This window comes from Symphalangus syndactylus, chromosome 2, assembly GCF_028878055.3.
Source record: "Symphalangus syndactylus isolate Jambi chromosome 2, NHGRI_mSymSyn1-v2.1_pri, whole genome shotgun sequence".
NCBI lineage: Eukaryota > Metazoa > Chordata > Mammalia > Primates > Hylobatidae > Symphalangus > Symphalangus syndactylus.
The window spans coordinates 148,596,530-148,740,708 of record NC_072424.2 but is presented as its reverse complement, the minus strand read 5'-3'; positions in this window follow the sequence as shown (position 1 = coordinate 148,740,708).

The following is a 144,179-nucleotide window of genomic DNA, read 5'->3' as shown; positions in this document are numbered from 1 at the left end:
GTCTTTAATTTTAATGATGCTCAATTTCTCAATTTTTTCTTTGTCTAACCCAATAAATCAGAAAGCTTTTTATCATTTCACATGACTTAATATTCAGGCAAGGTCTATATAGGCCCCTTTCAAACAGTCATAAAGTTTAGAAGCTCTGACCTCACAAACAATAACAACGACAACATAGAAACAAAAATGACAGCTTTTGATGTTGTCTCAGTAATTTCTCAATTCAAGAACAGATTACTGAGCTTTATAAGCAATACGTATAGATATCAATTTCACAATAAAATACCTTATGATATTTATCAAATCACCTTAGTTTTGGTCACTTATTACTATTAGACTAAAATGTAATTTGTCAGACATGAGAAATCCTTTGGAGTATTTTTTAGAGAACCAAGTATTTGTTTTAGCCTTTTCAGTTCTTCTCTTGCTGTTTCTCCAGTATAGTCATTCCAATTGTCTCTATAGATGTATTAATACCAGGTACATAGTAAACACAATTATCTCCCACGTGTACCCCAACCCCCTTCCCTGTTCATGCAGTGAACATAAAGGAAGCAGGTCAAAAGGAAGCAGGTCATGTACCCTGTGATGTGCTGGGTTGTAAGGAAAGGTACACAATTAATGTACCATGTCTGAGTTTTCTTCTTCTCTGTATTTGTTCCATTTAATGCATGTATGTTTTTTATTCCTTAGGCCTCTCCAGTCCTAACACACTCAGGGATACTTGATACAGCTATAAGGCTGTGTCTTTATCAGGTACCTTTGGGTTACCCCCGGCCAGGGGTGGGAAATAGAGGAAGTGAATGTCTGTATCCTCATTAAGTATCACACAGAGCAGAAACATAAAGAAGCCTGTGCCATGAATGGGTCTCTTCTTTCTCCAAAAACCACCTACCCCTTCAACTCCCACTGCTTAAAGGAAAATCTTGTATTAGTCTCCCCATTTGCTCCTCAAACTTGCTTTAGCAAAGCAGTTCCTAAACCTCTGTTAATGTATGTCCCCACCCCTAACTCAACACACAGTCTCATGTCACATCACAGAAAAGAAGTTCAAAACAAAACAAAACAAAGCCACAGTCTTATAAGAAAAATAGGTAAGTTTTACAAAAGTTGTGTACTGTATCTCTGCTTTGAATTTTGTCATTGGCCAAGGATAGTAAAACTCTTGGAAAACTATAAAACAGGAACTTACGTAATATGTTTTACCCAAGATTTTTCAAACATTTTTGGAAGGATACTTATTAACATCTTGCAGAGGTAATGTTACATGAAAAACTTAGCATAAGACCAATCAGGTATTCTATGCAACAATGCAGATATATGAAAAAATAATATAATGAAATAAATGACTTTTCAAAAGGTATTGATCCTAGATCCACATTCTTTTTTGGTTCAGGTGAGGCAATTAGAATGTGAAAAAAAGAAGCATAGAACAACTGTCTAATGAGAGGGACGAATGCTCCTGGGTGGAAAGTTATTAGAAGATAAATTAGTAGATTGACCCTTTTGTGTAGTTTATATTTGGAGACATTCCTTTTTCCACTATTACCCTCTTAGCGCTCCGAATCTCCACTTGCATTTTCTACAGAAAGTGTGTTTCAGAACGGCTCAATCAAAACTAAGGTTCAACACTTTTAGTTGAACAAACAGAACAGAAAGAAGTTTCACACAATTCTTCTGTGTAGTTTTTATTTGTAGACATTCTTTTTCCCAATATAGGCCTCTTAGCGCTCAGAATGTCCAATTGCAGTTTCTACAGAAAGAGTGTTTCAGAACGGCTCAATCAAAAGTAAGGTTCAACTCTGTTAGTTGAATGCACAGAACAGAAAGAAGTTTCATACAATGCTTCTGTGTAGTTTATATTTGAACATATTCTTTTTTCCACTATTACCCACTTAGCGCTACGAATGTCCAGTTGCATTTTCTACAGACAGAGTGTTTCAAAACTGCTCAATCAAAAGTATGGTTTAACTCTGTTAGCTGAATGCTCAGATCAGAAAGAAGTTTCACAGAATGCTTCTGTGTAGTTTATATTTGAATATATTCGTTTTTCCACTACTACGCTCTTAGCGCTCCAAATGTCCAGTTGCATTTTCTACAGAAAGAGCGTTCAGATCTGCTCAATCAAAAGTATGGTTTAACTCTGTTAGCTGAATGCACAGATCAGAAAGAAGTTTCACCGAATGATTCTGTGTAGTTTATATTTGAAGACATTCCTTTTTCCACTATTACCCTCTTAGCGCTCCGAATCTCCAATTGCATTTTCTACAAAAAGAGTGTTTCATAACTGCTCAATCAAAAATATGTTTTATCTCTGTTAACTGAATTTACAGATCAGAAATAAGTTTCACAGAATGCATCTGTGTAGTTTTTATTTGAAGATATTCTTTTTCCCAATGTAGGCCTCTTAGCGCTTAGCATGTCCAATTGCAGTTTCTACAGAAAGAGTGTTTCAGAACGGCTCAATCAAAAGTAAGGTTCAACTCTGTTAGTTGAATGCACAGAACAGAAAGAATTTTCACAGTATGCTACTGTGTAGTTTATATTTGAATATATCCTTTTTTCCACTATTACCCACTTAGCACTACGAATGTCCAGTTGCATTTTCTACAGACAGAGTGTTTCAAAACTGCTCAATGAAAAGTATGGTTTAACTCTGTTAGCTGAATGCTCAGATCAGAAAGAAGTTTCACAGAATGCTTCTGTGTAGTTTATATTTGAATATATTCCTTTTTCCACTACTACTCTCTTAGCGCTCCAAATGTCCAGTTGCATTTTCTACAGAAAGAGTGTTCAGATCTACTCAATCAAAAGTATGGTTTAACTCTGTTAGCTGAATGCACAGATCAGAAAGAAGTTTCACAGAATGATTCTGTGTAGTTTATATTTGGAGACATTCCTTTTTCCACTATTACCCTCTTAGCGCTCCGAATCTCCACTTGCATTTTCTACAGAAAGAGTGTTTCAGAACGGCTCAATCAAAACTAAGGTTCAACTCTTTTAGTTGAACAAACAGAACCGAAAGAAGTTTCACACAATTCTTCTGTGTAGTTTTTATTTGTAGACATTCTTTTTCCCAATATAGGCCTCTTAGCGCTCAGAATGTCCAATTGCAGTTTCTACAGAAAGAGTGTTTCAGAACGGCTCAATCAAAAGTAAGGTTCAACTCTGTTAGTTGAATGCACAGAACAGAAAGAAGTTTCATACAATGCTTCTCTGTAGTTTATATTTGAACATATTCTTTTTTCCACTATTACCCACTTAGCGCTACGAATGTCCAGTTGCATTTTCTACAGACAGAGTGTTTCAAAACTGCTCAATCAAAAGAATGGTTTAACTCTGTTAGCTGAATGCTCAGATCAGAAAGAAGTTTCACAGAATGCTTCTGTGTAGTTTATATTTGAATATATTCCTTTTTCCACTACTACGCTCTAAGCGCTCCAAATGTCCAGTTGCATTTTCTACAGAAAGAGTGTTCAGATCTGCTCAATCAAAAGTATGGTTTAACTCTGTTAGCTGAATGCACAGATCAGAAAGAAGTTTCACCGAATGATTCTGTGTAGTTTATATTTGAAGACATTCCTTTTTCCACTATTACCCTCTTAGCGCTCCGAATCTCCACTTGCATTTTCTACAAAAAGAGTGTTTCATAACTGCTCAATCAAAAATATGTTTTATCTCTGTTAACTGAATTTACAGATCAGAAATAAGTTTCACAGAATGCATCTGTGTAGTTTTTATTTGAAGATATTCTTTTTCCCAATGTAGGCCTCTTAGCGCTCAGCATGTCCAATTGCAGTTTCTACAGAAAGAGTGTTTCAGAACGGCTCAATCAAAAGTAAGGTTCAACTCTGTTAGTTGAATGCACAGAACAGAAAGAATTTTCACAGAATGCTACTATGTAGTTTATATTTGAATATATTCCTCTTTCCACTATTACCCTCTTAGCGCTCCGAATGTCCACTTGCATTTTCTACAGATAGAGTGTTCAGAACTGCGCAATCAAAAGTATGGTTTAACTCTGTTAGCTTAATGAACATATCAGAAATAAGTTTCACACAATGCTTCTGTGTAGTTTTTATGTGAAGATATTCTTTTTCCCAATATAGGCCTCTTAGCGCTCAGAATGTCCAATTGCAGTTTCTACAGAAAGAGTGTTTCAGAACGGCTCAATCAAAAGTAAGGTTCAACTCTGTTAGTTGAATGCACAGAACAGAAAGAAGTTTCATACAATGCTTCTGTGTAGTTTATATTTGAATATATTCTTTTTTCCACTATTACCCACTTAGCGCTACGAATGTCCAGTTGCATTTTCTACAGACAGAGTGTTTCAAAACTGCTCAATCAAAAGTATGGTTTAACTCTGTTAGCTGAATGCTCAGATCAGAAAGAAGTTTCACAGATTGCTTCTGTGTAGTTTATATTTGAATATATTCGTTTTTCCACTACTACGCTCTTAGCGCTCCAAATGTCCAGTTGCATTTTCTACAGAAAGAGTGTTCAGATCCGCTCAATCAAAAGTATGGTTTAACTCTGTTAGCTGAATGCACAGATCAGAAAGAAGTTTCACCGAATGATTCTGTGTAGTTTATATTTGAAGACATTCCTTTTTCCACTATTACCCTCTTAGCGCTCCGAATCTCCACTTGCATTTTCTACAAAAAGAGTGTTTCATAACTGCTCAATCAAAAATATGTTTTATCTCTGTTAACTGAATTTACAGATCAGAAATAAGTTTCACAGAATGCATCTGTGTAGTTTTTATTTGAAGATATTCTTTTTCCCAATGTAGGCCTCTTAGCGCTTAGCATGTCCAATTGCAGTTTCTACAGAAAGAGTGTTTCAGAACGGCTCAATCAAAAGTAAGGTTCAACTCTGTTAGTTGAATGCACAGAACAGAAAGAATTTTCACAGAATGCTACTGTGTAGTTTATATTTGAATATATTCCTTTTTCCACTATTACCCTCTCAGCGCTCCGAATGTCCACTTGCATTTTCTACAGAAAGAGTGTTCAGAACTGCGCAATCAAAAGTATGGTTTAACTCTGTTAGCTTAATGAACATATCAGAAATAAGTTTCACACAATGCTTCTGTGTAGTTTTTATTTGAAGATATTATTTTTCCCAATATAGGCCTCTTAGCGCTCAGAATGTCCAATTGCAGTTTCTACAGAAAGAGTGTTTCAGAAAGGCTCAATCAAAAGTGAGGTTCAACTCTGTTAGTTGAATGCACAGAACAGAAAGAAGTTTCATACAATGCTTCTGTGTAGTTTATATTTGAACATATTCTTTTTTCCACTATTACCCACTTAGCGCTACGAATGTCCAGTTGCATTTTCTACAGACAGAGTGTTTCAAAACTGCTCAATCAAAAGTATGGTTTAACTCTGTTAGCTGAATGCTCAGATCAGAAACAAGTTTCACAGAATGCTTCTGTGTAGTTTATATTTGAATATATTCCTTTTTCCACTACTACTCTCTTAGCGCTCAAAATGTCCAGTTGCATTTTCTACAGAAAGAGAGTTCAGATCTGCTCAATCAAAAGTATGGTTTAACTCTGTTACCTGAATGCACAGATCAGAAAGAAGTTTCACAGAATGATTCCGTGTAGTTTATATTTGGAGACATTCCTTTTTCCACTATTACCCTCTTAGCGCTCCGAATCTCCACTTGCATTTTCTACAGAAAGAGTGTTTCAGAACGGCTCAATCAAAACTAAGGTTCAACTCTTTTAGTTGAACAAACAGAACAGAAAGAAGTTTCACACAATTCTTCTGTGTAGTTTTTATTTGTATACATTCTTTTTCCCAATATAGGCCTCTTAGCGCTCAGAATGTCCAATTGCAGTTTCTACAGAAAGAGTGTTTCAGAACGGCTCAATCAAAACTAAAGTTCAACTCTTTTAGTTGAACAAACAGAACAGAAAGAAGTTTCACACAATTCTTCTGTGTAGTTTTAATTTGTAGACATTCTTTTTCCCAGTATAGGCCTCTTAGCGCTCAGAATGTCCAATTGCAGTTTCTACAGAAAGAGTGTTTCAGAACGGCTTAATCAAAAGTAAGGTTCAACTCTGTTAGTTGAATGCACAGAACAGAAAGAAGTTTCATACAATGCTTCTGTGTAGTTTATATTTGAACATATTCTTTTTTCCACTATTACCCACTTAGCGCTACGAATGTCCAGTTGCATTTTCTACAGACAGAGTGTTTCAAAACTGCTCAATCAAAAGTATGGTTTAACTCTGTTAGCTGAATGCTCAGATCAGAAAGAAGTTTCACAGAATGCTTCTGTGTAGTTTATATTTGAATATATTCCTTTTTCCACTACTACGCTCTTAGCGCTCCAAATGTCCAGTTGCATTTTCTACAGAAAGAGTGTTCAGATCTGCTCAATCAAAAGTATGGTTTAACTCTGTTAGCTGAATGCACAGATCAGAAAGAAGTTTCACCGAATGATTCTGTGTAGTTTATATTTGAAGACATTCCTTTTTCCACTATTACCCTCTTAGCGCTCCGAATCTCCACTTGCATTTTCTACAAAAAGAGTGTTTCCTAACTGCTCAATCAAAAATATGTTTTATCTCTGTTAACTGAATTTACAGATCAGAAATAAGTTTCACAGAATGCATCTGTGTAGTTTTTATTTGAAGATATTCTTTTTCAAAATGTAGGCCTCTTAGCGCTTAGCATGTCCAATTGCAGTTTCTACAGAAAGAGTGATTCAGAACGGCTCAATCAAAAGTAAGGTTCAACTCTGTTAGTTGAATGCACAGAACAGAAAGAATTTTCACAGAATGCTACTGTGTAGTTTATATTTGAATACATTCCTTTTTCCACTATTACCCTATTAGCGCTCCGAATGTCCACTTGCATTTTCTACAGAAAGAGTGTTCAGAACTGCGCAATCAAAAGTATGGTTTAACTCTGTTAGCTTAATGAACATATCAGAAATAAGTTTCACACAATGCTTCTGTGTAGTTTTTATTTGAAGATATTATTTTTCCCAATATAGGCCTCTTAGCGCTCAGAATGTCCAATTGCAGTTTCTACAGAAAGAGTGTTTCAGAAAGGCTCAATCAAAAGTAAGGTTCAACTCTGTTAGTTGAATGCACAGAACAGAAAGAAGTTTCATACAATGCTTCTGTGTAGTTTATATTTGAACATATTCTTTTTTCCACTATTACCCACTTAGCGCTACGAATGTCCAGTTGCATTTTCTACAGACAGAGTGTTTCAAAACTGCTCAATCAAAAGTATGGTTTAACTCTGTTAGCTGAATGCTCAGATCAGAAAGAAGTTTCACAGAATGCTTCTGTGTAGTTTATATTTGAATATATTCCTTTTTCCACTACTACTCTCTTAGCGCTCCAAATGTCCAGTTGCATTTTCTACAGAAAGAGAGTTCAGATCTGCTCAATCAAAAGTATGGTTTAACTCTGTTAGCTGAATGCACAGATCAGAAAGAAGTTTCACAGAATGATTCTGTGTAGTTTATATTTGGAGACATTCCTTTTTCCACTATTACCCTCTTAGCGCTCCGAATCTCCACTTGCATTTTCTACAGAAAGAGTGTTTCAGAACGGCTCAATCAAAACTAAGGTTCAACTCTTTTAGTTGAACAAACAGAACAGAAAGAAGTTTCACACAATTCTTCTGTGTAGTTTTTATTTGTAGACATTCTTTTTCCCAATATAGGCCTCCTAGCGCTCAGAATGTCCAATTGCAGTTTCTACATAAAGAGTGTTTCAGAACGGCTCAATCAAAAGTAAGGTTCAACTCTGTTAGTTGAATGCACAGAACAGAAAGAAGTTTCATACAATGCTTCTGTGTAGTTTATATTTGAACATATTCTTTTTTCCACTATTACCCACTTAGCGCTACGAATGTCCAGTTGCATTTTCTACAGACAGAGTGTTTCAAAACTGCTCAATCAAAAGTATGGTTTAACTCTGTTAGCTGAATGCTCAGATCAGAAAGAAGTTTCAGAGAATGCTTCTGTGTAGTTTATATTTGAATATATTCCTTTTTCCACTACTACGCTCTTAGCGCTCCAAATGTCCAGTTGCATTTTCTACAGAAAGAGTGTTCAGATCTGCTCAATCAAAAGTATGGTTTAACTCTGTTAGCTGAATGCACAGATCAGAAAGAAGTTTCACCGAATGATTCTGTGTAGTTTATATTTGAAGACATTCCTTTTTCCACTATTACCCTCTTAGCGCTCCGAATCTCCACTTGCATTTTCTACAAAAAGAGTGTTTCATAACTGCTCAATCAAAAATATGTTTTATCTCTGTTAACTGAATTTACAGATCAGAAATAAGTTTCACAGAATGCATCGGTGTAGTTTTTATTTGAAGATATTCTTTTTCAAAATATAGGCCTCTTAGCGCTTAGCATGTCCAATTGCAGTTTCTACAGAAAGAGTGTTTCAGAACGGCTCAATCAAAAGTAAGGTTCAACTCTGTTAGTTGAATGCACAGAACAGAAAGAATTTTCACAGAAAGCTACTGTGTAGTTTATGTTTGAATATATTCCTTTTTCCACTATTACCCTCTTAGCGCTCCGAATGTCCACTTGCATTTTCTACAGAAAGAGTGTTCAGAACTGCGCAATCAAAAGTATGGTTTAACTCTGTTAGCTTAATGAACATATCAGAAATAAGTTTCACACAATGCTTCTGTGTAGTTTTTATTTGAAGATATTATTTTTCCCAATATAGGCCTCTTAGCGCTCAGAATGTCCAATTGCAGTTTCTACAGAAAGAGTGTTTCAGAAAGGCTCAATCAAAAGTAAGGCTCAACTCTGTTAGTTGAATGCACAGAACAGAAAGAAGTTTCATACAATGCTTCTGTGTAGTTTATATTTGAACATATTCTTTTTTCCACTATTACCCACTTAGCGCTACGAATGTCCAGTTGCATTTTCTACAGACAGAGTGTTTCAAAACTGCTCAATCAAAAGTATGGTTTAACTCTGTTAGCTGAATGCTCAGATCAGAAAGAAGTTTCACAGAATGCTTCTGTGTAGTTTATATTTGAATATATTCCTTTTTCCACTAGTACTCTCTTAGCGCTCCAAATGTCCAGTTGCATTTTCTACAGAAAGAGAGTTCAGATCTGCTCAATCAAAAGTATGGTTTAACTCTGTTAGCTGAATGCACAGATCAGAAAGAATTTTCACAGAATGATTCTGTGTAGTTTATAATTGGAGACATTCCTTTTTCCACTATTACCCTCTTAGCGCTCCGAATCTCCACTTGCATTTTCTACAGAAAGCGTGTTTCAGAACGGCTCAATCAAAACTAAGGTTCAACTCTTTTAGTTGAACAAACAGAACAGAAAGAAGTTTCACACAATTCTTCTGTGTAGTTTTTATTTGTAGACATTCTTTTTCCCAATATAGGCCTCCTAGCGCTCAGAATGTCCAATTGCAGTTTCTACAGAAAGAGTGTTTCAGAACGGCTCAATCAAAAGGAAGGTTCAACTCTGTTAGTTGAATGCACAGAACAGAAAGAAGTTTCATACAATGCTTCTGTGTAGTTTATATTTGAACATATTCTTTTTTCCACTATTACCCACTTAGCGCTACGAATGTCCAGTTGCATTTTCTACAGACAGAGTGTTTCAAAACTGCTCAATCAAAAGTATGGTTTAACTCTGTTAGCTGAATGCTCAGATCAGAAAGAAGTTTCACAGAATGCTTCTGTGTAGTTTATATTTGAATATATTCCTTTTTCCACTACTACGCTCTTAGCGCTCCAAATGTCCAGTTGCATTTTCTACAGAAAGAGTGTTCAGATCTGCTCAATCAAAAGTATGGTTTAACTCTGTTAGCTGAATGCACAGATCAGAAAGCAGTTTCACCGAATGATTCTGTGTAGTTTATATTTGAAGACATTCCTTTTTCCACTATTACCCTCTTAGCGCTCCGAATCTCCACTTGCATTTTCTACAAAAAGAGTGTTTCATAACTGCTCAATCAAAAATATGTTTTATCTCTGTTAACTGAATTTACAGATCAGAAATAATTTTCACAGAATGCATCTGTGTAGTTTTTATTTGAAGATATTCTTTTTCCCAATGTAGGCCTCTTAGCGCTTAGCATGTCCAATTGCAGTTTCTACAGAAAGAGTGTTTCAGAACGGCTCAATCAAAAGTAAGGTTCAACTCTGTTAGCTGAATGCACAGAACAGAAAGAGTTTTCACAGAATGCTACTGTGTAGTTTATATTTGAATATATTCCTTTTTCCACTATTACCCTCTTAGCGCTCCGAATGTCCACTTGCATTTTCTACAGAAAGAGTGTTCAGAACTGCGCAATCAAAAGTATGGTTTAACTCTGTTAGCTTAATGAACATATCAGAAATAAGTTTCACACAATGCTTCTGTGTAGTTTTTATTTGAAGATATTATTTTTCCCAATATAGGCCTCTTAGCGCTCAGAATGTCCAATTGCAGTTTCTACAGAAAGAGTGTTTCAGAAAGGCTCAATCAAAAGTAAGGTTCAACTCTGTTAGTTGAATGCACAGAACAGAAAGAAGTTTCATACAATGCTTCTGTGTAGTTTATATTTGAACATATTCTTTTTTCCACTATTACCCACTTAGCGCTACGAATGTCCAGTTGCATTTTCTACAGACAGAGTGTTTCAAAACTGCTCAATCAAAAGTATGGTTTAACTCTGTTAGCTGAATGCTCAGATCAGAAAGAAGTTTCACAGAATGCTTCTGTGTAGTTTATATTTGAATATATTCCTTTTTCCACTAGTACTCTCTTAGCGCTCCAAATGTCCAGTTGCATTTTCTACAGAAAGAGAGTTCAGATCTGCTCAATCAAAAGTATGGTTTAACTCTGTTAGCTGAATGCACAGATCAGAAAGAAGTTTCACAGAATGATTCTGTGTAGTTTATATTTGGAGACATTCCTTTTTCCACTATTACCCTCTTAGCGCTCCGAATCTCCACTTGCATTTTCTACAGAAAGCGTGTTTCAGAACGGCTCAATCAAAACTAAGGTTCAACTCTTTTAGTTGAACAAACAGAACAGAAAGAAGTTTCACACAATTCTTCTGTGTAGTTTTTATTTGTAGACATTCTTTTTCCCAATATAGGCCTCCTAGCGCTCAGAATGTCCAATTGCAGTTTCTACAGAAAGAGTGTTTCAGAACGGCTCAATCAAAAGTAAGGTTCAACTCTGTTAGTTGAATGCACAGAACAGAAAGAAGTTTCATACAATGCTTCTGTGTAGTTTATATTTGAACATATTCTTTTTTCCACTATTACCCACTTAGCGCTACGAATGTCCAGTTGCATTTTCTACAGACAGAGTGTTTCAAAACTGCTCAATCAAAAGTATGGTTTAACTCTGTTAGCTGAATGCTCAGATCAGAAAGAAGTTTCACAGAATGCTTCTGTGTAGTTTATATTTGAATATATTCCTTATTCCACTACTACGCTCTTAGCGCTCCAAATGTCCAGTTGCATTTTCTACAGAAAGAGTGTTCAGATCTGCTCAATCAAAAGTATGGTTTAACTCTGTTAGCTGAATGCACAGATCAGAAAGAACTTTCACCGAATGATTCTGTGTAGTTTATATTTGAAGACATTCCTTTTTCCACTAGTACCCTCTTAGCGCTCCGAATCTCCACTTGCATTTTCTACAAAAAGAGTGTTTCATAACTGCTCAATCAAAAATATGTTTTTTCTCTGTTAACTGAATTTACAGATCAGAAATAAGTTTCACAGAATGCATCTGTGTAGTTTTTATTTGAAGATATTCTTTTTCAAAATGTAGGCCTCTTAGCGCTTAGCATGTCCAATTGCAGTTTCTACAGAAAGAGTGTTTCAGAACGGCTCAATCAAAAGTAAGGTTCAACTCTGTTAGTTGAATGCACAGAACAGAAAGAATTTTCACAGAATGCTACTGTGTAGTTTATATTTGAATATATTCCTTTTTCCACTATTACCCTCTTAGCGCTCCGAATGTCCACTTGCATTTTCTACAGAAAGAGTGTTCAGAACTGCGCAATCAAAAGTATGGTTTAACTCTGTTAGCTTAATGAACATATCAGAAATAAGTTTCACACAATGCTTCTGTGTAGTTTTTATTTGAAGATATTATTTTTCCCAATATAGGCCTCTTAGCGCTCAGAATGTCCAATTGCAGTTTCTACAGAAAGAGTGTTTCAGAAAGGCTCAATCAAAAGTAAGGTTCAACTCTGTTAGTTGAATGCACAGAACAGAAAGAAGTTTCATACAATGCTTCTGTGTAGTTTATATTTGAACATAATCTTTTTTCCACTATTACCCACTTAGCGCTACGAATGTCCAGTTGCATTTTCTACAGACAGAGGGTTTCAAAACTGCTCAATCAAAAGTATGGTTTAACTCTGTTAGCTGAATGCTCAGATCAGAAAGAAGTTTCACAGAATGCTTCTGTGTAGTTTATATTTGAATATATTCCTTTTTCCACTACTACTTTCTTAGCGCTCCAAATGTCCAGTTGCATTTTCTACAGAAAGAGAGTTCAGATCTGCTCAATCAAAAGTATGGTTTAACTCTGTTAGCTGAATGCACACATCAGAAAGAAGTTTCACAGAATGATTCTGTGTAGTTTATATTTGGAGACATTCCTTTTTCCACTATTACCCTCTTAGCGCTCCGAATCTACACTTGCATTTTCTACAGAAAGAGTGTTTCAGAACGGCTCAATCAAAACTAAGGTTCAAATCTTTTAGTTGAACAAACAGAACAGAAAGAAGTTTCACACAATTCTTCTGTGTAGTTTTTATTTGTAGACATTCTTTTTCCCAATATAGGCCTCCTAGCGCTCAGAATGTCCAATTGCAGTTTCTACAGAAAGAGTGTTTCAGAACGGCTCAATCAAAGGTAAGGTTCAACTCTGTTAGTTGAATGCACAGAACAGAAAGAAGTTTCATACAATGCTTCTGTGTAGTTTATATTTGAACATATTCTTTTTTCCACTATTACCCACTTAGCGCTACGAATGTCCAGTTGCATTTTCTACAGACAGAGTGTTTCAAAACTGCTCAATCAAAAGTATGGTTTAACTCTGTTAGCTGAATGCTCAGATCAGAAAGAAGTTTCACAGAATGCTTCTGTGTAGTTTATATTTGAATATATTCCTTTTTCCACTATTACCCTCTTAGCGCTCCGAATGTCCACTTGCATTTTCTACAGAAAGAGTGTTCAGAACTGCGCAATCAAAAGTATGGTTTAACTCTGTTAGCTTAATGAACATATCAGAAATAAGTTTCACACAATGCTTCTGTGTAGTTTTTATTTGAAGATATTATTTTTCCCAATAGAGGCCTCTTAGCGCTCAGAATGTCCAATTGCAGTTTCTACAGAAAGAGTGTTTCAGAGAGGCTCAATCAAAAGTAAGGTTCAACTCTGTTAGTTGAATGCACAGAACAGAAAGAAGTTTCATACAATGCTTCTGTGTAGTTTATATTTGAACATATTCTTTTTTCCACTATTACCCACTTAGCGCTACGAATGTCCAGTTGCATTTTCTACAGACAGAGTGTTTCAAAACTGCTCAATCAAAAGTAAGGTTGAACTCTGTTAGCTGAATGCTCAGATCAGAAAGAAGTTTCACAGAATGCTTCTGTGTAGTTTATATTTGAATATATTCCTTTTTCCACTACTACTCTCTTAGCGCTCCAAATGTCCAGTTGCATTTTCTACAGAAAGAGAGTTCAGATCTGCTCAATCAAAAGTATGGTTTAACTCTGTTAGCTGAATGCACAGATCAGAAAGAAGTTTCACAGAATGATTCTGTGTAGTTTATATTTGGAGACATTCCTTTTTCCACTATTACCCTCTTAGCGCTCCGAATGTCCACTTGCATTTTCTACAGAAAGAGTGTTTCAGAACGGCTCAATCAAAACTAAGGTTCAAATCTTTTAGTTGAACAAACAGAACAGAAAGAAGTTTCACACAATTCTTCTGTGTAGTTTTTATTTGTAGACATTCTTTTTCCCAATAAATGCCTCTTAGCGCTCAGAATGTCCAATTGCAGTTTCTACAGAAAGAGTGTTTCAGAACGGCTCAATCAAAACTAAGGTTCAACTCTTTTAGTTGAACAAACAGAACAGAAAGAAGTTTCACACAATTCTTCTGTGTAGTTTTTATTTGTAGACATTCTTTTTCCCAATATAGGCCTCTTAGCGCTCAGAATGTCCAATTGCAGTTTCTACAGAAAGAATGTTTCAGAACGGCTCAATCAAAAGTAAGTTTCAACACTGTTAGTTGAATGCACAGAACAGCAAGTAGTTTCACAGAATGCTTTTGTGTAGTTTATATTTGAACATATTCTTTTTTCCACTATTACCCACTTAGCGCTACGAATGTCCAGTTGCATTTTCTACAGACAGAGTGTTTCAAAACTGCTCAATCAAAAGTATGGTTTAACTCTGTTAGCTGAATGCTCAGATCAGAAAGAAGTTTCACAGAATGCTTCTGTGTAGTTTATATTTGAATATATTCCTTTTTCCACTACTACGCTCTTAGCGCTCCAAATGTCCAGTTGCATTTTCTACAGAAAGAGTGTTCAGATCTGCTCAATCAAAAGTATGGTTTAACTCTGTTAGCTGAATGCACAGATCAGAAAGAAGTTTCACCGAATGATTCTGTGTAGTTTATATTTGAAGACATTCCTTTTTCCACTATTACCCTCTTAGCGCTCCGAATCTCCACTTGCATTTTCTACAAAAAGAGTGTTTCATAACTGCTCAATCAAAAATATGTTTTATCTCTGTTAACTGAATTTACAGATCAGAAATAATTTTCACAGAATGCATCTGTGTAGTTTTTATTTGAAGATATTCTTTTTCCCAATGTAGGCCTCTTAGCGCTTAGCATGTCCAATTGCAGTTTCTACAGAAAGAGTGTTTCAGAACGGCTCAATCAAAAGTAAGGTTCAACTCTGTTAGCTGAATGCACAGAACAGAAAGAGTTTTCACAGAATGCTACTGTGTAGTTTATATTTGAATATATTCCTTTTTCCACTATTACCCTCTTAGCGCTCCGAATGTCCACTTGCATTTTCTACAGAAAGAGTGTTCAGAACTGCGCAATCAAAAGTATGGTTTAACTCTGTTGGCTTAATGAACATATCAGAAATAAGTTTCACACAATGCTTCTGTGTAGTTTTTATTTGAAGATATTATTTTTCCCAATATAGACCTCTTAGCGCTCAGAATGTCCAATTGCAGTTTCTACAGAAAGAGTGTTTCAGAAAGGCTCAATCAAAAGTAAGGTTCAACTCTGTTAGTTGAATGCACAGAACAGAAAGAAGTTTCATACAATGCTTCTGTGTAGTTTATATTTGAACATATTCTTTTTTCCACTATTACCCACTTAGCGCTACGAATGTCCAGTTGCATTTTCTACAGACAGAGTGTTTCAAAACTGCTCAATCAAAAGTATGGTTTAACTCTGTTAGCTGAATGCTCAGATCAGAAAGAAGTTTCACAGAATGCTTCTGTGTAGTTTATATTTGAATATATTCCTTTTTCCACTAGTACTCTCTTAGCGCTCCAAATGTCCAGTTGCATTTTCTACAGAAAGAGAGTTCAGATCTGCTCAATCAAAAGTATGGTTTAACTCTGTTAGCTGAATGCACAGATCAGAAAGAAGTTTCACAGAATGATTCTGTGTAGTTTATATTTGGAGACATTCCTTTTTCCACTATTACCCTCTTAGCGCTCCGAATCTCCACTTGCATTTTCTACAGAAAGCGTGTTTCAGAACGGCTCAATCAAAACTAAGGTTCAACTCTTTTAGTTGAACAAACAGAACAGAAAGAAGTTTCACACAATTCTTCTGTGTAGTTTTTATTTGTAGACATTCTTTTTCCCAATATAGGCCTCCTAGCGCTCAGAATGTCCAATTGCAGTTTCTACAGAAAGAGTGTTTCAGAACGGCTCAATCAAAAGTAAGGTTCAACTCTGTTAGTTGAATGCACAGAACAGAAAGAAGTTTCATACAATGCTTCTGTGTAGTTTATATTTGAACATATTCTTTTTTCCACTATTACCCACTTAGCGCTACGAATGTCCAGTTGCATTTTCTACAGACAGAGTGTTTCAAAACTGCTCAATCAAAAGTATGGTTTAACTCTGTTAGCTGAATGCTCAGATCAGAAAGAAGTTTCACAGAATGCTTCTGTGTAGTTTATATTTGAATATATTCCTTTTTCCACTACTACGCTCTTAGCGCTCCAAATGTCCAGTTGCATTTTCTACAGAAAGAGTGTTCAGATCTGCTCAATCAAAAGTATGGTTTAACTCTGTTAGCTGAATGCACAGATCAGAAAGAACTTTCACCGAATGATTCTGTGTAGTTTATATTTGAAGACATTCCTTTTTCCACTAGTACCCTCTTAGCGCTCCGAATCTCCACTTGCATTTTCTACAAAAAGAGTGTTTCATAACTGCTCAATCAAAAATATGTTTTTTCTCTGTTAACTGAATTTACAGATCAGAAATAAGTTTCACAGAATGCATCTGTGTAGTTTTTATTTGAAGATATTCTTTTTCAAAATGTAGGCCTCTTAGCGCTTAGCATGTCCAATTGCAGTTTCTACAGAAAGAGTGTTTCAGAACGGCTCAATCAAAAGTAAGGTTCAACTCTGTTAGTTGAATGCACAGAACAGAAAGAATTTTCACAGAATGCTACTGTGTAGTTTATATTTGAATATATTCCTTTTTCCACTATTACCCTCTTAGCGCTCCGAATGTCCACTTGCATTTTCTACAGAAAGAGTGTTCAGAACTGCGCAATCAAAAGTATGGTTTAACTCTGTTAGCTTAATGAACATATCAGAAATAAGTTTCACACAATGCTTCTGTGTAGTTTTTATTTGAAGATATTATTTTTCCCAATATAGGCCTCTTAGCGCTCAGAATGTCCAATTGCAGTTTCTACAGAAAGAGTGTTTCAGAAAGGCTCAATCAAAAGTAAGGTTCAACTCTGTTAGTTGAATGCACAGAACAGAAAGAAGTTTCATACAATGCTTCTGTGTAGTTTATATTTGAACATAATCTTTTTTCCACTATTACCCACTTAGCGCTACGAATGTCCAGTTGCATTTTCTACAGACAGAGGGTTTCAAAACTGCTCAATCAAAAGTATGGTTTAACTCTGTTAGCTGAATGCTCAGATCAGAAAGAAGTTTCACAGAATGCTTCTGTGTAGTTTATATTTGAATATATTCCTTTTTCCACTACTACTCTCTTAGCGCTCCAAATGTCCAGTTGCATTTTCTACAGAAAGAGAGTTCAGATCTGCTCAATCAAAAGTATGGTTTAACTCTGTTAGCTGAATGCACAGATCAGAAGGAAGTTTCACAGAATGATTCTGTGTAGTTTATATTTGGAGACATTCCTTTTTCCACTATTACCCTCTTAGCGCTCCGAATCTCCACTTGCATTTTCTACAGAAAGAGTGTTTCAGAACGGCTCAATCAAAACTAAGGTTCAAATCTTTTAGTTGAACAAACAGAACAGAAAGAAGTTTCACAAAATTCTTCTGTGTAGTTTTTATTTGTAGACATTCTTTTTCCCAATATAGGCCTCCTAGCGCTCAGAATGTCCAATTGCAGTTTCTACAGAAAGAGTGTTTCAGAACGGCTCAATCAAAAGTAAGGTTCAACTCTGTTAGTTGAATGCACAGAACAGAAAGAAGTTTCATACAATGCTTCTGTGTAGTTTATATTTGAACATATTCTTTTTTCCACTATTACCCACTTAGCGCTACGAATGTCCAGTTGCATTTTCTACAGACAGAGTGTTTCAAAACTGCTCAATTAAAAGTATGGTTTAACTCTGTTAGCTGAATGCTCAGATCAGAAAGAAGTTTCACAGAATGCTTCTGTGTAGTTTATATTTGAATATATTCCTTTTTCCACTACTACGCTCTTAGCGCTCCAAATGTCCAGTTGCATTTTCTACAGAAAGAGTGTTCAGATCTGCTCAATCAAAAGTATGGTTTAACTCTGTTAGCTGAATGCACAGATCAGAAAGAACTTTCACCGAATGATTCTGTGTAGTTTATATTTGAAGACATTCCTTTTTCCACTATTACCCTCTTAGCGCTCCGAATCTCCACTTGCATTTTCTACAAAAAGAGTGTTTCATAACTGCTCTAACAAAAATATGTTTTATCTCTGTTAACTGAATTTACAGATCAGAAATAAGTTTCACAGAATGCATCTGTGTAGTTTTTATTTGAAGATATTCTTTTTCAAAATGTAGGCCTCTTAGCGCTTAGCATGTCCAATTGCAGTTTCTACAGAAAGAGTGTTTCAGAGCGGCTCAATCAAAAGTAAGGTTCAACTCTGTTAGTTGAATGCACAGAACAGAAAGAATTTTCACAGAATGCTACTGTGTAGTTTATATTTGAATATATTCCTTTTTCCACTATTACCCTCTTAGCGCTCCGAATGTCCACTTGCATTTTCTACAGAAAGAGTGTTCAGAACTGCGCAATCAAAAGTATGGTTTAACTCTGTTAGCTTAATGAACATATCAGAAATAAGTTTCACACAATGCTTCTGTGTAGTTTTTATTTGAAGATATTATTTTTCCCAATAGAGGCCTCTTAGCGCTCAGAATGTCCAATTGCAGTTTCTACAGAAAGAGTGTTTCAGAAAGGCTCAATCAAAAGTAAGGTTCAACTCTGTTAGTTGAATGCACAGAACAGAAAGAAGTTTCATACAATGCTTCTGTGTAGTTTATATTTGAACATATTCTTTTTTCCACTATTACCCACTTAGCGCTACGAATGTGCAGTTGCATTTTCTACAGACAGAGTGTTTCAAAACTGCTCAATCAAAAGTAAGGTTTAACTCGGTTAGCTGAATGCTCAGATCAGAAAGAAGTTTCACAGAATGCTTCTGTGTAGTTTATATTTGAATATATTCCTTTTTCCACTACTACTCTCTTAGCGCTCCAAATGTCCAGTTGCATTTTCTACAGAAAGAGAGTTCAGATCTGCTCAATCAAAAGTATGGTTTAACTCTGTTAGCTGAATGCACAGATCAGAAAGAAGTTTCACAGAATGATTCTGTGTAGTTTATATTTGGAGACATTCCTTTTTCCACTATTACCCTCTTAGCGCTCCGAATGTCCACTTGCATTTTCTACAGAAAGAGTGTTTCAGAACGGCTCAATCAAAACTAAGGTTCAACTCTTTTAGTTGAACAAACAGAACAGAAAGAAGTTTCACACAATTCTTCTGTGTAGTTTTTATTTGTAGACATTCTTTTTCCCAATAAAGGCCTCTTAGCGCTCAGAATGTCCAATTGCAGTTTCTACAGAAAGAGTGTTTCAGAACGGCTCAATCAAAACTAAGGTTCAAATCTTTTAGTTGAACAAACAGAACAGAAAGAAGTTTCACACAATTCTTCTGTGTAGTTTTTATTTGTAGACATTCTTTTTCCCAATAAAGGCCTCTTAGCGCTCAGAATGTCCAATTGCAGTTTCTACAGAAAGAGTGTTTCAGAACGGCTCAATCAAAACTAAGGTTCAACTCTTTTAGTTGAACAAACAGAACAGAAAGAAGTTTCACACAATTCTTCTGTGTAGTTTTTATTTGTAGACATTCTTTTTCCCAATATAGGCCTCTTAGCGCTCAGAATGTCCAATTGCAGTTTCTACAGAAAGAATGTTTCAGAACGGCTCAATCAAAAGTAAGGTTCAACACTGTTAGTTGAATGCACAGAACAGCAAGTAGTTTCACAGAATGCTTTTGTGTAGTTTATATTTGAACATATTCTTTTTTCCACTATTACCCACTTAGCGCTACGAATGTCCAGTTGCATTTTCTACAGACAGAGTGTTTCAAAACTGCTCAATCAAAAGTATGGTTTAACTCTGTTAGCTGAATGCTCAGATCAGAAAGAAGTTTCACAGAATGCTTCTGTGTAGTTTATATTTGAATATATTCCTTTTTCCACTACTACGCTCTTAGCGCTCCAAATGTCCAGTTGCATTTTCTACAGAAAGAGTGTTCAGATCTGCTCAATCAAAAGTATGGTTTAACTCTGTTAGCTGAATGCACAGATCAGAAAGAACTTTCACCGAATGATTCTGTGTAGTTTATATTTGAAGACATTCCTTTTTCCACTAGTACCCTCTTAGCGCTCCGAATCTCCACTTGCATTTTCTACAAAAAGAGTGTTTCATAACTGCTCAATCAAAAATATGTTTTTTCTCTGTTAACTGAATTTACAGATCAGAAATAAGTTTCACAGAATGCATCTGTGTAGTTTTTATTTGAAGATATTCTTTTTCAAAATGTAGGCCTCTTAGCGCTTAGCATGTCCAATTGCAGTTTCTACAGAAAGAGTGTTTCAGAACGGCTCAATCAAAAGTAAGGTTCAACTCTGTTAGTTGAATGCACAGAACAGAAAGAATTTTCACAGAATGCTACTGTGTAGTTTATATTTGAATATATTCCTTTTTCCACTATTACCCTCTTAGCGCTCCGAATGTCCACTTGCATTTTCTACAGAAAGAGTGTTCAGAACTGCGCAATCAAAAGTATGGTTTAACTCTGTTAGCTTAATGAACATATCAGAAATAAGTTTCACACAATGCTTCTGTGTAGTTTTTATTTGAAGATATTATTTTTCCCAATATAGGCCTCTTAGCGCTCAGAATGTCCAATTGCAGTTTCTACAGAAAGAGTGTTTCAGAAAGGCTCAATCAAAAGTAAGGTTCAACTCTGTTAGTTGAATGCACAGAACAGAAAGAAGTTTCATACAATGCTTCTGTGTAGTTTATATTTGAACATAATCTTTTTTCCACTATTACCCACTTAGCGCTACGAATGTCCAGTTGCATTTTCTACAGACAGAGGGTTTCAAAACTGCTCAATCAAAAGTATGGTTTAACTCTGTTAGCTGAATGCTCAGATCAGAAAGAAGTTTCACAGAATGCTTCTGTGTAGTTTATATTTGAATATATTCCTTTTTCCACTACTACTCTCTTAGCGCTCCAAATGTCCAGTTGCATTTTCTACAGAAAGAGAGTTCAGATCTGCTCAATCAAAAGTATGGTTTAACTCTGTTAGCTGAATGCACAGATCAGAAGGAAGTTTCACAGAATGATTCTGTGTAGTTTATATTTGGAGACATTCCTTTTTCCACTATTACCCTCTTAGCGCTCCGAATCTCCACTTGCATTTTCTACAGAAAGAGTGTTTCAGAACGGCTCAATCAAAACTAAGGTTCAAATCTTTTAGTTGAACAAACAGAACAGAAAGAAGTTTCACAAAATTCTTCTGTGTAGTTTTTATTTGTAGACATTCTTTTTCCCAATATAGGCCTCCTAGCGCTCAGAATGTCCAATTGCAGTTTCTACAGGAAGAGTGTTTCAGAACGGCTCAATCAAAAGTAAGGTTCAACTCTGTTAGTTGAATGCACAGAACAGAAAGAAGTTTCATACAATGCTTCTGTGTAGTTTATATTTGAACATATTCTTTTTTCCACTATTACCCACTTAGCGCTACGAATGTCCAGTTGCATTTTCTACAGACAGAGTGTTTCAAAACTGCTCAATCAAAAGTATGGTTTAACTCTGTTAGCTGAATGCTCAGATCAGAAAGAAGTTTCACAGAATGCTTCTGTGTAGTTTATATTTGAATATATTCCTTTTTCCACTACTACGCTCTTAGCGCTCCAAATGTCCAGTTGCATTTTCTACAGAAAGAGTGTTCAGATCTGCTCAATCAAAAGTATGGTTTAACTCTGTTAGCTGAATGCACAGATCAGAAAGAACTTTCACCGAATGATTCTGTGTAGTTTATATTTGAAGACATTCCTTTTTCCACTATTACCCTCTTAGCGCTCCGAATCTCCACTTGCATTTTCTACAAAAAGAGTGTTTCATAACTGCTCTAACAAAAATATGTTTTATCTCTGTTAACTGAATTTACAGATCAGAAATAAGTTTCACAGAATGCATCTGTGTAGTTTTTATTTGAAGATATTCTTTTTCAAAATGTAGGCCTCTTAGCGCTTAGCATGTCCAATTGCAGTTTCTACAGAAAGAGTGTTTCAGAGCGGCTCAATCAAAAGTAAGGTTCAACTCTGTTAGTTGAATGCACAGAACAGAAAGAATTTTCACAGAATGCTACTGTGTAGTTTATATTTGAATATATTCCTTTTTCCACTATTACCCTCTTAGCGCTCCGAATGTCCACTTGCATTTTCTACAGAAAGAGTGTTCAGAACTGCGCAATCAAAAGTATGGTTTAACTCTGTTAGCTTAATGAACATATCAGAAATAAGTTTCACACAATGCTTCTGTGTAGTTTTTATTTGAAGATATTATTTTTCCCAATAGAGGCCTCTTAGCGCTCAGAATGTCCAATTGCAGTTTCTACAGAAAGAGTGTTTCAGAAAGGCTCAATCAAAAGTAAGGTTCAACTCTGTTAGTTGAATGCACAGAACAGAAAGAAGTTTCATACAATGCTTCTGTGTAGTTTATATTTGAACATATTCTTTTTTCCACTATTACCCACTTAGCGCTACGAATGTGCAGTTGCATTTTCTACAGACAGAGTGTTTCAAAACTGCTCAATCAAAAGTAAGGTTTAACTCGGTTAGCTGAATGCTCAGATCAGAAAGAAGTTTCACAGAATGCTTCTGTGTAGTTTATATTTGAATATATTCCTTTTTCCACTACTACTCTCTTAGCGCTCCAAATGTCCAGTTGCATTTTCTACAGAAAGAGAGTTCAGATCTGCTCAATCAAAAGTATGGTTTAACTCTGTTAGCTGAATGCACAGATCAGAAAGAAGTTTCACAGAATGATTCTGTGTAGTTTATATTTGGAGACATTCCTTTTTCCACTATTACCCTCTTAGCGCTCCGAATGTCCACTTGCATTTTCTACAGAAAGAGTGTTTCAGAACGGCTCAATCAAAACTAAGGTTCAACTCTTTTAGTTGAACAAACAGAACAGAAAGAAGTTTCACACAATTCTTCTGTGTAGTTTTTATTTGTAGACATTCTTTTTCCCAATAAAGGCCTCTTAGCGCTCAGAATGTCCAATTGCAGTTTCTACAGAAAGAGTGTTTCAGAACGGCTCAATCAAAACTAAGGTTCAACTCTTTTAGTTGAACAAACAGAACAGAAAGAAGTTTCACACAATTCTTCTGTGTAGTTTTTATTTGTAGACATTCTTTTTCCCAATATAGGCCTCTTAGCGCTCAGAATGTCCAATTGCAGTTTCTACAGAAAGAATGTTTCAGAACGGCTCAATCAAAAGTAAGGTTCAACACTGTTAGTTGAATGCACAGAACAGCAAGTAGTTTCACAGAATGCTTTTGTGTAGTTTATATTTGAACATATTCTTTTTTCCACTATTACCCACTTAGCGCTACGAATGTCCAGTTGCATTTTCTACAGACAGAGTGTTTCAAAACTGCTCAATCAAAAGTATGGTTTAACTCTGTTAGCTGAATGCTCAGATCAGAAAGAAGTTTCACAGAATGCTTCTGTGTAGTTTATATTTGAATATATTCCTTTTTCCACTACTACGCTCTTAGCGCTCCAAATGTCCAGTTGCATTTTCTACAGAAAGAGTGTTCAGATCTGCTCAATCAAAAGTATGGTTTAACTCTGTTAGCTGAATGCACAGATCAGAAAGAAGTTTCACCGAATGATTCTGTGTAGTTTATATTTGAAGACATTCCTTTTTCCACTATTACCCTCTTAGCGCTCCGAATCTCCACTTGCATTTTCTACAAAAAGAGTGTTTCATAACTGCTCAATCAAAAATATGTTTTATCTCTGTTAACTGAATTTACAGATCAGAAATAATTTTCACAGAATGCATCTGTGTAGTTTTTATTTGAAGATATTCTTTTTCCCAATGTAGGCCTCTTAGCGCTTAGCATGTCCAATTGCAGTTTCTACAGAAAGAGTGTTTCAGAACGGCTCAATCAAAAGTAAGGTTCAACTCTGTTAGCTGAATGCACAGAACAGAAAGAGTTTTCACAGAATGCTACTGTGTAGTTTATATTTGAATATATTCCTTTTTCCACTATTACCCTCTTAGCGCTCCGAATGTCCACTTGCATTTTCTACAGAAAGAGTGTTCAGAACTGCGCAATCAAAAGTATGGTTTAACTCTGTTAGCTTAATGAACATATCAGAAATAAGTTTCACACAATGCTTCTGTGTAGTTTTTATTTGAAGATATTATTTTTCCCAATATAGGCCTCTTAGCGCTCAGAATGTCCAATTGCAGTTTCTACAGAAAGAGTGTTTCAGAAAGGCTCAATCAAAAGTAAGGTTCAACTCTGTTAGTTCAATGCACAGAACAGAAAGAAGTTTCATACAATGCTTCTGTGTAGTTTATATTTGAACATATTCTTTTTTCCACTATTACCCACTTAGCGCTACGAATGTCCAGTTGCATTTTCTACAGACAGAGTGTTTCAAAACTGCTCAATCAAAAGTATGGTTTAACTCTGTTAGCTGAATGCTCAGATCAGAAAGAAGTTTCACAGAATGCTTCTGTGTAGTTTATATTTGAATATATTCCTTTTTCCACTAGTACTCTCTTAGCGCTCCAAATGTCCAGTTGCATTTTCTACAGAAAGAGAGTTCAGATCTGCTCAATCAAAAGTATGGTTTAACTCTGTTAGCTGAATGCACAGATCAGAAAGAAGTTTCACAGAATGATTCTGTGTAGTTTATATTTGGAGACATTCCTTTTTCCACTATTACCCTCTTAGTGCTCCGAATCTCCACTTGCATTTTCTACAGAAAGCGTGTTTCAGAACGGCTCAATCAAAACTAAGGTTCAACTCTTTTAGTTGAACAAACAGAACAGAAAGAAGTTTCACACAATTCTTCTGTGTAGTTTTTATTTGTAGACATTCTTTTTCCCAATATAGGCCTCCTAGCGCTCAGAATGTCCAATTGCAGTTTCTACAGAAAGAGTGTTTCAGAACGGCTCAATCAAAAGTAAGGTTCAACTCTGTTAGTTGAATGCACAGAACAGAAAGAAGTTTCATACAATGCTTCTGTGTAGTTTATATTTGAACATATTCTTTTTTCCACTATTACCCACTTAGCGCTACGAATGTCCAGTTGCATTTTCTACAGACAGAGTGTTTCAAAACTGCTCAATCAAAAGTATGGTTTAACTCTGTTAGCTGAATGCTCAGATCAGAAAGAAGTTTCACAGAATGCTTCTGTGTAGTTTATATTTGAATATATTCCTTTTTCCACTACTACGCTCTTAGCGCTCCAAATGTCCAGTTGCATTTTCTACAGAAAGAGTGTTCAGATCTGCTCAATCAAAAGTATGGTTTAACTCTGTTAGCTGAATGCACAGATCAGAAAGAACTTTCACCGAATGATTCTGTGTAGTTTATATTTGAAGACATTCCTTTTTCCACTAGTACCCTCTTAGCGCTCCGAATCTCCACTTGCATTTTCTACAAAAAGAGTGTTTCATAACTGCTCAATCAAAAATATGTTTTTTCTCTGTTAACTGAATTTACAGATCAGAAATAAGTTTCACAGAATGCATCTGTGTAGTTTTTATTTGAAGATATTCTTTTTCAAAATGTAGGCCTCTTAGCGCTTAGCATGTCCAATTGCAGTTTCTACAGAAAGAGTGTTTCAGAACGGCTCAATCAAAAGTAAGGTTCAACTCTGTTAGTTGAATGCACAGAACAGAAAGAATTTTCACAGAATGCTACTGTGTAGTTTATATTTGAATATATTCCTTTTTCCACTATTACCCTCTTAGCGCTCCGAATGTCCACTTGCATTTTCTACAGAAAGAGTGTTCAGAACTGCGCAATCAAAAGTATGGTTTAACTCTGTTAGCTTAATGAACATATCAGAAATAAGTTTCACACAATGCTTCTGTGTAGTTTTTATTTGAAGATATTATTTTTCCCAATATAGGCCTCTTAGCGCTCAGAATGTCCAATTGCAGTTTCTACAGAAAGAGTGTTTCAGAAAGGCTCAATCAAAAGTAAGGTTCAACTCTGTTAGTTCAATGCACAGAACAGAAAGAAGTTTCATACCATGCTTCTGTGTAGTTTATATTTGAACATATTCTTTTTTCCACTATTACCCACTTAGCGCTACGAATGTCCAGTTGCATTTTCTACAGACAGAGTGTTTCAAAACTGCTCAATCAAAAGTATGGTTTAACTCTGTTAGCTGAATGCTCAGATCAGAAAGAAGTTTCACAGAATGCTTCTGTGTAGTTTATATTTGAATATATTCCTTTTTCCACTAGTACTCTCTTAGCGCTCCAAATGTCCAGTTGCATTTTCTACAGAAAGAGAGTTCAGATCTGCTCAATCAAAAGTATGGTTTAACTCTGTTAGCTGAATGCACAGATCAGAAAGAAGTTTCACAGAATGATTCTGTGTAGTTTATATTTGGAGACATTCCTTTTTCCACTATTACCCTCTTAGTGCTCCGAATCTCCACTTGCATTTTCTACAGAAAGCGTGTTTCAGAACGGCTCAATCAAAACTAAGGTTCAACTCTTTTAGTTGAACAAACAGAACAGAAAGAAGTTTCACACAATTCTTCTGTGTAGTTTTTATTTGTAGACATTCTTTTTCCCAATATAGGCCTCCTAGCGCTCAGAATGTCCAATTGCAGTTTCTACAGAAAGAGTGTTTCAGAACGGCTCAATCAAAAGTAAGGTTCAACTCTGTTAGTTGAATGCACAGAACAGAAAGAAGTTTCATACAATGCTTCTGTGTAGTTTATATTTGAACATATTCTTTTTTCCACTATTACCCACTTAGCGCTACGAATGTCCAGTTGCATTTTCTACAGACAGAGTGTTTCAAAACTGCTCAATCAAAAGTATGGTTTAACTCTGTTAGCTGAATGCTCAGATCAGAAAGAAGTTTCACAGAATGCTTCTGTGTAGTTTATATTTGAATATATTCCTTTTTCCACTACTACGCTCTTAGCGCTCCAAATGTCCAGTTGCATTTTCTACAGAAAGAGTGTTCAGATCTGCTCAATCAAAAGTATGGTTTAACTCTGTTAGCTGAATGCACAGATCAGAAAGAACTTTCACCGAATGATTCTGTGTAGTTTATATTTGAAGACATTCCTTTTTCCACTAGTACCCTCTTAGCGCTCCGAATCTCCACTTGCATTTTCTACAAAAAGAGTGTTTCATAACTGCTCAATCAAAAATATGTTTTTTCTCTGTTAACTGAATTTACAGATCAGAAATAAGTTTCACAGAATGCATCTGTGTAGTTTTTATTTGAAGATATTCTTTTTCAAAATGTAGGCCTCTTAGCGCTTAGCATGTCCAATTGCAGTTTCTACAGAAAGAGTGTTTCAGAACGGCTCAATCAAAAGTAAGGTTCAACTCTGTTAGTTGAATGCACAGAACAGAAAGAATTTTCACAGAATGCTACTGTGTAGTTTATATTTGAATATATTCCTTTTTCCACTATTACCCTCTTAGCGCTCCGAATGTCCACTTGCATTTTCTACAGAAAGAGTGTTCAGAACTGCGCAATCAAAAGTATGGTTTAACTCTGTTAGCTTAATGAACATATCAGAAATAAGTTTCACACAATGCTTCTGTGTAGTTTTTATTTGAAGATATTATTTTTCCCAATATAGGCCTCTTAGCGCTCAGAATGTCCAATTGCAGTTTCTACAGAAAGAGTGTTTCAGAAAGGCTCAATCAAAAGTAAGGTTCAACTCTGTTAGTTGAATGCACAGAACAGAAAGAAGTTTCATACCATGCTTCTGTGTAGTTTATATTTGAACATAATCTTTTTTCCACTATTACCCACTTAGCGCTACGAATGTCCAGTTGCATTTTCTACAGACAGAGGGTTTCAAAACTGCTCAATCAAAAGTATGGTTTAACTCTGTTAGCTGAATGCTCAGATCAGAAAGAAGTTTCACAGAATGCTTCTGTGTAGTTTATATTTGAATATATTCCTTTTTCCACTACTACTCTCTTAGCGCTCCAAATGTCCAGTTGCATTTTCTACAGAAAGAGAGTTCAGATCTGCTCAATCAAAAGTATGGTTTAATTCTGTTAGCTGAATGCACAGATCAGAAAGAAGTTTCACAGAATGATTCTGTGTAGTTTATATTTGGAGACATTCCTTTTTCCACTATTACCCTCTTAGCGCTCCGAATCTCCACTTGCATTTTCTACAGAAAGAGTGTTTCAGAACGGCTCAATCAAAACTAAGGTTCAAATCTTTTAGTTGAACAAACAGAACAGAAAGAAGTTTCACAAAATTCTTCTGTGTAGTTTTTATTTGTAGACATTCTTTTTCCCAATATAGGCCTCCTAGCGCTCAGAATGTCCAATTGCAGTTTCTACAGAAAGAGTGTTTCAGAACGGCTCAATCAAAAGTAAGGTTCAACTCTGTTAGTTGAATGCACAGAACAGAAAGAAGTTTCATACAATGCTTCTGTGTAGTTTATATTTGAACATATTCTTTTTTCCACTATTACCCACTTAGCGCTACGAATGTCCAGTTGCATTTTCTACAGACAGAGTGTTTCAAAACTGCTCAATCAAAAGTATGGTTTAACTCTGTTAGCTGAATGCTCAGATCAGAAAGAAGTTTCACAGAATGCTTCTGTGTAGTTTATATTTGAATATATTCCTTTTTCCACTACTACGCTCTTAGCGCTCCAAATGTCCAGTTGCATTTTCTACAGAAAGAGTGTTCAGATCTGCTCAATCAAAAGTATGGTTTAACTCTGTTAGCTGAATGCACAGATCAGAAAGAAGTTTCACAGAATGATTCTGTGTAGTTTATATTTGAAGACATTCCTTTTTCCACTATTACCCTCTTAGCGCTCCGAATCTCCACTTGCATTTTCTACAAAAAGAGTGTTTCATAACTGCTCTATCAAAAATATGTTTTATCTCTGTTAACTGAATTTACAGATCAGAAATAAGTTTCACAGAATGCATCTGTGTAGTTTTTATTTGAAGATATTCTTTTTCAAAATGTAGGCCTCTTAGCGCTTAGCATGTCCAATTGCAGTTTCTACAGAAAGAGTGTTTCAGAGCGGCTCAATCAAAAGTAAGGTTCAACTCTGTTAGTTGAATGCACAGAACAGAAAGAATTTTCACAGAATGCTACTGTGTAGTTTATATTTGAATATATTCCTTTTTCCACTATTACCCTCTTAGCGCTCCGAATGTCCACTTGCATTTTCTACAGAAAGAGTGTTCAGAACTGCGCAATCAAAAGTATGGTTTAACTCTGTTAGCTTAATGAACATATCAGAAATAAGTTTCACACAATGCTTCTGTGTAGTTTTTATTTGAAGATATTATTTTTCCCAATAGAGGCCTCTTAGCGCTCAGAATGTCCAATTGCAGTTTCTACAGAAAGAGTGTTTCAGAAAGGCTCAATCAAAAGTAAGGTTCAACTCTGTTAGTTGAATGCACAGAACAGAAAGAAGTTTCATACAATGCTTCTGTGTAGTTTATATTTGAACATATTCTTTTTTCCACTATTACCCACTTAGCGCTACGAATGTGCAGTTGCATTTTCTACAGACAGAGTGTTTCAAAACTGCTCAATCAAAAGTAAGGTTGAACTCTGTTAGCTGAATGCTCAGATCAGAAAGAAGTTTCACAGAATGCTTCTGTGTAGTTTATATTTGAATATATTCCTTTTTCCACTACTACTCTCTTAGCGCTCCAAATGTCCAGTTGCATTTTCTACAGAAAGAGAGTTCAGATCTGCTCAATCAAAAGTATGGTTTAACTCTGTTAGCTGAATGCACAGATCAGAAAGAAGTTTCACAGAATGATTCTGTGTAGTTTATATTTGGAGACATTCCTTTTTCCACTATTACCCTCTTAGCGCTCCGAATGTCCACTTGCATTTTCTACAGAAAGAGTGTTTCAGAACGGCTCAATCAAAACTAAGGTTCAACTCTTTTAGTTGAACAAACAGAACAGAAAGTAGTTTCACACAATTCTTCTGTGTAGTTTTTATTTGTAGACATTCTTTTTCCCAATAAAGGCCTCTTAGCGCTCAGAATGTCCAATTGCAGTTTCTACAGAAAGAGTGTTTCAGAACGGCTCAATCAAAACTAAGGTTCAACTCTTTTAGTTGAACAAACAGAACAGAAAGAAGTTTCACACAATTCTTCTGTGTAGTTTTTATTTGTAGACATTCTTTTTCCCAATATAGGCCTCTTAGCGCTCAGAATGTCCAATTGTAGTTTCTACAGAAAGAATGTTTCAGAACGGCTCAATCAAAAGTAAGGTTCAACACTGTTAGTTGAATGCACAGAACAGCAAGTAGTTTCACAGAATGCTTTTGTGTAGTTTATATTTGAACATATTCTTTTTTCCACTATTACCCACTTAGCGCTACGAATGTCCAGTTGCATTTTCTACAGACAGAGTGTTTCAAAACTGCTCAATCAAAAGTATGGTTTAACTCTGTTAGCTGAATGCTCAGATCAGAAAGAAGTTTCACAGAATGCTTCTGTGTAGTTTATATTTGAATATATTCCTTTTTCCACTACTACGCTCTTAGCGCTCCAAATGTCCAGTTGCATTTTCTACAGAAAGAGTGTTCAGATCTGCTCAATCAAAAGTATGGTTTAACTCTGTTAGCTGAATGCACAGATCAGAAAGAAGTTTCACCGAATGATTCTGTGTAGTTTATATTTGAAGACATTCCTTTTTCCACTATTACCCCCTTAGCGCTCCGAATCTCCACTTGCATTTTCTACAAAAAGAGTGTTTCATAACTGCTCAATCAAAAATATGTTTTATCTCTGTTAACTTAATTTACAGATCAGAAATAATTTTCACAGAATGCATCTGTGTAGTTTTTATTTGAAGATATTCTTTTTCCCAATGTAGGCCTCTTAGCGCTTAGCATGTCCAATTGCAGTTTCTACAGAAAGAGTGTTTCAGAACGGCTCAATCAAAAGTAAGGTTCAACTCTGTTAGCTGAATGCACAGAACAGAAAGAGTTTTCACAGAATGCTACTGTGTAGTTTATATTTGAATATATTCCTTTTTCCACTATTACCCTCTTAGCGCTCCGAATGTCCACTTGCATTTTCTACAGAAAGAGTGTTCAGAACTGCGCAATCAAAAGTATGGTTTAACTCTGTTAGCTTAATGAACATATCAGAAATAAGTTTCACACAATGCTTCTGTGTAGTTTTTATTTGAAGATATTATTTTTCCCAATATAGGCCTCTTAGCGCTCAGAATGTCCAATTGCAGTTTCTACAGAAAGAGTGTTTCAGAAAGGCTCAATCAAAAGTAAGGTTCAACTCTGTTAGTTGAATGCACAGAACAGAAAGAAGTTTCATACAATGCTTCTGTGTAGTTTATATTTGAACATATTCTTTTTTCCACTATTACCCACTTAGCGCTACGAATGTCCAGTTGCATTTTCTACAGACAGAGTGTTTCAAAACTGCTCAATCAAAAGTATGTTTTAACTCTGTTAGCTGAATGCTCAGATCAGAAAGAAGTTTCACAGAATGCTTCTGTGTAGTTTATATTTGAATATATTCCTTTTTCCACTAGTACTCTCTTAGCGCTCCAAATGTCCAGTTGCATTTTCTACAGAAAGAGAGTTCAGATCTGCTCAATCAAAAGTATGGTTTAACTCTGTTAGCTGAATGCACAGATCAGAAAGAAGTTTCACAGAATGATTCTGTGTAGTTTATATTTGGAGACATTCCTTTTTCCACTATTACCCTCTTAGTGCTCCGAATCTCCACTTGCATTTTCTACAGAAAGCGTGTTTCAGAACGGCTCAATCAAAACTAAGGTTCAACTCTTTTAGTTGAACAAACAGAACAGAAAGAAGTTTCACACAATTCTTCTGTGTAGTTTTTATTTGTAGACATTCTTTTTCCCAATATAGGCCTCCTAGCGCTCAGAATGTCCAATTGCAGTTTCTACAGAAAGAGTGTTTCAGAACGGCTCAATCAAAAGTAAGGTTCAACTCTGTTAGTTGAATGCACAGAACAGAAAGAAGTTTCATACAATGCTTCTGTGTAGTTTATATTTGAATATATTCTTTTTTCCACTATTACCCACTTAGCGCTACGAATGTCCAGTTGCATTTTCTACAGACAGAGGGTTTCAAAACTGCTCAATCAAAAGTATGGTTTAACTCTGTTAGCTGAATGCTCAGATCAGAAAGAAGTTTCACAGAATGCTTCTGTGTAGTTTATATTTGAATATATTCCTTTTTCCACTACTACTCTCTTAGCGCTCCAAATGTCCAGTTGCATTTTCTACAGAAAGAGAGTTCAGATCTGCTCAATCAAAAGTATGGTTTAACTCTGTTAGCTGAATGCACAGATCAGAAAGAAGTTTCACAGAATGATTCTGTGTAGTTTATATTTGGAGACATTCCTTTTTCCACTATTACCCTCTTAGCGCTCCGAATGTCCACTTGCATTTTCTACAGAAAGAGTGTTTCAGAACGGCTCAATCAAAACTAAGGTTCAACTCTTTTAGTTGAACAAACAGAACAGAAAGAAGTTTCACACAATTCTTCTGTGTAGTTTTTATTTGTAGACATTCTTTTTCCCAATAAAGGCCTCTTAGCGCTCAGAATGCCCAATTGCAGTTTCTACAGAAAGAGTGTTTCAGAACGGCTCAATCAAAACTACGGTTCAACTCTTTTAGTTGAACAAACAGAACAGAAAGAAGTTTCACACAATTCTTCTGTGTAGTTTTTATTTGTAGACATTCTTTTTCCCAATATAGGCCTCTTAGCGCTCAGAATGTCCAATTGCAGTTTCTACAGAAAGAATGTTTCAGAACGGCTCAATCAAAAGTAAGGTTCAACACTGTTAGTTGAATGCACAGAACAGCAAGTAGTTTCACAGAATGCTTTTGTGTAGTTTATATTTGAACATATTCTTTTTTCCACTATTACCCACTTAGCGCTACGAATGTCCAGTTGCATTTTCTACAGACAGAGTGTTTCAAAACTGCTCAATCAAAAGTATGGTTTAACTCTGTTAGCTGAATGCTCAGATCAGAAAGAAGTTTCACAGAATGCTTCTGTGTAGTTTATATTTGAATATATTCCTTTTTCCACTACTACGCTCTTAGCGCTCCAAATGTCCAGTTGCATTTTCTACAGAAAGAGTGTTCAGATCTGCTCAATCAAAAGTATGGTTTAACTCTGTTAGCTGAATGCACAGATCAGAAAGAAGTTTCACCGAATGATTCTGTGTAGTTTATATTTGAAGACATTCCTTTTTCCACTATTACCCTCTTAGCGCTCCGAATCTCCACTTGCATTTTCTACAAAAAGAGTGTTTCATAACTGCTCAATCAAAAATATGTTTTATCTCTGTTAACTTAATTTACAGATCAGAAATAATTTTCACAGAATGCATCTGTGTAGTTTTTATTTGAAGATATTCTTTTTCCCAATGTAGGCCTCTTAGCGCTTAGCATGTCCAATTGCAGTTTCTACAGAAAGAGTGTTTCAGAACGGCTCAATCAAAAGTAAGGTTCAACTCTGTTAGCTGAATGCACAGAACAGAAAGAGTTTTCACAGAATGCTACTGTGTAGTTTATATTTGAATATATTCCTTTTTCCACTATTACCCTCTTAGCGCTCCGAATGTCCACTTGCATTTTCTACAGAAAGAGTGTTCAGAACTGCGCAATCAAAAGTATGGTTTAACTCTGTTAGCTTAATGAACATATCAGAAATAAGTTTCACACAATGCTTCTGTGTAGTTTTTATTTGAAGATATTATTTTTCCCAATGGAGGCCTCTTAGCGCTCAGAATGTCCAATTGCAGTTTCTACAGAAAGAGTGTTTCAGAAAGGCTCAATCAAAAGTAAGGTTCAACTCTGTTAGTTGAATGCACAGAACAGAAAGAAGTTTCATACAATGCTTCTGTGTAGTTTATATTTGAACATATTCTTTTCTCCACTATTACCCACTTAGCGCTACGAATGTCCAGTTGCATTTTCTACAGACAGAGTGTTTCAAAACTGCTCAATCAAAAGTATGGTTTAACTCTGTTAGCTGAATGCTCAGATCAGAAAGAAGTTTCACAGATTGCTTCTGTGTAGTTTATATTTGAATATATTCCTTTTTCCACTACTACTCTCTTAGCGCTCCAAATGTCCAGTTGCATTTTCTACAGAAAGAGTGTTCAGAACTGCTGAATCAAAACTATGGTTTAACTCTGTTAGCTGAATGCACAGATCAGAAAGAAGTTTCACAGAATGATTCTGTGTAGTTTATATTTGGAGACATTCCTTTTTCCACTATTACCCTCTTAGCGCTCCGAATCTCCACTTGCATTTTCTACAGAAAGAGTGTTTCAGAATGGCTCAATCAAAACTAAGGTTCAACTCTTTTAGTTGAACAAACAGAACAGAAAGAAGTTTCACACAATTCTTCTGTGTAGTTTTTATTTGCAGACATTCTTTTTCCCAATATAGGCCTCTTAGCGCTCAGAATGTCCAATTGCAGTTTCTACAGAAAGAGTGTTTCAGAACGGCTCAATCAAAAGTAAGGTTCAACTCTGTTAGTTGAATGCACAGAACAGAGAGTAGTTTCACAGAATGCTTCTGTGTAGTTTATATTTGAAGATATTCTTTTTTCCACTATAACCCACATAGCGCTACGAATGTCCAGTTGCATTTTCTACAGACAGAGTGTTTCAAAACTTCTCAATCAAAAGTATGGTTTAATTCTGTTAGCTGAATGCTCAGATCAGAAAGAAGTTTCACAGAATGCTTCTGTGTAGTTTATATTTGAATATATTCCTTTTTCCACTACTACGCTCTTAGCTCTCAAAATGTCCAGTTGCATTTTCTACAGAAAGAGTGTTCAGATCTGCTCAATCAAAAGTATGGTTTAACTCTGTTAGCTGAATGCACAGATCAGAAAGAAGTTTCACCGAATGATTCTGTGTAGTTTATATTTGAAGACATTCCTTTTTCCACTATTACCCTCTTAGCGCTCCGAATATCCACTTGCATTTTCTACAAAAAGAGTGTTTCATAACTGCTCAATCAAAAATATGTTTTATCTCTGTTAACTTAATTTACAGATCAGAAATAAGTTTCACAGAATGCATCTGTGTAGTTTTTATTTGAAGATATTCTTTTTCCCAATGTAGGCCTCTTAGCGCTCAGCATGTCCAATTGCAGTTTCTACAGAAAGAGTGTTTCAGAACGGCTCAATCAAAAGTAAGGTTCAACTCTGTTAGTTGAATGCACAGAACAGAAAGAATTTTCACAGAATGCTACTGTGTAGTTTATATTTGAATATATTCCTTTTTCCACTATTACCCTCTTAGCGCTCCGAATGTCCACTTGCATTTTCTACAGAAAGAGTGTTCAGAACTGCGCAATCAAAAGTATGGTTTAACTCTGTTAGCTTAATGAACATATCAGAAATAAGTTTCACACAATGCTTCTGTGTAGTTTTTATTTGAAGATATTATTTTTCCCAATATAGGCCTCTTAGCGCTCAGAATGTCCAATTGCAGTTTCTACAGAAAGAGTGTTTCAGAAAGGCTCAATCAAAAGTAAGGTTCAGCAGTGTTAGTTGAATGCACAGAACAGAAAGTAGTTTCACAGAATGATTCTGTGTAGTTTATATTTGGAGACATTCCTTTTTCCACTATTACCCTCTTAGCGCTCCGAATCTCCACTTGCATTTTCTACAGAAAGAGTGTTTCAGAACGGCTCAATCAAAACTAAGGTTCAACTCTTTTAGTTGAACAAACAGAACAGAAAGAAGTTTCACACAATTCTTCTGTGTAGTTTTTATTTGTAGACATTCTTTTTCCCAATATAGGCCTCTTAGCGCTCAGAATGTCCAATTGCAGTTTCTACAGAAAGAGTGTTTCAGAACGGCTCAATCAAAAGTAAGGTTGAACTCTGTTAGTTGAATGCACAGAACAGAAAGAAGTTTCATACAATGCTTCTGTGTAGTTTATATTTGAACATATTCTTTTTTCCACTATTACCCACTTAGCGCTACGAATGTCCAGTTGCATTTTCTACAGACAGAGTGTTTCAAAACTGCTCAATCAAAAGTATGGTTTAACTCTGTTAGCTGAATGCTCAGATCAGAAAGAAGTTTCACAGAATGCTTCTGTGTAGTTTATATTTGAATATATTCCTTTTTCCACTACTACTCTCTTAGCGCTCCAAATGTCCAGTTGCATTTTCTACAGAAAGAGAGTTCAGATCTGCTCAATCAAAAGTATGGTTTAACTCTGTTAGCTGAATGCACAGATCAGAAAGAAGTTTCACAGAATGATTCTGTGTAGTTTATATTTGGAGACATTCCTTTTTCCACTATTACCCTCTTAGCGCTCCGAATCTCCACTTGCATTTTCTACAGAAAGAGTGTTTCAGAACGGCTCAATCAAAACTAAGGTTCAACTCTTTTAGTTGAACAAACAGAACAGAAAGAAGTTTCACACAATTCTTCTGTGTAGTTTTTATTTGTAGACATTCTTTTTCCCAATATAGGCCTCCTAGCGCTCAGAATGTCCAATTGCAGTTTCTACAGAAAGAGTGTTTCAGAACGGCTCAATCAAAAGTAAGGTTCAACTCTGTTAGTTGAATGCACAGAACAGAAAGAAGTTTCATACAATGCTTCTGTGTAGTTTATATTTGAACATATTCTTTTTTCCACTATTACCCACTTAGCGCTACGAATGTCCAGTTGCATTTTCTACAGACAGAGTGTTTCAAAACTGCTCAATCAAAAGTATGGTTTAACTCTGTTAGCTGAATGCTCAGATCAGAAAGAAGTTTCACAGAATGCTTCTGTGTAGTTTATATTTGAATATATTCCTTTTTCCACTACTACGCTCTTAGCGCTCCAAATGTCCAGTTGCATTTTCTACAGAAAGAGTGTTCAGATCTGCTCAATCAAAAGTATGGTTTAACTCTGTTAGCTGAATGCACAGATCAGAAAGAAGTTTCACCGAATGATTCTGTGTAGTTTATATTTGAAGACATTCCTTTTTCCACTATTACCCTCTTAGCGCTCCGAATCTCCACTTGCATTTTCTACAAAAAGAGTGTTTCATAACTGCTCAATCAAAAATATGTTTTATCTCTGTTAACTGAATTTACAGATCAGAAATAAGTTTCACAGAATGCATCTGTGTAGTTTTTATTTGAAGATATTCTTTTTCAAAATGTAGGCCTCTTAGCGCTTAGCATGTCCAATTGCAGTTTCTACAGAAAGAGTGTTTCAGAACGGCTCTATCAAAAGTAAGGTTCAACTCTGTTAGTTGAATGCACAGAACAGAAAGAATTTTCACAGAATGCTACTGTGTAGTTTATATTTGAATATATTCCTTTTTCCACTATTACCCTCTTAGCGCTCCGAATGTCCACTTGCATTTTCTACAGAAAGAGTGTTCAGAACTGCGCAATCAAAAGTATGGTTTAACTCTGTTAGCTTAATGAACATATCAGAAATAAGTTTCACACAATGCTTCTGTGTAGTTTTTATTTGAAGATATTATTTTTCCCAATATAGGCCTCTTAGCGCTCAGAATGTCCAATTGCAGTTTCTACAGAAAGAGTGTTTCAGAAAGGCTCAATCAAAAGTAAGGTTCAACTCTGTTAGTTGAATGCACAGAACAGAAAGAAGTTTCATACAATGCTTCTGTGTAGTTTATATTTGAACATATTCTTTTTTCCACTATTACCCACTTAGCGCTACGAATGTCCAGTTGCATTTTCTACAGACAGAGTGTTTCAAAACTGCTCAATAAAAAGTATGGTTTAACTTTGTTAGCTGAATGCTCAGATCAGAAAGAAGTTTCACAGCATGCTTCTGTGTAGTTTATATTTGAATATATTCCTTTTTCCACTACTACTCTCTTAGCGCTCCAAATGTCCAGTTGCATTTTCTACAGAAAGAGAGCTCAGATCTGCTCAATCAAAAGTATGGTTTAACTCTGTTAGCTGAATGCACAGATCAGAAAGAAGTTTCACAGAATGATTCTGTGTAGTTTATATTTGGAGACATTCCTTTTTCCACTATTACCCTCTTAGCGCTCCGAATCTCCACTTGCATTTTCTACAGAAAGAGTGTTTCAGAACGGCTCAATCAAAACTAAGGTTCAACTCTTTTAGTTGAACAAACAGAACAGAAAGAAGTTTCACACAATTCTTCTGTGTAGTTTTTATTTGTAGACATTCTTTTTCCCAATATAGGCCTCCTAGCGCTCAGAATGTCCAATTGCAGTTTCTACAGAAAGAGTGTTTCAGAACGGCTCAATCAAAAGTAAGGTTCAACTCTGTTAGTTGAATGCACAGAACAGAAAGAAGTTTCATACAATGCTTCTGTGTAGTTTATATTTGAACATATTCTTTTTTCCACTATTACCCACTTAGCGCTACGAATGTCCAGTTGCATTTTCTACAGACAGAGTGTTTCAAAACTGCTCAATCAAAAGTATGGTTTAACTCTGTTAGCTGAATGCTCAGATCAGAAAGAAGTTTCACAGAATGCTTCTGTGTAGTTTATATTTGAATATATTCCTTTTTCCACTACTACGCTCTTAGCGCTCCAAATGTCCAGTTGCATTTTCTACAGAAAGAGTGTTCAGATCTGCTCAATCAAAAGTATGGTTTAACTCTGTTAGCTGAATGCACAGATCAGAAAGAAGTTTCACCGAATGATTCTGTGTAGTTTATATTTGAAGACATTCCTTTTTCCACTATTACCCTCTTAGCTCTCCGAATCTCCACTTGCATTTTCTACAAAAAGAGTGTTTCATAACTGCTCAATCAAAAATATGTTTTATCTCTGTTAACTGAATTTACAGATCAGAAATAAGTTTCACAGAATGCATCTGTGTAGTTTTTATTTGAAGATATTCTTTTTCAAAATGTAGGCCTCTTAGCGCTTAGCATGTCCAATTGCAGTTTCTACAGAAAGAGTGTTTCAGAACGGCTCAATCAAAAGTAAGGTTCAACTCTGTTAGTTGAATGCACAGAACAGAAAGAATTTTCACAGAATGCTACTGTGTAGTTTATATTTGAATATATTCCTTTTTCCAATATTACCCTCCTAGCGCTCCGAATGTCCACTTGCATTTTCTACAGAAAGAGTGTTCAGAACTGCGCAATCAAAAGTATGGTTTAACTCTGTTAGCTTAATGAACATATCAGAAATAAGTTTCACACAATGCTTCTGTGTAGTTTTTATTTGAAGATATTATTTTTCCCAATATAGGCCTCTTAGCGCTCAGAATGTCCAATTGCAGTTTCTACAGAAAGAGTGTTTCAGAAAGGCTCAATCAAAAGTAAGGTTCAACTCTGTTAGTTGAATGCACAGAACAGAAAGAAGTTTCATACAATGCTTCTGTGTAGTTTATATTTGAACATAAAATTTTTTCCACTATTACCCACTTAGCGCTACGAATGTCCAGTTGCATTTTCTACAGACAGAGTGTTTCAAAACTGCTCAATCAAAAGTATGGTTTAACTCTGTTAGCTGAATGCTAAGATCAGAAAGAAGTTTCACAGAATGCTTCTGTGTAGTTTATATTTGAATATATTCCTTTTTCCACTACTACTCTCTTAGCGCTCCAAATGTCCAGTTGCATTTTCTACAGAAAGAGAGTTCAGATCTGCTCAATCAAAAGTATGGTTTAACTCTGTTAGCTGAATGCACAGATCAGAAAGAAGTTTCACAGAATGATTCTGTGTAGTTTATATTTGGAGACATTCCTTTTTCCACTATTACCCTCTTAGCGCTCCGAATCTCCACTTGCATTTTCTACAGAATGAGTGTTTCAGAACGGCTCAATCAAAACCAAGGTTCAAATCTTTTAGTTGAACAAACAGAACAGAAAGAAGTTTCACACAATTCTTCTGTGTAGTTTTTATTTGTAGACATTCTTTTTCCCAATATAGGCCTCCTAGCTCTCAGAATGTCCAATTGCAGTTTCTACAGAAAGAGTGTTTCAGAACGGCTCAATCAAAAGTAAGGTTCAACTCTGTTAGTTGAATGCACAGAACAGAAAGAAGTTTCATACAATGCTTCTGTGTAGTTTATATTTGAACATATTCTTTTTTCCACTATTACCCACTTAGCGCTACGAATGTCCAGTTGCATTTTCTACAGACAGAGTGTTTCAAAACTGCTCAATCAAAAGTATGGTTTAACTCTGTTAGCTGAATGCTCAGATCAGAAAGAAGTTTCACAGAATGCTTCTGTGTAGTTTATATTTGAATATATTCCTTTTTCCACTACTACGCTCTTAGCGCTCCAAATGTCCAGTTGCATTTTCTACAGAAAGAGTGTTCAGATCTGCTCAATCAAAAGTATGGTTTAACTCTGTTAGCTGAATGCACAGATCAGAAAGAAGTTTCACAGAATGATTCTGTGTAGTTTATATTTGAAGACATTCCTTTTTCCACTATTACCCTCTTAGCGCTCCGAATCTCCACTTGCATTTTCTACAAAAAGAGTGTTTCATAACTGCTCAATCAAAAATATGTTTTATCTCTGTTAACTGAATTTACAGATCAGAAATAAGTTTCACAGAATGCATCTGTGTAGTTTTTATTTGAAGATATTCTTTTTCAAAATGTAGGCCTCTTAGCGCTTAGCATGTCCAATTGCAGTTTCTACAGAAAGAGTGTTTCAGAGCGGCTCAATCAAAAGTAAGGTTCAACTCTGTTAGTTGAATGCACAGAACAGAAAGAATTTTCACAGAATGCTACTGTGTAGTTTATATTTGAATATATTCCTTTTTCCACTATTACCCTCTTAGCGCTCCGAATGTCCACTTGCATTTTCTACAGAAAGAGTGTTCAGAACTGCGCAATCAAAAGTATGGTTTAACTCTGTTAGCTTAATGAACATATCAGAAATAAGTTTCACACAATGCTTCTGTGTAGTTTTTATTTGAAGATATTATTTTTCCCAATAGAGGCCTCTTAGCGCTCAGAATGTCCAATTGCAGTTTCTACAGAAAGAGTGTTTCAGAAAGGCTCAATCAAAAGTAAGGTTCAACTCTGTTAGTTGAATGCACAGAACAGAAAGAAGTTTCATACAATGCTTCTGTGTAGTTTATATTTGAACATATTCTTTTTTCCACTATTACCCACTTAGCGCTACGAATGTCCAGTTGCATTTTCTACAGACAGAGTGTTTCAAAACTGCTCAATCAAAAGTAAGGTTTAACTCTGTTAGCTGAATGCTCAGATCAGAAAGAAGTTTCACAGAATGCTTCTGTGTAGTTTATATTTGAATATATTCCTTTTTCCACTACTACTCTCTTAGCGCTCCAAATGTCCAGTTGCATTTTCTACAGAAAGAGAGTTCAGATCTGCTCAATCAAAAGTATGGTTTAACTCTGTTAGCTGAATGCACAGATCAGAAAGAAGTTTCACAGAATGATTCTGTGTAGTTTATATTTGGAGACATTCCTTTTTCCACTATTACCCTCTTAGCGCTCCGAATGTCCACTTGCATTTTCTACAGAAAGAGTGTTTCAGAACGGCTCAATCAAAACTAAGGTTCAACTCTTTTAGTTGAACAAACAGAACAGAAAGAAGTTTCACACAATTCTTCTGTGTAGTTTTTATTTGTAGACATTCTTTTTCCCAATAAAGGCCTCTTAGCGCTCAGAATGTCCAATTGCAGTTTCTACAGAAAGAGTGTTTCAGAACGGCTCAATCAAAACTAAGGTTCAACTCTTTTAGTTGAACAAACAGAACAGAAAGAAGTTTCACACAATTCTTCTGTGTAGTTTTTATTTGTAGACATTCTTTTTCCCAATATAGGCCTCTTAGCGCTCAGAATGTCCAATTGCAGTTTCTACAGAAAGAATGTTTCAGAACGGCTCAATCAAAAGTAAGGTTCAACTCTGTTAGTTGAATGCACAGAAGAGCAAGTAGTTTCACAGAATGCTTTTGTGTAGTTTATATTTGAACATATTCTTTTTTCCACTATTACCCACTTAGCGCTACGAATGTCCAGTTGCATTTTCTACAGACAGAGTGTTTCAAAACTGCTCAATCAAAAGTATGGTTTAACTCTGTTAGCTGAATGCTCAGATAAGAAAGAAGTTTCACAGAATGCTTCTGTGTAGTTTATATTTGAATATATTCCTTTTTCCACTACTACGCTCTTAGCGCTCCAAATGTCCAGTTGCATTTTCTACAGAAAGAGTGTTCAGATCTGCTCAATCAAAAGTATGGTTTAACTCTGTTAGCTGAATGCACAGATCAGAAAGAAGTTTCACCGAATGATTCTGTGTAGTTTATATTTGAAGACATTCCTTTTTCCACTATTACCCTCTTAGCGCTCCGAATCTCCACTTGCATTTTCTACAAAAAGAGTGTTTCATAACTGCTCAATCAAAAATATGTTTTATCTCTGTTAACTGAATTTACAGATCAGAAATAATTTTCACAGAATGCATCTGTGTAGTTTTTATTTGAAGATATTCTTTTTCCCAATGTAGGCCTCTTAGCGCTTAGCATGTCCAATTGCAGTTTCTAGAGAAAGAGTGTTTCAGAACGGCTCAATCAAAAGTAAGGTTCAACTCTGTTAGCTGAATGCACAGAACAGAAAGAGTTTTCACAGAATGCTACTGTGTAGTTTATATTTGAATATATTCCTTTTTCCACTATTACCCTCTTAGCGCTCCGAATGTCCACTTGCATTTTCTACAGAAAGAGTGTTCAGAACTGCGCAATCAAAAGTATGGTTTAACTCTGTTAGCTTAATGAACATATCAGAAATAAGTTTCACACAATGCTTCTGTGTAGTTTTTATTTGAAGATATTATTTTTCCCAATGGAGGCCTCTTAGCGCTCAGAATGTCCAATTGCAGTTTCTACAGAAAGAGTGTTTCAGAAAGGCTCAATCAAAAGTAAGGTTCAACTCTGTTAGTTGAATGCACAGAACAGAAAGAAGTTTCATACAATGCTTCTGTGTAGTTTATATTTGAACATATTCTTTTCTCCACTATTACCCACTTAGCGCTACGAATGTCCAGTTGCATTTTCTACAGACAGAGTGTTTCAAAACTGCTCAATCAAAAGTATGGTTTAACTCTGTTAGCTGAATGCTCAGATCAGAAAGAAGTTTCACAGATTGCTTCTGTGTAGTTTATATTTGAATATATTCCTTTTTCCACTACTACTCTCTTAGCGCTCCAAATGTCCAGTTGCATTTTCTACAGAAAGAGTGTTCAGAACTGCTGAATCAAAACTATGGTTTAACTCTGTTAGCTGAATGCACAGATCAGAAAGAAGTTTCACAGAATGATTCTGTGTAGTTTATATTTGCAGACATTCCTTTTTCCACTATTACCCTCTTAGCGCTCCGAATCTCCACTTGCATTTTCTACAGAAAGAGTGTTTCAGAACGGCTCAATCAAAACTAAGGTTCAACTCTTTTAGTTGAACAAACAGAACAGAAAGAAGTTTCACACAATTCTTCTGTGTAGTTTTTATTTGCAGACATTCTTTTTCCCAATATAGGCCTCTTAGCGCTCAGAATGTCCAATTGCAGTTTCTACAGAAAGAGTGTTTCAGAACGGCTCAATCAAAAGTAAGGTTCAACTCTGTTAGTTGAATGCACAGAACAGAGAGTAGTTTCACAGAATGCTTCTGTGTAGTTTATATTTGAACATATTTTTTTTCCACTATAACCCACATAGCGCTACGAATGTCCAGTTGCATTTTCTACAGACAGAGTGTTTCAAAACTTCTCAATCAAAAGTATGGTTTAACTCTGTTAGCTGAATGCTCAGATCAGAAAGAAGTTTCACAGAATGCTTCTGTGTAGTTTATATTTGAATATATTCCTTTTTCCACTACTACGCTCTTAGCGCTCAAAATGTCCAGTTGCATTTTCTACAGAAAGAGTGTTCAGATCTGCTCAATCAAAAGTATGGTTTAACTCTGTTAGCTGAATGCACAGATCAGAAAGAAGTTTCACCGAATGATTCTGTGTAGTTTATATTTGAAGACGTTCCTTTTTCCACTATTACCCTCTTAGCGCTCCGAATCTCCACTTGCATTTTCTACAAAAAGAGTGTTTCATAACTGCTCAATCAAAAATATGTTTTATCTCTGTTAACTGAATTTACAGATCAGAAATAAGTTTCACAGAATGCATCTGTGTAGTTTTTATTTAAGATATTCTTTTTCCCAATGTAGGCCTCTTAGCGCTTAGCATGTCCAATTGCAGTTTCTACAGAAAGAGTGTTTCAGAACGGCTCAATCAAAAGTAAGATTCAACTCTGTTAGCTGAATGCACAGAACAGTAAGAGTTTTCACAGAATGCTACTGTGTAGTTTATATTTGAATATATTCCTTTTTCCACTATTACCCTCTTAGCGCTCAGAATGTCCACTTGCATTTTCTACAGAAAGAGTGTTCAGAACTGCGCAATCAAAAGTATGGTTTAACTCTGTTAGCTTAATGAACATATCAGAAATAAGTTTCACACAATGCTTCCGTGTAGTTTTTATTTGAAGATATTATTTTTCCCAATAGAGGCCTCTTAGCGCTCAGAATGTCCAATTGCAGTTTCTACAGAAAGAGTGTTTCAGAAAGGCTCAATCAAAAGTAAGGTTCAACTCTGTTAGTTGAATGCACAGAACAGAAAGAAGTTTCATACAATGCTTCTGTGTAGTTTATATTTGAACATATTCTTTTCTCCACTATTACCCACTTAGCGCTACGAATGTCCAGTTGCATTTTCTACAGACAGAGTGTTTCAAAACTGCTCAATCAAAAGTATGGTTTAACTCTGTTAGCTGAATGCTCAGATCAGAAAGAAGTTTCACAGAATGCTTCTGTGTAGTTTATATTTGAATATATTCCTTTTTCCACTACTACTCTCTTAGCGCTCCAAATGTCCAGTTGCATTTTCTACAGAAAGAGTGTTCAGATCTGCTGAATCAAAAGTATGGTTTAAATCTGTTAGCTGAATGCACAGATCAGAAAGAAGTTTCACAGAATGATTCTGTGTAGTTTATATTTGGAGACATTCCTTTTTCCACTATTACCCTCTTAGCGCTCCGAATCTCCACTTGGATTTTCTACAGAAAGAGTGTTTCAGAACGGCTCAATCAAAACTAAGGTTCAACTCTTTTAGTTGAACAAACAGAACAGAAAGAAGTTTCACACAATTCTTCTGTGTAGTTTTTATTTGTAGACATTCTTTTTCCCAATATAGGCCTCTTAGCGCTCAGAATATCCAATTGCAGTTTCTACAGAAAGAGTGTTTCAGAACGGCTCAATCAAAAGTAAGGTTCAACTCTGTTAGTTGAATGCACAGAACAGCAAGTAGTTTCACAGAATGCTTCTGTGTAGTTTATATTTGAACATATTCTTTTTTCCACTATTACCCACTTAGCGCTACGAATGTCCAGATGCATTTTCTACAGACAGAGTGTTTCAAAACTGCTCAATCAAAAGTATGGTTTAACTCTGTTAGCTGAATGCTCAGATCAGAAAGAAGTTTCACAGAATGCTTCTGTGTAGTTTATATTTGAATATATTCCTTTTTCCACTACTACGCTCTTAGCGCTCCAAATATCCAGTTGCATTTTCTACAGAAAGAGTGTTCAGATCTGCTCAATCAAAAGTATGGTTTAACTCTGTTAGCTGAATGCACAGATCAGAAAGAAGTTTCACCAAATGATTCTGTGTAGTTTATATTTGAAGACATTCCTTTTTCCACTATTACCCTCTTAGCACTCTGAATCTCCACTTGCATTTTCTACAAAAAGAGTGTTTCATAACTGCTCAATCAAAAATATGTTTTATCTCTGTTAACTGAATTTACATATCAGAAATAAGTTTCACAGAATGCATCTGTGTAGTTTTTATTTGAAGATATTCTTTTTCAAAATGTAGGCCTCTTAGCGCTTAGCATGTCCAATTGCAGTTTCTACAGAAAGAGTGTTTCAGAACGGCTCAATCAAAAGTAAGGTTCAACTCTGTTAGTTGAATGCACAGAACAGAAAGAATTTTCACAGAATGCTACTGTGTAGTTTATATTTGAATATATTCCTTTTTCCACTATTACCCTCTTAGCGCTCCGAATGTCCACTTGCATTTTCTACAGAAAGCGTGTTCAGAACTGCGCAATCAAAAGTATGGTTTAACTCTGTTAGCTTAATGAACATATCAGAAATAAGTTTCACACAATGCTTCCGTGTAGTTTTTATTTGAAGATATTATTTTTCCCAATATAGGCCTCTTAGCGCTCAGAATGTCCAATTGCAGTTTCTACAGAAAGAGTGTTTCAGAAAGGCTCAATCAAAAGTAAGGTTCAACTCTGTTAGTTGAATGCACAGAACAGAAAGAAGTTTCATACAATGCTTCTGTGTAGTTTATATTTGAACATATTCTTTTCTCCACTATTACCCACTTAGCGCTACGAATGTCCAGTTGCATTTTCTACAGACAGAGTGTTTCAAAACTGCTCAATCAAAAGTATGGTTTAACTCTGTTAGCTGAATGCTCAGATCAGAAAGAAGTTTCACAGATTGCTTCTGTGTAGTTTATATTTGAATATATTCCTTTTTCCACTACTACTCTCTTAGCGCTCCAAATGTCCAGTTGCATTTTCTACAGAAAGAGAGTTCAGATCTGCTCAATCAAAAGTATGGTTTAACTCTGTTAGCTGAATGCACAGATCAGAAAGAAGTTTCACAGAATGATTCTGTGTAGTTTATATTTGGAGACATTCCTTTTTCCACTATTACCCTCTTAGCGCTCCGAATCTCCACTTGCATTTTCTACAGAAAGAGTGTTTCAGAACGGCTCAATCAAAACCAAGGTTCAAATCTTTTAGTTGAACAAACAGAACAGAAAGAAGTTTCACACAATTCTTCTGTGTAGTTTTTATTTGTAGACATTCTTTTTCCCAATATAGGCCTCCTAGCGCTCAGAATGTCCAATTGCAGTTTCTACAGAAAGAGTGTTTCAGAACGGCTCAATCAAAAGTAAGGTTCAAATCTGTTAGTTGAATGCACAGAACAGAAAGAAGTTTCATACAATGCTTCTGTGTAGTTTATATTTGAACATATTCTTTTTTCCACTATTACCCACTTAGCGCTACGAATGTCCAGTTGCATTTTCTACAGACAGAGTGTTTCAAAACTGCTCAATCAAAAGTATGGTTTAACTCTGTTAGCTGAATGCTCAGATCAGAAAGAAGTTTCACAGAATGCTTCTGTGTAGTTTATATTTGAATATATTCCTTTTTCCACTACTACGCTCTTAGCGCTCCAAATGTCCAGTTGCATTTTCTACAGAAAGAGTGTTCAGATCTGCTCAATCAAAAGTATGGTTTAACTCTGTTAGCTGAATGCACAGATCAGAAAGAAGTTTCACAGAATGATTCTGTGTAGTTTATATTTGAAGACATTCCTTTTTCCACTATTACCCTCTTAGCGCTCCGAATCTCCACTTGCATTTTCTACAAAAAGAGTGTTTCATAACTGCTCAATCAAAAATATGTTTTATCTCTGTTAACTGAATTTACAGATCAGAAATATGTTTCACGGAATGCATCTGTGTAGTTTTTATTTGAAGATATTCTTTTTCAAAATGTAGGCCTCTTAGCGCTTAGCATGTCCAATTGCAGTTTCTACAGAAAGAGTGTTTCAGAGCGGCTCAATCAAAAGTAAGGTTCAACTCTGTTAGTTGAATGCACAGAACAGAAAGAATTTTCACAGAATGCTACTGTGTAGTTTATATTTGAATATATTCCTTTTTCCACTATTACCCTCTTAGCGCTCCGAATGTCCACTTGCATTTTCTACAGAAAGAGTGTTCAGAACTGCGCAATCAAAAGTATGGTTTAACTCTGTTAGCTTAATGAACATATCAGAAATAAGTTTCACACAATGCTTCTGTGTAGTTTTTATTTGAAGATATTATTTTTCCCAATAGAGGCCTCTTAGCGCTCAGAATGTCCAATTGCAGTTTCTACAGAAAGAGTGTTTCAGAAAGGCTCAATCAAAAGTAAGGTTCAACTCTGTTAGTTGAATGCACAGAACAGAAAGAAGTTTCATACAATGCTTCTGTGTAGTTTATATTTGAACATATTCTTTTTTCCACTATTACCCACTTAGCGCTACGAATGTCCAGTTGCATTTTCTACAGACAGAGTGTTTCAAAACTGCTCAATCAAAAGTAAGGTTTAACTCGGTTAGCTGAATGCTCAGATCAGAAACAAGTTTCAAAGAATGCTTCTGTGTAGTTTATATTTGAATATATTCCTTTTTCCACTACTACTCTCTTAGCGCTCCAAATGTCCAGTTGCATTTTCTACAGAAAGAGAGTTCAGATCTGCTCAATCAAAAGTATGGTTTAACTCTGTTAGCTGAATGCACAGATCAGAAAGAAGTTTCACAGAATGATTCTGTGTAGTTTATATTTGGAGACATTCCTTTTTCCACTATTACCCTCTTAGCGCTCCGAATCTCCACTTGCATTTTCTACAGAAAGAGTGTTTCAGAACGGCTCAATCAAAACCAAGGTTCAAATCTTTTAGTTGAACAAACAGAACAGAAAGAAGTTTCACACAATTCTTCTGTGTAGTTTTTATTTGTAGACATTCTTTTTCCCAATATAGGCCTCCTAGCGCTCAGAATGTCCAATTGCAGTTTCTACAGAAAGAGTGTTTCAGAACGGCTCAATCAAAAGTAAGGTTCAAATCTGTTAGTTGAATGCACAGAACAGAAAGAAGTTTCATACAATGCTTCTGTGTAGTTTATATTTGAACATATTCTTTTTTCCACTATTACCCACTTAGCGCTACGAATGTCCAGTTGCATTTTCTACAGACAGAGTGTTTCAAACTGCTCAATCAAAAGTATGGTTTAACTCTGTTAGCTGAATGCTCAGATCAGAAAGAAGTTTCACAGAATGCTTCTGTGTAGTTTATATTTGAATATATTCCTTTTTCCACTACTACGCTCTTAGCGCTCCAAATGTCCAGTTGCATTTTCTACAGAAAGAGTGTTCAGATCTGCTCAATCAAAAGTATGGTTTAACTCTGTTAGCTGAATGCACAGATCAGAAAGAAGTTTCACAGAATGATTCTGTGTAGTTTATATTTGAAGACATTCCTTTTTCCACTATTACCCTCTTAGCGCTCCGAATCTCCACTTGCATTTTCTACAAAAAGAGTGTTTCATAACTGCTCAATCAAAAATATGTTTTATCTCTGTTAACTGAATTTACAGATCAGAAATAAGTTTCACGGAATGCATCTGTGTATTTTTTATTTGAAGATATTCTTTTTCAAAATGTAGGCCTCTTAGCGCTTAGCATGTCCAATTGCAGTTTCTACAGAAAGAGTGTTTCAGAGCGGCTCAATCAAAAGTAAGGTTCAACTCTGTTAGTTGAATGCACAGAACAGAAAGAATTTTCACAGAATGCTACTGTGTAGTTTATATTTGAATATATTCCTTTTTCCACTATTACCCTCTTAGCGCTCCGAATGTCCACTTGCATTTTCTACAGAAAGAGTGTTCAGAACTGCGCAATCAAAAGTATGGTTTAACTCTGTTAGCTTAATGAACATATCAGAAATAAGTTTCACACAATGCTTCTGTGTAGTTTTTATTTGAAGATATTATTTTTCCCAATAGAGGCCTCTTAGCGCTCAGAATGTCCAATTGCAGTTTCTACAGAAAGAGTGTTTCAGAAAGGCTCAATCAAAAGTAAGGTTCAACTCTGTTAGTTGAATGCACAGAACAGAAAGAAGTTTCATACAATGCTTCTGTGTAGTTTATATTTGAACATATTCTTTTTTCCACTATTACCCACTTAGCGCTACGAATGTCCAGTTGCATTTTCTACAGACAGAGTGTTTCAAAACTGCTCAATCAAAAGTAAGGTTTAACTCGGTTAGCTGAATGCTCAGATCAGAAACAAGTTTCACAGAATGCTTCTGTGTAGTTTATATTTGAATATATTCCTTTTTCCACTACTACTCTCTTAGCGCTCCAAATGTCCAGTTGCATTTTCTACAGAAAGAGAGTTCAGATCTGCTCAATCAAAAGTATGGTTTAACTCTGTTAGCTGAATGCACAGATCAGAAAGAAGTTTCACAGAATGATTCTGTGTAGTTTATATTTGGAGACATTCCTTTTTCCACTATTACCCTCTTAGCGCTCCGAATGTCCACTTGCATTTTCTACAGAAAGAGTGTTTCAGAACGGCTCAATCAAAACTAAGGTTCAACTCTTTTAGTTGAACAAACAGAACAGAAAGAAGTTTCACACAATTCTTCTGTGTAGTTTTTATTTGTAGACATTCTTTTTCCCAATAAAGGCCTCTTAGCGCTCAGAATGTCCAATTGCAGTTTCTACAGAAAGAGTGTTTCAGAACGGCTCAATCAAAACTAAGGTTCAACTCTTTTAGTTGAACAAACAGAACAGAAAGAAGTTTCACACAATTCTTCTGTGTAGTTTTTATTTGTAGACATTCTTTTTCCCAATATAGGCCTCTTAGCGCTCAGAATGTCCAATTGCAGTTTCTACAGAAAGAATGTTTCAGAACGGCTCAATCAAAAGTAAGGTTCAACTCTGTTAGTTGAATGCACAGAACAGCAAGTAGTTTCACAGAATGCTTTTGTGTAGTTTATATTTGAACATATTCTTTTTTCCACTATTACCCACTTAGCGCTACGAATGTCCAGTTGCATTTTCTACAGACAGAGTGTTTCAAAACTGCTCAATCAAAAGTATGGTTTAACTCTGTTAGCTGAATGCTCAGATCAGAAAGAAGTTTCACAGAATGCTTCTGTGTAGTTTATATTTGAATATATTCCTTTTTCCACTACTACGCTCTTAGCGCTCCAAATGTCCAGTTGCAATTTCTACAGAAAGAGTGTTCAGATCTGCTCAATCAAAAGTATGGTTTAACTCTGTTAGCTGAATGCACAGATCAGAAAGAAGTTTCACCGAATGATTCTGTGTAGTTTATATTTGAAGACATTCCTTTTTCCACTATTACCCTCTTAGCGCTCCGAATCTCCACTTGCATTTTCTACAAAAAGAGTGTTTCATAACTGCTCAATCAAAAATATGTTTTATCTCTGTTAACTGAATTTACAGATCAGAAATAATTTTCACAGAATGCATCTGTGTAGTTTTTATTTGAAGATATTCTTTTTCCCAATGTAGGCCTCTTAGCGCTTAGCATGTCCAATTGCAGTTTCTACAGAAAGAGTGTTTCAGAACGGCTCAATCAAAAGTAAGGTTCAACTCTGTTAGCTGAATGCACAGAACAGAAAGGGTTTTCACAGAATGCTACTGTGTAGTTTATATTTGAATATATTCCTTTTTCCACTATTACCCTCTTAGCGCTCCGAATGTCCACTTGCATTTTCTACAGAAAGAGTGTTCAGAACTGCGCAATCAAAAGTATGGTTTAACTCTGTTAGCTTAATGAACATATCAGAAATAAGTTTCACACAATGCTTCTGTGTAGTTTTTATTTGAAGATATTATTTTTCCCAATGGAGGCCTCTTAGCGCTCAGAATGTCCAATTGCAGTTTCTACAGAAAGAGTGTTTCAGAAAGGCTCAATCAAAAGTAAGGTTCAACTCTGTTAGTTGAATGCACAGAACAGAAAGAAGTTTCATACAATGCTTCTGTGTAGTTTATATTTGAACATATTCTTTTCTCCACTATTACCCACTTAGCGCTACGAATATCCAGTTGCATTTTCTACAGACAGAGTGTTTCAAAACTGCTCAATCAAAAGTATGGTTTAACTCTGTTAGCTGAATGCTCAGATCAGAAAGAAGTTTCACAGATTGCTTCTGTGTAGTTTATATTTGAATATATTCCTTTTTCCACTACTACTCTCTTAGCGCTCCAAATGTCCAGTTGTATTTTCTACAGAAAGAGTGTTCAGAACTGCTGAATCAAAACTATGGTTTAACTCTGTTAGCTGAATGCACAGATCAGAAAGAAGTTTCACAGAATGATTCTGTGTAGTTTATATTTGCAGACATTCCTTTTTCCACTATTACCCTCTTAGCGCTCCGAATCTCCACTTGCATTTTCTACAGAAAGAGTGTTTCAGAACGGCTCAATCAAAACTAAGGTTCAACTCTTTTAGTTGAACCAACAGAACAGAAAGAAGTTTCACACAATTCTTCTGTGTAGTTTTTATTTGCAGACATTCTTTTTCCCAATATAGGCCTCTTAGCGCTCAGAATGTCCAATTGCAGTTTCTACAGAAAGAGTGTTTCAGAACGGCTCAATCAAAAGTAAGGTTCAACTCTGTTAGTTGAATGCACAGAACAGAGAGTAGTTTCACAGAATGCTTCTGTGTAGTTTATATTTGAACATATTCTTTTTTCCACTATAACCCACATAGCGCTACGAATGTCCAGTTGCATTTTCTACAGACAGAGTGTTTCAAAACTTCTCAATCAAAAGTATGGTTTAACTCTGTTAGCTGAATGCTCAGATCAGAAAGAAGTTTCACAGAATGCTTCTGTGTAGTTTATATTTGAATATATTCCTTTTTCCACTACTACGCTCTTAGCGCTCAAAATGTCCAGTTGCATTTTCTACAGAAAGAGTGTTCAGATCTGCTCAATCAAAAGTATGGTTTAACTCTGTTAGCTGAATGCACAGATCAGATAGAAGTTTCACCGAATGATTCTGTGTAGATTATATTTGAAGACATTCCTTTTTCCACTATTACCCTCTTAGCGCTCCGAATCTCCACTTGCATTTTCTACAAAAAGAGTGTTTCATAACTGCTCAATCAAAAATATGTTTTATCTCTGTTAACTGAATTTACAGATCAGAAATAAGTTTCACAGAAAGCATCTGTGTAGTTTTTATTTAAGATATTCTTTTTCCCAATGTAGGCCTCTTAGCGCTTAGCATGTCCAATTGCAGTTTCTACAGAAAGAGTGTTTCAGAACGGCTCAATCAAAAGTAAGGTTCAACTCTGTTAGCTGAATGCACAGAACAGTAAGAGTTTTCACAGAATGCTACTGTGTAGTTTATATTTGAATATATTCCTTTTTCCACTATTACCCTCTTAGCGCTCCGAATGTCCACTTGCATTTTCTACAGAAAGAGTGTTCAGAACTGCGCAATCAAAAGTATGGTTTAACTCTGTTAGCTTAATGAACATATCAGAAATAAGTTTCACACAATGCTTCTGTGTAGTTTTTATTTGAAGATATTATTTTTCCCAATAGAGGCCTCTTAGCGCTCAGAATGTCCAATTGCAGTTTCTACAGAAAGAGTGTTTCAGAAAGGCTCAATCAAAAGTAAGGTTCAACTCTGTTAGTTGAATGCACAGAACAGAAAGAAGTTTCATACAATGCTTCTGTGTAGTTTATATTTGAACATATTCTTTTCTCCACTATTACCCACTTAGCGCTACGAATGTCCAGTTGCATTTTCTACAGACAGAGTGTTTCAAAACTGCTCAATCAAAAGTATGGTTTAACTCTGTTAGCTGAATGCTCAGATCAGAAAGAAGTTTCACAGATTGCTTCTGTGTAGTTTATATTTGAATATATTCCTTTTTCCACTACTACTCTCTTAGCGCTCCAAATGTCCAGTTGCATTTTCTACAGAAAGAGTGTTCAGAACTGCTGAATCAAAACTATGGTTTAACTCTGTTAGCTGAATGCACAGATCAGAAAGAAGTTTCACAGAATGATTCTGTGTAGTTTATATTTGGAGACATTCCTTTTTCCACTATTACCCTCTTAGCGCTCCGAATCTCCACTTGCATTTTCTACAGAAAGAGTGTTTCAGAACGGCTCAATCAAAACTAAGGTTCAACTCTTTTAGTTGAACAAACAGAACAGAAAAAAGTTTCACACAATTCTTCTGTGTAGTTTTTATTTGCAGACATTCTTTTTCCCAATATAGGCCTCTTAGCGCTCAGAATGTCCAATTGCAGTTTCTACAGAAAGAGTGTTTCAGAACGGCTCAATCAAAAGTAAGGTTCAACTCTGTTAGTTGAATGCGCAGAACAGAGAGTAGTTTCACAGAATGCTTCTGTGTAGTTTATATTTGAACATATTCTTTTTTCCACTATAACCCACATAGCGCTACGAATGTCCAGTTGCATTTTCTACAGACAGAGTGTTTCAAAACTTCTCAATCAAAAGTATGGTTTAACTCTGTTAGCTGAATGCTCAGATCAGAAAGAAGTTTCACAGAATGCTTCTGTGTAGTTTATATTTGAATATATTCCTTTTTCCACTACTACGCTCTTAGCGCTCAAAATGTCCAGTTGCATTTTCTACAGAAAGAGTGTTCAGATCTGCTCAATCAAAAGTATGTTTTAACTCTGTTAGCTGAATGCACAGATCAGAAAGAAGTTTCACCGAATGATTCTGTGTAGTTTATATTTGAAGACATTCCTTTTTCCACTATTACCCTCTTAGCGCTCCGAATCTCCACTTGCATTTTCTACAAAAAGAGTGTTTCATAACTGCTCAATCAAAAATATGTTTTATCTCTGTTAACTGAATTTACAGATCAGAAATAAGTTTCACAGAATGCATCTGTGTAGTTTTTATTTAAGATATTATTTTTCCCAATGTAGGCCTCTTAGCGCTTAGCATGTCCAATTGCAGTTTCTACAGAAAGAGTGTTTCAGAACGGCTCAATCAAAAGTAAGGTTCAACTCTGTTAGCTGAATGCACAGAACAGTAAGAGTTTTCACAGAATGCTACTGTGTAGTTTATATTTGAATATATTCCTTTTTCCACTATTACCCTCTTAGCGCTCCGAATGTCCACTTGCATTTTCTACAGAAAGAGTGTTCAGAACTGCGCAATCAAAAGTATGGTTTAACTCTGTTAGCTTAATGAACATATCAGAAATAAGTTTCACACAATGCTTCTGTGTAGTTTTTATTTGAAGATATTATTTTTCCCAATAGAGGCCTCTTAGCGCTCAGAATGTCCAATTGCAGTTTCTACAGAAAGAGTGTTTCAGAAAGGCTCAATCAAAAGTAAGGTTCAACTCTGTTAGTTGAATGCACAGAACAGAAAGAAGTTTCATACAATGGTTCTGTGTAGTTTATATTTGAACATATTCTTTTCTCCACTATTACCCACTTAGCGCTACGAATGTCCAGTTGCATTTTCTACAGACAGAGTGTTTCAAAACTGCTCAATCAAAAGTATGGTTTAACTCTGTTAGCTGAATGCTCAGATCAGAAAGAAGTTTCACAGAATGCTTCTGTGTAGTTTATATTTGAATATATTCCTTTTTCCACTACTACTCTCTTAGCGCTCCAAATGTCCAGTTGCATTTTCTACAGAAAGAGAGTTCAGATCTGCTCAATCAAAAGTATGGTTTAACTCTGTTAGCTGAATGCACAGATCAGAAAGAAGTTTCACAGAATGATTCTGTGTAGTTTATATTTGGAGACATTCCTTTTTCCACTATTACCCTCTTAGCGCTCCGAATCTCCACTTGCATTTTCTACAGAAAGAGTGTTTCAGAACGGCTCAATCAAAACTAAGGTTCAACTCTTTTAGTTGAACAAACAGAACAGAAAGAAGTTTCACACAATTCTTCTGTGTAGTTTTTATTTGTAGACATTCTTTTTCCCAATATAGGCCTCCTAGCGCTCAGAATGTCCAATTGCCGTTTCTACAGAAAGAGTGTTTCAGAATGGCTCAATCAAAAGTAAGGTTCAACTCTGTTAGTTGAATGCACAGAACAGAAAGAAGTTTCATACAATGCTTCTGTGTAGTTTATATTTGAACATATTCTTTTTTCCACTATTACCCACTTAGCGCTACGAATGTCCAGTTGCATTTTCTACAGACAGAGTGTTTCAAAACTGCTCAATCAAAAGTATGGTTTAACTCTGTTAGCTGAATGCTCAGATCAGAAAGAAGTTTCACAGAATGCTTCTGTGTAGTTTATATTTGAATATATTCCTTTTTCCACTACTACGCTCTTAGCGCTCCAAATGTCCAGTTGCATTTTCTACAGAAAGAGTGTTCAGATCTGCTCAATCAAAAGTATGGTTTAACTCTGTTAGCTGAATGCACAGATCAGAAAGAAGTTTCACCGAATGATTCTGTGTAGTTTATATTTGAAGACATTCCTTTTTCCACTATTACCCTCTTAGCGCTCCGAATCTCCACTTGCATTTTCTACAAAAAGAGTGTTTCATAACTGCTCAATCAAAAATATGTTTTATCTCTGTTAACTGAATTTACAGATCAGAAATAAGTTTCACAGAATGCATCTGTGTAGTTTTTATTTGAAGATATTCTTTTTCAAAATGTAGGCCTCTTAGCGCTTAGCATGTCCAATTGCAGTTTCTACAGAAAGAGTGTTTCAGAACGGCTCAATCAAAAGTAAGGTTCAACTCTGTTAGTTGAATGCAAAGAACAGAAAGAATTTTCACAGAATGCTACTGTGTAGTTTATATTTGAATATATTCCTTTTTCCACTATTACCCTCCTAGCGCTCCGAATGTCCACTTGCATTTTCTACAGAAAGAGTGTTCAGAACTGCGCAATCAAAAGTATGGTTTAACTCTGTTAGCTTAATGAACATATCAGAAATAAGTTTCACACAATGCTTCTGTGTAGTTTTTATTTGAAGATATTATTTTTCCCAATATAGGCCTCTTAGCGCTCAGAATGTCCAATTGCAGTTTCTACAGAAAGAGTGTTTCAGAAAGGCTCAATCAAAAGTAAGGTTCAACTCTGTTAGTTGAATGCACAGAACAGAAAGAAGTTTCATACAATGCTTCTGTGTAGTTTATATTTGAACATAAACTTTTTTCCACTATTACCCACTTAGCGCTACGAATGTCCAGTTTCATTTTCTACAGACAGAGTGTTTCAAAACTGCTCAATCAAAAGTATGGTTTAACTCTGTTAGCTGAATGCTAAGATCAGAAAGAAGTTTCACAGAATGCTTCTGTGTAGTTTATATTTGAATATATTCCTTTTTCCACTACTACTCTCTTAGCGCTCCAAATGTCCAGTTGCATTTTCTACAGAAAGAGAGTTCAGATCTGCTCAATCAAAAGTATGGTTTAACTCTGTTAGCTGAATGCACAGATCAGAAAGAAGTTTCACAGAATGATTCTGTGTAGTTTATATTTGGAGACATTCCTTTTTCCACTATTACCCTCTTAGCGCTCCGAATCTCCACTTACATTTTCTACAGAAAGAGTGTTTCAGAACGGCTCAATCAAAACCAAGGTTCAAATCTTTTAGTTGAACAAACAGAACAGAAAGAAGTTTCACACAATTCTTCTGTGTAGTTTTTATTTGTAGACATTCTTTTTCCCAATATAGGCCTCCTAGCGCTCAGAATGTCCAATTGCAGTTTCTACAGAAAGAGTGTTTCAGAACGGCTCAATCAAAAGTAAGGTTCAACTCTGTTAGTTGAATGCACAGAACAGAAAGAAGTTTCATACAATGCTTCTGTGTAGTTTATATTTGAACATATTCTTTTTTCCACTATTACCCACTTAGCGCTACGAATGTCCAGTTGCATTTTCTACAGACAGAGTGTTTCAAAACTGCTCAGTCAAAAGTATGGTTTAACTCTGTTAGCTGAATGCTCAGATCAGAAAGAAGTTTCACAGAATGCTTCTGTGTAGTTTATATTTGAATATATTCCTTTTTCCACTACTATGCTCTTAGCGCTCCAAATGTCCAGTTGCATTTTCTACAGAAAGAGTGTTCAGATCTGCTCAATCAAAAGTATGGTTTAACTCTGTTAGCTGAATGCACAGATCAGAAAGAAGTTTCACAGAATGATTCTGTGTAGTTTATATTTGAAGACATTCCTTTTTCCACTATTACCCTCTTAGCGCTCCGAATCTCCACTTGCATTTTCTACAAAAAGAGTGTTTCATAACTGCTCAATCAAAAATATGTTTTATCTCTGTTAACTGAATTTACAGATCAGAAATAAGTTTCACAGAATGCATCTGTGTAGTTTTTATTTGAAGATATTCTTTTTCAAAATGTAGGCCTCTTAGCGCTTAGCATGTCCAATTGCAGTTTCTACAGAAAGAGTGTTTCAGAGCGGCTCAATCAAAAGTAAGGTTCAACTCTGTTAGTTGAATGCACAGAACAGAAAGAATTTTCACAGAATGCTACTGTGTAGTTTATATTTGAATATATTCCTTTTTCCACTATTACCCTATTAGCGCTCCGAATGTCCACTTGCATTTTCTACAGAAAGAGTGTTCAGAACTGCGCAATCAAAAGTATGGTTTAACTCTGTTAGCTTAATGAACATATCAGAAATAAGTTTCACACAATGCTTCTGTGTAGTTTTTATTTGAAGATATTATTTTTCCCAATAGAGGCCTCTTAGCGCTCAGAATGTCCAATTGCAGTTTCTACAGAAAGAGTGTTTCAGAAAGGCTCAATCAAAAGTAAGGTTCAACTCTGTTAGTTGAATGCACAGAACAGAAAGAAGTTTCATACAATGCTTCTGTGTAGTTTATATTTGAACATAAACTTTTTTCCACTATTACCCACTTAGCGCTACGAATGTCCAGTTTCATTTTCTACAGACAGAGTGTTTCAAAACTGCTCAATCAAAAGTAAGGTTTAACTCGGTTAGCTGAATGCTCAGATCAGAAACAAGTTTCACAGAATGCTTCTGTGTAGTTTATATTTGAATATATTCCTTTTTCCACTACTACTCTCTTAGCGCTCCAAATGTCCAGTTGCATTTTCTACAGAAAGAGAGTTCAGATCTGCTCAATCAAAAGTATGGTTTAACTCTGTTAGCTGAATGCACAGATCAGAAAGAAGTTTCACAGAATGATTCTGTGTAGTTTATATTTGGAGACATTCCTTTTTCCACTATTACCCTCTTAGCGCTCCGAATGTCCACTTGCATTTTCTACAGAAAGAGTGTTTCAGAACGGCTCAATCAAAACTAAGGTTCAACTCTTTTAGTTGAACAAACAGAACAGAAAGAAGTTTCACACAATTCTTCTGTGTAGTTTTTATTTGTAGACATTCTTTTTCCCAATATAGGCCTCCTAGCGCTCAGAATGTCCAATTGCCGTTTCTACAGAAAGAGTGTTTCAGAATGGCTCAATCAAAAGTAAGGTTCAACTCTGTTAGTTGAATGCACAGAACAGAAAGAAGTTTCATACAATGCTTCTGTGTAGTTTATATTTGAACATATTCTTTTTTCCACTATTACCCACTTAGCGCTACGAATGTCCAGTTGCATTTTCTACAGACAGAGTGTTTCAAAACTGCTCAATCAAAAGTATGGTTTAACTCTGTTAGCTGAATGCTCAGATCAGAAAGAAGTTTCACAGAATGCTTCTGTGTAGTTTATATTTGAATATATTCCTTTTTCCACTACTACGCTCTTAGCGCTCCAAATGTCCAGTTGCATTTTCTACAGAAAGAGTGTTCAGATCTGCTCAATCAAAAGTATGGTTTAACTCTGTTAGCTGAATGCACAGATCAGAAAGAAGTTTCACCGAATGATTCTGTGTAGTTTATATTTGAAGACATTCCTTTTTCCACTATTACCCTCTTAGCGCTCCGAATCTCCACTTGCATTTTCTACAAAAAGAGTGTTTCATAACTGCTCAATCAAAAATATGTTTTATCTCTGTTAACTGAATTTACAGATCAGAAATAAGTTTCACAGAATGCATCTGTGTAGTTTTTATTTGAAGATATTCTTTTTCAAAATGTAGGCCTCTTAGCGCTTAGCATGTCCAATTGCAGTTTCTACAGAAAGAGTGTTTCAGAACGGCTCAATCAAAAGTAAGGTTCAACTCTGTTAGTTGAATGCACAGAACAGAAAGAATTTTCACAGAATGCTACTGTGTAGTTTATATTTGAATATATTCCTTTTTCCACTATTACCCTCCTAGCGCTCCGAATGTCCACTTGCATTTTCTACAGAAAGAGTGTTCAGAACTGCGCAATCAAAAGTATGGTTTAACTCTGTTAGCTTAATGAACATATCAGAAATAAGTTTCACACAATGCTTCTGTGTAGTTTTTATTTGAAGATATTATTTTTCCCAATATAGGCCTCTTAGCGCTCAGAATGTCCAATTGCAGTTTCTACAGAAAGAGTGTTTCAGAAAGGCTCAATCAAAAGTAAGGTTCAACTCTGTTAGTTGAATGCACAGAACAGAAAGAAGTTTCATACAATGCTTCTGTGTAGTTTATATTTGAACATAAACTTTTTTCCACTATTACCCACTTAGCGCTACGAATGTCCAGTTTCATTTTCTACAGACAGAGTGTTTCAAAACTGCTCAATCAAAAGTATGGTTTAACTCTGTTAGCTGAATGCTAAGATCAGAAAGAAGTTTCACAGAATGCTTCTGTGTAGTTTATATTTGAATATATTCCTTTTTCCACTACTACTCTCTTAGCGCTCCAAATGTCCAGTTGCATTTTCTACAGAAAGAGAGTTCAGATCTGCTCAATCAAAAGTATGGTTTAACTCTGTTAGCTGAATGCACAGATCAGAAAGAAGTTTCACAGAATGATTCTGTGTAGTTTATATTTGGAGACATTCCTTTTTCCACTATTACCCTCTTAGCGCTCCGAATCTCCACTTACATTTTCTACAGAAAGAGTGTTTCAGAACGGCTCAATCAAAACCAAGGTTCAAATCTTTTAGTTGAACAAACAGAACAGAAAGAAGTTTCACACAATTCTTCTGTGTAGTTTTTATTTGTAGACATTCTTTTTCCCAATATAGGCCTCCTAGCGCTCAGAATGTCCAATTGCAGTTTCTACAGAAAGAGTGTTTCAGAACGGCTCAATCAAAAGTAAGGTTCAACTCTGTTAGTTGAATGCACAGAACAGAAAGAAGTTTCATACAATGCTTCTGTGTAGTTTATATTTGAACATATTCTTTTTTCCACTATTACCCACTTAGCGCTACGAATGTCCAGTTGCATTTTCTACAGACAGAGTGTTTCAAAACTGCTCAGTCAAAAGTATGGTTTAACTCTGTTAGCTGAATGCTCAGATCAGAAAGAAGTTTCACAGAATGCTTCTGTGTAGTTTATATTTGAATATATTCCTTTTTCCACTACTATGCTCTTAGCGCTCCAAATGTCCAGTTGCATTTTCTACAGAAAGAGTGTTCAGATCTGCTCAATCAAAAGTATGGTTTAACTCTGTTAGCTGAATGCACAGATCAGAAAGAAGTTTCACAGAATGATTCTGTGTAGTTTATATTTGAAGACATTCCTTTTTCCACTATTACCCTCTTAGCGCTCCGAATCTCCACTTGCATTTTCTACAAAAAGAGTGTTTCATAACTGCTCAATCAAAAATATGTTTTATCTCTGTTAACTGAATTTACAGATCAGAAATAAGTTTCACAGAATGCATCTGTGTAGTTTTTATTTGAAGATATTCTTTTTCAAAATGTAGGCCTCTTAGCGCTTAGCATGTCCAATTGCAGTTTCTACAGAAAGAGTGTTTCAGAGCGGCTCAATCAAAAGTAAGGTTCAACTCTGTTAGTTGAATGCACAGAACAGAAAGAATTTTCACAGAATGCTACTGTGTAGTTTATATTTGAATATATTCCTTTTTCCACTATTACCCTCTTAGCGCTCCGAATGTCCACTTGCATTTTCTACAGAAAGAGTGTTCAGAACTGCGCAATCAAAAGTATGGTTTAACTCTGTTAGCTTAATGAACATATCAGAAATAAGTTTCACACAATGCTTCTGTGTAGTTTTTATTTGAAGATATTATTTTTCCCAATAGAGGCCTCTTAGCGCTCAGAATGTCCAATTGCAGTTTCTACAGAAAGAGTGTTTCAGAAAGGCTCAATCAAAAGTAAGGTTCAACTCTGTTAGTTGAATGCACAGAACAGAAAGAAGTTTCATACAATGCTTCTGTGTAGTTTATATTTGAACATAAACTTTTTTCCACTATTACCCACTTAGCGCTACGAATGTCCAGTTTCATTTTCTACAGACAGAGTGTTTCAAAACTGCTCAATCAAAAGTAAGGTTTAACTCGGTTAGCTGAATGCTCAGATCAGAAACAAGTTTCACAGAATGCTTCTGTGTAGTTTATATTTGAATATATTCCTTTTTCCACTACTACTCTCTTAGCGCTCCAAATGTCCAGTTGCATTTTCTACAGAAAGAGAGTTCAGATCTGCTCAATCAAAAGTATGGTTTAACTCTGTTAGCTGAATGCACAGATCAGAAAGAAGTTTCACAGAATGATTCTGTGTAGTTTATATTTGGAGACATTCCTTTTTCCACTATTACCCTCTTAGCGCTCCGAATGTCCACTTGCATTTTCTACAGAAAGAGTGTTTCAGAACGGCTCAATCAAAACTAAGGTTCAACTCTTTTAGTTGAACAAACAGAACAGAAAGAAGTTTCACACAATTCTTCTGTGTAGTTTTTATTTGTAGACATTCTTTTTCCCAATAAAGGCCTCTTAGCGCTCAGAATGTCCAATTGCAGTTTCTACAGAAAGAGTGTTTCAGAACGGCTCAATCAAAACTAAGGTTCAACTCTTTTAGTTGAACAAACAGAACAGAAAGAAGTTTCACACAATTCTTCTGTGTAGTTTTTATTTGTAGACATTCTTTTTCCCAATATAGGCCTCTTAGCGCTCAGAATGTCCAATTGCAGTTTCTACAGAAAGAATGTTTCAGAACGGCTCAATCAAAAGTAAGGTTCAACTCTGTTAGTTGAATGCACAGAACAGCAAGTAGTTTCACAGAATGCTTTTGTGTAGTTTATATTTGAACATATTCTTTTTTCCACTATTACCCACTTAGCGCTACGAATGTCCAGTTGCATTTTCTACAGACAGAGTGTTTCAAAACTGCTCAATCAAAAGTATGGTTTAACTCTGTTAGCTGAATGCTCAGATCAGAAAGAAGTTTCACAGAATGCTTCTGTGTAGTTTATATTTGAATATATTCCTTTTTCCACTACTACGCTCTTAGCGCTCCAAATGTCCAGTTGCATTTTCTACAGAAAGAGTGTTCAGATCTGCTCAATCAAAAGTATGGTTTAACTCTGTTAGCTGAATGCACAGATCAGAAAGAAGTTTCACCGAATGATTCTGTGTAGTTTATATTTGAAGACATTCCTTTTTCCACTATTACCCTCTTAGCGCTCCGAATCTCCACTTGCATTTTCTACAAAAAGAGTGTTTCATAACTGCTCAATCAAAAATATGTTTTATCTCTGTTAACTGAATTTACAGATCAGAAATAATTTTCACAGAATGCATCTGTGTAGTTTTTATTTGAAGATATTCTTTTTCCCAATGTAGGCCTCTTAGCGCTTAGCATGTCCAATTGCAGTTTCTACAGAAAGAGTGTTTCAGAACGGCTCAATCAAAAGTAAGGTTCAACTCTGTTAGCTGAATGCACAGAACAGAAAGGGTTTTCACAGAATGCTACTGTGTAGTTTATATTTGAATATATTCCTTTTTCCACTATTACCCTCTTAGCGCTCCGAATGTCCACTTGCATTTTCTACAGAAAGAGTGTTCAGAACTGCGCAATCAAAAGTATGGTTTAACTCTGTTAGCTTAATGAACATATCAGAAATAAGTTTCACACAATGCTTCCGTGTAGTTTTTATTTGAAGATATTATTTTTCCCAATGGAGGCCTCTTAGCGCTCAGAATGTCCAATTGCAGTTTCTACAGAAAGAGTGTTTCAGAAAGGCTCAATCAAAAGTAAGGTTCAACTCTGTTAGTTGAATGCACAGAACAGAAAGAAGTTTCATACAATGCTTCTGTGTAGTTTATATTTGAACATATTCTTTTCTCCACTATTACCCACTTAGCGCTACGAATGTCCAGTTGCATTTTCTACAGACAGAGTGTTTCAAAACTGCTCAATCAAAAGTATGGTTTAACTCTGTTAGCTGAATGCTCAGATCAGAAAGAAGTTTCACAGATTGCTTCTGTGTAGTTTATATTTGAATATATTCCTTTTTCCACTACTACTCTCTTAGCGCTCCAAATGTCCAGTTGCATTTTCTACAGAAAGAGTGTTCAGAACTGCTGAATCAAAACTATGGTTTAACTCTGTTAGCTGAATGCACAGATCAGAAAGAAGTTTCACAGAATGATTCTGTGTAGTTTATATTTGCAGACATTCCTTTTTCCACTATTACCCTCTTAGCGCTCCGAATCTCCACTTGCATTTTCTACAGAAAGAGTGTTTCAGAACGGCTCAATCAAAACTAAGGTTCAACTCTTTTAGTTGAACAAACAGAACAGAAAGAAGTTTCACACAATTCTTCTGTGTAGTTTTTATTTGCAGACATTCTTTTTCCCAATATAGGCCTCTTAGCGCTCAGAATGTCCAATTGCAGTTTCTACAGAAAGAGTGTTTCAGAACGGCTCAATCAAAAGTAAGGTTCAACTCTGTTAGTTGAATGCACAGAACAGAGAGTAGTTTCACAGAATGCTTCTGTGTAGTTTATATTTGAACATATTCTTTTTTCCACTATAACCCACATAGCGCTACGAATGTCCAGTTGCATTTTCTACAGACAGAGTGTTTCAAAACTTCTCAATCAAAAGTATGGTTTAACTCTGTTAGCTGAATGCTCAGATCAGAAAGAAGTTTCACAGAATGCTTCTGTGTAGTTTATATTTGAATATATTCCTTTTTCCACTACTACGCTCTTAGCGCTCAAAATGTCCAGTTGCATTTTCTACAGAAAGAGTGTTCAGATCTGCTCAATCAAAAGTATGGTTTAACTCTGTTAGCTGAATGCACAGATCAGAAAGAAGTTTCACCGAATGATTCTGTGTAGTTTATATTTGAAGACGTTCCTTTTTCCACTATTACCCTCTTAGCGCTCCGAATCTCCACTTGCATTTTCTACAAAAAGAGTGTTTCATAACTGCTCAATCAAAAATATGTTTTATCTCTGTTAACTGAATTTACAGATCAGAAATAAGTTTCACAGAATGCATCTGTGTAGTTTTTATTTAAGATATTCTTTTTCCCAATGTAGGCCTCTTAGCGCTTAGCATGTCCAATTGCAGTTTCTACAGAAAGAGTGTTTCAGAACGGCTCAATCAAAAGTAAGATTCAACTCTGTTAGCTGAATGCACAGAACAGTAAGAGTTTTCACAGAATGCTACTGTGTAGTTTATATTTGAATATATTCCTTTTTCCACTATTACCCTCTTAGCGCTCAGAATGTCCACTTGCATTTTCTACAGAAAGAGTGTTCAGAACTGCGCAATCAAAAGTATGGTTTAACTCTGTTAGCTTAATGAACATATCAGAAATAAGTTTCACACAATGCTTCCGTGTAGTTTTTATTTGAAGATATTATTTTTCCCAATAGAGGCCTCTTAGCGCTCAGAATGTCCAATTGCAGTTTCTACAGAAAGAGTGTTTCAGAAAGGCTCAATCAAAAGTAAGGTTCAACTCTGTTAGTTGAATGCACAGAACAGAAAGAAGTTTCATACAATGCTTCTGTGTAGTTTATATTTGAACATATTCTTTTCTCCACTATTACCCACTTAGCGCTACGAATGTCCAGTTGCATTTTCTACAGACAGAGTGTTTCAAAACTGCTCAATCAAAAGTATGGTTTAACTCTGTTAGCTGAATGCTCAGATCAGAAAGAAGTTTCACAGAATGCTTCTGTGTAGTTTATATTTGAATATATTCCTTTTTCCACTACTACTCTCTTAGCGCTCCAAATGTCCAGTTGCATTTTCTACAGAAAGAGTGTTCAGATCTGCTGAATCAAAAGTATGGTTTAAATCTGTTAGCTGAATGCACAGATCAGAAAGAAGTTTCACAGAATGATTCTGTGTAGTTTATATTTGGAGACATTCCTTTTTCCACTATTACCCTCTTAGCGCTCCGAATCTCCACTTGGATTTTCTACAGAAAGAGTGTTTCAGAACGGCTCAATCAAAACTAAGGTTCAACTCTTTTAGTTGAACAAACAGAACAGAAAGAAGTTTCACACAATTCTTCTGTGTAGTTTTTATTTGTAGACATTCTTTTTCCCAATATAGGCCTCTTAGCGCTCAGAATATCCAATTGCAGTTTCTACAGAAAGAGTGTTTCAGAACGGCTCAATCAAAAGTAAGGTTCAACTCTGTTAGTTGAATGCACAGAACAGCAAGTAGTTTCACAGAATGCTTCTGTGTAGTTTATATTTGAACATATTCTTTTTTCCACTATTACCCACTTAGCGCTACGAATGTCCAGATGCATTTTCTACAGACAGAGTGTTTCAAAACTGCTCAATCAAAAGTATGGTTTAACTCTGTTAGCTGAATGCTCAGATCAGAAAGAAGTTTCACAGAATGCTTCTGTGTAGTTTATATTTGAATATATTCCTTTTTCCACTACTACGCTCTTAGCGCTCCAAATATCCAGTTGCATTTTCTACAGAAAGAGTGTTCAGATCTGCTCAATCAAAAGTATGGTTTAACTCTGTTAGCTGAATGCACAGATCAGAAAGAAGTTTCACCAAATGATTCTGTGTAGTTTATATTTGAAGACATTCCTTTTTCCACTATTACCCTCTTAGCACTCTGAATCTCCACTTGCATTTTCTACAAAAAGAGTGTTTCATAACTGCTCAATCAAAAATATGTTTTATCTCTGTTAACTGAATTTACATATCAGAAATAAGTTTCACAGAATGCATCTGTGTAGTTTTTATTTGAAGATATTCTTTTTCAAAATGTAGGCCTCTTAGCGCTTAGCATGTCCAATTGCAGTTTCTACAGAAAGAGTGTTTCAGAACGGCTCAATCAAAAGTAAGGTTCAACTCTGTTAGTTGAATGCACAGAACAGAAAGAATTTTCACAGAATGCTACTGTGTAGTTTATATTTGAATATATTCCTTTTTCCACTATTACCCTCTTAGCGCTCCGAATGTCCACTTGCATTTTCTACAGAAAGCGTGTTCAGAACTGCGCAATCAAAAGTATGGTTTAACTCTGTTAGCTTAATGAACATATCAGAAATAAGTTTCACACAATGCTTCCGTGTAGTTTTTATTTGAAGATATTATTTTTCCCAATATAGGCCTCTTAGCGCTCAGAATGTCCAATTGCAGTTTCTACAGAAAGAGTGTTTCAGAAAGGCTCAATCAAAAGTAAGGTTCAACTCTGTTAGTTGAATGCACAGAACAGAAAGAAGTTTCATACAATGCTTCTGTGTAGTTTATATTTGAACATATTCTTTTCTCCACTATTACCCACTTAGCGCTACGAATGTCCAGTTGCATTTTCTACAGACAGAGTGTTTCAAAACTGCTCAATCAAAAGTATGGTTTAACTCTGTTAGCTGAATGCTCAGATCAGAAAGAAGTTTCACAGATTGCTTCTGTGTAGTTTATATTTGAATATATTCCTTTTTCCACTACTACTCTCTTAGCGCTCCAAATGTCCAGTTGCATTTTCTACAGAAAGAGAGTTCAGATCTGCTCAATCAAAAGTATGGTTTAACTCTGTTAGCTGAATGCACAGATCAGAAAGAAGTTTCACAGAATGATTCTGTGTAGTTTATATTTGGAGACATTCCTTTTTCCACTATTACCCTCTTAGCGCTCCGAATCTCCACTTGCATTTTCTACAGAAAGAGTGTTTCAGAACGGCTCAATCAAAACCAAGGTTCAAATCTTTTAGTTGAACAAACAGAACAGAAAGAAGTTTCACACAATTCTTCTGTGTAGTTTTTATTTGTAGACATTCTTTTTCCCAATATAGGCCTCCTAGCGCTCAGAATGTCCAATTGCAGTTTCTACAGAAAGAGTGTTTCAGAACGGCTCAATCAAAAGTAAGGTTCAAATCTGTTAGTTGAATGCACAGAACAGAAAGAAGTTTCATACAATGCTTCTGTGTAGTTTATATTTGAACATATTCTTTTTTCCACTATTACCCACTTAGCGCTACGAATGTCCAGTTGCATTTTCTACAGACAGAGTGTTTCAAAACTGCTCAATCAAAAGTATGGTTTAACTCTGTTAGCTGAATGCTCAGATCAGAAAGAAGTTTCACAGAATGCTTCTGTGTAGTTTATATTTGAATATATTCCTTTTTCCACTACTACGCTCTTAGCGCTCCAAATGTCCAGTTGCATTTTCTACAGAAAGAGTGTTCAGATCTGCTCAATCAAAAGTATGGTTTAACTCTGTTAGCTGAATGCACAGATCAGAAAGAAGTTTCACAGAATGATTCTGTGTAGTTTATATTTGAAGACATTCCTTTTTCCACTATTACCCTCTTAGCGCTCCGAATCTCCACTTGCATTTTCTACAAAAAGAGTGTTTCATAACTGCTCAATCAAAAATATGTTTTATCTCTGTTAACTGAATTTACAGATCAGAAATAAGTTTCACAGAATGCATCTGTGTAGTTTTTATTTGAAGATATTCTTTTTCAAAATGTAGGCCTCTTAGCGCTTAGCATGTCCAATTGCAGTTTCTACAGAAAGAGTGTTTCAGAACGGCTCAATCAAAAGTAAGGTTCAACTCTGTTAGTTGAATGCACAGAACAGAAAGAATTTTCACAGAATGCTACTGTGTAGTTTATATTTGAATATATTCCTTTTTCCACTATTACCCTCCTAGCGCTCCGAATGTCCACTTGCATTTTCTACAGAAAGAGTGTTCAGAACTGCGCAATCAAAAGTATGGTTTAACTCTGTTAGCTTAATGAACATATCAGAAATAAGTTTCACACAATGCTTCTGTGTAGTTTTTATTTGAAGATATTATTTTTCCCAATATAGGCCTCTTAGCGCTCAGAATGTCCAATTGCAGTTTCTACAGAAAGAGTGTTTCAGAAAGGCTCAATCAAAAGTAAGGTTCAACTCTGTTAGTTGAATGCACAGAACAGAAAGAAGTTTCATACAATGCTTCTGTGTAGTTTATATTTGAACATAAACTTTTTTCCACTATTACCCACTTAGCGCTACGAATGTCCAGTTTCATTTTCTACAGACAGAGTGTTTCAAAACTGCTCAATCAAAAGTATGGTTTAACTCTGTTAGCTGAATGCTAAGATCAGAAAGAAGTTTCACAGAATGCTTCTGTGTAGTTTATATTTGAATATATTCCTTTTTCCACTACTACTCTCTTAGCGCTCCAAATGTCCAGTTGCATTTTCTACAGAAAGAGAGTTCAGATCTGCTCAATCAAAAGTATGGTTTAACTCTGTTAGCTGAATGCACAGATCAGAAAGAAGTTTCACAGAATGATTCTGTGTAGTTTATATTTGGAGACATTCCTTTTTCCACTATTACCCTCTTAGCGCTCCGAATCTCCACTTACATTTTCTACAGAAAGAGTGTTTCAGAACGGCTCAATCAAAACCAAGGTTCAAATCTTTTAGTTGAACAAACAGAACAGAAAGAAGTTTCACACAATTCTTCTGTGTAGTTTTTATTTGTAGACATTCTTTTTCCCAATATAGGCCTCCTAGCGCTCAGAATGTCCAATTGCAGTTTCTACAGAAAGAGTGTTTCAGAACGGCTCAATCAAAAGTAAGGTTCAACTCTGTTAGTTGAATGCACAGAACAGAAAGAAGTTTCATACAATGCTTCTGTGTAGTTTATATTTGAACATATTCTTTTTTCCACTATTACCCACTTAGCGCTACGAATGTCCAGTTGCATTTTCTACAGACAGAGTGTTTCAAAACTGCTCAGTCAAAAGTATGGTTTAACTCTGTTAGCTGAATGCTCAGATCAGAAAGAAGTTTCACAGAATGCTTCTGTGTAGTTTATATTTGAATATATTCCTTTTTCCACTACTATGCTCTTAGCGCTCCAAATGTCCAGTTGCATTTTCTACAGAAAGAGTGTTCAGATCTGCTCAATCAAAAGTATGGTTTAACTCTGTTAGCTGAATGCACAGATCAGAAAGAAGTTTCACAGAATGATTCTGTGTAGTTTATATTTGAAGACATTCCTTTTTCCACTATTACCCTCTTAGCGCTCCGAATCTCCACTTGCATTTTCTACAAAAAGAGTGTTTCATAACTGCTCAATCAAAAATATGTTTTATCTCTGTTAACTGAATTTACAGATCAGAAATAAGTTTCACAGAATGCATCTGTGTAGTTTTTATTTGAAGATATTCTTTTTCAAAATGTAGGCCTCTTAGCGCTTAGCATGTCCAATTGCAGTTTCTACAGAAAGAGTGTTTCAGAGCGGCTCAATCAAAAGTAAGGTTCAACTCTGTTAGTTGAATGCACAGAACAGAAAGAATTTTCACAGAATGCTACTGTGTAGTTTATATTTGAATATATTCCTTTTTCCACTATTACCCTCTTAGCGCTCCGAATGTCCACTTGCATTTTCTACAGAAAGAGTGTTCAGAACTGCGCAATCAAAAGTATGGTTTAACTCTGTTAGCTTAATGAACATATCAGAAATAAGTTTCACACAATGCTTCTGTGTAGTTTTTATTTGAAGATATTATTTTTCCCAATAGAGGCCTCTTAGCGCTCAGAATGTCCAATTGCAGTTTCTACAGAAAGAGTGTTTCAGAAAGGCTCAATCAAAAGTAAGGTTCAACTCTGTTAGTTGAATGCACAGAACAGAAAGAAGTTTCATACAATGCTTCTGTGTAGTTTATATTTGAACATATTCTTTTCTCCACTATTACCCACTTAGCGCTACGAATGTCCAGTTGCATTTTCTACAGACAGAGTGTTTCAAAACTGCTCAATCAAAAGTATGGTTTAACTCTGTTAGCTGAATGCTCAGATCAGAAAGAAGTTTCACAGATTGCTTCTGTGTAGTTTATATTTGAATATATTCCTTTTTCCACTACTACTCTCTTAGCGCTCCAAATGTCCAGTTGCATTTTCTACAGAAAGAGTGTTCAGAACTGCTGAATCAAAACTATGGTTTAACTCTGTTAGCTGAATGCACAGATCAGAAAGAAGTTTCACAGAATGATTCTGTGTAGTTTATATTTGCAGACATTCCTTTTTCCACTATTACCCTCTTAGCGCTCCGAATCTCCACTTGCATTTTCTACAGAAAGAGTGTTTCAGAACGGCTCAATCAAAACTAAGGTTCAACTCTTTTAGTTGAACAAACAGAACAGAAAGAAGTTTCACACAATTCTTCTGTGTAGTTTTTATTTGCAGACATTCTTTTTCCCAATATAGGCCTCTTAGCGCTCAGAATGTCCAATTGCAGTTTCTACAGAAAGAGTGTTTCAGAACGGCTCAATCAAAAGTAAGGTTCAACTCTGTTAGTTGAATGCACAGAACAGAGAGTAGTTTCACAGAATGCTTCTGTGTAGTTTATATTTGAACATATTCTTTTTTCCACTATAACCCACATAGCGCTACGAATGTCCAGTTGCATTTTCTACAGACAGAGTGTTTCAAAACTTCTCAATCAAAAGTATGGTTTAACTCTGTTAGCTGAATGCTCAGATCAGAAAGAAGTTTCACAGAATGCTTCTGTGTAGTTTATATTTGAATATATTCCTTTTTCCACTACTACGCTCTTAGCGCTCAAAATGTCCAGTTGCATTTTCTACAGAAAGAGTGTTCAGATCTGCTCAATCAAAAGTATGGTTTAACTCTGTTAGCTGAATGCACAGATCAGAAAGAAGTTTCACCGAATGATTCTGTGTAGTTTATATTTGAAGACGTTCCTTTTTCCACTATTACCCTCTTAGCGCTCCGAATCTCCACTTGCATTTTCTACAAAAAGAGTGTTTCATAACTGCTCAATCAAAAATATGTTTTATCTCTGTTAACTGAATTTACAGATCAGAAATAAGTTTCACAGAATGCATCTGTGTAGTTTTTATTTAAGATATTCTTTTTCCCAATGTAGGCCTCTTAGCGCTTAGCATGTCCAATTGCAGTTTCTACAGAAAGAGTGTTTCAGAACGGCTCAATCAAAAGTAAGATTCAACTCTGTTAGCTGAATGCACAGAACAGTAAGAGTTTTCACAGAATGCTACTGTGTAGTTTATATTTGAATATATTCCTTTTTCCACTATTACCCTCTTAGCGCTCAGAATGTCCACTTGCATTTTCTACAGAAAGAGTGTTCAGAACTGCGCAATCAAAAGTATGGTTTAACTCTGTTAGCTTAATGAACATATCAGAAATAAGTTTCACACAATGCTTCCGTGTAGTTTTTATTTGAAGATATTATTTTTCCCAATAGAGGCCTCTTAGCGCTCAGAATGTCCAATTGCAGTTTCTACAGAAAGAGTGTTTCAGAAAGGCTCAATCAAAAGTAAGGTTCAACTCTGTTAGTTGAATGCACAGAACAGAAAGAAGTTTCATACAATGCTTCTGTGTAGTTTATATTTGAACATATTCTTTTCTCCACTATTACCCACTTAGCGCTACGAATGTCCAGTTGCATTTTCTACAGACAGAGTGTTTCAAAACTGCTCAATCAAAAGTATGGTTTAACTCTGTTAGCTGAATGCTCAGATCAGAAAGAAGTTTCACAGAATGCTTCTGTGTAGTTTATATTTGAATATATTCCTTTTTCCACTACTACTCTCTTAGCGCTCCAAATGTCCAGTTGCATTTTCTACAGAAAGAGTGTTCAGATCTGCTGAATCAAAAGTATGGTTTAAATCTGTTAGCTGAATGCACAGATCAGAAAGAAGTTTCACAGAATGATTCTGTGTAGTTTATATTTGGAGACATTCCTTTTTCCACTATTACCCTCTTAGCGCTCCGAATCTCCACTTGGATTTTCTACAGAAAGAGTGTTTCAGAACGGCTCAATCAAAACTAAGGTTCAACTCTTTTAGTTGAACAAACAGAACAGAAAGAAGTTTCACACAATTCTTCTGTGTAGTTTTTATTTGTAGACATTCTTTTTCCCAATATAGGCCTCTTAGCGCTCAGAATATCCAATTGCAGTTTCTACAGAAAGAGTGTTTCAGAACGGCTCAATCAAAAGTAAGGTTCAACTCTGTTAGTTGAATGCACAGAACAGCAAGTAGTTTCACAGAATGCTTCTGTGTAGTTTATATTTGAACATATTCTTTTTTCCACTATTACCCACTTAGCGCTACGAATGTCCAGATGCATTTTCTACAGACAGAGTGTTTCAAAACTGCTCAATCAAAAGTATGGTTTAACTCTGTTAGCTGAATGCTCAGATCAGAAAGAAGTTTCACAGAATGCTTCTGTGTAGTTTATATTTGAATATATTCCTTTTTCCACTACTACGCTCTTAGCGCTCCAAATATCCAGTTGCATTTTCTACAGAAAGAGTGTTCAGATCTGCTCAATCAAAAGTATGGTTTAACTCTGTTAGCTGAATGCACAGATCAGAAAGAAGTTTCACCAAATGATTCTGTGTAGTTTATATTTGAAGACATTCCTTTTTCCACTATTACCCTCTTAGCACTCTGAATCTCCACTTGCATTTTCTACAAAAAGAGTGTTTCATAACTGCTCAATCAAAAATATGTTTTATCTCTGTTAACTGAATTTACATATCAGAAATAAGTTTCACAGAATGCATCTGTGTAGTTTTTATTTGAAGATATTCTTTTTCAAAATGTAGGCCTCTTAGCGCTTAGCATGTCCAATTGCAGTTTCTACAGAAAGAGTGTTTCAGAACGGCTCAATCAAAAGTAAGGTTCAACTCTGTTAGTTGAATGCACAGAACAGAAAGAATTTTCACAGAATGCTACTGTGTAGTTTATATTTGAATATATTCCTTTTTCCACTATTACCCTCTTAGCGCTCCGAATGTCCACTTGCATTTTCTACAGAAAGCGTGTTCAGAACTGCGCAATCAAAAGTATGGTTTAACTCTGTTAGCTTAATGAACATATCAGAAATAAGTTTCACACAATGCTTCCGTGTAGTTTTTATTTGAAGATATTATTTTTCCCAATGGAGGCCTCTTAGCGCTCAGAATGTCCAATTGCAGTTTCTACAGAAAGAGTGTTTCAGAAAGGCTCAATCAAAAGTAAGGTTCAACTCTGTTAGTTGAATGCACAGAACAGAAAGAAGTTTCATACAATGCTTCTGTGTAGTTTATATTTGAACATATTCTTTTCTCCACTATTACCCACTTAGCGCTACGAATGTCCAGTTGCATTTTCTACAGACAGAGTGTTTCAAAACTGCTCAATCAAAAGTATGGTTTAACTCTGTTAGCTGAATGCTCAGATCAGAAAGAAGTTTCACAGATTGCTTCTGTGTAGTTTATATTTGAATATATTCCTTTTTCCACTACTACTCTCTTAGCGCTCCAAATGTCCAGTTGCATTTTCTACAGAAAGAGTGTTCAGAACTGCTGAATCAAAACTATGGTTTAACTCTGTTAGCTGAATGCACAGATCAGAAAGAAGTTTCACAGAATGATTCTGTGTAGTTTATATTTGCAGACATTCCTTTTTCCACTATTACCCTCTTAGCGCTCCGAATCTCCACTTGCATTTTCTACAGAAAGAGTGTTTCAGAACGGCTCAATCAAAACTAAGGTTCAACTCTTTTAGTTGAACAAACAGAACAGAAAGAAGTTTCACACAATTCTTCTGTGTAGTTTTTATTTGCAGACATTCTTTTTCCCAATATAGGCCTCTTAGCGCTCAGAATGTCCAATTGCAGTTTCTACAGAAAGAGTGTTTCAGAACGGCTCAATCAAAAGTAAGGTTCAACTCTGTTAGTTGAATGCACAGAACAGAGAGTAGTTTCACAGAATGCTTCTGTGTAGTTTATATTTGAACATATTCTTTTTTCCACTATAACCCACATAGCGCTACGAATGTCCAGTTGCATTTTCTACAGACAGAGTGTTTCAAAACTTCTCAATCAAAAGTATGGTTTAACTCTGTTAGCTGAATGCTCAGATCAGAAAGAAGTTTCACAGAATGCTTCTGTGTAGTTTATATTTGAATATATTCCTTTTTCCACTACTACGCTCTTAGCGCTCAAAATGTCCAGTTGCATTTTCTACAGAAAGAGTGTTCAGATCTGCTCAATCAAAAGTATGGTTTAACTCTGTTAGCTGAATGCACAGATCAGAAAGAAGTTTCACCGAATGATTCTGTGTAGTTTATATTTGAAGACGTTCCTTTTTCCACTATTACCCTCTTAGCGCTCCGAATCTCCACTTGCATTTTCTACAAAAAGAGTGTTTCATAACTGCTCAATCAAAAATATGTTTTATCTCTGTTAACTGAATTTACAGATCAGAAATAAGTTTCACAGAATGCATCTGTGTAGTTTTTATTTAAGATATTCTTTTTCCCAATGTAGGCCTCTTAGCGCTTAGCATGTCCAATTGCAGTTTCTACAGAAAGAGTGTTTCAGAACGGCTCAATCAAAAGTAAGATTCAACTCTGTTAGCTGAATGCACAGAACAGTAAGAGTTTTCACAGAATGCTACTGTGTAGTTTATATTTGAATATATTCCTTTTTCCACTATTACCCTCTTAGCGCTCAGAATGTCCACTTGCATTTTCTACAGAAAGAGTGTTCAGAACTGCGCAATCAAAAGTATGGTTTAACTCTGTTAGCTTAATGAACATATCAGAAATAAGTTTCACACAATGCTTCCGTGTAGTTTTTATTTGAAGATATTATTTTTCCCAATAGAGGCCTCTTAGCGCTCAGAATGTCCAATTGCAGTTTCTACAGAAAGAGTGTTTCAGAAAGGCTCAATCAAAAGTAAGGTTCAACTCTGTTAGTTGAATGCACAGAACAGAAAGAAGTTTCATACAATGCTTCTGTGTAGTTTATATTTGAACATATTCTTTTCTCCACTATTACCCACTTAGCGCTACGAATGTCCAGTTGCATTTTCTACAGACAGAGTGTTTCAAAACTGCTCAATCAAAAGTATGGTTTAACTCTGTTAGCTGAATGCTCAGATCAGAAAGAAGTTTCACAGAATGCTTCTGTGTAGTTTATATTTGAATATATTCCTTTTTCCACTACTACTCTCTTAGCGCTCCAAATGTCCAGTTGCATTTTCTACAGAAAGAGTGTTCAGATCTGCTGAATCAAAAGTATGGTTTAAATCTGTTAGCTGAATGCACAGATCAGAAAGAAGTTTCACAGAATGATTCTGTGTAGTTTATATTTGGAGACATTCCTTTTTCCACTATTACCCTCTTAGCGCTCCGAATCTCCACTTGGATTTTCTACAGAAAGAGTGTTTCAGAACGGCTCAATCAAAACTAAGGTTCAACTCTTTTAGTTGAACAAACAGAACAGAAAGAAGTTTCACACAATTCTTCTGTGTAGTTTTTATTTGTAGACATTCTTTTTCCCAATATAGGCCTCTTAGCGCTCAGAATATCCAATTGCAGTTTCTACAGAAAGAGTGTTTCAGAACGGCTCAATCAAAAGTAAGGTTCAACTCTGTTAGTTGAATGCACAGAACAGCAAGTAGTTTCACAGAATGCTTCTGTGTAGTTTATATTTGAACATATTCTTTTTTCCACTATTACCCACTTAGCGCTACGAATGTCCAGATGCATTTTCTACAGACAGAGTGTTTCAAAACTGCTCAATCAAAAGTATGGTTTAACTCTGTTAGCTGAATGCTCAGATCAGAAAGAAGTTTCACAGAATGCTTCTGTGTAGTTTATATTTGAATATATTCCTTTTTCCACTACTACGCTCTTAGCGCTCCAAATATCCAGTTGCATTTTCTACAGAAAGAGTGTTCAGATCTGCTCAATCAAAAGTATGGTTTAACTCTGTTAGCTGAATGCACAGATCAGAAAGAAGTTTCACCAAATGATTCTGTGTAGTTTATATTTGAAGACATTCCTTTTTCCACTATTACCCTCTTAGCACTCTGAATCTCCACTTGCATTTTCTACAAAAAGAGTGTTTCATAACTGCTCAATCAAAAATATGTTTTATCTCTGTTAACTGAATTTACATATCAGAAATAAGTTTCACAGAATGCATCTGTGTAGTTTTTATTTGAAGATATTCTTTTTCAAAATGTAGGCCTCTTAGCGCTTAGCATGTCCAATTGCAGTTTCTACAGAAAGAGTGTTTCAGAACGGCTCAATCAAAAGTAAGGTTCAACTCTGTTAGTTGAATGCACAGAACAGAAAGAATTTTCACCGAATGCTACTGTGTAGTTTATATTTGAATATATTCCTTTTTCCACTATTACCCTCTTAGCGCTCCGAATGTCCACTTGCATTTTCTACAGAAAGCGTGTTCAGAACTGCGCAATCAAAAGTATGGTTTAACTCTGTTAGCTTAATGAACATATCAGAAATAAGTTTCACACAATGCTTCCGTGTAGTTTTTATTTGAAGATATTATTTTTCCCAATGGAGGCCTCTTAGCGCTCAGAATGTCCAATTGCAGTTTCTACAGAAAGAGTGTTTCAGAAAGGCTCAATCAAAAGTAAGGTTCAACTCTGTTAGTTGAATGCACAGAACAGAAAGAAGTTTCATACAATGCTTCTGTGTAGTTTATATTTGAACATATTCTTTTCTCCACTATTACCCACTTAGCGCTACGAATGTCCAGTTGCATTTTCTACAGACAGAGTGTTTCAAAACTGCTCAATCAAAAGTATGGTTTAACTCTGTTAGCTGAATGCTCAGATCAGAAAGAAGTTTCACAGATTGCTTCTGTGTAGTTTATATTTGAATATATTCCTTTTTCCACTACTACTCTCTTAGCGCTCCAAATGTCCAGTTGCATTTTCTACAGAAAGAGAGTTCAGATCTGCTCAATCAAAAGTATGGTTTAACTCTGTTAGCTGAATGCACAGATCAGAAAGAAGTTTCACAGAATGATTCTGTGTAGTTTATATTTGGAGACATTCCTTTTTCCACTATTACCCTCTTAGCGCTCCGAATCTCCACTTGCATTTTCTACAGAAAGAGTGTTTCAGAACGGCTCAATCAAAACCAAGGTTCAAGTCTTTTAGTTGAACAAACAGAACAGAAAGAAGTTTCACACAATTCTTCTGTGTAGTTTTTATTTGTAGACATTCTTTTTCCCAATATAGGCCTCCTAGCGCTCAGAATGTCCAATTGCAGTTTCTACAGAAAGAGTGTTTCAGAACGGCTCAATCAAAAGTAAGGTTCAAATCTGTTAGTTGAATGCACAGAACAGAAAGAAGTTTCATACAATGCTTCTGTGTAGTTTATATTTGAACATATTCTTTTTTCCACTATTACCCACTTAGCGCTACGAATGTCCAGTTGCATTTTCTACAGACAGAGTGTTTCAAAACTGCTCAATCAAAAGTATGGTTTAACTCTGTTAGCTGAATGCTCAGATCAGAAAGAAGTTTCACAGAATGCTTCTGTGTAGTTTATATTTGAATATATTCCTTTTTCCACTACTACGCTCTTAGCGCTCCAAATGTCCAGTTGCATTTTCTACAGAAAGAGTGTTCAGATCTGCTCAATCAAAAGTATGGTTTAACTCTGTTAGCTGAATGCACAGATCAGAAAGAAGTTTCACAGAATGATTCTGTGTAGTTTATATTTGAAGACATTCCTTTTTCCACTATTACCCTCTTAGCGCTCCGAATCTCCACTTGCATTTTCTACAAAAAGAGTGTTTCATAACTGCTCAATCAAAAATATGTTTTATCTCTGTTAACTGAATTTACAGATCAGAAATATGTTTCACGGAATGCATCTGTGTAGTTTTTATTTGAAGATATTCTTTTTCAAAATGTAGGCCTCTTAGCGCTTAGCATGTCCAATTGCAGTTTCTACAGAAAGAGTGTTTCAGAGCGGCTCAATCAAAAGTAAGGTTCAACTCTGTTAGTTGAATGCACAGAACAGAAAGAATTTTCACAGAATGCTACTGTGTAGTTTATATTTGAATATATTCCTTTTTCCACTATTACCCTCTTAGCGCTCCGAATGTCCACTTGCATTTTCTACAGAAAGAGTGTTCAGAACTGCGCAATCAAAAGTATGGTTTAACTCTGTTAGCTTAATGAACATATCAGAAATAAGTTTCACACAATGCTTCTGTGTAGTTTTTATTTGAAGATATTATTTTTCCCAATAGAGGCCTCTTAGCGCTCAGAATGTCCAATTGCAGTTTCTACAGAAAGAGTGTTTCAGAAAGGCTCAATCAAAAGTAAGGTTCAACTCTGTTAGTTGAATGCACAGAACAGAAAGAAGTTTCATACAATGCTTCTGTGTAGTTTATATTTGAACATATTCTTTTTTCCACTATTACCCACTTAGCGCTACGAATGTCCAGTTGCATTTTCTACAGACAGAGTGTTTCAAAACTGCTCAATCAAAAGTAAGGTTTAACTCGGTTAGCTGAATGCTCAGATCAGAAACAAGTTTCACAGAATGCTTCTGTGTAGTTTATATTTGAATATATTCCTTTTTCCACTACTACTCTCTTAGCGCTCCAAATGTCCAGTTGCATTTTCTACAGAAAGAGAGTTCAGATCTGCTCAATCAAAAGTATGGTTTAACTCTGTTAGCTGAATGCACAGATCAGAAAGAAGTTTCACAGAATGATTCTGTGTAGTTTATATTTGGAGACATTCCTTTTTCCACTATTACCCTCTTAGCGCTCCGAATCTCCACTTGCATTTTCTACAGAAAGAGTGTTTCAGAACGGCTCAATCAAAACCAAGGTTCAAATCTTTTAGTTGAACAAACAGAACAGAAAGAAGTTTCACACAATTCTTCTGTGTAGTTTTTATTTGTAGACATTCTTTTTCCCAATATAGGCCTCCTAGCGCTCAGAATGTCCAATTGCAGTTTCTACAGAAAGAGTGTTTCAGAACGGCTCAATCAAAAGTAAGGTTCAAATCTGTTAGTTGAATGCACAGAACAGAAAGAAGTTTCATACAATGCTTCTGTGTAGTTTATATTTGAACATATTCTTTTTTCCACTATTACCCACTTAGCGCTACGAATGTCCAGTTGCATTTTCTACAGACAGAGTGTTTCAAACTGCTCAATCAAAAGTATGGTTTAACTCTGTTAGCTGAATGCTCAGATCAGAAAGAAGTTTCACAGAATGCTTCTGTGTAGTTTATATTTGAATATATTCCTTTTTCCACTACTACGCTCTTAGCGCTCCAAATGTCCAGTTGCATTTTCTACAGAAAGAGTGTTCAGATCTGCTCAATCAAAAGTATGGTTTAACTCTGTTAGCTGAATGCACAGATCAGAAAGAAGTTTCACAGAATGATTCTGTGTAGTTTATATTTGAAGACATTCCTTTTTCCACTATTACCCTCTTAGCGCTCCGAATCTCCACTTGCATTTTCTACAAAAAGAGTGTTTCATAACTGCTCAATCAAAAATATGTTTTATCTCTGTTAACTGAATTTACAGATCAGAAATAAGTTTCACGGAATGCATCTGTGTATTTTTTATTTGAAGATATTCTTTTTCAAAATGTAGGCCTCTTAGCGCTTAGCATGTCCAATTGCAGTTTCTACAGAAAGAGTGTTTCAGAGCGGCTCAATCAAAAGTAAGGTTCAACTCTGTTAGTTGAATGCACAGAACAGAAAGAATTTTCACAGAATGCTACTGTGTAGTTTATATTTGAATATATTCCTTTTTCCACTATTACCCTCTTAGCGCTCCGAATGTCCACTTGCATTTTCTACAGAAAGAGTGTTCAGAACTGCGCAATCAAAAGTATGGTTTAACTCTGTTAGCTTAATGAACATATCAGAAATAAGTTTCACACAATGCTTCTGTGTAGTTTTTATTTGAAGATATTATTTTTCCCAATAGAGGCCTCTTAGCGCTCAGAATGTCCAATTGCAGTTTCTACAGAAAGAGTGTTTCAGAAAGGCTCAATCAAAAGTAAGGTTCAACTCTGTTAGTTGAATGCACAGAACAGAAAGAAGTTTCATACAATGCTTCTGTGTAGTTTATATTTGAACATATTCTTTTTTCCACTATTACCCACTTAGCGCTACGAATGTCCAGTTGCATTTTCTACAGACAGAGTGTTTCAAAACTGCTCAATCAAAAGTAAGGTTTAACTCGGTTAGCTGAATGCTCAGATCAGAAACAAGTTTCACAGAATGCTTCTGTGTAGTTTATATTTGAATATATTCCTTTTTCCACTACTACTCTCTTAGCGCTCCAAATGTCCAGTTGCATTTTCTACAGAAAGAGAGTTCAGATCTGCTCAATCAAAAGTATGGTTTAACTCTGTTAGCTGAATGCACAGATCAGAAAGAAGTTTCACAGAATGATTCTGTGTAGTTTATATTTGGAGACATTCCTTTTTCCACTATTACCCTCTTAGCGCTCCGAATGTCCACTTGCATTTTCTACAGAAAGAGTGTTTCAGAACGGCTCAATCAAAACTAAGGTTCAACTCTTTTAGTTGAACAAACAGAACAGAAAGAAGTTTCACACAATTCTTCTGTGTAGTTTTTATTTGTAGACATTCTTTTTCCCAATAAAGGCCTCTTAGCGCTCAGAATGTCCAATTGCAGTTTCTACAGAAAGAGTGTTTCAGAACGGCTCAATCAAAACTAAGGTTCAACTCTTTTAGTTGAACAAACAGAACAGAAAGAAGTTTCACACAATTCTTCTGTGTAGTTTTTATTTGTAGACATTCTTTTTCCCAATATAGGCCTCTTAGCGCTCAGAATGTCCAATTGCAGTTTCTACAGAAAGAATGTTTCAGAACGGCTCAATCAAAAGTAAGGTTCAACTCTGTTAGTTGAATGCACAGAACAGCAAGTAGTTTCACAGAATGCTTTTGTGTAGTTTATATTTGAACATATTCTTTTTTCCACTATTACCCACTTAGCGCTACGAATGTCCAGTTGCATTTTCTACAGACAGAGTGTTTCAAAACTGCTCAATCAAAAGTATGGTTTAACTCTGTTAGCTGAATGCTCAGATCAGAAAGAAGTTTCACAGAATGCTTCTGTGTAGTTTATATTTGAATATATTCCTTTTTCCACTACTACGCTCTTAGCGCTCCAAATGTCCAGTTGCAATTTCTACAGAAAGAGTGTTCAGATCTGCTCAATCAAAAGTATGGTTTAACTCTGTTAGCTGAATGCACAGATCAGAAAGAAGTTTCACCGAATGATTCTGTGTAGTTTATATTTGAAGACATTCCTTTTTCCACTATTACCCTCTTAGCGCTCCGAATCTCCACTTGCATTTTCTACAAAAAGAGTGTTTCATAACTGCTCAATCAAAAATATGTTTTATCTCTGTTAACTGAATTTACAGATCAGAAATAATTTTCACAGAATGCATCTGTGTAGTTTTTATTTGAAGATATTCTTTTTCCCAATGTAGGCCTCTTAGCGCTTAGCATGTCCAATTGCAGTTTCTACAGAAAGAGTGTTTCAGAACGGCTCAATCAAAAGTAAGGTTCAACTCTGTTAGCTGAATGCACAGAACAGAAAGGGTTTTCACAGAATGCTACTGTGTAGTTTATATTTGAATATATTCCTTTTTCCACTATTACCCTCTTAGCGCTCCGAATGTCCACTTGCATTTTCTACAGAAAGAGTGTTCAGAACTGCGCAATCAAAAGTATGGTTTAACTCTGTTAGCTTAATGAACATATCAGAAATAAGTTTCACACAATGCTTCTGTGTAGTTTTTATTTGAAGATATTATTTTTCCCAATGGAGGCCTCTTAGCGCTCAGAATGTCCAATTGCAGTTTCTACAGAAAGAGTGTTTCAGAAAGGCTCAATCAAAAGTAAGGTTCAACTCTGTTAGTTGAATGCACAGAACAGAAAGAAGTTTCATACAATGCTTCTGTGTAGTTTATATTTGAACATATTCTTTTCTCCACTATTACCCACTTAGCGCTACGAATGTCCAGTTGCATTTTCTACAGACAGAGTGTTTCAAAACTGCTCAATCAAAAGTATGGTTTAACTCTGTTAGCTGAATGCTCAGATCAGAAAGAAGTTTCACAGATTGCTTCTGTGTAGTTTATATTTGAATATATTCCTTTTTCCACTACTACTCTCTTAGCGCTCCAAATGTCCAGTTGTATTTTCTACAGAAAGAGTGTTCAGAACTGCTGAATCAAAACTATGGTTTAACTCTGTTAGCTGAATGCACAGATCAGAAAGAAGTTTCACAGAATGATTCTGTGTAGTTTATATTTGCAGACATTCCTTTTTCCACTATTACCCTCTTAGCGCTCCGAATCTCCACTTGCATTTTCTACAGAAAGAGTGTTTCAGAACGGCTCAATCAAAACTAAGGTTCAACTCTTTTAGTTGAACCAACAGAACAGAAAGAAGTTTCACACAATTCTTCTGTGTAGTTTTTATTTGCAGACATTCTTTTTCCCAATATAGGCCTCTTAGCGCTCAGAATGTCCAATTGCAGTTTCTACAGAAAGAGTGTTTCAGAACGGCTCAATCAAAAGTAAGGTTCAACTCTGTTAGTTGAATGCACAGAACAGAGAGTAGTTTCACAGAATGCTTCTGTGTAGTTTATATTTGAACATATTCTTTTTTCCACTATAACCCACATAGCGCTACGAATGTCCAGTTGCATTTTCTACAGACAGAGTGTTTCAAAACTTCTCAATCAAAAGTATGGTTTAACTCTGTTAGCTGAATGCTCAGATCAGAAAGAAGTTTCACAGAATGCTTCTGTGTAGTTTATATTTGAATATATTCCTTTTTCCACTACTACGCTCTTAGCGCTCAAAATGTCCAGTTGCATTTTCTACAGAAAGAGTGTTCAGATCTGCTCAATCAAAAGTATGGTTTAACTCTGTTAGCTGAATGCACAGATCAGATAGAAGTTTCACCGAATGATTCTGTGTAGATTATATTTGAAGACATTCCTTTTTCCACTATTACCCTCTTAGCGCTCCGAATCTCCACTTGCATTTTCTACAAAAAGAGTGTTTCATAACTGCTCAATCAAAAATATGTTTTATCTCTGTTAACTGAATTTACAGATCAGAAATAAGTTTCACAGAAAGCATCTGTGTAGTTTTTATTTAAGATATTCTTTTTCCCAACGTAGGCCTCTTAGCGCTTAGCATGTCCAATTGCAGTTTCTACAGAAAGAGTGTTTCAGAACGGCTCAATCAAAAGTAAGGTTCAACTCTGTTAGCTGAATGCACAGAACAGTAAGAGTTTTCACAGAATGCTACTGTGTAGTTTATATTTGAATATATTCCTTTTTCCACTATTACCCTCTTAGCGCTCCGAATGTCCACTTGCATTTTCTACAGAAAGAGTGTTCAGAACTGCGCAATCAAAAGTATGGTTTAACTCTGTTAGCTTAATGAACATATCAGAAATAAGTTTCACACAATGCTTCTGTGTAGTTTTTATTTGAAGATATTATTTTTCCCAATAGAGGCCTCTTAGCGCTCAGAATGTCCAATTGCAGTTTCTACAGAAAGAGTGTTTCAGAAAGGCTCAATCAAAAGTAAGGTTCAACTCTGTTAGTTGAATGCACAGAACAGAAAGAAGTTTCATACAATGCTTCTGTGTAGTTTATATTTGAACATATTCTTTTCTCCACTATTACCCACTTAGCGCTACGAATGTCCAGTTGCATTTTCTACAGACAGAGTGTTTCAAAACTGCTCAATCAAAAGTATGGTTTAACTCTGTTAGCTGAATGCTCAGATCAGAAAGAAGTTTCACAGATTGCTTCTGTGTAGTTTATATTTGAATATATTCCTTTTTCCACTACTACTCTCTTAGCGCTCCAAATGTCCAGTTGCATTTTCTACAGAAAGAGTGTTCAGAACTGCTGAATCAAAACTATGGTTTAACTCTGTTAGCTGAATGCACAGATCAGAAAGAAGTTTCACAGAATGATTCTGTGTAGTTTATATTTGGAGACATTCCTTTTTCCACTATTACCCTCTTAGCGCTCCGAATCTCCACTTGCATTTTCTACAGAAAGAGTGTTTCAGAACGGCTCAATCAAAACTAAGGTTCAACTCTTTTAGTTGAACAAACAGAACAGAAAAAAGTTTCACACAATTCTTCTGTGTAGTTTTTATTTGCAGACATTCTTTTTCCCAATATAGGCCTCTTAGCGCTCAGAATGTCCAATTGCAGTTTCTACAGAAAGAGTGTTTCAGAACGGCTCAATCAAAAGTAAGGTTCAACTCTGTTAGTTGAATGCGCAGAACAGAGAGTAGTTTCACAGAATGCTTCTGTGTAGTTTATATTTGAACATATTCTTTTTTCCACTATAACCCACATAGCGCTACGAATGTCCAGTTGCATTTTCTACAGACAGAGTGTTTCAAAACTTCTCAATCAAAAGTATGGTTTAACTCTGTTAGCTGAATGCTCAGATCAGAAAGAAGTTTCACAGAATGCTTCTGTGTAGTTTATATTTGAATATATTCCTTTTTCCACTACTACGCTCTTAGCGCTCAAAATGTCCAGTTGCATTTTCTACAGAAAGAGTGTTCAGATCTGCTCAATCAAAAGTATGTTTTAACTCTGTTAGCTGAATGCACAGATCAGAAAGAAGTTTCACCGAATGATTCTGTGTAGTTTATATTTGAAGACATTCCTTTTTCCACTATTACCCTCTTAGCGCTCCGAATCTCCACTTGCATTTTCTACAAAAAGAGTGTTTCATAACTGCTCAATCAAAAATATGTTTTATCTCTGTTAACTGAATTTACAGATCAGAAATAAGTTTCACAGAATGCATCTGTGTAGTTTTTATTTAAGATATTCTTTTTCCCAATGTAGGCCTCTTAGCGCTTAGCATGTCCAATTGCAGTTTCTACAGAAAGAGTGTTTCAGAACGGCTCAATCAAAAGTAAGGTTCAACTCTGTTAGCTGAATGCACAGAACAGTAAGAGTTTTCACAGAATGCTACTGTGTAGTTTATATTTGAATATATTCCTTTTTCCACTATTACCCTCTTAGCGCTCCGAATGTCCACTTGCATTTTCTACAGAAAGAGTGTTCAGAACTGCGCAATCAAAAGTATGGTTTAACTCTGTTAGCTTAATGAACATATCAGAAATAAGTTTCACACAATGCTTCTGTGTAGTTTTTATTTGAAGATATTATTTTTCCCAATAGAGGCCTCTTAGCGCTCAGAATATCCAATTGCAGTTTCTACAGAAAGAGTGTTTCAGAAAGGCTCAATCAAAAGTAAGGTTCAACTCTGTTAGTTGAATGCACAGAACAGAAAGAAGTTTCATACAATGGTTCTGTGTAGTTTATATTTGAACATATTCTTTTCTCCACTATTACCCACTTAGCGCTACGAATGTCCAGTTGCATTTTCTACAGACAGAGTGTTTCAAAACTGCTCAATCAAAAGTATGGTTTAACTCTGTTAGCTGAATGCTCAGATCAGAAAGAAGTTTCACAGAATGCTTCTGTGTAGTTTATATTTGAATATATTCCTTTTTCCACTACTACTCTCTTAGCGCTCCAAATGTCCAGTTGCATTTTCTACAGAAAGAGAGTTCAGATCTGCTCAATCAAAAGTATGGTTTAACTCTGTTAGCTGAATGCACAGATCAGAAAGAAGTTTCACAGAATGATTCTGTGTAGTTTATATTTGGAGACATTCCTTTTTCCACTATTACCCTCTTAGCGCTCCGAATCTCCACTTGCATTTTCTACAGAAAGAGTGTTTCAGAACGGCTCAATCAAAACTAAGGTTCAACTCTTTTAGTTGAACAAACAGAACAGAAAGAAGTTTCACACAATTCTTCTGTGTAGTTTTTATTTGTAGACATTCTTTTTCCCAATATAGGCCTCCTAGCGCTCAGAATGTCCAATTGCCGTTTCTACAGAAAGAGTGTTTCAGAATGGCTCAATCAAAAGTAAGGTTCAACTCTGTTAGTTGAATGCACAGAACAGAAAGAAGTTTCATACAATGCTTCTGTGTAGTTTATATTTGAACATATTCTTTTTTCCACTATTACCCACTTAGCGCTACGAATGTCCAGTTGCATTTTCTACAGACAGAGTGTTTCAAAACTGCTCAATCAAAAGTATGGTTTAACTCTGTTAGCTGAATGCTCAGATCAGAAAGAAGTTTCACAGAATGCTTCTGTGTAGTTTATATTTGAATATATTCCTTTTTCCACTACTACGCTCTTAGCGCTCCAAATGTCCAGTTGCATTTTCTACAGAAAGAGTGTTCAGATCTGCTCAATCAAAAGTATGGTTTAACTCTGTTAGCTGAATGCACAGATCAGAAAGAAGTTTCACCGAATGATTCTGTGTAGTTTATATTTGAAGACATTCCTTTTTCCACTATTACCCTCTTAGCGCTCCGAATCTCCACTTGCATTTTCTACAAAAAGAGTGTTTCATAACTGCTCAATCAAAAATATGTTTTATCTCTGTTAACTGAATTTACAGATCAGAAATAAGTTTCACAGAATGCATCTGTGTAGTTTTTATTTGAAGATATTCTTTTTCAAAATGTAGGCCTCTTAGCGCTTAGCATGTCCAATTGCAGTTTCTACAGAAAGAGTGTTTCAGAACGGCTCAATCAAAAGTAAGGTTCAACTCTGTTAGTTGAATGCACAGAACAGAAAGAATTTTCACAGAATGCTACTGTGTAGTTTATATTTGAATATATTCCTTTTTCCACTATTACCCTCCTAGCGCTCCGAATGTCCACTTGCATTTTCTACAGAAAGAGTGTTCAGAACTGCGCAATCAAAAGTATGGTTTAACTCTGTTAGCTTAATGAACATATCAGAAATAAGTTTCACACAATGCTTCTGTGTAGTTTTTATTTGAAGATATTATTTTTCCCAATATAGGCCTCTTAGCGCTCAGAATGTCCAATTGCAGTTTCTACAGAAAGAGTGTTTCAGAAAGGCTCAATCAAAAGTAAGGTTCAACTCTGTTAGTTGAATGCACAGAACAGAAAGAAGTTTCATACAATGCTTCTGTGTAGTTTATATTTGAACATAAACTTTTTTCCACTATTACCCACTTAGCGCTACGAATGTCCAGTTTCATTTTCTACAGACAGAGTGTTTCAAAACTGCTCAATCAAAAGTATGGTTTAACTCTGTTAGCTGAATGCTAAGATCAGAAAGAAGTTTCACAGAATGCTTCTGTGTAGTTTATATTTGAATATATTCCTTTTTCCACTACTACTCTCTTAGCGCTCCAAATGTCCAGTTGCATTTTCTACAGAAAGAGAGTTCAGATCTGCTCAATCAAAAGTATGGTTTAACTCTGTTAGCTGAATGCACAGATCAGAAAGAAGTTTCACAGAATGATTCTGTGTAGTTTATATTTGGAGACATTCCTTTTTCCACTATTACCCTCTTAGCGCTCCGAATCTCCACTTACATTTTCTACAGAAAGAGTGTTTCAGAACGGCTCAATCAAAACCAAGGTTCAAATCTTTTAGTTGAACAAACAGAACAGAAAGAAGTTTCACACAATTCTTCTGTGTAGTTTTTATTTGTAGACATTCTTTTTCCCAATATAGGCCTCCTAGCGCTCAGAATGTCCAATTGCAGTTTCTACAGAAAGAGTGTTTCAGAACGGCTCAATCAAAAGTAAGGTTCAACTCTGTTAGTTGAATGCACAGAACAGAAAGAAGTTTCATACAATGCTTCTGTGTAGTTTATATTTGAACATATTCTTTTTTCCACTATTACCCACTTAGCGCTACGAATGTCCAGTTGCATTTTCTACAGACAGAGTGTTTCAAAACTGCTCAGTCAAAAGTATGGTTTAACTCTGTTAGCTGAATGCTCAGATCAGAAAGAAGTTTCACAGAATGCTTCTGTGTAGTTTATATTTGAATATATTCCTTTTTCCACTACTATGCTCTTAGCGCTCCAAATGTCCAGTTGCATTTTCTACAGAAAGAGTGTTCAGATCTGCTCAATCAAAAGTATGGTTTAACTCTGTTAGCTGAATGCACAGATCAGAAAGAAGTTTCACAGAATGATTCTGTGTAGTTTATATTTGAAGACATTCCTTTTTCCACTATTACCCTCTTAGCGCTCCGAATCTCCACTTGCATTTTCTACAAAAAGAGTGTTTCATAACTGCTCAATCAAAAATATGTTTTATCTCTGTTAACTGAATTTACAGATCAGAAATAAGTTTCACAGAATGCATCTGTGTAGTTTTTATTTGAAGATATTCTTTTTCAAAATGTAGGCCTCTTAGCGCTTAGCATGTCCAATTGCAGTTTCTACAGAAAGAGTGTTTCAGAGCGGCTCAATCAAAAGTAAGGTTCAACTCTGTTAGTTGAATGCACAGAACAGAAAGAATTTTCACAGAATGCTACTGTGTAGTTTATATTTGAATATATTCCTTTTTCCACTATTACCCTCTTAGCGCTCCGAATGTCCACTTGCATTTTCTACAGAAAGAGTGTTCAGAACTGCGCAATCAAAAGTATGGTTTAACTCTGTTAGCTTAATGAACATATCAGAAATAAGTTTCACACAATGCTTCTGTGTAGTTTTTATTTGAAGATATTATTTTTCCCAATAGAGGCCTCTTAGCGCTCAGAATGTCCAATTGCAGTTTCTACAGAAAGAGTGTTTCAGAAAGGCTCAATCAAAAGTAAGGTTCAACTCTGTTAGTTGAATGCACAGAACAGAAAGAAGTTTCATACAATGCTTCTGTGTAGTTTATATTTGAACATAAACTTTTTTCCACTATTACCCACTTAGCGCTACGAATGTCCAGTTTCATTTTCTACAGACAGAGTGTTTCAAAACTGCTCAATCAAAAGTAAGGTTTAACTCGGTTAGCTGAATGCTCAGATCAGAAACAAGTTTCACAGAATGCTTCTGTGTAGTTTATATTTGAATATATTCCTTTTTCCACTACTACTCTCTTAGCGCTCCAAATGTCCAGTTGCATTTTCTACAGAAAGAGAGTTCAGATCTGCTCAATCAAAAGTATGGTTTAACTCTGTTAGCTGAATGCACAGATCAGAAAGAAGTTTCACAGAATGATTCTGTGTAGTTTATATTTGGAGACATTCCTTTTTCCACTATTACCCTCTTAGCGCTCCGAATGTCCACTTGCATTTTCTACAGAAAGAGTGTTTCAGAACGGCTCAATCAAAACTAAGGTTCAACTCTTTTAGTTGAACAAACAGAACAGAAAGAAGTTTCACACAATTCTTCTGTGTAGTTTTTATTTGTAGACATTCTTTTTCCCAATATAGGCCTCCTAGCGCTCAGAATGTCCAATTGCCGTTTCTACAGAAAGAGTGTTTCAGAATGGCTCAATCAAAAGTAAGGTTCAACTCTGTTAGTTGAATGCACAGAACAGAAAGAAGTTTCATACAATGCTTCTGTGTAGTTTATATTTGAACATATTCTTTTTTCCACTATTACCCACTTAGCGCTACGAATGTCCAGTTGCATTTTCTACAGACAGAGTGTTTCAAAACTGCTCAATCAAAAGTATGGTTTAACTCTGTTAGCTGAATGCTCAGATCAGAAAGAAGTTTCACAGAATGCTTCTGTGTAGTTTATATTTGAATATATTCCTTTTTCCACTACTACGCTCTTAGCGCTCCAAATGTCCAGTTGCATTTTCTACAGAAAGAGTGTTCAGATCTGCTCAATCAAAAGTATGGTTTAACTCTGTTAGCTGAATGCACAGATCAGAAAGAAGTTTCACCGAATGATTCTGTGTAGTTTATATTTGAAGACATTCCTTTTTCCACTATTACCCTCTTAGCGCTCCGAATCTCCACTTGCATTTTCTACAAAAAGAGTGTTTCATAACTGCTCAATCAAAAATATGTTTTATCTCTGTTAACTGAATTTACAGATCAGAAATAAGTTTCACAGAATGCATCTGTGTAGTTTTTATTTGAAGATATTCTTTTTCAAAATGTAGGCCTCTTAGCGCTTAGCATGTCCAATTGCAGTTTCTACAGAAAGAGTGTTTCAGAACGGCTCAATCAAAAGTAAGGTTCAACTCTGTTAGTTGAATGCACAGAACAGAAAGAATTTTCACAGAATGCTACTGTGTAGTTTATATTTGAATATATTCCTTTTTCCACTATTACCCTCCTAGCGCTCCGAATGTCCACTTGCATTTTCTACAGAAAGAGTGTTCAGAACTGCGCAATCAAAAGTATGGTTTAACTCTGTTAGCTTAATGAACATATCAGAAATAAGTTTCACACAATGCTTCTGTGTAGTTTTTATTTGAAGATATTATTTTTCCCAATATAGGCCTCTTAGCGCTCAGAATGTCCAATTGCAGTTTCTACAGAAAGAGTGTTTCAGAAAGGCTCAATCAAAAGTAAGGTTCAACTCTGTTAGTTGAATGCACAGAACAGAAAGAAGTTTCATACAATGCTTCTGTGTAGTTTATATTTGAACATAAACTTTTTTCCACTATTACCCACTTAGCGCTACGAATGTCCAGTTTCATTTTCTACAGACAGAGTGTTTCAAAACTGCTCAATCAAAAGTATGGTTTAACTCTGTTAGCTGAATGCTAAGATCAGAAAGAAGTTTCACAGAATGCTTCTGTGTAGTTTATATTTGAATATATTCCTTTTTCCACTACTACTCTCTTAGCGCTCCAAATGTCCAGTTGCATTTTCTACAGAAAGAGAGTTCAGATCTGCTCAATCAAAAGTATGGTTTAACTCTGTTAGCTGAATGCACAGATCAGAAAGAAGTTTCACAGAATGATTCTGTGTAGTTTATATTTGGAGACATTCCTTTTTCCACTATTACCCTCTTAGCGCTCCGAATCTCCACTTACATTTTCTACAGAAAGAGTGTTTCAGAACGGCTCAATCAAAACCAAGGTTCAAATCTTTTAGTTGAACAAACAGAACAGAAAGAAGTTTCACACAATTCTTCTGTGTAGTTTTTATTTGTAGACATTCTTTTTCCCAATATAGGCCTCCTAGCGCTCAGAATGTCCAATTGCAGTTTCTACAGAAAGAGTGTTTCAGAACGGCTCAATCAAAAGTAAGGTTCAACTCTGTTAGTTGAATGCACAGAACAGAAAGAAGTTTCATACAATGCTTCTGTGTAGTTTATATTTGAACATATTCTTTTTTCCACTATTACCCACTTAGCGCTACGAATGTCCAGTTGCATTTTCTACAGACAGAGTGTTTCAAAACTGCTCAGTCAAAAGTATGGTTTAACTCTGTTAGCTGAATGCTCAGATCAGAAAGAAGTTTCACAGAATGCTTCTGTGTAGTTTATATTTGAATATATTCCTTTTTCCACTACTATGCTCTTAGCGCTCCAAATGTCCAGTTGCATTTTCTACAGAAAGAGTGTTCAGATCTGCTCAATCAAAAGTATGGTTTAACTCTGTTAGCTGAATGCACAGATCAGAAAGAAGTTTCACAGAATGATTCTGTGTAGTTTATATTTGAAGACATTCCTTTTTCCACTATTACCCTCTTAGCGCTCCGAATCTCCACTTGCATTTTCTACAAAAAGAGTGTTTCATAACTGCTCAATCAAAAATATGTTTTATCTCTGTTAACTGAATTTACAGATCAGAAATAAGTTTCACAGAATGCATCTGTGTAGTTTTTATTTGAAGATATTCTTTTTCAAAATGTAGGCCTCTTAGCGCTTAGCATGTCCAATTGCAGTTTCTACAGAAAGAGTGTTTCAGAGCGGCTCAATCAAAAGTAAGGTTCAACTCTGTTAGTTGAATGCACAGAACAGAAAGAATTTTCACAGAATGCTACTGTGTAGTTTATATTTGAATATATTCCTTTTTCCACTATTACCCTCTTAGCGCTCCGAATGTCCACTTGCATTTTCTACAGAAAGAGTGTTCAGAACTGCGCAATCAAAAGTATGGTTTAACTCTGTTAGCTTAATGAACATATCAGAAATAAGTTTCACACAATGCTTCTGTGTAGTTTTTATTTGAAGATATTATTTTTCCCAATAGAGGCCTCTTAGCGCTCAGAATGTCCAATTGCAGTTTCTACAGAAAGAGTGTTTCAGAAAGGCTCAATCAAAAGTAAGGTTCAACTCTGTTAGTTGAATGCACAGAACAGAAAGAAGTTTCATACAATGCTTCTGTGTAGTTTATATTTGAACATAAACTTTTTTCCACTATTACCCACTTAGCGCTACGAATGTCCAGTTTCATTTTCTACAGACAGAGTGTTTCAAAACTGCTCAATCAAAAGTAAGGTTTAACTCGGTTAGCTGAATGCTCAGATCAGAAACAAGTTTCACAGAATGCTTCTGTGTAGTTTATATTTGAATATATTCCTTTTTCCACTACTACTCTCTTAGCGCTCCAAATGTCCAGTTGCATTTTCTACAGAAAGAGAGTTCAGATCTGCTCAATCAAAAGTATGGTTTAACTCTGTTAGCTGAATGCACAGATCAGAAAGAAGTTTCACAGAATGATTCTGTGTAGTTTATATTTGGAGACATTCCTTTTTCCACTATTACCCTCTTAGCGCTCCGAATGTCCACTTGCATTTTCTACAGAAAGAGTGTTTCAGAACGGCTCAATCAAAACTAAGGTTCAACTCTTTTAGTTGAACAAACAGAACAGAAAGAAGTTTCACACAATTCTTCTGTGTAGTTTTTATTTGTAGACATTCTTTTTCCCAATAAAGGCCTCTTAGCGCTCAGAATGTCCAATTGCAGTTTCTACAGAAAGAGTGTTTCAGAACGGCTCAATCAAAACTAAGGTTCAACTCTTTTAGTTGAACAAACAGAACAGAAAGAAGTTTCACACAATTCTTCTGTGTAGTTTTTATTTGTAGACATTCTTTTTCCCAATATAGGCCTCTTAGCGCTCAGAATGTCCAATTGCAGTTTCTACAGAAAGAATGTTTCAGAACGGCTCAATCAAAAGTAAGGTTCAACTCTGTTAGTTGAATGCACAGAACAGCAAGTAGTTTCACAGAATGCTTTTGTGTAGTTTATATTTGAACATATTCTTTTTTCCACTATTACCCACTTAGCGCTACGAATGTCCAGTTGCATTTTCTACAGACAGAGTGTTTCAAAACTGCTCAATCAAAAGTATGGTTTAACTCTGTTAGCTGAATGCTCAGATCAGAAAGAAGTTTCACAGAATGCTTCTGTGTAGTTTATATTTGAATATATTCCTTTTTCCACTACTACGCTCTTAGCGCTCCAAATGTCCAGTTGCATTTTCTACAGAAAGAGTGTTCAGATCTGCTCAATCAAAAGTATGGTTTAACTCTGTTAGCTGAATGCACAGATCAGAAAGAAGTTTCACCGAATGATTCTGTGTAGTTTATATTTGAAGACATTCCTTTTTCCACTATTACCCTCTTAGCGCTCCGAATCTCCACTTGCATTTTCTACAAAAAGAGTGTTTCATAACTGCTCAATCAAAAATATGTTTTATCTCTGTTAACTGAATTTACAGATCAGAAATAATTTTCACAGAATGCATCTGTGTAGTTTTTATTTGAAGATATTCTTTTTCCCAATGTAGGCCTCTTAGCGCTTAGCATGTCCAATTGCAGTTTCTACAGAAAGAGTGTTTCAGAACGGCTCAATCAAAAGTAAGGTTCAACTCTGTTAGCTGAATGCACAGAACAGAAAGGGTTTTCACAGAATGCTACTGTGTAGTTTATATTTGAATATATTCCTTTTTCCACTATTACCCTCTTAGCGCTCCGAATGTCCACTTGCATTTTCTACAGAAAGAGTGTTCAGAACTGCGCAATCAAAAGTATGGTTTAACTCTGTTAGCTTAATGAACATATCAGAAATAAGTTTCACACAATGCTTCTGTGTAGTTTTTATTTGAAGATATTATTTTTCCCAATGGAGGCCTCTTAGCGCTCAGAATGTCCAATTGCAGTTTCTACAGAAAGAGTGTTTCAGAAAGGCTCAATCAAAAGTAAGGTTCAACTCTGTTAGTTGAATGCACAGAACAGAAAGGAGTTTCATACAATGCTTCTGTGTAGTTTATATTTGAACATATTCTTTTCTCCACTATTACCCACTTAGCGCTACGAATGTCCAGTTGCATTTTCTACAGACAGAGTGTTTCAAAACTGCTCAATCAAAAGTATGGTTTAACTCTGTTAGCTGAATGCTCAGATCAGAAAGAAGTTTCACAGATTGCTTCTGTGTAGTTTATATTTGAATATATTCCTTTTTCCACTACTACTCTCTTAGCGCTCCAAATGTCCAGTTGCATTTTCTACAGAAAGAGTGTTCAGAACTGCTGAATCAAAACTATGGTTTAACTCTGTTAGCTGAATGCACAGATCAGAAAGAAGTTTCACAGAATGATTCTGTGTAGTTTATATTTGCAGACATTCCTTTTTCCACTATTACCCTCTTAGCGCTCCGAATCTCCACTTGCATTTTCTACAGAAAGAGTGTTTCAGAACGGCTCAATCAAAACTAAGGTTCAACTCTTTTAGTTGAACAAACAGAACAGAAAGAAGTTTCACACAATTCTTCTGTGTAGTTTTTATTTGTAGACATTCTTTTTCCCAATATAGGCCTCTTAGCGCTCAGAATGTCCAATTGCAGTTTCTACAGAAAGAGTGTTTCAGAACGGCTCAATCAAAAGTAAGGTTCAACTCTGTTAGTTGAATGCACAGAACAGCAAGTAGTTTCACAGAATGCTTCTGTGTAGTTTATATTTGAACATATTCTTTTTTCCACTATTACCCACTTAGCGCTACGAATGTCCAGTTGCATTTTCTACAGACAGAGTGTTTCAAAACTGCTCAATCAAAAGTATGGTTTAACTCTGTTAGCTGAATGCTCAGATCAGAAAGAAGTTTCACAGAATGCTTCTGTGTAGTTTATATTTGAATATATTCCTTTTTCCACTACTACGCTCTTAGCGCTCCAAATATCCACTTGCATTTTCTACAGAAAGAGTGTTCAGATCTGCTCAATCAAAAGTATGGTTTAACTCTGTTAGCTGAATGCACAGATCAGAAAGAAGTTTCACCGAATGATTCTGTGTAGTTTATATTTGAAGACATTCCTTTTTCCACTATTACCCTCTAAGCACTCTGAATCTCCACTTGCATTTTCTACAAAAAGAGTGTTTCATAACTGCTCAATCAAAAATATGTTTTATCTCTGTTAACTGAATTTACATATCAGAAATAAGTTTCACAGAATGCATCTGTGTAGTTTTTATTTGAAGATATTCTTTTTCAAAATGTAGGCCTCTTAGCGCTTAGCATGTCCAATTGCAGTTTCTACAGAAAGAGTGTTTCAGAACGGCTCAATCAAAAGTAAGGTTCAACTCTGTTAGTTGAATGCACAGAACAGAAAGAATTTTCACAGAATGCTACTGTGTAGTTTATATTTGAATATATTCCTTTTTCCACTATTACCCTCTTAGCGCTCCGAATGTCCACTTGCATTTTCTACAGAAAGCGTGTTCAGAACTGCGCAATCAAAAGTATGGTTTAACTCTGTTAGCTTAATGAACATATCAGAAATAAGTTTCACACAATGCTTCCGTGTAGTTTTTATTTGAAGATATTATTTTTCCCAATATAGGCCTCTTAGCGCTCAGAATGTCCAATTGCAGTTTCTACAGAAAGAGTGTTTCAGAAAGGCTCAATCAAAAGTAAGGTTCAACTCTGTTAGTTGAATGCACAGAACAGAAAGAAGTTTCATACAATGCTTCTGTGTAGTTTATATTTGAACATATTCTTTTCTCCACTATTACCCACTTAGCGCTACGAATGTCCAGTTGCATTTTCTACAGACAGAGTGTTTCAAAACTGCTCAATCAAAAGTATGGTTTAACTCTGTTAGCTGAATGCTCAGATCAGAAAGAAGTTTCACAGATTGCTTCTGTGTAGTTTATATTTGAATATATTCCTTTTTCCACTACTACTCTCTTAGCGCTCCAAATGTCCAGTTGCATTTTCTACAGAAAGAGTGTTCAGAACTGCTGAATCAAAACTATGGTTTAACTCTGTTAGCTGAATGCACAGATCAGAAAGAAGTTTCACAGAATGATTCTGTGTAGTTTATATTTGGAGACATTCCTTTTTCCACTATTACCCTCTTAGCGCTCCGAATCTCCACTTGCATTTTCTACAGAAAGAGTGTTTCAGAACGGCTCAATCAAAACTAAGGTTCAACTCTTTTAGTTGAACAAACAGAACAGAAAGAAGTTTCACAAAATTCTTCTGTGTAGTTTTTATTTGCAGACATTCTTTTTCCCAATATAGGCCTCTTAGCGCTCAGAATGTCCAATTGCAGTTTCTACAGAAAGAGTGTTTCAGAACGGCTCAATCAAAAGTAAGGTTCAACTCTGTTAGTTGAATGCACAGAACAGAGAGTAGTTTCACAGAATGCTTCTGTGTAGTTTATATTTGAACATATTCTTTTTTCCACTATAACCCACATAGCGCTACGAATGTCCAGTTGCATTTTCTTCAGACAGAGTGTTTCAAAACTTCTCAATCAAAAGTATGGTTTAACTCTGTTAGCTGAATGCTCAGATCAGAAAGAAGTTTCACAGAATGCTTCTGTGTAGTTTATATTTGAATATATTCCTTTTTCCACTACTACGCTCTTAGCGCTCAAAATGTCCAGTTGCATTTTCTACAGAAAGAGTGTTCAGATCTGCTCAATCAAAAGTATGGTTTAACTCTGTTAGCTGAATGCACAGATCAGAAAGAAGTTTCACCGAATGATTCTGTGTAGTTTATATTTGAAGACATTCCTTTTTCCACTATTACCCTCTTAGCGCTCCGAATCTCCACTTGCATTTTCTACAAAAAGAGTGTTTCATAACTGCTCAATCAAAAATATGTTTTATCTCTGTTAACTGAATTTACAGATCAGAAATAAGTTTCACAGAATGCATCTGTGTAGTTTTTATTTAAGATATTCTTTTTCCCAATGTAGGCCTCTTAGCGCTTAGCATGTCCAATTGCAGTTTCTACAGAAAGAGTGTTTCAGAACGGCTCAATCAAAAGTAAGGTTCAACTCTGTTAGCTGAATGCACAGAACAGTAAGAGTTTTCACAGAATGCTACTGTGTAGTTTATATTTGAATATATTCCTTTTTCCACTATTACCCTCTTAGCGCTCGGAATGTCCACTTGCATTTTCTACAGAAAGAGTGTTCAGAACTGCGCAATCAAAAGTATGGTTTAACTCTGTTAGCTTAATGAACATATCAGAAATAAGTTTCACACAATGCTTCTGTGTAGTTTTTATTTGAAGATATTATTTTTCCCAATAGAGGCCTCTTAGCGCTCAGAATGTCCAATTGCAGTTTCTACAGAAAGAGTGTTTCAGAAAGGCTCAATCAAAAGTAAGGTTCAACTCTGTTAGTTGAATGCACAGAACAGAAAGAAGTTTCATACAATGCTTCTGTGTAGTTTATATTTGAACATATTCTTTTCTCCACTATTACCCACTTAGCGCTACGAATGTCCAGTTGCATTTTCTACAGACAGAGTGTTTCAAAACTGCTCAATCAAAAGTATGGTTTAACTCTGTTAGCTGAATGCTCAGATCAGAAAGAAGTTTCACAGAATGCTTCTGTGTAGTTTATATTTGAATATATTCCTTTTTCCACTACTACTCTCTTAGCGCTCCAGATGTCCAGTTGCATTTTCTACAGAAAGAGTGTTCAGATCTGCTGAATCAAAAGTATGGTTTAAATCTGTTAGCTGAATGCACAGATCAGAAAGAAGTTTCACAGAATGATTCTGTGTAGTTTATATTTGGAGACATTCCTTTTTCCACTATTACCCTCTTAGCGCTCCGAATCTCCACTTGGATTTTCTACAGAAAGAGTGTTTCAGAACGGCTCAATCAAAACTAAGGTTCAACTCTTTTAGTTGAACAAACAGAACAGAAAGAAGTTTCACACAATTCTTCTGTGTAGTTTTTATTTGTACACATTCTTTTTCCCAATATAGGCCTCTTAGCGCTCAGAATGTCCAATTGCAGTTTCTACAGAAAGAGTGTTTCAGAACGGCTCAATCAAAAGTAAGATTCAACTCTGTTAGTTGAATGCACAGAACAGCAAGTAGTTTCACAGAATGCTTCTGTGTAGTTTATATTTGAACATATTCTTCTTTCCACTATTACCCACTTAGCGCTACGAATGTCCAGTTGCATTTTCTACAGACAGAGTGTTTCAAAACTGCTGAATCAAAAGTATGGTTTAACTCTGTTAGCTGAATGCTCAGATCAGAAAGAAGTTTCACAGAATGCTTCTGTGTAGTTTATATTTGAATATATTACTTTTTCCACTACTACGCTCTTAGCGCTCCAAATATCCAGTTGCATTTTCTACAGAAAGAGTGTTCAGATCTGCTCAATCAAAAGTATGGTTTAACTCTGTTAGCTGAATGCATAGATCAGAAAGAAGTTTCACCGAATGATTCTGTGTAGTTTATATTTGAAGACACTCCTTTTTCCACTATTACCCTCTTAGCACTCTGAATCTCCACTTGCATTTTCTACAAAAAGAGTGTTTCATAACTGCTCAATCAAAAATATGTTTTATCTCTGTTAACTGAATTTACAGATCAGAAATAAGTTTCACAGAATGCATCTGTGTAGTTTTTATTTGAAGATATTCTTTTTCCCAATGTAGGCCTCTTAGCGCTCAGCATGTCCAATTGCAGTTTCTACAGAAAGAGTGTTTCAGAACGGCTCAATCAAAAGTAAGGTTCAACTCTGTTAGTTGAATGCACAGAACAGAAAGAATTTTCACAGAATGCTACTGTGTAGTTTATATTTGAATATATTCCTTTTTCCACTATTACCCTCTTAGCGCTCCGAATGTCCACTTGCATTTTCTACAGAAAGAGTGTTCAGAACTGCGCAATCAAAAGTATGGTTTAACTCTGTTAGCTTAATGAACATATCAGAAATAAGTTTCACACAATGCTTCTGTGTAGTTTTTATTTGAAGATATTATTTTTCCCAATATAGGCCTCTTAGCGCTCAGAATGTCCAATTGCAGTTTCTACAGAAAGAGTGTTTCAGAAAGGCTCAATCAAAAGTAAGGTTCAACAGTGTTAGTTGAATGCACAGAACAGAAAGAAGTTTCACAGAATGATTCTGTGTAGTTTATATTTGGAGACATTCCTTTTTCCACTATTACCCTCTTAGCGCTCCGAATCTCCACTTGCATTTTCTACAGAAAGAGTGTTTCAGAACGGCTCAATCAAAACTAAGGTTCAACTCTTTTAGTTGAACAAACAGAACAGAAAGAAGTTTCACACAATTCTTCTGTGTAGTTTTTATTTGAAGATATTATTTTTCCCAATATAGGCCTCTTAGCGCTCAGAATGTCCAATTGCAGTTTCTACAGAAAGAGTGTTTCAGAAAGGCTCAATCAAAAGTAAGGTTCAACTCTGTTAGTTGAATGCACAGAACAGAAAGAAGTTTCATACAATGCTTCTGTGTAGTTTATATTTGAACATATTCTTTTTTCCACTATTACCCACTTAGCGCTACGAATGTCCAGTTGCATTTTCTACAGACAGAGTGTTTCAAAACTGCTCAATCAAAAGTATGGTTTAAATCTGTTAGCTGAATGCTCAGATCAGAAAGAAGTTTCACAGAATGCTTCTGTGTAGTTTATATTTGAATATATTCCTTTTTCCACTACTACTCTCTTAGCGCTCCAAATGTCCAGTTGCATTTTCTACAGAAAGAGTGTTCAGATCTGCTCAATCAAAAGTATGGTTTAACTCTGTTAGCTGAATGCACAGATCAGAAAAAAGTTTCACAGAATGATTCTGTGTAGTTTATATTTGGAGACATTCCTTTTTCCACTATTACCCTCTTAGCGCTCCGAATCTCCACTTGCATTTTCTACAGAAAGAGTGTTTCAGAACGGCTCAATCAAAACTAAGGTTCAACTCTTTTAGTTGAACAAACAGAACAGAAAGAAGTTTCACACAATTCTTCTGTGTAGTTTTTATTTGTAGACATTCTTTTTCCCAATATAGGCCTCTTAGCGCTCAGAATGTCCAATTGCAGTTTCTACAGAAAGAGTGTTTCAGAACGGCTCAATCAAAAGTAAGGTTCAACTCTGATAGTTGAATGCACAGAACAGAAAGAAGTTTCATACAATGCTTCTGTGTAGTTTATATTTGAACATATTCTTTTTTCCACTATTACCCACTTAGCGCTACGAATGTCCAGTTGCATTTTCTACAGACAGAGTGTTTCAGAACGGCTCAATCAAAACTAAGGTTCAACTCTTTTAGTTGAACAAACAGAACAGAAAGAAGTTTCACACAATTCTTCTGTGTAGTTTTTATTTGTAGACATTCTTTTTCCCAATATAGGCCTCCTAGCGCTCAGAATGTCCAATTGCAGTTTCTACAGAAAGAGTGTTTCAGAACGGCTCAATCAAAAGTAAGGTTCAACTCTGTTAGTTGAATGCACAGAACAGAAGGAAGTTTCATACAATGCTTCTGTGTAGTTTATATTTGAACATATTCTTTTTTCCACTATTACCCACTTAGCGCTACGAATGTCCAGTTGCATTTTCTACAGACAGAGTGTTTCAAAACTGCTCAATCAAAAGTATGGTTTAACTCTGTTAGCTGAATGCTCAGATCAGAAAGAAGTTTCACAGAATGCTTCTGTGTAGTTTATATTTGAATATATTCCTTTTTCCACTACTACTCTCTTAGCGCTCCAAATGTCCAGTTGCATTTTCTACAGAAGGAGAGTTCAGATCTGCTCAATCAAAAGTATGGTTTAACTCTGTTAGCTGAATGCACAGATCAGAAAGAAGTTTCACAGAATGATTCTGTGTAGTTTATATTTGGAGACATTCCTTTTTCCACTATTACCCTCTTAGCGCTCCGAATCTCCACTTGCATTTTCTACAGAAAGAGTGTTTCAGAACGGCTCAATCAAAACTAAGATTCAACTCTTTTAGTTGAACAAACAGAACAGAAAGAAGTTTCACACAATTCTTCTGTGTAGTTTTTATTTGTAGACATTCTTTTTCCCAATATAGGCCTCCTAGCGCTCAGAATGTCCAATTGCAGTTTCTACAGAAAGAGTGTTTCAGAACGGCTCAATCAAAAGTAAGGTTCAACTCTGTTAGTTGAATGCACAGAACAGAAGGAAGTTTCATACAATGCTTCTGTGTAGTTTATATTTGAACATATTCTTTTTTCCACTATTACCCACTTAGCGCTACGAATGTCCAGTTGCATTTTCTACAGACAGAGTGTTTCAAAACTGCTCAATCAAAAGTATGGTTTAACTCTGTTAGCTGAATGCTCAGATCAGAAAGAAGTTTCACAGAATGCTTCTGTGTAGTTTATATTTGAATATATTCCTTTTTCCACTACTACTCTCTTAGCGCTCCAAATGTCCAGTTGCATTTTCTACAGAAGGAGAGTTCAGATCTGCTCAATCAAAAGTATGGTTTAACTCTGTTAGCTGAATGCACAGATCAGAAAGAAGTTTCACCGAATGATTCTGTGTAGTTTATATTTGAAGACATTCCTTTTTCCACTATTACCCTCTTAGCGCTCCGAATATCCACTTGCATTTTCTACAAAAAGAGTGTTTCATAACTGCTCAATCAAAAATATGTTTTATCTCTGTTAACTGAATTTACAGATCAGAAATAAGTTTCACAGAATGCATCTGTGTAGTTTTTATTTGAAGATATTCTTTTTCCCAATGTAGGCCTCTTAGCGCTCAGCATGTCCAATTGCAGTTTCTACAGAAAGAGTGTTTCAGAACGGCTCAATCAAAAGTAAGGTTCAACTCTGTTAGTTAAATGCACAGAACAGAAAGAATTTTCACAGAATGCTACTGTGTAGTTTATATTTGAATATATTCCTTTTTCCACTATTACCCTCTTAGCGCTCCGAATGTCCACTTGCATTTTCTACAGAAAGAGTGTTCAGAACTGCGCAATCAAAAGTATGGTTTAACTCTGTTAGCTTAATGAACATATCAGAAATAAGTTTCACACAATGCTTCTGTGTAGTTTTTATTTGAAGATATTATTTTTCCCAATATAGGCCTCTTAGCGCTCAGAATGTCCAATTGCAGTTTCTACAGAAAGAGTGTTTCAGAAAGGCTCAATCAAAAGTAAGGTTCAACTCTGTTAGTTGAATGCACAGAACAGAAAGAAGTTTCATACAATGCTTCTGTGTAGTTTATATTTGAACATATTCTTTTTTCCACTATTACCCACTTAGCGCTACGAATGTCCAGTTGCATTTTCTACAGACAGAGTGTTTCAAAACTGCTCAATCAAAAGTATGGTTTAAATCTGTTAGCTGAATGCTCAGATCAGAAAGAAGTTTCACAGAATGCTTCTGTGTAGTTTATATTTGAATATATTCCTTTTTCCACTACTACTCTCTTAGCGCTCCAAATGTCCAGTTGCATTTTCTACAGAAAGAGTGTTCAGATCTGCTCAATCAAAAGTATGGTTTAACTCTGTTAGCTGAATGCACAGATCAGAAAAAAGTTTCACAGAATGATTCTGTGTAGTTTATATTTGGAGACATTCCTTTTTCCACTATTACCCTCTTAGCGCTCCGAATCTCCACTTGCATTTTCTACAGAAAGAGTGTTTCAGAACGGCTCAATCAAAACTAAGGTTCAACTCTTTTAGTTGAACAAACAGAACAGAAAGAAGTTTCACACAATTCTTCTGTGTAGTTTTTATTTGTAGACATTCTTTTTCCCAATATAGGCCTCTTAGCGCTCAGAATGTCCAATTGCAGTTTCTACAGAAAGAGTGTTTCAGAACGGCTCAATCAAAAGTAAGGTTCAACTCTGATAGTTGAATGCACAGAACAGAAAGAAGTTTCATACAATGCTTCTGTGTAGTTTATATTTGAACATATTCTTTTTTCCACTATTACCCACTTAGCGCTACGAATGTCCAGTTGCATTTTCTACAGACAGAGTGTTTCAGAACGGCTCAATCAAAACTAAGGTTCAACTCTTTTAGTTGAACAAACAGAACAGAAAGAAGTTTCACACAATTCTTTTGTGTAGTTTTTATTTGTAGACATTCTTTTTCCCAATATAGGCCTCCTAGCGCTCAGAATGTCCAATTGCAGTTTCTACAGAAAGAGTGTTTCAGAACGGCTCAATCAAAAGTAAGGTTCAACTCTGTTAGTTGAATGCACAGAACAGAAGGAAGTTTCATACAATGCTTCTGTGTAGTTTATATTTGAACATATTCTTTTTTCCACTATTACCCACTTAGCTCTACGAATGTCCAGTTGCATTTTCTACAGACAGAGTGTTTCAAAACTGCTCAATCAAAAGTATGGTTTAACTCTGTTAGCTGAATGCTCAGATCAGAAAGAAGTTTCACAGAATGCTTCTGTGTAGTTTATATTTGAATATATTCCTTTTTCCACTACTACTCTCTTAGCGCTCCAAATGTCCAGTTGCATTTTCTACAGAAAGAGAGTTCAGATCTGCTCAATCAAAAGTATGGTTTAACTCTGTTAGCTGAATGCACAGATCAGAAAGAAGTTTCACAGAATGATTCTGTGTAGTTTATATTTGGAGACATTCCTTTTTCCACTATTACCCTCTTAGCGCTCCGAATCTCCACTTGCATTTTCTACAGAAAGAGTGTTTCAGAACGGCTCAATCAAAACTAAGATTCAACTCTTTTAGTTGAACAAACAGAACAGAAAGAAGTTTCACACAATTCTTCTGTGTAGTTTTTATTTGTAGACATTCTTTTTCCCAATATAGGCCTCCTAGCGCTCAGAATGTCCAATTGCAGTTTCTACAGAAAGAGTGTTTCAGAACGGCTCAATCAAAAGTAAGGTTCAACTCTGTTAGTTGAATGCACAGAACAGAAAGAAGTTTCATACAATGCTTCTGTGTAGTTTATATTTGAACATATTCTTTTTTCCACTATTACCCACTTAGCGCTACGAATGTCCAGTTGCATTTTCTACAGACAGAGTGTTTCAAAACTCCTCAATCAAAAGTATGGTTTAACTCTGTTAGCTGAATGCTCAGATCAGAAAGAAGTTTCACAGAATGCTTCTGTGTAGTTTATATTTGAATATATTCCTTTTTCCACTACTACGCTCTTAGCGCTCCAAATGTCCAGTTGCATTTTCTACAGAAAGAGTGTTCAGATCTGCTCAATCAAAAGTATGGTTTAACTCTGTTAGCTGAATGCACAGATCAGAAAGAAGTTTCACCGAATGATTCTGTGTAGTTTATATTTGAAGACATTCCTTTTTCCACTATTACCCTCTTAGCGCTCCGAATATCCACTTGCATTTTCTACAAAAAGAGTGTTTCATAACTGCTCAATCAAAAATATGTTTTATCTCTGTTAACTGAATTTACAGATCAGAAATAAGTTTCACAGAATGCATCTGTGTAGTTTTTATTTGAAGATATTCTTTTTCCCAATGTAGGCCTCTTAGCGCTCAGCATGTCCAATTGCAGTTTCTACAGAAAGAGTGTTTCAGAACGGCTCAATCAAAAGTAAGGTTCAACTCTGTTAGTTGAATGCACAGAACAGAAAGAATTTTCACAGAATGCTACTGTGTAGTTTATATTTGAATATATTCCTTTTTCCACTATTACCCTCTTAGCGCTCCGAATGTCCACTTGCATTTTCTACAGAAAGAGTGTTCAGAACTGCGCAATCAAAAGTATGGTTTAACTCTGTTAGCTTAATGAACATATCAGAAATAAGTTTCACACAATGCTTCTGTGTAGTTTTTATTTGAAGATATTATTTTTCCCAATATAGGCCTCTTAGCGCTCAGAATGTCCAATTGCAGTTTCTACAGAAAGAGTGTTTCAGAAAGGCTCAATCAAAAGTAAGGTTCAACTCTGTTAGTTGAATGCACAGAACAGAAAGAAGTTTCATACAATGCTTCTGTGTAGTTTATATTTGAACATATTCTTTTTTCCACTATTACCCACTTAGCGCTACGAATGTCCAGTTGCATTTTCTACAGACAGAGTGTTTCAAAACTGCTCAATCAAAGTATGGTTTAAATCTGTTAGCTGAATGCTCAGATCAGAAAGAAGTTTCACAGAATGCTTCTGTGTAGTTTATATTTGAATATATTCCTTTTTCCACTACTACTCTCTTAGCGCTCCAAATGTCCAGTTGCATTTTCTACAGAAAGAGAGTTCAGATCTGCTCAATCAAAAGTATGGTTTAACTCTGTTAGCTGAATGCACAGATCAGAAAAAAGTTTCACAGAATGATTCTGTGTAGTTTATATTTGGAGACATTCCTTTTTCCACTATTACCCTCTTAGCGCTCCGAATCTCCACTTGCATTTTCTACAGAAAGAGTGTTTCAGAACGGCTCAATCAAAACTAAGGTTCAACTCTTTTAGTTGAACAAACAGAACAGAAAGAAGTTTCACACAATTCTTCTGTGTAGTTTTTATTTGTAGACATTCTTTTTCCCAATATAGGCCTCTTAGCGCTCAGAATGTCCAATTGCAGTTTCTACAGAAAGAGTGTTTCAGAACGGCTCAATCAAAAGTAAGGTTCAACTCTGATAGTTGAATGCACAGAACAGAAAGAAGTTTCATACAATGCTTCTGTGTAGTTTATATTTGAACATATTCTTTTTTCCACTATTACCCACTTAGCGCTACGAATGTCCAGTTGCATTTTCTACAGACAGAGTGTTTCAGAACGGCTCAATCAAAACTAAGGTTCAACTCTTTTAGTTGAACAAACAGAACAGAAAGAAGTTTCACACAATTCTTCTGTGTAGTTTTTATTTGTAGACATTCTTTTTCCCAATATAGGCCTCCTAGCGCTCAGAATGTCCAATTGCAGTTTCTACAGAAAGAGTGTTTCAGAACGGCTCAATCAAAAGTAAGGTTCAACTCTGTTAGTTGAATGCACAGAACAGAAGGAAGTTTCATACAATGCTTCTGTGTAGTTTATATTTGAACATATTCTTTTTTCCACTATTACCCACTTAGCGCTACGAATGTCCAGTTGCATTTCCTACAGACAGAGTGTTTCAAAACTGCTCAATCAAAAGTATGGTTTAACTCTGTTAGCTGAATGCTCAGATCAGAAAGAAGTTTCACAGAATGCTTCTGTGTAGTTTATATTTGAATATATTCCTTTTTCCACTACTACGCTCTTAGCGCTCCAAATGTCCAGTTGCATTTTCTACAGAAAGAGTGTTCAGATCTGCTCAATCAAAAGTATGGTTTAACTCTGTTAGCTGAATGCACAGATCAGAAAGAAGTTTCACCGAATGATTCTGTGTAGTTTATATTTGAAGACATTCCTTTTTCCACTATTACCCTCTTAGCGCTCCGAATATCCACTTGCATTTTCTACAAAAAGAGTGTTTCATAACTGCTCAATCAAAAATATGTTTTATCTCTGTTAACTGAATTTACAGATCAGAAATAAGTTTCACAGAATGCATCTGTGTAGTTTTTATTTGAAGATATTCTTTTTCCCAATGTAGGCCTCTTAGCGCTCAGCATGTCCAATTGCAGTTTCTACAGAAAGAGTGTTTCAGAACGGCTCAATCAAAAGTAAGGTTCAACTCTGTTAGTTGAATGCACAGAACAGAAAGAATTTTCACAGAATGCTACTGTGTAGTTTATATTTGAATATATTCCTTTTTCCACTATTACCCTCTTAGCGCTCCGAATGTCCACTTGCATTTTCTACAGAAAGAGTGTTCAGAACTGCGCAATCAAAAGTATTTTTTAACTCTGTTAGCTTAATGAACATATCAGAAATAAGTTTCACACAATGCTTCTGTGTAGTTTTTATTTGAAGATATTATTTTTCCCAATATAGGCCTCTTAGCGCTCAGAATGTCCAATTGCAGTTTCTACAGAAAGAGTGTTTCAGAAAGGCTCAATCAAAAGTAAGGTTCAACTCTGTTAGTTGAATGCACAGAACAGAAAGAAGTTTCATACAATGCTTCTGTGTAGTTTATATTTGAACATATTCTTTTTTCCACTATTACCCACTTAGCGCTACGAATGTCCAGTTGCATTTTCTACAGACAGAGTGTTTCAAAACTGCTCAATCAAAAGTATGGTTTAAATCTGTTAGCTGAATGCTCAGATCAGAAAGAAGTTTCACAGAATGCTTCTGTGTAGTTTATATTTGAATATATTCCTTTTTCCACTACTACTCTCTTAGCGCTCCAAATGTCCAGTTGCATTTTCTACAGAAAGAGAGTTCAGATCTGCTCAATCAAAAGTATGGTTTAACTCTGTTAGCTGAATGCACAGATCAGAAAAAAGTTTCACAGAATGATTCTGTGTAGTTTATATTTGGAGACATTCCTTTTTCCACTATTACCCTCTTAGCGCTCCGAATCTCCACTTGCATTTTCTACAGAAAGAGTGTTTCAGAACGGCTCAATCAAAACTAAGGTTCAAATCTTTTAGTTGAACAAACAGAACAGAAAGAAGTTTCACACAATTCTTCTGTGTAGTTTTTATTTGTAGACATTCTTTTTCCCAATATAGGCCTCTTAGCGCTCAGAATGTCCAATTGCAGTTTCTACAGAAAGAGTGTTTCAGAACGGCTCAATCAAAAGTAAGGTTCAACTCTGATAGTTGAATGCACAGAACAGAAAGAAGTTTCATACAATGCTTCTGTGTAGTTTATATTTGAACATATTCTTTTTTCCACTATTACCCACTTAGCGCTACGAATGTCCAGTTGCATTTTCTACAGACAGAGTGTTTCAGAACGGCTCAATCAAAACTAAGGTTCAACTCTTTTAGTTGAACAAACAGAACAGAAAGAAGTTTCACACAATTCTTCTGTGTAGTTTTTATTTGTAGACATTCTTTTTCCCAATATAGGCCTCCTAGCGCTCAGAATGTCCAATTGCAGTTTCTACAGAAAGAGTGTTTCAGAACGGCTCAATCAAAAGTAAGGTTCAACTCTGTTAGTTGAATGCACAGAACAGAAAGAAGTTTCATACAATGCTTCTGTGTAGTTTATATTTGAACATATTCTTTTTTCCACTATTACCCACTTAGCGCTACGAATGTCCAGTTGCATTTTCTACAGACAGAGTGTTTCAAAACTGCTCAATCAAAAGTATGGTTTAACTCTGTTAGCTGAATGCTCAGATCAGAAAGAAGTTTCACAGAATGCTTCTGTGTAGTTTATATTTGAATATATTCCTTTTTCCACTACTACGCTCTTAGCGCTCCAAATGTCCAGTTGCATTTTCTACAGAAAGAGTGTTCAGATCTGCTCAATCAAAAGTATGGTTTAACTCTGTTAGCTGAATGCACAGATCAGAAAGAAGTTTCACCGAATGATTCTGTGTAGTTTATATTTGAAGACATTCCTTTTTCCACTATTACCCTCTTAGCGCTCCGAATATCCACTTGCATTTTATACAAAAAGAGTGTTTCATAACTGCTCAATCAAAAATATGTTTTATCTCTGTTAACTGAATTTACAGATCAGAAATAAGTTTCACAGAATGCATCTGTGTAGTTTTTATTTGAAGATATTCTTTTTCCCAATGTAGGCCTCTTAGCGCTCAGCATGTCCAATTGCAGTTTCTACAGAAAGAGTGTTTCAGAACGGCTCAATCAAAAGTAAGGTTCAACTCTGTTAGTTGAATGCACAGAACAGAAAGAATTTTCACAGAATGCTACTGTGTAGTTTATATTTGAATATATTCCTTTTTCCACTATTACCCTCTTAGCGCTCCGAATGTCCACTTGCATTTTCTACAGAAAGAGTGTTCAGAACTGCGCAATCAAAAGTATGGTTTAACTCTGTTAGCTTAATGAACATATCAGAAATAAGTTTCACACAATGCTTCTGTGTAGTTTTTATTTGAAGATATTATTTTTCCCAATATAGGCCTCTTAGCGCTCAGAATGTCCAATTGCAGTTTCTACAGAAAGAGTGTTTCAGAAAGGCTCAATCAAAAGTAAGGTTCAACAGTGTTAGTTGAATGCACAGAACAGAAAGAAGTTTCACAGAATGATTCTGTGTAGTTTATATTTGGAGACATTCCTTTTTCCACTATTACCCTCTTAGCGCTCCGAATCTCCACTTGCATTTTCTACAGAAAGAGTGTTTCAGAACGGCTCAATCAAAACTAAGGTTCAACTCTTTTAGTTGAACAAACAGAACAGAAAGAAGTTTCACACAATTCTTCTGTGTAGTTTTTATTTGTAGACATTCTTTTTCCCAATATAGGCCTCTTAGCGCTCAGAATGTCCAATTGCAGTTTCTACAGAAAGAGTGTTTCAGAACGGCTCAAACAAAAGTAAGGTTCAACTCTGTTAGTTGAATGCACAGAACAGAAAGAAGTTTCATACAATGCTTCTGTGTAGTTTATATTTGAACATATTCTTTTTTCCACTATTACCCACTTAGCGCTACGAATGTCCAGTTGCATTTTCTACAGACAGAGTGTTTCAAAACTGCTCAATCAAAAGTATGGTTTAAATGTGTTAGCTGAATGCTCAGATCAGAAAGAAGTTTCACAGAATGCTTCTGTGTAGTTGATATTTGAATATATTCCTTTTTCCACTACTACTCTCTTAGCGCTCCAAATGTCCAGTTGCATTTTCTACAGAAAGAGAGTTCAGATCTGCTCAATCAAAAGTATGGTTTAACTCTGTTAGCTGAATGCACAGATCAGAAAGAAGTTTCACAGAATGATTCTGTGTAGTTTATATTTGGAGACATTCCTTTTTCCACTATTACCCTCTTAGCGCTCCGAATCTCCACTTGCATTTTCTACAGAAAGAGTGTTTCAGAACGGCTCAATCAAAACTAAGATTCAACTCTTTTAGTTGAACAAACAGAACAGAAAGAAGTTTCACACAATTCTTCTGTGTAGTTTTTATTTGTAGACATTCTTTTTCCCAATATAGGCCTCCTAGCGCTCAGAATGTCCAATTGCAGTTTCTACAGAAAGAGTGTTTCAGAACGGCTCAATCAAAATTAAGGTTCAACTCTGTTAGTTGAATGCACAGAACAGAAAGAAGTTTCATACAATGCTTCTGTGTAGTTTATATTTGAACATATTCTTTTTTCCACTATTACCCACTTAGCGCTACGAATGTCCAGTTGCATTTTCTACAGACAGAGTGTTTCAAAACTGCTCAATCAAAAGTATGGTTTAACTCTGTTAGCTGAATGCTCAGATCAGAAAGAAGTTTCACAGAATGCTTCTGTGTAGTTTATATTTGAATATATTCCTTTTTCCACTACTACGCTCTTAGCGCTCCAAATGTCCAGTTGCATTTTCTACAGAAAGAGAGTTCAGATCTGCTCAATCAAAAGTATGGTTTAACTCTGTTAGCTGAATGCACAGATCAGAAAGAAGTTTCACCGAATGATTCTGTGTAGTTTATATTTGAAGACATTCCTTTTTCCACTATTACCCTCTTAGCGCTCCGAATCTCCACTTGCATTTTCTACAAAAAGAGTGTTTCATAACTGCTCAATCAAAAATATGTTTTATCTCTGTTAACTGAATTTACAGATCAGAGTTAAGTTTCACAGAATGCATCTGTGTAGTTTTTATTAGAAGATATTCTTTTTCCCAATGTAGGCCTCTTAGCGCTCAGCATGTCCAATTGCAGTTTCTACAGAAAGAGTGTTTCAGAACGGCTCAATCAAAAGTAAGGTTCAACTCTCTTAGTTGAATGCACAGAACAGAAAGAATTTTCACAGAATGCTACTGTGTAGTTTATATTTGAATATATTCCTTTTTCCACTATTACCCTCTTAGCGCTCCGAATGTCCACTTGCATTTTCTACAGAAAGAGTGTTCAGAACTGCGCAATCAAAAGTATGGTTTAACTCTGTTAGCTTAATGAACATATCAGAAATAAGTTTCACACAATGCTTCTGTGTAGTTTTTATTTGAAGATATTATTTTTCCCAATATAGGCCTCTTAGCGCTCAGAATGTCCAATTGCAGTTTCTACAGAAAGAGTGTTTCAGAAAGGCTCAATCAAAAGTAAGGTTCAACTCTGTTAGTTGAATGCACAGAACAGAAAGAAGTTTCATACAATGCTTCTGTGTAGTTTATATTTGAACATATTCTTTTTTCCACTATTACCCACTTAGCGCTACGAATGTCCAGTTGCATTTTCTACAGACAGAGTGTTTCAAAACTGCTCAATCAAAAGTATGGTTTAAATCTGTTAGCTGAATGCTCAGATCAGAAAGAAGTTTCACAGAATGCTTCTGTGTAGTTTATATTTGAATATATTCCTTTTTCCACTACTACTCTCTTAGCGCTCCAAATGTCCAGTTGCATTTTCTACAGAAAGAGAGTTCAGATCTGCTCAATCAAAAGTATGGTTTAACTCTGTTAGCTGAATGCACAGATCAGAAAAAAGTTTCACAGAATGATTCTGTGTAGTTTATATTTGGAGACATTCCTTTTTCCACTATTACCCTCTTAGCGCTCCGAATCTCCACTTGCATTTTCTACAGAAAGAGTGTTTCAGAACGGCTCAATCAAAACTAAGGTTCAACTCTTTTAGTTGAACAAACAGAACAGAAAGAAGTTTCACACAATTCTTCTGTGTAGTTTTTATTTGTAGACATTCTTTTTCCCAATATAGGCCTCTTAGCGCTCAGAATGTCCAATTGCAGTTTCTACAGAAAGAGTGTTTCAGAACGGCTCAATCAAAAGTAAGGTTCAACTCTGATAGTTGAATGCACAGAACAGAAAGAAGTTTCATACAATGCTTCTGTGTAGTTTATATTTGAACATATTCTTTTTTCCACTACTACCCACTTAGCGCTACGAATGTCCAGTTGCATTTTCTACAGACAGAGTGTTTCAGAACGGCTCAATCAAAACTAAGGTTCAACTCTTTTAGTTGAACAAACAGAACAGAAAGAAGTTTCACACAATTCTTCTGTGTAGTTTTTATTTGTAGATATTCTTTTTCCCAATATAGGCCTCCTAGCGCTCAGAATGTCCAATTGCAGTTTCTACAGAAAGAGTGTTTCAGAACGGCTCAATCAAAAGTAAGGTTCAACTCTGTTAGTTGAATGCACAGAACAGAAGGAAGTTTCATACAATGCTTCTGTGTAGTTTATATTTGAACATATTCTTTTTTCCACTATTACCCACTTAGCGCTACGAATGTCCAGTTGCATTTTCTACAGAGTGTTTCAAAACTGCTCAATCAAAAGTTTGGTTTAACTCTGTTAGCTGAATGCTCAGATCAGAAAGAAGTTTCACAGAATGCTTCTGTGTAGTTTATATTTGAATATATTCCTTTTTCCACTACTACTCTCTTAGCGCTCCAAATGTCCAGTTGCATTTTCTACAGAAAGAGAGTTCAGATCTGCTCAATCAAAAGTATGGTTTAACTCTGTTAGCTGAATGCACAGATCAGAAAGAAGTTTCACAGAATGATTCTGTGTAGTTTATATTTGGAGACATTCCTTTTTCCACTATTACCCTCTTAGCGCTCCGAATCTCCACTTGCATTTTCTACAGAAAGAGTGTTTCAGAACGGCTCAATCAAAACTAAGATTCAACTCTTTTAGTTGAACAAACAGAACAGAAAGAAGTTTCACACAATTCTTCTGTGTAGTTTTTATTTGTAGACATTCTTTTTCCCAATATAGGCCTCCTAGCGCTCAGAATGTCCAATTGCAGTTTCTACAGAAAGAGTGTTTCAGAACGGCTCAATCAAAAGTAAGGTTCAACTCTGTTAGTTGAATGCACAGAACAGAAAGAAGTTTCATACAATGCTTCTGTGTAGTTTATATTTGAACATATTCTTTTTTCCACTATTACCCACTTAGCGCTACGAATGTCCAGTTGCATTTTCTACAGACAGAGTGTTTCAAAACTGCTCAATCAAAAGTATGGTTTAACTCTGTTAGCTGAATGCTCAGATCAGAAAGAAGTTTCACAGAATGCTTCTGTGAAGTTTATATTTGAATATATTCCTTTTTCCACTACTACGCTCTTAGCGCTCCAAATGTCCAGTTGCATTTTCTACAGAAAGAGTGTTCAGATCTGCTCAATCAAAAGTATGGTTTAACTCTGTTAGCTGAATGCACAGATCAGAAAGAAGTTTCACCGAATGATTCTGTGTAGTTTATATTTGAAGACATTCCTTTTTCCACTATTACCCTCTTAGCGCTCCGAATATCCACTTGCATTTTCTACAAAAAGAGTGTTTCATAACTGCTCAATCAAAAATATGTTTTATCTCTGTTAACTGAATTTACAGATCAGAAATAAGTTTCACAGAATGCATCTGTGTAGTTTTTATTTGAAGATATTCTTTTTCCCAATGTAGGCCTCTTAGCGCTCAGCATGTCCAATTGCAGTTTCTACAGAAAGAGTGTTTCAGAACGGCTCAATCAAAAGTAAGGTTCAACTCTGTTAGTTGAATGCACAGAACAGAAAGAATTTTCACAGAATGCTACTGTGTAGTTTATATTTGAATATATTCCTTTTTCCACTATTACCCTCTTAGCGCTCCGAATGTCCACTTGCATTTTCTACAGAAAGAGTGTTCAGAACTGCGCAATCAAAAGTATGGTTTAACTCTGTTAGCTTAATGAACATATCAGAAATAAGTTTCACACAATGCTTCTGTGTAGTTTTTATTTGAAGATATTATTTTTCCCAATATAGGCCTCTTAGCGCTCAGAATGTCCAATTGCAGTTTCTACAGAAAGAGTGTTTCAGAAAGGCTCAATCAAAAGTAAGGTTCAACTCTGTTAGTTGAATGCACAGAACAGAAAGAAGTTTCATACAATGCTTCTGTGTAGTTTATATTTGAACATATTCTTTTTTCCACTATTACCCACTTAGCGCTACGAATGTCCAGTTGCATTTTCTACAGACAGAGTGTTTCAAAACTGCTCAATCAAAAGTATGGTTTAAATCTGTTAGCTGAATGCTCAGATCAGAAAGAAGTTTCACAGAATGCTTCTGTGTAGTTTATATTTGAATATATTCCTTTTTCCACTACTACTCTCTTAGCGCTCCAAATGTCCAGTTGCATTTTCTACAGAAAGAGAGTTCAGATCTGCTCAATCAAAAGTATGGTTTAACTCTGTTAGCTGAATGCACAGATCAGAAAAAAGTTTCACAGAATGATTCTGTGTAGTTTATATTTGGAGACATTCCTTTTTCCACTATTACCCTCTTAGCGCTCCGAATCTCCACTTGCATTTTCTACAGAAAGAGTGTTTCAGAACGGCTCAATCAAAACTAAGATTCAACTCTTTTAGTTGAACAAACAGAACAGAAAGAAGTTTCACACAATTCTTCTGTGTAGTTTTTATTTGTAGACATTCTTTTTCCCAATATAGGCCTCTTAGCGCTCAGAATGTCCAATTGCAGTTTCTACAGAAAGAGTGTTTCAGAACGGCTCAATCAAAAGTAAGGTTCAACTCTGATAGTTGAATGCACAGAACAGAAAGAAGTTTCACAGAATGCTACTGTGTAGTTTATATTTGAATATATTCCTTTTTCCACTATTACCCTCTTAGCGCTCCGAATGTCCACTTGCATTTTCTACAGAAAGAGTGTTCAGAACTGCGCAATCAAAAGTATGGTTTAACTCTGTTAGCTTAATGAACTTATCAGAAATAAGTTTCACACAATGCTTCTGTGTAGTTTTTATTTGAAGATATTATTTTTCCCAATATAGGCCTCTTAGCGCTCAGAATGTCCAATTGCAGTTTCTACAGAAAGAGTGTTTCAGAAAGGCTCAATCAAAAGTAAGGTTCAACAGTGTTAGTTGAATGCACAGAACAGAAAGAAGTTTCACAGAATGAATCTGTGTAGTTTATATTTGTAGACATTCCTTTTTCCACTATTACCCTCTTAGCGCTCCGAATCTCCACTTGCATTTTCTACAGAAAGAGTGTTTCAGAACGGCTCAATCAAAACTAAGGTTCAACTCTTTTAGTTGAACAAACAGAACAGAAAGAAGTTTCACACAATTCTTCTGTGTAGTTTTTATTTGTAGACATTCTTTTTCCCAATATAGGCCTCTTAGCGCTCAGAATGTCCAATTGCAGTTTCTACAGAAAGAGTGTTTCAGAACGGCTCAATCAAAAGTAAGGTTCAACTCTGTTAGTTGAATGCACAGAACAGAAAGAAGTTTCATACAATGCTTCTGTGTAGTTTATATTTGAACATATTCTTTTTTCCACTATTACCCACTTAGCGCTACGAATGTCCAGTTGCATTTTCTACAGACAGAGTGTTTCAAAACTGCTCAATCAAAAGTATGGTTTAACTGTGTTAGCTGAATGCTCAGATCAGAAAGAAGTTTCACAGAATGCTTCTGTGTAGTTTATATTTGAATATATTCCTTTTTCCACTACTACTCTCTTAGCGCTCCAAATGTCCAGTTGCATTTTCTACAGAAAGAGAGTTCAGATCTGCTCAATCAAAAGTATGGTTTAACTCTGTTAGCTGAATGCACAGATCAGAAAGAAGTTTCACAGAATGATTCTGTGTAGTTTATATTTGGAGACATTCCTTTTTCCACTATTACCCTCTTAGCGCTCCGAATCTCCACTTGCATTTTCTACAGAAAGAGTGTTTCAGAACGGCTCAATCAAAACTAAGATTCAACTCTTTTAGTTGAACAAACAGAACAGAAAGAAGTTTCACACAATTCTTCTGTGTAGTTTTTATTTGTAGACATTCTTTTTCCCAATATAGGCCTCCTAGCGCTCAGAATGTCCAATTGCAGTTTCTACAGAAAGAGTGTTTCAGAACGGCTCAATCAAAATTAAGGTTCAACTCTGTTAGTTGAATGCACAGAACAGAAAGAAGTTTCATACAATGCTTCTGTGTAGTTTATATTTGAACATATTCTTTTTTCCACTATTACCCACTTAGCGCTACGAATGTCCAGTTGCATTTTCTACAGACAGAGTGTTTCAAAACTGCTCAATCAAAAGTATGGTTTAACTCTGTTAGCTGAATGCTCAGATCAGAAAGAAGTTTCACAGAATGCTTCTGTGTAGTTTATATTTGAATATATTCCTTTTTCCACTACTACGCTCTTAGCGCTCCAAATGTCCAGTTGCATTTTCTACAGAAAGAGAGTTCAGATCTGCTCAATCAAAAGTATGGTTTAACTCTGTTAGCTGAATGCACAGATCAGAAAGAAGTTTCACCGAATGATTCTGTGTAGTTTATATTTGAAGACATTCCTTTTTCCACTATTACCCTCTTAGCGCTCCGAATCTCCACTTGCATTTTCTACAAAAAGAGTGTTTCATAACTGCTCAATCAAAAATATGTTTTATCTCTGTTAACTGAATTTACAGATCAGAGTTAAGTTTCACAGAATGCATCTGTGTAGTTTTTATTAGAAGATATTCTTTTTCCCAATGTAGGCCTCTTAGCGCTCAGCATGTCCAATTGCAGTTTCTACAGAAAGAGTGTTTCAGAACGGCTCAATCAAAAGTAAGGTTCAACTCTCTTAGTTGAATGCACAGAACAGAAAGAATTTTCACAGAATGCTACTGTGTAGTTTACATTTGAATATATTCCTTTTTCCACTATTACCCTCTTAGCGCTCCGAATGTCCACTTGCATTTTCTACAGAAAGAGTGTTCAGAACTGCGCAATCAAAAGTATGGTTTAACTCTGTTAGCTTAATGAACATATCAGAAATAAGTTTCACACAATGCTTCTGTGTAGTTTTTATTTGAAGATATTATTTTTCCCAATATAGGCCTCTTAGCGCTCAGAATGTCCAATTGCAGTTTCTACAGAAAGAGTGTTTCAGAAAGGCTCAATCAAAAGTAAGGTTCAACTCTGTTAGTTGAATGCACAGAACAGAAAGAAGTTTCATACAATGCTTCTGTGTAGTTTATATTTGAACATATTCTTTTTTCCACTATTACCCACTTAGCGCTACGAATGTCCAGTTGCATTTTCTACAGACAGAGTGTTTCAAAACTGCTCAATCAAAAGTATGGTTTAAATCTGTTAGCTGAATGCTCAGATCAGAAAGAAGTTTCACAGAATGCTTCTGTGTAGTTTATATTTGAATATATCCCTTTTTCCACTACTACTCTCTTAGCGCTCCAAATGTCCAGTTGCATTTTCTACAGAAAGAGAGTTCAGATCTGCTCAATCAAAAGTATGGTTTAACTCTGTTAGCTGAATGCACAGATCAGAAAAAAGTTTCACAGAATGATTCTGTGTAGTTTATATTTGGAGACATTCCTTTTTCCACTATTACCCTCTTAGCGCTCCGAATCTCCACTTGCATTTTCTACAGAAAGAGTGTTTCAGAACGGCTCAATCAAAACTAAGGTTCAACTCTTTTAGTTGAACAAACAGAACAGAAAGAAGTTTCACACAATTCTTCTGTGTAGTTTTTATTTGTAGACATTCTTTTTCCCAATATAGGCCTCTTAGCGCTCAGAATGTCCAATTGCAGTTTCTACAGAAAGAGTGTTTCAGAACGGCTCAATCAAAAGTAAGGTTCAACTCTGATAGTTGAATGCACAGAACAGAAAGAAGTTTCATACAATGCTTCTGTGTAGTTTATATTTGAACATATTATTTTTTCCACTATTACCCACTTAGCGCTACGAATGTCCAGTTGCATTTTCTACAGACAGAGTGTTTCAGAACGGCTCAATCAAAACTAAGGTTCAACTCTTTTAGTTGAACAAACAGAACAGAAAGAAGTTTCACACAATTCTTCTGTGTAGTTTTTATTTGTAGACATTCTTTTTCCCAATATAGGCCTCCTAGCGCTCAGAATGTCCAATTGCAGTTTCTACAGAAAGAGTGTTTCAGAACGGCTCAATCAAAAGTAAGGTTCAACTCTGTTAGTTGAATGCACAGAACAGAAGGAAGTTTCATACAATGCTTCTGTGTAGTTTATATTTGAACATATTCTTTTTTCCACTATTACCCACTTAGCGCTACGAATGTCCAGTTGCATTTTCTACAGACAGAGTGTTTCAAAACTGCTCAATCAAAAGTATGGTTTAACTCTGTTAGCTGAATGCTCAGATCAGAAAGAAGTTTCACAGAATGCTTCTGTGTAGTTTATATTTGAATATATTCCTTTTTCCACTACTACTCTCTTAGCGCTCCAAATGTCCAGTTGCATTTTCTACAGAAAGAGAGTTCAGATCTGCTCAATCAAAAGTATGGTTTAACTCTGTTAGCTGAATGCACAGATCAGAAAGAAGTTTCACAGAATGATTCTGTGTAGTTTATATTTGGAGACATTCCTTTTTCCACTATTACCCTCTTAGCGCTCCGAATCTCCACTTGCATTTTCTACAGAAAGAGTGTTTCAGAACGGCTCAATCAAAACTAAGATTCAACTCTTTTAGTTGAACAAACAGAACAGAAAGAAGTTTCACACAATTCTTCTGTGTAGTTTTTATTTGTAGACATTCTTTTTCCCAATATAGGCCTCCTAGCGCTCAGAATGTCCAATTGCAGTTTCTACAGAAAGAGTGTTTCAGAACGGCTCAATCAAAAGTAAGGTTCAACTCTGTTAGTTGAATGCACAGAACAGAAAGAAGTTTCATACAATGCTTCTGTGTAGTTTATATTTGAACATATTCTTGTTTCCACTATTACCCACTTAGCGCTACGAATGTCCAGTTGCATTTTCTACAGACAGAGTGTTTCAAAACTGCTCAATCAAAAGTATGGTTTAACTCTGTTAGCTGAATGCTCAGATCAGAAAGAAGTTTCACAGAATGCTTCTGTGTAGTTTATATTTGAATATATTCCTTTTTCCACTACTACGCTCTTAGCGCTCCAAATGTCCAGTTGCATTTTCTACAGAAAGAGTGTTCAGATCTGCTCAATCAAAAGTATGGTTTAACTCTGTTAGCTGAATGCACAGATCAGAAAGAAGTTTCACCGAATGATTCTGTGTAGTTTATATTTGAAGACATTCCTTTTTCCACTATTACCCTCTTAGCGCTCCGAATATCCACTTGCATTTTCTACAAAAAGAGTGTTTCATAACTGCTCAATCAAAAATATGTTTTATCTCTGTTAACTGAATTTACAGATCAGAAATAAGTTTCACAGAATGCATCTGTGTAGTTTTTATTTGAAGATATTCTTTTTCCCAATGTAGGCCTCTTAGCGCTCAGCATGTCCAATTGCAGTTTCTACAGAAAGAGTGTTTCAGAACGGCTCAATCAAAAGTAAGGTTCAACTCTGTTAGTTGAATGCACAGAACAGAAAGAATTTTCACAGAATGCTACTGTGTAGTTTATATTTGAATATATTCCTTTTTCCACTATTACCCTCTTAGCGCTCCGAATGTCCACTTGCATTTTCTACAGAAAGAGTGTTCAGAACTGCGCAATCAAAAGTATGGTTTAACTCTGTTAGCTTAATGAACATATCAGAAATAAGTTTCACACAATGCTTCTGTGTAGTTTTTATTTGAAGATATTATTTTTCCCAATATAGGCCTCTTAGCGCTCAGAATGTCCAATTGCAGTTTCTACAGAAAGAGTGTTTCAGAAAGGCTCAATCAAAAGTAAGGTTCAACAGTGTTAGTTGAATGCACAGAACAGAAAGAAGTTTCACAGAATGATTCTGTGTAGTTTATATTTGGAGACATTCCTTTTTCCACTATTACCCTCTTAGCGCTCCGAATCTCCACTTGCATTTTCTACAGAAAGAGTGTTTCAGAACGGCTCAATCAAAACTAAGGTTCAACTCTTTTAGTTGAACAAACAGAACAGAAAGAAGTTTCACACAATTCTTCTGTGTAGTTTTTATTTGTAGACATTCTTTTTCCCAATATAGGCCTCTTAGCGCTCAGAATGTCCAATTGCAGTTTCTACAGAAAGAGTGTTTCAGAACGGCTCAATCAAAAGTAAGGTTCAACTCTGTTAGTTGAATGCACAGAACAGAAAGAAGTTTCATACAATGCTTCTGTGTAGTTTATATTTGAACATATTCTTTTTTCCACTATTACCCACTTAGCGCTACGAATGTCCAGTTGCATTTTCTACAGACAGAGTGTTTCAAAACTGCTGAATCAAAAGTATGGTTTAACTGTGTTAGCTGAATGCTCAGATCAGAAAGAAGTTTCACAGAATGCTTCTGTGTAGTTTATATTTGAATATATTCCTTTTTCCACTACTACTCTCTTAGCGCTCCAAATGTCCAGTTGCATTTTCTACAGAAAGAGAGTTCAGATCTGCTCAATCAAAAGTATGGTTTAACTCTGTTAGCTGAATGCACAGATCAGAAAGAAGTTTCACAGAATGATTCTGAGTAGTTTATATTTGGAGACATTCCTTTTTCCACTATTACCCTCTTAGCGCTCCGAATCTCCACTTGCATTTTCTACAGAAAGACTGTTTCAGAACGGCTCAATCAAAACTAAGATTCAACTCTTTTAGTTGAACAAACAGAACAGAAAGAAGTTTCACACAATTCTTCTGTGTAGTTTTTATTTGTAGACATTCTTTTTCCCAATATAGGCCTCCTAGCGCTCAGAATGTCCAATTGCAGTTTCTACAGAAAGAGTGTTTCAGAACGGCTCAATCAAAATTAAGGTTCAACTCTGTTAGTTGAATGCACAGAACAGAAAGAAGTTTCATACAATGCTTCTGTGTAGTTTATATTTGAACATATTCTTTTTTCCACTATTACCCACTTAGCGCTACGAATGTCCAGTTGCATTTTCTACAGACAGAGTGTTTCAAAACTGCTCAATCAAAAGTATGGTTTAACTCTGTTAGCTGAATGCTCAGATCAGAAAGAAGTTTCACAGAATGCTTCTGTGTAGTTTATATTTGAATATATTCCTTTTTCCACTACTACGCTCTTAGCGCTCCAAATGTCCAGTTGCATTTTCTACAGAAAGAGAGTTCAGATCTGCTGAATCAAAAGTATGGTTTAACTCTGTTAGCTGAATGCACAGATCAGAAAGAAGTTTCACCGAATGATTCTGTGTAGTTTATATTTGAAGACATTCCTTTTTCCACTATTACCCTCTTAGCGCTCCGAATCTCCACTTGCATTTTCTACAAAAAGAGTGTTTCATAACTGCTCAATCAAAAATATGTTTTATCTCTGTTAACTGAATTTACAGATCAGAGTTAAGTTTCACAGAATGCATCTGTGTAGTTTTTATTAGAAGATATTCTTTTTCCCAATGTAGGCCTCTTAGCGCTCAGCATGTCCAATTGCAGTTTCTCCAGAAAGAGTGTTTCAGAACGGCTCAATCAAAAGTAAGGTTCAACTCTGTTAGTTGAATGCACAGAACAGAAAGAATTTTCACAGAATGCTACTGTGTAGTTTATATTTGAATATATTCCTTTTTCCACTATTACCCTCTTAGCGCTCCGAATGTCCACTTGCATTTTCTACAGAAAGAGTGTTCAGAACTGCGCAATCAAAAGTATGGTTTAACTCTGTTAGCTTAATGAACATATCAGAAATAAGTTTCACACAATGCTTCTGTGTAGTTTTTATTTGAAGATATTATTTTTCCCAATATAGGCCTCTTAGCGCTCAGAATGTCCAATTGCAGTTTCTACAGAAAGAGTGTTTCAGAAAGGCTCAATCAAAAGTAAGGTTCAACTCTGTTAGTTGAATGCACAGAACAGAAAGAAGTTTCATACAATGCTTCTGTGTAGTTTATATTTGAACATATTCTTTTTTCCACTATTACCCACTTAGCGCTACGAATGTCCAGTTGCATTTTCTACAGACAGAGTGTTTCAAAACTGCTCAATCAAAATTATGGTTTAAATCTGTTAGCTGAATGCTCAGATCAGAAAGAAGTTTCACAGAATGCTTCTGTGTAGTTTATATTTGAATATATTCCTTTTTCCACTACTACTCTCTTAGCGCTCCAAATGTCCAGTTGCATTTTCTACAGAAAGAGAGTTCAGATCTGCTCAATCAAAAGTATGGTTTAACTCTGTTAGCTGAATGCACAGATCAGAAAAAAGTTTCACAGAATGATTCTGTGTAGTTTATATTTGGAGACATTCCTTTTTCCACTATTACCCTCTTAGCGCTCCGAATCTCCACTTGCATTTTCTACAGAAAGAGTGTTTCAGAACGGCTCAATCAAAACTAAGGTTCAACTCTTTTAGTTGAACAAACAGAACAGAAAGAAGTTTCACACAATTCTTCTGTGTAGTTTTTATTTGTAGACATTCTTTTTCCCAATATAGGCCTCTTAGCGCTCAGAATGTCCAATTGCAGTTTCTACAGAAAGAGTGTTTCAGAACGGCTCAATCAAAAGTAAGGTTCAACTCTGATAGTTGAATGCACAGAACAGAAAGAAGTTTCATACAATGCTTCTGTGTAGTTTATATTTGAACATATTCTTTTTTCCACTATTACCCACTTAGCGCTACGAATGTCCAGTTGCATTTTCTACAGACAGAGTGTTTCAGAACGGCTCAATCAAAACTAAGGTTCAAATCTTTTAGTTGAACAAACAGAACAGAAAGAAGTTTCACACAATTCTTCTGTGTAGTTTTTATTTGTAGACATTCTTTTTCCCAATATAGGCCTCCCAGCGCTCAGAATGTCCAATTGCAGTTTCTACAGAAAGAGTGTTTCAGAACGGCTCAATCAAAAGTAAGGTTCAACTCTGTTAGTTGAATGCACAGAACAGAAGGAAGTTTCATACAATGCTTCTGTGTAGTTTATATTTGAACATATTCTTTTTTCCACTATTACCCACTTAGCGCTACGAATGTCCAGTTGCATTTTCTACAGACAGAGTGTTTCAAAACTGCTCAATCAAAAGTATGGTTTAACTCTGTTAGCTGAATGCTCAGATCAGAAAGAAGTTTCACAGAATGCCTCTGTGTAGTTTATATTTGAATATATTCCTTTTTCCACTACTACGCTCTTAGCGCTCCAAATGTCCAGTTGCATTTTCTACAGAAAGAGTGTTCAGATCTGCTCAATCAAAAGTATGGTTTAACTCTGTTAGCTGAATGCACAGATCAGAAAGAAGTTTCACCAAATGATTCTGTGTAGTTTATATTTGAAGACATTCCTTTTTCCACTATTACCCTCTTAGCGCTCCGAATCTCCACTTGCATTTTCTACAAAAAGAGTGTTTCATAACTGCTCAATCAAAAATATGTTTTATCTCTGTTAACTGAATTTACAGATCAGAAATAAGTTTCACAGAATGCATCTGTGTAGTTTTTATTTGAAGATATTCTTTTTCCCAATGTAGGCCTCTTAGCGCTCAGCATGTCCAATTGCAGTTTCTACAGAAAGAGTGTTTCAGAACGGCTCAATCAAAAGTAAGGTTCAACTCTGTTAGTTGAATGCACAGAACAGAAAGAATTTTCACAGAATGCTACTGTGTAGTTTATATTTGAATATATTCCTTTTTCCACTATTACCCTCTTAGCGCTCCGAATGTCCACTTGCATTTTCTACAGAAAGAGTGTTCAGAACTGCGCAATCAAAAGTATGGTTTAACTCTGTTAGCTTAATGAACATATCAGAAATAAGTTTCACACAATGCTTCTGTGTAGTTTTTATTTGAAGATATTATTTTTCCCAATATAGGCCTCTTAGCGCTCAGAATGTCCAATTGCAGTTTCTACAGAAGGAGTGTTTCAGAAAGGCTCAATCAAAAGTAAGGTTCAACTCTGTTAGTTGAATGCACAGAACAGAAAGAAGTTTCATACAATGCTTCTGTGTAGTTTATATTTGAACATATTCTTTTTTCCACTATTACCCACTTAGCGCTACGAATGTCCAGTTGCATTTTCTACAGACAGAGTGTTTCAAAACTGCTCAATCAAAAGTATGGTTTAACTCTGTTAGCTGAATGCTCAGATCAGAAAGAAGTTTCACAGAATGCTTCTGTGTAGTTTATATTTGAATATATTCCTTTTTCCACTACTACTCTCTTAGCGCTCCAAATGTCCAGTTGCATTTTCTACAGAAAGAGAGTTCAGATCTGCTCAATCAAAAGTATGGTTTAACTCTGTTAGCTGAATGCACAGATCAGAAAGAAGTTTCACAGAATGATTCTGTGTAGTTTATATTTGGAGACATTCCTTTTTCCACTATTACCCTCTTAGCGCTCCGAATCTCCACTTGCATTTTCTACAGAAAGAGTGTTTCAGAACGGCTCAATCAAAACTAAGGTTCAACTCTTTTAGTTGAACAAACAGAACAGACAGAAGTTTCACACAATTCTTCTGTGTAGTTTTTATTTGTAGACATTCTTTTTCCCAATATAGGCCTCCTAGCGCTCAGAATGTCCAATTGCAGTTTCTACAGAAAGAGTGTTTCAGAACGGCTCAATCAAAATTAAGGTTCAACTCTGTTAGTTGAATGCACAGAACAGAAAGAAATTTCAAACAATGCTTCTGTGTAGTTTATATTTGAACATATTCTTTTTTCCACTATTACCCACTTAGCGCTACGAATGTCCAGTTGCATTTTCTACAGACAGAGTGTTTCAAAACTGCTCAATCAAAAGTATGGTTTAACTCTGTTAGCTGAATGCTCAGATCAAAAAGAAGTTTCACAGAATGCCTCTGTGTAGTTTATATTTGAATATATTCCTTTTTCCACTACTACGCTCTTAGCGCTCCAAATGTCCAGTTGCATTTTCTACAGAAAGAGTGTTCAGATCTGCTCAATCAAAAGTATGGTTTAACTCTGTTAGCTGAATGCACAGATCAGAAAGAAGTTTCACCGAATGATTCTGTGTAGTTTATATTTGAAGACATTCCTTTTTCCACTATTACCCTCTTAGCGCTCCGAATCTCCACTTGCATTTTCTACAAAAAGAGTGTTTCATAACTGCTCAATCAAAAATATGTTTTATCTCTGTTAACTGAATTTACAGATCAGAAATAAGTTTCACAGAATGCATCTGTGTAGTTTTTATTTGAAGATATTCTTTTTCCCAATGTAGGCCTCTTAGCGCTCAGCATGTCCAATTGCAGTTTCTACAGAAAGAGTGTTTCAGAACGGCTCAATCAAAAGTAAGGTTCAACTCTGTTAGTTGAATGCACAGAACAGAAAGAATTTTCACAGAATGCTACTGTGTAGTTTATATTTGAATATATTCCTTTTTCCACTATTACCCTCTTAGCGCTCCGAATGTCCACTTGCATTTTCTACAGAAAGAGTGTTCAGAACTGCGCAATCAAAAGTATGGTTTAACTCTGTTAGCTTAATGAACATATCAGAAATAAGTTTCACACAATGCTTCTGTGTAGTTTTTATTTGAAGATATTATTTTTCCCAATATAGACCTCTTAGCGCTCAGAATGTCCAATTGCAGTTTCTACAGAAAGAGTGTTTCAGAAAGGCTCAATCAAATGTAAGGTTCAACTCTGTTAGTTGAATGCACAGAACAGAAAGAAGTTTCATACAATGCTTCTGTGTAGTTTATATTTGAACATATTCTTTTTTCCACTATTACCCACTTAGCGCTACGAATGTCCAGTTGCATTTTCTACAGACAGAGTGTTTCAAAACTGCTCAATCAAAAGTATGGTTTAACTCTGTTAGCTGAATGCTCAGATCAGAAAGAAGTTTCACAGAATGCTTCTGTGTAGTTTATATTTGAATATATTCCTTTTTCCACTACTACTCTCTTAGCGCTCCAAATGTCCAGTTGCATTTTCTACACAAAGAGAGTTCAGATCTGCTCAATCAAAAGTATGGTTTAACTCTGTTAGCTGAATGCACAGATCAGAAAGAAGTTTCACAGAATGATTCTGTGTAGTTTATATTTGGAGACATTCCTTTTTCCACTATTACCCTCTTAGCGCTCCGAATCTCCACTTGCATTTTCTACAGAAAGAGTGTTTCAGAACGGCTCAATCAAAACTAAGGTTCAACTCTTTTAGTTGAACAAACAGAACAGAAAGAAGTTTCACACAATTCTTCTGTGTAGTTTTTATTTGTAGACATTCTTTTTCCCAATATAGGCCTCCTAGCGCTCAGAATGTCCAATTGCAGTTTCTACAGAAAGAGTGTTTCAGAACGGCTCAATCAAAATTAAGGTTCAACTCTGTTAGTTGAATGCACAGAACAGAAAGAAGTTTCATACAATGCTTCTGTGTAGTTTATATTTGAACATATTCTTTTTTCCACTATTACCCACTTAGCGCTCCAAATGTCCAGTTGCATTTTCTACAGAAAGAGTGTTCAGATCTGCTCAATCAAAAGTATGGTTTAACTCTGTTAGCTGAATGCACAGATCAGAAAGAAGTTTCACCGAATGATTCTGTGTAGTTTATATTTGAAGACATTCCTTTTTCCACTATTACCCTCTTAGCGCTCCGAATCTCCACTTGCATTTTCTACAAAAAGAGTGTTTCATAACTGCTCAATCAAAAATATGTTTTATCTCTGTTAACTGAATTTACAGATCAGAAATAAGTTTCACAGAATGCATCTGTGTAGTTTTTATTTGAAGATATTCTTTTTCAAAATGTAGGCCTCTTAGCGCTTAGCATGTCCAATTGCAGTTTCTACAGAAAGAGTGTTTCAGAACGGCTCAATCAAAAGTAAGGTTCAACTCTGTTAGTTGAATACACAGAACAGAAAGAATTTTCACAGAATGCTACTGTGTAGTTTATATTTGAATATATTCCTTTTTCCACTATTACCCTCTTAGCGCTCCGAATGTCCACTTGCATTTTCTACAGAAAGAGTGTTCAGAACTGCGCAATCAAAAGTATGGTTTAACTCTGTTAGCTTAATGAACATATCAGAAATAAGTTTCACACAATGCTTCTGTGTAGTTTTTATTTGAAGATATTATTTTTCCCAATATAGGCCTCTTAGCGCTCAGAATGTCCAATTGCAGTTTCTACAGAAAGAGTGTTTCAGAAAGGCTCAATCAAAAGTAAGGTTCAACTCTGTTAGTTGAATGCACAGAACAGAAAGAAGTTTCACACAATGCTTCTGTGTAGTTTATATTTGAACATATTCTTTTTTCCACTATTACCCACTTAGCGCTACGAATGTCCAGTTGCATTTTCTACAGACAGAGTGTTTCAAAACTGCTCAATCAAAAGTATGGTTTAACTCTGTTAGCTGAATGCTCAGATCAGAAAGATGTTTCACAGAATGCTTCTATGTAATTTATATTTGAATATATTCCTTTTTCCACTAATAATCTCTTAGCGCTTCAAATGTCCAGTTGCATTTTCTACAGAAAGAGAGTTCAGATCTGCTCAATCAAAAGTATGGTTTAACTCTGTTAGCTGAATGCACAGATCAGAAAGAAGTTTCACAGAATGAATCTGTGTAGTTTATATTTGGAGACATTCCTTTTTCCACTATTACCCTCTTAGCGCTCAGAATCTCCACTTGCATTTTCTACAGAAAGAGTGTTTCAGAACGGCTCAATCAAAACTAAGGTTCAACTCTTTTAGTTGAACAAACAGAACAGAAAGAAGTTTCACACAATTCTTCTGTGTAGTTTTTATTTGTAGACATTCTTTTTCCCAATATAGGCCTCTTAGCGCTCAGAATGTCCAATTGCAGTTTCTACAGAAAGAGTGTTTCAGAACGGCTCAATCAAAAGTAAGGTTCAACTCTGTTAGTTGAATGCACAGAACAGAAAGAAGTTTCATACAATGCTTCTGTGTAGTTTATATTTGAACATATTCTTTTTTCCACTATTACCCACTTAGAGCTACGAATGTGCAGTTGCATTTTCTACAGACAGAGTGTTTCAAAACTGCTCAATCAAAAGTATGGTTTAACTCTGTTAGTTGAATGCTCAGATCAGAAAGAAGTTTCACAGAATGCTTCTGTGTAGTTTATATTTGAATATATACCTTTTTCCACTACTACGCTCTTAGCGCTCCAAATGTCCAGTTGCATTTTCTACAGAAAGAGTTTTCAGATCTGCTCAATCAAAAGTATGGTTTAACTCTGTTAGCTGAATGCACAGATCAGAAAGAAGTTTCACCGAATGATTCTGTGTAGTTTATATTTGAAGACATTCCTTTTTCCACTATTACCCTCTTAGCGCTCTGAATCTCCACTTCCATTTTCTACAAAAAGAGTGTTTCATAACTGCTCAATCAAAAATATGTTTTATCTCTGTTAACTGAATTTACAGATCAGAAATGAGTTTCACAGAATGCATCTGTGTAGTTTTTATTTGAAGATATTCTTTTTCCCAATGTAGGCCTCTTAGCGCTTAGCATGTCCAATTGCAGTTTCTACAGAAAGAGTGTTTCAGAACGGCTCAATCAAAAGTAAGGTTCAACTCTGTTAGTTGAATGCACAGAACAGAAAGTATTTTCACAGAATGCTACTGTGTAGTTTATATTTGAATATATTCCTTTTTCCACTATTACCCTCTTAGCGCTCCGAATGTCCACTTGCATTTTCTACAGAAAGAGTGTTCAGAACTGCGCAATCAAAAGTATGGTTTAACTCTGTTAGCTTAAGGAAAATATCAGAAATAAGTTTCACACAAGGCTTCTGTGTAGTTTTATTTGAAGATATTATTTTTCCCATTATAGGCCTCTTAGCGCTCAGAATGTCCAATTGCAGTTTCTACAGAAAGAGTGTTTCAGAAAGGCTCAATCAAAAGTAAGGTTCAACTCTGTTAGTTGAATTCACAGAACAGAAAGAAGTTTCATACAATGCTTCTGTGTAGTTTATATTTGAACATATTCTTTTTTCCACAATTACCCACTTAGCGCTACGAATGTCCAGTTGCATTTTCTACAGACAGAGTGTTTCAAAACTGCTCAATCAAAAGTATGGTTTAACTCTGTTAGCTGAATGCTCAGATCAGAAAGAAGTTTCACAGAATGCTTCTGTGTAGTTTATATTTGGATATATTCCTTTTTCCACTACTACTCTCTTAGCGCTCCAAATGTCCAGTTGCATTTTCTACAGAAAGAGAGTTCAGATCTGCTCAATCAAAAGTATGGTTTAACTCTGTTAGCTGAATGCACAGAACAGAAAGAAGTTTCACAGAATGATTCTGTGTAGTTTATATTTGGAGACATTCCTTTTTCCACTATTACCCTCTTAGCGCTCCGAATCTCCACTTGCATTTTCTACAGAAAGAGTGTTTCAGAACGGCTCAATCAAAACTAAGGTTCAACTCTTTTAGTTGAACAAACAGAACAGAAAGAAGTCTCACACAATTCTTCTGTGTAGTTTTTATTTGTAGACATTCTTTTTCCCAATATAGGCCTCCTAGCGCTCAGAATGTCCAATTGCAGTTTCTACAGAAAGAGTGTTTCAGAACGGCTCAATCAAAAGAAAGGTTCAACTCTGTTAGTTGAATGCACAGAACAGAAATAAGTTTCATACAATGCTTCTGTGTAGTTTATATTTGAACATATTCTTTTTTCCACTATTACCCACTTAGCGCTACGAATGTCCAGTTGCATTTTCTACAGACAGAGTGTTTCAAAACTGCTCAATCAAAAGTATGGTTTAACTCTGTTAGCTGAATGCTCAGATAAGAAAGAAGTTTCACAGAATGCTTCTGTGTAGTTTATATTTGAATATATTCCTTTTTCCACTACTACGCTCTTAGCGCTCCAAAAGTCCAGTTGCATTTTCTACAGAAAGAGTGTTCAGATCTGCTCAATCAAAAGTATGGTTTAACTCTGTTAGCTGAATGCACAGATCAGAAAGAAGTTTCACCGAATGATTCTGTGTAGTTTATATTTGAACACATTCCTTTTTCCACTATTACCCTCTTAGCGCTCCGAATCTCCACTTGCATTTTCTACAAAAAGAGTGTTTCATAACTGCTCAATCAAAAATATGTTTTATCTCTGTTAACTGAATTTACAGATCAGAAATAAGTTTCACAGAATGCATCTGTGTAGTTTTTATTTGAAGATATTCTTTTTCAAAATGTAGGCCTCTTAGCGCTTAGCATGTCCAATTGCACTTTCTACAGAAAGAGTGTTTCAGAACGGCTCAATCAAAAGTAAGGTTCAACTCTGTTAGTTGAATGCACAGAACAGAAAGAATTTTCACAGAATGCTACTGTGTAGTTTATATTTGAATATATTCCTTTTTCCACTATTACCCTCTTAGCGCTCCGAATGTCCACTTGCATTTTCTACAGAAAGAGTGTTCAGAACTGCGCAATCAAAAGTATGGTTTAACTCTGTTAGCTTAATGAACATATCAGAAATAAGTTTCACACAATGCTTCTGTGTAGTTTTTATTTGAAGATATTATTTTTCCCAATATAGGCCTCTTAGCGCTCAGAATGTCCAATTGCAGTTTCTACAGAAAGAGTGTTTCAGAAAGGCTCAATCAAAAGTAAGGTTCAACTCTGTTAGTTGAATGCACAGAACAGAAAGAAGTTTCACACAATGCTTCTGTGTAGTTTATATTTGAACATATTCTTTTTTCCACTATTACCCACTTAGCGCTACGAATGTCCAGTTGCATTTTCTACAGACAGAGTGTTTCAAAACTGCTCAATCAAAAGTATGGTTTAACTCTGTTAGCTGAATGCTCAGATCAGAAAGAAGTTTCACAGAATGCTTCTGTGTAGTTTATATTTGAATATATTCCTTTTTCCACTACGAATCTCTTAGCGCTTCAAATGTCCAGTTGCATTTTCTACAGAAAGAGAGTTCAGATCTGCTCAATCAAAAGTATGGTTTAACTCTGTTAGCTGAATGCACAGATCAGAAAGAAGTTTCACAGAATGATTCTGTGTAGTTTATATTTGGAGACATTCCTTTTTCCACTATTACCCTCTTAGCGCTCAGAATCTCCACTTGCATTTTCTACAGAAAGAGTGTTTCAGAACGGCTCAATCAAAACTAAGGTTCAACTCTTTTAGTTGAACAAACAGAACAGAAAGAAGTTTCACACAATTCTTCTGTGTAGTTTTTATTTGTAGACATTCTTTTTCCCAATATAGGCCTCTTAGCGCTCAGAATGTCCAATTGCAGTTTCTACAGAAAGAGTGTTTCAGAACGGCTCAATCAAAAGTAAGGTTCAACTCTGTTAGTTGAATGCACAGAACAGAAAGAAGTTTCATACAATGCTTCTGTGTAGTTTATATTTGAACATATTCTTTTTTCCACTATTACCCACTTAGCGCTACGAATGTGCAGTTGCATTTTCTACAGACAGAGTGTTTCAAAACTGCTCAATCAAAAGTATGGTTTAACTCTGTTAGTTGAATGCTCAGATCAGAAAGAAGTTTCACAGAATGCTTCTGTGTAGTTTATATTTGAATATATACCTTTTTCCACTACTACGCTCTTAGCGCTCCAAATGTCCAGTTGCATTTTCTACAGAAAGAGTTTTCAGATCTGCTCAATCAAAAGTATGGTTTAACTCTGTTAGCTGAATGCACAGATCAGAAAGAAGTTTCACCGAATGATTCTGTGTAGTTTATATTTGAAGACATTCCTTTTTCCACTATTACCCTCTTAGCGCTCTGAATCTCCACTTCCATTTTCTACAAAAAGAGTGTTTCATAACTGCTCAATCAAAAATATGTTTTATCTCTGTTAACTGAATTTACAGATCAGAAATGAGTTTCACAGAATGCATCTGTGTAGTTTTTATTTGAAGATATTCTTTTTCCCAATGTAGGCCTCTTAGCGCTTAGCATGTCCAATTGCAGTTTCTACAGAAAGAGTGTTTCAGAACGGCTCAATCAAAAGTAAGGTTCAACTCTGTTAGTTGAATGCACAGAACAGAAAGAATTTTCACAGAATGCTACTGTGTAGTTTATATTTGAATATATTCCTTTTTCCACTATTACCCTCTTAGCGCTCCGAATGTCCACTTGCATTTTCTACAGAAAGAGTGTTCAGAACTGCGCAATCAAAAGTATGGTTTAACTCTGTTAGCTTAAGGAAAATATCAGAAATAAGTTTCACACAAGGCTTCTGTGTAGTTTTATTTGAAGATATTATTTTTCCCATTATAGGCCTCTTAGCGCTCAGAATGTCCAATTGCAGTTTCTACAGAAAGAGTGTTTCAGAAAGGCTCAATCAAAAGTAAGGTTCAACTCTGTTAGTTGAATTCACAGAACAGAAAGAAGTTTCATACAATGCTTCTGTGTAGTTTATATTTGAACATATTCTTTTTTCCACAATTACCCACTTAGCGCTACGAATGTCCAGTTGCATTTTCTACAGACAGAGTGTTTCAAAACTGCTCAATCAAAAGTATGGTTTAACTCTGTTAGCTGAATGCTCAGATCAGAAAGAAGTTTCACAGAATGCTTCTGTGTAGTTTATATTTGGATATATTCCTTTTTCCACTACTATTCTCTTAGCGCTCCAAATGTCCAGTTGCATTTTCTACAGAAAGAGAGTTCAGATCTGCTCCATCAAAAGTATGGTTTAACTCTGTTAGCTGAATGCACAGAACAGAAAGAAGTTTCACAGAATGATTCTGTGTAGTTTATATTTGGAGACATTCCTTTTTCCACTATTACCCTCTTAGCGCTCCGAATCTCCACTTGCATTTTCTACAGAAAGAGTGTTTCAGAACGGCTCAATCAAAACTAAGGTTCAACTCTTTTAGTTGAACAAACAGAACAGAAAGAAGTCTCACACAATTCTTCTGTGTAGTTTTTATTTGTAGACATTCTTTTTCCCAATATAGGCCTCCTAGCGCTCAGAATGTCCAATTGCAGTTTCTACAGAAAGAGTGTTTCAGAACGGCTCAATCAAAAGAAAGGTTCAACTCTGTTAGTTGAATGCACAGAACAGAAATAAGTTTCATACAATGCTTCTGTGTAGTTTATATTTGAACATATTCTTTTTTCCACTATTACCCACTTAGCGCTACGAATGTCCAGTTGCATTTTCTACAGACAGAGTGTTTCAAAACTGCTCAATCAAAAGTATGGTTTAACTCTGTTAGCTGAATGCTCAGATCAGAAAGAAGTTTCACAGAATGCTTCTGTGTAGTTTATATTTGAATATATTCCTTTTTCCACTACTACGCTCTTAGCGCTCCAAAAGTCCAGTTGCATTTTCTACAGAAAGAGTGTTCAGATCTGCTCAATCAAAAGTATGGTTTAACTCTGTTAGCTGAATGCACAGATCAGAAAGAAGTTTCACCGAATGATTCTGTGTAGTTTATATTTGAACACATTCCTTTTTCCACTATTACCCTCTTAGCGCTCCGAATCTCCACTTGCATTTTCTACAAAAAGAGTGTTTCATAACTGCTCAATCAAAAATATGTTTTATCTCTGTTAACTGAATTTACAGATCAGAAATGAGTTTCACAGAATGCATCTGTGTAGTTTTTATTTGAAGATATTCTTTTTCCCAATGTAGGCCTCTTAGCGCTTAGCATGTCCAATTGCAGTTTCTACAGAAAGAGTGTTTCAGAACGGCTCAATCAAAAGTAAGGTTCAACTCTGTTAGTTGAATGCACAGAACAGAAAGAATTTTCACAGAATGCTACTGTGTAGTTTATATTTGAATATATTCCTTTTTCCACTATTACCCTCTTAGCGCTCCGAATGTCCACTTGCATTTTCTACAGAAAGAGTGTTCAGAACTGCGCAATCAAAAGTATGGTTTAACTCTGTTAGCTTAAGGAAAATATCAGAAATAAGTTTCACACAAGGCTTCTGTGTAGTTTTATTTGAAGATATTATTTTTCCCATTATAGGCCTCTTAGCGCTCAGAATGTCCAATTGCAGTTTCTACAGAAAGAGTGTTTCAGAAAGGCTCAATCAAAAGTAAGGTTCAACTCTGTTAGTTGAATTCACAGAACAGAAAGAAGTTTCATACAATGCTTCTGTGTAGTTTATATTTGAACATATTCTTTTTTCCACAATTACCCACTTAGCGCTACGAATGTCCAGTTGCATTTTCTACAGACAGAGTGTTTCAAAACTGCTCAATCAAAAGTATGGTTTAACTCTGTTAGCTGAATGCTCAGATCAGAAAGAAGTTTCACAGAATGCTTCTGTGTAGTTTATATTTGGATATATTCCTTTTTCCACTACTACTCTCTTAGCGCTCCAAATGTCCAGTTGCATTTTCTACAGAAAGAGAGTTCAGATCTGCTCAATCAAAAGTATGGTTTAACTCTGTTAGCTGAATGCACAGAACAGAAAGAAGTTTCACAGAATGATTCTGTGTAGTTTATATTTGGAGACATTCCTTTTTCCACTATTACCCTCTTAGCGCTCCGAATCTCCACTTGCATTTTCTACAGAAAGAGTGTTTCAGAACGGCTCAATCAAAACTAAGGTTCAACTCTTTTAGTTGAACAAACAGAACAGAAAGAAGTCTCACACAATTCTTCTGTGTAGTTTTTATTTGTAGACATTCTTTTTCCCAATATAGGCCTCCTAGCGCTCAGAATGTCCAATTGCAGTTTCTACAGAAAGAGTGTTTCAGAACGGCTCAATCAAAAGAAAGGTTCAACTCTGTTAGTTGAATGCACAGAACAGAAATAAGTTTCATACAATGCTTCTGTGTAGTTTATATTTGAACATATTCTTTTTTCCACTATTACCCACTTAGCGCTACGAATGTCCAGTTGCATTTTCTACAGACAGAGTGTTTCAAAACTGCTCAATCAAAAGTATGGTTTAACTCTGTTAGCTGAATGCTCAGATAAGAAAGAAGTTTCACAGAATGCTTCTGTGTAGTTTATATTTGAATATATTCCTTTTTCCACTACTACGCTCTTAGCGCTCCAAAAGTCCAGTTGCATTTTCTACAGAAAGAGTGTTCAGATCTGCTCAATCAAAAGTATGGTTTAACTCTGTTAGCTGAATGCACAGATCAGAAAGAAGTTTCACCGAATGATTCTGTGTAGTTTATATTTGAACACATTCCTTTTTCCACTATTACCCTCTTAGCGCTCCGAATCTCCACTTGCATTTTCTACAAAAAGAGTGTTTCATAACTGCTCAATCAAAAATATGTTTTATCTCTGTTAACTGAATTTACAGATCAGAAATAAGTTTCACAGAATGCATCTGTGTAGTTTTTATTTGAAGATATTCTTTTTCAAAATGTAGGCCTCTTAGCGCTTAGCATGTCCAATTGCACTTTCTACAGAAAGAGTGTTTCAGAACGGCTCAATCAAAAGTAAGGTTCAACTCTGTTAGTTGAATGCACAGAACAGAAAGAATTTTCACAGAATGCTACTGTGTAGTTTATATTTGAATATATTCCTTTTTCCACTATTACCCTCTTAGCGCTCCGAATGTCCACTTGCATTTTCTACAGAAAGAGTGTTCAGAACTGCGCAATCAAAAGTATGGTTTAACTCTGTTAGCTTAATGAACATATCAGAAATAAGTTTCACACAATGCTTCTGTGTAGTTTTTATTTGAAGATATTATTTTTCCCAATATAGGCCTCTTAGCGCTCAGAATGTCCAATTGCAGTTTCTACAGAAAGAGTGTTTCAGAAAGGCTCAATCAAAAGTAAGGTTCAACTCTGTTAGTTGAATGCACAGAACAGAAAGAAGTTTCACACAATGCTTCTGTGTAGTTTATATTTGAACATATTCTTTTTTCCACTATTACCCACTTAGCGCTACGAATGTCCAGTTGCATTTTCTACAGACAGAGTGTTTCAAAACTGCTCAATCAAAAGTATGGTTTAACTCTGTTAGCTGAATGCTCAGATCAGAAAGAAGTTTCACAGAATGCTTCTGTGTAGTTTATATTTGAATATATTCCTTTTTCCACTACGAATCTCTTAGCGCTTCAAATGTCCAGTTGCATTTTCTACAGAAAGAGAGTTCAGATCTGCTCAATCAAAAGTATGGTTTAACTCTGTTAGCTGAATGCACAGATCAGAAAGAAGTTTCACAGAATGATTCTGTGTAGTTTATATTTGGAGACATTCCTTTTTCCACTATTACCCTCTTAGCGCTCAGAATCTCCACTTGCATTTTCTACAGAAAGAGTGTTTCAGAACGGCTCAATCAAAACTAAGGTTCAACTCTTTTAGTTGAACAAACAGAACAGAAAGAAGTTTCACACAATTCTTCTGTGTAGTTTTTATTTGTAGACATTCTTTTTCCCAATATAGGCCTCTTAGCGCTCAGAATGTCCAATTGCAGTTTCTACAGAAAGAGTGTTTCAGAACGGCTCAATCAAAAGTAAGGTTCAACTCTGTTAGTTGAATGCACAGAACAGAAAGAAGTTTCATACAATGCTTCTGTGTAGTTTATATTTGAACATATTCTTTTTTCCACTATTACCCACTTAGCGCTACGAATGTGCAGTTGCATTTTCTACAGACAGAGTGTTTCAAAACTGCTCAATCAAAAGTATGGTTTAACTCTGTTAGTTGAATGCTCAGATCAGAAAGAAGTTTCACAGAATGCTTCTGTGTAGTTTATATTTGAATATATACCTTTTTCCACTACTACGCTCTTAGCGCTCCAAATGTCCAGTTGCATTTTCTACAGAAAGAGTTTTCAGATCTGCTCAATCAAAAGTATGGTTTAACTCTGTTAGCTGAATGCACAGATCAGAAAGAAGTTTCACCGAATGATTCTGTGTAGTTTATATTTGAAGACATTCCTTTTTCCACTATTACCCTCTTAGCGCTCTGAATCTCCACTTCCATTTTCTACAAAAAGAGTGTTTCATAACTGCTCAATCAAAAATATGTTTTATCTCTGTTAACTGAATTTACAGATCAGAAATGAGTTTCACAGAATGCATCTGTGTAGTTTTTATTTGAAGATATTCTTTTTCCCAATGTAGGCCTCTTAGCGCTTAGCATGTCCAATTGCAGTTTCTACAGAAAGAGTGTTTCAGAACGGCTCAATCAAAAGTAAGGTTCAACTCTGTTAGTTGAATGCACAGAACAGAAAGAATTTTCACAGAATGCTACTGTGTAGTTTATATTTGAATATATTCCTTTTTCCACTATTACCCTCTTAGCGCTCCGAATGTCCACTTGCATTTTCTACAGAAAGAGTGTTCAGAACTGCGCAATCAAAAGTATGGTTTAACTCTGTTAGCTTAAGGAAAATATCAGAAATAAGTTTCACACAAGGCTTCTGTGTAGTTTTATTTGAAGATATTATTTTTCCCATTATAGGCCTCTTAGCGCTCAGAATGTCCAATTGCAGTTTCTACAGAAAGAGTGTTTCAGAAAGGCTCAATCAAAAGTAAGGTTCAACTCTGTTAGTTGAATTCACAGAACAGAAAGAAGTTTCATACAATGCTTCTGTGTAGTTTATATTTGAACATATTCTTTTTTCCACAATTACCCACTTAGCGCTACGAATGTCCAGTTGCATTTTCTACAGACAGAGTGTTTCAAAACTGCTCAATCAAAAGTATGGTTTAACTCTGTTAGCTGAATGCTCAGATCAGAAAGAAGTTTCACAGAATGCTTCTGTGTAGTTTATATTTGGATATATTCCTTTTTCCACTACTATTCTCTTAGCGCTCCAAATGTCCAGTTGCATTTTCTACAGAAAGAGAGTTCAGATCTGCTCCATCAAAAGTATGGTTTAACTCTGTTAGCTGAATGCACAGAACAGAAAGAAGTTTCACAGAATGATTCTGTGTAGTTTATATTTGGAGACATTCCTTTTTCCACTATTACCCTCTTAGCGCTCCGAATCTCCACTTGCATTTTCTACAGAAAGAGTGTTTCAGAACGGCTCAATCAAAACTAAGGTTCAACTCTTTTAGTTGAACAAACAGAACAGAAAGAAGTCTCACACAATTCTTCTGTGTAGTTTTTATTTGTAGACATTCTTTTTCCCAATATAGGCCTCCTAGCGCTCAGAATGTCCAATTGCAGTTTCTACAGAAAGAGTGTTTCAGAACGGCTCAATCAAAAGAAAGGTTCAACTCTGTTAGTTGAATGCACAGAACAGAAATAAGTTTCATACAATGCTTCTGTGTAGTTTATATTTGAACATATTCTTTTTTCCACTATTACCCACTTAGCGCTACGAATGTCCAGTTGCATTTTCTACAGACAGAGTGTTTCAAAACTGCTCAATCAAAAGTATGGTTTAACTCTGTTAGCTGAATGCTCAGATCAGAAAGAAGTTTCACAGAATGCTTCTGTGTAGTTTATATTTGAATATATTCCTTTTTCCACTACTACGCTCTTAGCGCTCCAAAAGTCCAGTTGCATTTTCTACAGAAAGAGTGTTCAGATCTGCTCAATCAAAAGTATGGTTTAACTCTGTTAGCTGAATGCACAGATCAGAAAGAAGTTTCACCGAATGATTCTGTGTAGTTTATATTTGAACACATTCCTTTTTCCACTATTACCCTCTTAGCGCTCCGAATCTCCACTTGCATTTTCTACAAAAAGAGTGTTTCATAACTGCTCAATCAAAAATATGTTTTATCTCTGTTAACTGAATTTACAGATCAGAAATAAGTTTCACAGAATGCATCTGTGTAGTTTTTATTTGAAGATATTCTTTTTCAAAATGTAGGCCTCTTAGCGCTTAGCATGTCCAATTGCACTTTCTACAGAAAGAGTGTTTCAGAACGGCTCAATCAAAAGTAAGGTTCAACTCTGTTAGTTGAATGCACAGAACAGAAAGAATTTTCACAGAATGCTACTGTGTAGTTTATATTTGAATATATTCGTTTTTCCACTATTACCCTCTTAGCGCTCCGAAAGTCCACTTGCATTTTCTACAGAAAGAGTGTTCAGAACTGCACAATCAAAAGTATGGTTTAACTCTGTTAGCTTAATGAACATATCAGAAATAAGTTTCACACAATGCTTCAGTGTAGTTTTTATTTGAAGATATTATTTTTCCCAATATAGGCCTCTTAGCGCTCAGAATGTCCAATTGCAGTTTCTACAGAAAGAGTGTTTCAGAAAGGCTCAATCAAAAGTAAGGTTCAACTCTGTTAGTTGAATGCACAGAACAGAAAGAAGTTTCATACAATGCTTCTGTGTAGTTTATATTTGAACATATTCTTTTTTCCACTATTACCCACTTAGCGCTACGAATGTCCAGTTGCATTTTCTACAGACAGAGTGTTTCAAAACTGCTCAATCAAAAGTATGGTTTAACTCTGTTAGCTGAATGCTCAGATCAGAAAGAAGTTTCACAGAATGCTTCTGTGTAGTTTATATTTGAATATATTGCTTTTTCCACTACTACGCTCTTAGCGCTCCAAATGTCCAGTTGCATTTTCTACAGAAAGAGTGTTCAGATCTGCTCAATGAAAAGTATGTTTTAACTCTGTTAGCTGAATGCACAGATCAGAAAGAAGTTTCACCGAATGATTCTGTGTAGTTTATATTTGAAGACATTCCTTTTTCCACTATTACCTTCTTAGCGCTCCGAATCTCCACTTGCATTTTCTACAAAAAGAGTGTTTCATAACTGCTCAATCAAAAATATGTTTTATCTCTGTTAACTGAATTTACAGATCAGAAATAAGTTTCACAGAATGCATCTGTGTAGTTTTTATTTGAAGATATTCTTTTTACCAATGTAGGCCTCTTAGCGCTTAGCATGTCCAATTGCAGTTTCTACAGAAAGAGTGTTTCAGAACGGCTCAATCAAAAGTAAGGTTCAAATCTGTTAGTTGAATGCACAGAACAGAAAGAATTTTCACAGAATGCTACTGTGTAGTTTATATTTGAATATATTCCTTTTTCCACTATTACCCTCTTAGCGCTCCGAATGTCCACTTGCATTTTCTACAGAAAGAGTGTTCAGAACTGCGCAATCAAAAGTATGGTTTAACTCTGTTAGCTTAATGAAAATATCAGAAATAAGTTTCACACAATGCTTCTGTGTAGTTTTATTTGAAGATATTATTTTTCCCATTATAGGCCTCTTAGCGCTCAGAATGTCCAATTGCAGTTTCTACAGAAAGAGTGTTTCAGAAAGGCTCAATCCAAAGTAAGGTTCAACTCTGTTAGTTGAATTCACAGAACAGAAAGAAGTTACATACACTGCTTCTGTGTAGTTTATATTTGAACATATTCTTTTTTCCACAATTACCCACTTAGCGCTACGAATGTCCAGTTGCATTTTCTACAGACAGAGTGTTTCAAAACTGCTCAATCAAAAGTATGGTTTAACTCTGTTAGCTGAATGCTCAGATCAGAAAGAAGTTTCACAGAATGCTTCTGTGTAGTTTATATTTGGATATATTCCTTTTTCCACTACTACTCTCTTAGCGCTCCAAATGTCCAGTTGCATTTTCTACAGAAAGAGAGTTCAGATCTGCTCAATCAAAATTATGGTTTAACTCTGTTAGCTGAATGCACAGAAAAGAAAGAAGTTTCACAGAATGATTCTGTGTAGTTTATATTTGGAGACATTCCTTTTTCCACTATTACCCTCTTAGCGCTCCGAATCTCCACTTGCATTTTCTACAGAAAGAGTGTTTCAGAACGGCTCAATCAAAACTAAGGTTCAACTCTGTTAGTTGAATGCACAGAACAGAAAGAAGTTTCATACAATGCTTCTGTGTAGTTTCTATTTGAACATATTCTTTTTTCCACTATTACCCACTTAGCGCTACGAATGTCCAGTTGCATTTTCTACAGACAGAGTGTTTCAAAACTGCTCAATCAAAAGTATGGTTTAACTCTGTTAGCTGAATGCTCAGATCAGAAAGAAGTTTCACAGAATGCTTCTGTGTAGTTTATATTTGAATATATTCCTTTTTCCACTACTACGCTCTTAGCGCTCCAAATGTCCAGTTGCATTTTCTACAGAAAGAGTGTTCAGATCTGCTCAATCAAAAGTATGGTTTAACTCTGTTAGCTGAATGCACAGATCAGAAAGAAGTTACACCGAATGATTCTGTGTAGTTTATATTTGAAGACATTACTTTTTCCACTATTACCCTCTTAGCGCTCCGAAACTCCACTTGCATTTTCTACAAAAAGAGTGTTTCATAACTGCTCAATCAAAAATATGTTTTATCTCTGTTAACTGAATTTACAGTTCAGAAATAAGTTTCACAGAATGCATCTGTGTAGTTTTTATTTGAAGATATTCTTTTTCCCAATGTAGGCCTCTTAGCGCTTAGCATGTCCAATTGCAGTTTCTACAGAAAGAGTGTTTCAGAACGGCTCAATCAAAAGTAAGGTTCAACTCTGTTAGTTGAATGCACAGAACAGAAAGAATTTTCACAGAATGCTACTGTGTAGTTTATATTTGAATATATTCCTTTTTCCACTATTACCCTCTTAGCGCTCCGAATCTCCATTGCATTTTCTACAGAAAGAGTGTTTCAGAACGGCTCAATCAAAACTAAGGTTCAACTCTTTTAGTTGAACAAACAGAACAGAAAGAAGTTTCACACAATTCTTCTGTGTAGTTTTTATTTGTAGACATTCTTTTTCCCAATATAGGCCTCTTAGCGCTCAGAATGTCCAATTGCAGTTTCTACAGAAAGAGTGTTTCAGAACGGCTCAATCAAAAGTAAGGTTCAACTCTGTTAGTTGAATGCACAGAACAGAAAGAAGTTTCATACAATGCTTCTGTGTAGTTTATATTTGAACATATTCTTTTTTCCACTATTACCCACTTAGCGCTACGAATGTGCAGTTGCATTTTCTACAGACAGAGTGTTTCAAAACTGCTCAATCAAAAGTATGGTTTAACTCTGTTAGCTGAATGCTCAGATCAGAAAGAAGTTTCACAGAATGCTTCTGTGTAGTTTATATTTGAATATATACCTTTTTCCGCTACTACGCTCTTAGCGCTCCAAATGTCCAGTTGCATTTTCTACAGAAAGAGTTTTCAGATCTGCTCAATCAAAAGTATGGTTTAACTCTGTTAGCTGAATGCACAGATCAGAAAGAAGTTTCACCGAATGATTCTGTGTAGTTTATATTTGAAGACATTCCTTTTTCCACTATTACCCTCTTAGCGCTCCGAATCTCCACTTCCATTTTCTACAAAAAGAGTGTTTCATAACTGCTCAATCAAAAATATGTTTTATCTCTGTTAACTGAATTTACAGATCAGAAATGAGTTTCACAGAATGCATCTGTGTAGTTTTTATTTGAAGATATTCTTTTTCCCAATGTAGGCCTCTTAGCGCTTAGCATGTCCAATTGCAGTTTCTACAGAAAGAGTGTTTCAGAACGGCTCAATCAAAAGTAAGGTTCAACTCTGTTAGTTGAATGCACAGAACAGAAAGAATTTTCACAGAATGCTACTGTGTAGTTTATATTTGAATATATTCCTTTTTCCACTATTACCTTCTTAGCGCTCCGAATGTCCACTTGCATTTTCTACAGAAAGAGTGTTCAGAACTGCGCAATCAAAAGTATGGTTTAACTCTGTTAGCTTAATGAACATATCAGAAATAAGTTTCACGCAATGCTTCTGTGTAGTTTTTATTTGAAGATATTATTTTTCCCAATATAGGCCTCTTAGCGCTCAGAATGTCCAATTGCAGTTTCTACAGAAAGAGTGTTTCAGAACGGCTCAATCAAAAGTAAGGTTCAACTCTGTTAGTTGAATGCACAGAACAGAAAGAAGTTTCATACAATGCTTCTGTGTAGTTTATATTTGAACATATTCTTTTTTCCACTATTACCCACTTAGCGCTACGAATGTCCAGTTGCATTTTCTACAGACAGAGTGTTTCAAAACTGCTCAATCAAAAGTATGGTTTAACTCTGTTAGCTGAATGCTCAGATCAGAAAGAAGTTTCACAGAATGCTTCTGTGTAGTTTATATTTGAATATATTCCTTTTTCCACTACTACGCTCTTAGTGCTCCAAATGTCCAGTTGCATTTTCTACAGAAAGAGTGTTCAGATCTGCTCAATCAAAAGTATGGTTTAACTCTGTTAGCTGAATGCACAGATCAGAAAGAAGTTTCACCGAATGATTCTGTGTAGTTTATATTTGAAGACATTCCTTTTTCCACTATTACCCTCTTAGCGCTCCGGATCTCCACTTCCATTTTCTACAAAAAGAGTGTTTCATAACTGCTCAATCAAAAATATGTTTTATCTCTGTTAACTGAATTTACAGATCAGAAATAAGTTTCACAGAATGCATCTGTGTAGTTTTTATTTGAAGATATTCTTTTTCCCAATGTAGGCCTCTTAGCGCTTAGCATGTCCAATTGCAGTTTCTACAGAAAGAGTGTTTCAGAACGGCTCAATCAAAAGTAAGGTTCAACTCTGTTATTTGAATGCACAGAACAGAAAGAATTTTCACAGAATGCTACTGTGTAGTTTATATTTTAATATATTACTTTTTCCACTATTACCCTCTTAGCGCTACGAATGTCCACTTGCATTTTCTACAGAAAGAGTGTTCAGAACTGCGCAATCAAAAGTATGGTTTAACTCTGTTAGCTTAATGAACATATCAGA